Here is a 144179-nt window from a genome sequence, read left to right as displayed (position 1 = left end):
TGCAGTCTTGAAGAAGTAGTGGTGTCCTTCCAATGGAAAGACAGTGCTGACTCCTGACATGCAGACAGGTAATGGGCCACAACAGAGCAAACCCACAGCAGAGTCATTCGAACTTTTGAAGAATATTGGTAGGTAGGTCATCACAGAGCAGACCCACTGTAGTCCTGGTAGAGAGTATGGTATTGGTAGGCCACCAGAGGTGCAGACCCACTGCAGTCCTTGTAGAAAGTGTGGACAGGCCCACTGTAGTCCTGGTAGAGATGACCAGCAGCCATCTGTTGTGACTGTGCGGGTGCACATTCACCAGTGAAGAGTCTTGCAGTTAATATAGCAAGTCCATAACCACCACTTGTGCACTCACAAAGTTTTTTGGAATTGTCCTTAGAACGAGCAATGCTGTTATCCAGTCCCTTGCTGAATTATCAACACACGTGCAAACACTAACAGTCCCAACTTCTTACATATTGTGCATATACTATGACCAACAGAAACGTGTGCAGTGAAATGGAACTTACAAGTTACTTAAGTTGATTAACTGGTGTCAATTACAATATTATAACATGAGAATACAATTACAAAGGTACAAAATACATCATTAAAAACATAACAATACAGGTAACATTTGTAGTACAGGCTTTACAACAGAATAGAAATAAACATATACATCAGTGTTACAGGAATTATGTCATGAGTACATACATAAAAGATCAGAATAATTATTGAAACATCAACTTCACACCTGAGCATTAAGACAAAACAGAATAAATAATGTCTAAGCATATTTATAAGGTAAATAACATATTATTAATGCCAATTATATTTGAGGATAACAGTATTCCTCATCATAGTGAATGTAGCTTAATATTAGAAGAAGAAAAAATTCTATGAAACTACACAGAGACAGGAAGAAAACAAATACACAAGGGTACACAAACACATAGTGGGATAACACAAAAGGAAAGGACAGGGTTTGTTTTACTGCAGTATTTTGCATGGAGATCTCCCTTCATTCATCATTATTCCCAAAAGTCCTATTTAAGCTTGCTTTCTGTATTCTGTTCACATCCTCTGTCAAAAATAGTTTTCCTCCACTGTACAGTATCCTTTTTTTTTTTTTTTTGCCCAAACCATTTTCATATAGCTTCTCAATACATTTCTTCCAAGTCATCATAGTTAGTTTCTTATATAGTCTACCCCTCTTAAGCTGAGCTCAGATATATATACCAAGGGACAAGGCAATGCAGCAGCATACAACAAATCAACACAAACAGCAATGAAAATAAATGCCAATTTGCAAAGCAAGCAGCAGTAAATCTAAATTAACAGATAAAGTGCAAAATTACAACTAATATGAGCCAATGTGCCTAGACTGGATAGTTAATTTCAAACATTGTTGCATGGTAACGGTTTCTAAGTGTGACAAAGCATACTAGAAATGTGAAGTGAAACGTTTTATGGCAAAGACAAACTTAAAAAGCAGATTATTTTTCAATAAACGGTTTTACATGTGAAATGTGGTGTAAACCTTTGCTCTTCTCAGTACGCAGAGTTTCAACTTGAATGCAATTATCATGTGGTATTCGTCCGTAAAGAATACTGGAATTTTGCTCAAGGTTAGCGTCAATGTTATTTTTCCCCGAGCCAGCGGTCGCAGGTGGCTGCCTGCAGTGCGAGTCATTGTCTGTTTCTTTGTTGGCGCGCGCCGTTACTGGGATTTGGAGACCTAACTTCGGACAGGGTTTGTTTTCAGTGCAGTATTTTGCATGGAGATCTCCCTTCGTTCATCATTATTCCCAAAAGTCCTATCTAAGCCTGCCTTCTGTATTCTGTTCACCTGTTCACATCCTCTGTCAAAAATAGTTTTTCTCCACTGTACAGTATCCTTTTTTTTTCCCAAACCATTTTCATATAGCTTCTCAATACATTGCTTCCAAGTCATCATAGTTAGATTCTTATATAGTCTACCCCTCTTAAGCTAACTTAAATCTACTGAGCTCAGATATATATACCAAGGGACGAGGCAATGCAGCATCACATAAAACAATTAACACAAACATCAATGACAAAAAATAGAAATGGCAAAGCAAGCAGCATAAATTACAACTAATATAAGGCAATGAGCAGCAAACAATAAAAATAAATTATTAGTAAAACTGGCTTAACAGAATAATACAAAGTTAAATTCAATAACACTATGCCTGGCAAACAGCGGCAACTTATACCTAAACATGACATAGCTCAAGCAGAAAAATTATTACAGTAAAAACAACATTGCAGAAAAGGGATATGTCTATTCACATCTTAATGTCTATGTAATTAAAGTGGTGCACCACAACAACTTATTGTAAAAAAAATATTACCATGTACGTGAAAAGAAAATTATGTGTCCAGTTACTGTTACTAGTCCCTTCTTATTTTTCTTTCCTTGCCAAGTGCTCCTTTTTTAAAGAATGTGGATTACAAAATTATCATTTAATAGATCTGATGACAGAAAGTGTTCACATTAGCAAATGCATCTAAGTTTATTTTATAAAACTAATGCTGTAACACAGCTGCAAAACAGGTATCAAATGAAATAAGCAATTACACAAACCAAAGCATAAAAACATCATTCAATAGCTATGTGGCATTTCGTAAGTCAGTAGCTCTCAACTCTCGTAGAAAGACACTTGTCATAATGAGGTGTATAGACATAAAAATATTTCTCGTTATTTCATTAGGCATTTCAGTAAATATCATAAATTACGAGCTCCACAGTATGCTTTCAACAAGGAAATGTCAATAGCGAGGACAATGGCCTTCCCTTTCTTTTTTTACCTGTGCTTCTGACGAGGCACTCACTAATGACTTGTTCTCCCAGCGTCTGACACAGCTGCGTGCCCACGACGCATTACGTGTGCAGGTGGTCACTTAACTTTCTTACGGAAATATTTACGACAGCAGTTTCCGCTACAGTGACAGTCTCATATAAAAATTCCACAGGTCGAGAATTTACGTTGCAAATGTGTAGAAACAAAATCCTATGAATATAACAGTGTCCAAAAAATTTTCGCCGGCATTGTGATACATTCACGCATTTACACACATTTCATAACTCTTAAAGTACGATTCTTGGTTTCCAACATCCTTTTTCACAAGTCAAGAGTTCGGTGTGTTGCCTTCATCATCATTTCATCGTCATCAACTCGCAAGTCACCGAAGTGGCATCAAATAAAAAAGACAGTGAACATCTTAGATGCAGTCTCTCTGCTACACACATATTTCATTTATTCATAAGTTCTATGACTAACAAGGAATCCTCTCAAAAATATTAGAAGAGATATCTGAAGAGGGTAGTCAGTTGTAAAGAGGACCGTTCCAGATGAATTCAGATAAAAATAACTGTTTGCATAAATTTCTTCAGCAGTCAGCAGTGTGGTGTGTTACTTTACTAAAAAGCTGTAGCACTTGATGCCACTGTGCTACCATAGCAATTCTAGATATGAGTTACCTTCTACAAACATTTACTTAAGTAAAATTAAGTGTCACTTTCCTGTGTGTGTTCAGATTTAATAGATGGACACAAATTAAGCAGCAGCTGGAGTAAGAAGGAAATCGAGTTATACTCGTAAGAAACACTAAAATTATCTGTGAAAAAGACATTATCGAAGCCATATAAAACAGGTCGGGTACTTACTTTCAAAGTGCACAATACCCACTGTTATTGCAGTAAAAAGCTACAACGACCTGAAATAACGCTAAGAGCAGCTCTGAAGCAAGTACAACCTTTCCGGAAGTTAGCACAAAGAATGTCGGGAGAAATTCCTCAGAAGGTTAATCTGGAAGGCCGGGAATTTCCTCTCAGCATAGTTCAGTATCATAAAAATACATCATATTCAGGTTCCCCAGTGAGCTGTGGGCTGTTTATGGGCTAAAAAGAGAACTCAGTTATTTACTCCATTAAGCTTACTTGATATCTAACTCTCTGTAACTATAGTACACGATACTGTACAAGCAGTTACTGCACCTGCGTATCTACAGTGCACCTATCCACTTGAAATCAATTTTAAACATTGGGTTGAATGTCGTTCTATCATATCAAAAACGTGGTATGTATTTCATGTAGTAATAGAATATGTAAATGAGTTTGTTTGTTTGCTTTCCCGTGCCTTATAATCGTATAATCAAGAGCGCTACGATAGTGACCTGAAGAATATTTCCTTCTAAACCATTTCCTGAAGATTTTGAGTATACTCCCCACAGGTAATTATAGTAGTATCGCACTCCATTTTAATTTTTTCTTCCTCTCCCGAAACTTGTTCACATCTGTAAATATGTGTTGTGACGTTCTGCGGTTTTCTTCGATCATTTCTATTATTCAAGCTTTAAATTGGCTCCAGACATTCACGCTAGGAGATGACACGAAGGAGCTTTGTGTATCACTAAGAAAATTAAGCTATTTAATTCACTCGTTCCTACCTCACCATCAATTGTGTTCGTATTATCTCACAGGTTCCATTTGTGGCGCTTTTCCTTAGTAATGAAAAGCTACTATAAATTTTCTTCTAATGAGGACCAAAATTTGGATTTTTTTGTGAATTCTGAGTTAAGTAGGAGTTTCGTAATTAGGTCAAACTGTGAGTGATGTGACTGTATTCATTTTGGATAACACCTAGTGTTCACTTTTCGGAAAGTTATGAGGTTATATCTAATGCGATACATCAATAATGTCGCTTACTGGAGACAAACTTCACATGAGTTATGCTTCTACTGTCTCTCTGCTTAGGAAAACATGTCGCATTTTATTTACATAAATATTCTCGTTCAAATGTCTGTATGGCTGTAGTTGTGGAACACTTTTCCCGATCAATAATGACTTATTGTTCTGAGTTTGTACGAGTAAATTTATTATACCACACGTGCATATTTATAGAAAGTATGTCATGGAAATTTCTTCCACAAAATGTACGATGCCACCTTATGTGTCAAGAAATCATTTTGGTGCTGATATTTTTCATTTTATTGTACCGGTACCCTTTGGAAAACTATTAGCTAAATTTTAAAAAACTGACAAAACGAAGTATTTGTATGGTTCGTAGTGAATCAGCGCAATCAGTAGTGCACAGTGTCGTATTTCGGTATACTTTTCAGACTTCAGCTTGTAGTCAGACTTTTAATAAATGTTTAATATATGTGAAAACATATTCTGAGGTGCAACATGATCATATACCTTGAAACAGATACTCGATTGTCATTTAAAAGCGTTGTAACTAAGAAAATGTTGCCAGTACTATATTTAATAGTGTTTCTACTGTTATTCAACTACGAAACAATAATCAGCAAGTGAAACCAGACGTAGCAGAAGTATTATCAAAAACAAGTTATTAGTTAAATACGTTTTGAAATTGGATGTATTCAAAATTAATACAAAATTTCCATTTTCAAAGGAGGTAAAATTGTTAAGACACCGAAAAACTCGGTTAATTTGCTAGTAGAACAGGTTCCATATTAAAACACCTTCTTGTGTTTCAAGGTACAAGATGGTCACGACTGACAAAGTATGGCTTAACTAACAACATATTATATGCAGTAAATAATTCTAAAAATATGTAGCATCTTACTCACGGTAAAACTTTGTTCCTTAGGAATTAAGAATATATTCCAAATAGCTTTGAAATGTAGCACAGGACGTAAATTTGTGAAGTGCGAAAAATTTGCACGTACTGCGCGGAACGGTAGCAAATGCAGGAAACTGCTTATGACGGCCTTAAGTCATTAGATTAAAGTACGTACCAAATAACATTATGTGTTTCCATGTATGCTATCCTCTAGGTAAAGCACTGAAACTGGTCGTCTAAATAAAATAATCTCTGAAGACATACGGCTTGGTGATCTTTCTTTGGTATACAGAAATTTTGTGCTAATGTAAAGGTTGCTGCGTATTTGAATAAACTGCTTTGATTGTTAATCATAGTTCATACATGTTGACCGAATACATCGCATTCTTACTACATCCCTACTGAAAAAATTATATGAAAATGCAAGAACAACGACCAAAAGTTACTTGAGAAAAATAGTCGTTATCAGAATATAAATGACGAAGGTCTTTAGTACACTGGCACTGAAAATGAAGCCGAAAGAGGCCACAAAGAAAGCAGAAGAAGACGAAGAAACCTTTAAATCGATGGCCTTCCTGCCATATGTGGATAGGACGGATTCTCAGCAAAGTGAAAGTGATTTTTCGTCCTCCACCCAAGACGCCTGCACTCGTGGGCTCCGTCAAAGATAATTTTCTGCTCCAAAAATCTGGAGTTTACAAAATTCCATGTGAATGTGGCCTTTCTTACATTGGACAAACAACTCGTACTGTCCAAGAAAGATCTACAGAACACCAGAGGTACACACGACTTTTACAACCTAACAAGTCAGCAGTGGCAGAGCATTGTACTGACACTGGTCACAGTAAGTTGTATGACAACGTCGAAATTTTGGCTACTACATCATATTTTAGGGACTTGATAGTGAAGGAGACGAGATTCGCTTGACGTCAAATTTAATTAATACAGATAGTGGTTTCAACCTCGATAAATCATGGAATCCGCCACTTGGTGTAATAAACTCACAAGGACAACAGTGCAGCTCACAATGATATATCGGCATGCCAACACAGATCGAATGCGGAGTCATAGATGTAACTTGCGCATTGTGCACGTCTCTGCCGCCGACCGACGTCTCTGGCGCATTTGCATCTGTGGCCGCATGCGCAGTTGCGCGGTGCACGAGTATAAAGGGACGAAGCGAGCACTGGAGCGGCAGGTTGCTCAAGGTCAATCCCTCCAAAACCCAGGCGATCATTGTAGGCAAAACCACCCCTTCCTTCCGCCTCCTTGATTTCTATATCACCATCTATGGCCGTACTATCGCCCTCACTCCCACCCTTAAGTACCTTGGCGTCACCCTCGACCGTCGCCTCTCCTGGACTCCCCACCTCCGGACAATCCAAGCCAAGGCACGCTCTTGCCTCAGTCTCCTCAAGCTCCTCTCCGGCCGTACGTGGGGTCTGGATCCCTCCACCATCCTCCACATCTATAAATCCCTCATCCGCCCTATCCTTTGTTGTGCCCATCCGGCTTGGATCTCCGCCCCCCCCCCCCTACCTTTTACAAATCCCTCCAAATCCTTGAACGCCATGCTCTCCGCCTCACCTATCGCATCCGTCTCCCCTCCCCCACGCGGATCCTCTACGATCTCATCCCCTTCCCCCACTTTCTCCTTTTCCTTGAAAGGATATGGATCCTGTACACCTGTGAACTCGATCCTCCTCACCTGCTTGTCTCCCCGATCCTCTCCCACCCCCGCCCGCTGCCGCGCCTGTATTCCCACGTCCCACCCGGTCTCCATCTCTCCACCCTCTTTACCCTCTCCCAAGCTGGCTTCCGCCAGCTCCCCCTCCCTGATGATGTCCTCCTCCACTCCATCTACCCCTCCTATCAACTTTGACCCTGCCCCACCCCCCACTTCCGGTGTCCTTTCCTTTCGGCACCCTCCCTCCCTTCTTTTCCCTTCCCTTCTCTTTCCTTTTCCCCCGTCCCCTCCCTCCACCCCTCTTCCCCCGGGCTTCCCCTCCCCCTTCCTCCCTCCCCCTATCTCCCCCTCCCCCTTCCTCCCTCCCCCTATCTCCCCTGCCCGTGGCATCTCTGCTCTCCCCTCTCGCTCTCCCACTCCCCTTCCTCCTCCACCTCTCTTGGCAGGTCCCCGGACTCGCACACGCATGGTGAACATTCGCGCGCCGGAGATCATCGCCATCAGTGTCTCGTGTGTGTGCTTCGTTTTGTGTTTCGCGTTCTTTCGCAGTTACAACTCCACTGTTCGCATGTGCCGTCGCCGTCCTCCGTGTTCTGTGCGCCGTGTCAACAAGTGTTAGTGTTTTTATCGTCCAGCGTGAACGGCTTCATGTTTATTGTTTTTTGTCTCTACTTTTTTTGCCCGCCATTTTCATTGTATTGTCTATGTCGCCTCTTTGTCGCATGATTGTACCACTTAAGGCTGAAGAGCGGCGTACTGTGCTGCTGACAGCCCGCCTGTATGAGGTGCTAAAATTACAATAAAGAAAAAAAAAAAAGAAAAATAAAACTGGAGAGGCAGTCTTGCGGCTCACTCTGAAGATAGCTGAACGTTACACAGCCGAAATATTAGAAGAAGGAGAATTCTTGCGGCTCCACACCCGAAACTTAATGGAACAGTCTTTGGGCCGCCAAAACCTGAAGATTCACATCTGTATGTATACTCTTTTAGGAAAAGATTTGTACATTTTAAGGCTAATTTTCGTTTATGGTAATCGAATTTGAGAGTGTAGAGCATGAAATATAAATCTTCAATTAACTTTAATCTATTTGGAAAGATAGTTTCACGAGCTTTAAGATAATAACGTATACTGAGCGAAAGTATATTACAGAGGTCTATGCGGGATCGGATATCCATGGCTATATCCACCATGGACAGCCAATGTAATAATTACTTTACACATAAAATCCTGCCATTGTGGATATCCACTTTATATCTACTGATACCCACAATAATAACTAATCTGTAGCTAAAAGTTAAAGGACAACGTCATTATCAACACTTCCATCTATTTCTAATACTTGCAAAGGATGATAATAATAATTATTGTCATTGTTGATCCATTCGATATGAGGTGTGCTTTGTTGTGGAGAGGCTAGATGCGTTGTCGACATTTTCAAGTATTAAATAAGGCATATGGTTTTAGTAGGGCTATGCTGGGTATGGCTTACATTCATCTCTGCCTGTCGGATTGCTTACATACAGAGGCACACTTTATCGTACGTACAGGCCAATGAGGTCATAAGGATGGCAGAAACTTAAAAAAAATGCAGGATGGTGTTGAATTTTAAAACAATATTTACAAATAAAAAATGGGGAACGAGCCAGCTGTGCTTCGTATCCTTTACTCCTGTTCCTCCTTGGTGGTAAATTTAAAAAATTGCATATTTTTTTAACCATTCACAGTGCACATTTACACACACACACACACACAACTTGCATAATGAACCATCCCCTCCCCTCAAAACGGACCTTAGTATTTTAGCCACCATTAAAATTAAAGGGCCAATTACGATGTAGTCCCAAATTAACGAACAGAATTATTCATTGAAAAAATGTGACGTAATAAAAAAGGATCTGAAATGCATAAAATGACGGAAAAGTTGTTCACTTCACCAATAGAAAAAATACCACAGGCTCAATAACTAAGACTTTTTACTGACAAGTGTGGTGACAGGGATATTTCGTTAAGTTATGCAATATACATTTTTGCCGACAGTTTCCGATGAAAAAATGCAGATTTAGCTGTGGGACATCGTTGAATATTCCCACTTCGATCCACATAATTTCGTAAAGTTGCGACAGATGGCGGCGCAACATGTAACTTTCAATCTGGGGTCTGTAAAGGAGGGGCATACCATACAGAGAGCTGTCACTGAGTTTCTATTGGTGGAAAACTAGAGCATTGCAGAGACCTAGCAGTGAACAAAAGCGTGGTGAGTCGTTGGGCGAGGAGCCTGTCATCCACGTAACAAGGTCGCATAAACCTGTCCGACATTATGCGTGTCGGCCGGCCGCACACAGCTGTGACATCTGCAAGGTTTGAACGTGCGGACGCTCTCATTCTAGGTGATCCACTGATCACAATCAAACACCTTGCTGCACGACTGAACGTCTCTGTTGATAGTGCTGACAGACTCGTCCACTAGTTGGAATTCAAATGTTCAAATATGTGTGAATTCCTAAGGGACCAAGCTGCTGAGGCCTTCGGTCCGTAGACTTGCATTCTACTTAAACTAACTTACACTAACTTATGCTAAGAACAACACACACACACACACCCATGCCCGAGGGAGGACTCGAACCTCCGGCGGCAGGAGCCGTGCAATCCGTGACATGGTGCCTCAAACCGCGCGGCCACTCTGCGCGCCTAGTTGGAATTCTCAAAGATGTGTGCCTGCTGAGTTCCTTGCCACCCAACAAAAGACCGCAAAGGGCAACGAAGGAGCATCTGTGCAGAAATACTTCCATGTTAAAACGCTGATAGTGAAAACTTCTTTGTTGAGCATCGTGACAGGCGATGGAACATGATTTCATCACCTCGAACTGAAAACAAAACAGCAATCCGTGGATTGGTGCCACACCACGTCTCCTCTAAAGAAAACTTTCAAAGCCACACCTTCAGTCGCTAAAGTCATGGCAACGGCGTTCTGTCACTCTGAAGAGGTTATTCTGCTTGAAGCCCTCCCTGATGGTGTAGCGATCAAGTTTGAAGTGTATTGTGCTACCTTAAGGAGACTGAAGAGACAAATTCTACGTGTTTGTCGCCAAAAAAGTGCAAAAGATCTTCTCCATGACAACGCAAGATCTCACACCAGTTTGCGCACCTTAGAAGAGCTCACAAAACCTAGTTGGACTGTTCTTCCTCATCCACTTTATATCCCACACCTCGTTGCTTACGACATATATCTGTTTGGCCGAATGAGGAATCAGGTTTGCAGTAAGTATGTGGATGTCCTGAGGTTATTGATGCACCAAGATACTGGCTCCGACGTCGACCAGTAGAACGGTAGTACGCAGACATACATGTCCTCACAGTTAGGTGGCGTAAGGACGTCATATTGAACAGGAACTGTGTTGAAAAAGACGGTTTTGTAGCCAAAAGAGTGGGGTGTAATATGGTGTATCGGAATCCTGAACTAATCCACCATGCTTTCATTATAAAAATGTGTTTCATTACATATTGAACGTCCATCACAGGACATCATTGTATAATCTAAGAAATTCTAACTAAATGAAACACACATGTCACAGTAAAGGGCGCCCAGAAAGTCGCATCACTGCATAGCGTATCCCCTCTTTTAGCAATGCACACATGTATTCTCACACGCAAACGATCATAAAAGTGCCGAATGTCACTCTGCGATAGACTGTACTAACCATCTTGTACCTTGAGTTGCAACAGCAGTCTCTGGAGAACCCTACATCATGCCCATATGTCCATCCAGATTCTCTCCTCCTGCAATGTGACGTAGCTGAATTCTTTGTAACAAACAAAAAAAATGGGTTCCGATACTTTTGGCTGCATGTAATGTACTGGTCACTGTTTTATAATCTCATATCCCCCAAGATTTTTATGTATAAATATGTTCACTTTGAGCGTTGTCGGGCGTGGCCGGCACTTGGATGGGTGACCTTCCGGGCCAACATGCGCTGTTGCCATTTTTCCGGGTGCCTCGTTATGGCAATTGAGAAGCTACTCGACCGAGAAGTAGCGGCTCCGGTCAAAGAAAACCATCATAACGACCGGGAGAGCGGTGTGCTGACCACACACCCGTCCTGTCCGCATCCTCAGCTGAGGATGACTCAGCGGTCGGTTGGTCCCGATGGGCAACATGTGGCCTGAAGACGGAGTGCTTATACATCCACAAAAAATGCAGCACGCTAGTAAGTTTATTTCCTAGTATCTGTGTTCAACAACTGAGTTATACATAGCTTTGAATGCTGCAGGGTCCTTCTGTGGTGCTGAGCCGTACACAGATGAGCCAAAACATTATGACCGTCTGATCAATAACTTGTTTTCACGGCTTTGGAACAAAAAACATCACTTACTCTGCTGATAAGGGATCTGATGCATTTGTGGAGGTACGTGGTATTAGATGTCTACGCACAGGTAATGTAATTCGCATAAGTAACTAACCGCTGATTTGCTTACGCGCTGATGATGCCCGTCAGCGACCCAGATGGGTTTCACGGGATTCATATCAGGCGAATTTGGTCTCTTCACTACAATGCTCCTCAAGCCACTGTAGCACTTTTACGACTCCAAGGCACGGACAATCATACTGCTGAAAGGTGACAAAGTTGTCGGGGAAGACATCAAGCAGGGAGACATGCAGTGTGGTGCGCAGCCGTCAGTGTGTCTCCGATTACTACAGCAGGTCCCAGGCAAGTGCAAGAGAATGTCTCTCATAGCACAATACTATTCCCACCAGCCTGCGTCCGTAGCGCGCTGCACGTTTCCAGCCGCCGTTCGCCCCTAGTGTAACAAACATGTGTTTCACCGGAAGAGCCGACACGTCCCTATTGATCGACGGTCGAAACCCGATGGTCTCGTGCCCACTGCAATTGTAATTGACGACGTCGTTGGGTCAACGTGTGAACACGTAGAGGTGGTCTGCTGAGGAGCTCCATGATAAACAATGTACAATGAACGGTGTGCTCCGAAACGCTTGTGCGTGCACCGGCATTGCGCTCTCCCGACAGAGATGCCACAGATCACGATCTGTCCTACTTTTCAAAGCAGACAAACCTCCGAACCCCACGTTCTGCGAAGAGTCGTGGACGTCCAAGCGCCCAGTGGTAGTTTCACTGTTCTTTTACGTGTTTCCGTAGGTGCTCAAGGCAGTAGCACGTGAACATTTGATCAGATTCTCCGTTTCCGATATACTCGTTCACAGGCTCTGTATACTAATAATCTGCTCTTTATCAAAATCGCTTATCTCATTGGATTTCCCCATTTGCAGCTCATATCTTCCCTACGGCAATCCCCAACCATCTCTGCTGCGCTGACATACTTTTCACAGCGCGTCACTTGCTCGGAACGCGATCAGGCGGCCTCCGTCAAGGTGGCCAGTGGTCGTAACGTTATGGCTATCACTGTAGAATTGTTTGTACTCTGAATGTAACAAAGTATGTTATGAAATCAGATGACACAACTGTAACCATAATTTTCTCGTAATATTATAGCGACTGCCTAGATGGATTAAATTTACCATCAGCGAATAATGCAGGTTAATATCAACACTGCACGGTTTAACATGCTATTTTGTTGTTTGTAACTGTGAGTAGCCTAAAGACTGCAAATACACATAGTGAAAGAGATAGCGCTGTATTTCAGACACTGGTTTTGCATTCGGCAGCTCATCTTCCGGGCATAGAGGTAAAGATTTTCCTTGGTTTATCGAAACCTACATATACCTTCTTTGGGATGAGCAAGGCTGATTTTCATCATTGGATAGTCCGAGGCTGTGATTCGCCTTTGATGTCTTTATCGTCAAGTGGTTTGTAAAATAATCATCTTCTTTCCTCTCATTTGTGAAAATCGCAGCTCTGCCACAGTCTGACCTTCACATTTGGGGCTGGTAAATTAATGGAAAGGAACGGGGAGGGGGTGTATTTCAGTGTGTGGTGAGGGGTAAGAACGAAATAAAATATTACCTGGCATTTAGAGCAGGGTTAATTAATACCGTACATATGAAGGGTTGACTTCAATAGTGGTACAAGTCCATTACCTCCACTTTTCTGTCTATAATGCTTCTAGCATTAATGGTTCAAACAAACAGAAAGAAAGGTTCATCTCTAGCAAGAAGCCATATGCTTGAATATTTATGGTATCTCAACTGCAGATTTTTCAGCACTCATTTAACTTGAGGACTCCGTATCTCAGAATGAACGAAAGTGGACTTGTACCACTATTGAAATAAGCCCTTCATATAGTGCACAAGTTGTCAAGCTACTTTATTGAAAGGGGGCATCTAATGGGGTAATTTGCTGTGAAGTGAAACCTGACCTTTCCACCAAGTAAGACACAACTGAGAATTAGAGCTATAGGAATATTAAGAATTTGGAATTCAATACTTCAGCTTTACCCGGATAGTTTTCTGAAAATTCGATGCCAATGGACGCTATCATTTCATTTAAAGATTTAAAGATTGTACTGGTAGAATAAATTAGTTCATTGATTCTCAAAATGACAAGCTAAATGAGGTTGACACAAATGGAAGCTCCAGAGTTACTTAATGAAAAAGGTGACTGCACAAAAATGTGTGTTCGAATGTGTGCTGGCCGGCCGCTGTGTCCGAGCGGTTCTAGGCACTTCAGTCCGGAACCACGCGGCTGCTACGGTCGCAGATTCGAGTCCTGCCTCGGGCGTGGTGATGTGTGTGATGTCCTTAGGTTACATAGGTTTAAGTAGTCCTAAGTCCAGCCGACTAATGACCTCAGATGTTGAGTCCCATAGTGCTTGGAGCCATATGAACCATCAAATGTGTGTGTGAATTCCTAAGTGACCAAACTGCTGAGGTCATCGGTCCCTAGACTTACACACTACTTACACTAACTTAAACTAAGAACGACACACACACACACACACACACACACTCACACACACACACACACACACACACACACACACACACACACACACACACACACACACACACACATGCCCGAGGGATGTCTCGAGCCTCCGGCGGAAGGGCCGCGCAATCCGTGGCATAGCGCCTCAAACCACGCGGCTACTCTACACCGCCAAAGGCAACTGCTATGCAGCTCATAGCTCATAAATAAACACAGAATTCAAAAATATTCAACGTACTAATGTCTGAGTACGAAAGCCAAGATTGAGCAAAATTTTCACATTAACGGGATATGGCGAACTGATGAATTTTCCATTGTGACAAAATGGAGATTTTCTGGTGTTTACACATTTTCAAATATTTTTCCTAGTATTTTCTATTCATTACAATATTCCTTGTTACAAAAGAGCACATTGGACCTGGGGTTGGGTAGAAACCTGTAGCTTTAGGTGTCGTACTCACCTGCAGTATACACTATAGCTAACATTCGGTTTTGATTAATATGAAGTTATACAAACATTGTGTACAAACTTGGTCTTAGTCACAAATAAATATAAAATATCTTCCGAATTTCTTCTGTTGGCGGAAGAGAGCGTAATGTATGAGGGGCGATCAAAAAGTTTCCGTTTGATCGTGATGCTGCAACATACATGCAGCGTAGCACGATTTCGATGGCGGTATATAAGCACTGACATGTAGGCAGGAGATTAATGTGGCTGGCGTTCCTTTCTGACGTGCGTGCGGTAAATGTGGAAACGTGAACTATGGCGACGTTACTACCAAAAGCGTCCAGACAGAACCAAAGTGCTGTTAGTCTTTTCCTGGTTGCCGGAAGACAAACACCGGTAGAAATCTATCGGAGAATGAAGATTTTGTACTGAGCAGCATGTCTGTCGAAAACCACCGTTGTGGAATGATGAGACAAGGGGTGCTGCTGCTCCATGATAACGCACGTTCCCATATCGTAAATGTCGTAACGCGGAAGTTACGCCAATTCAAGTTCGAGACACTCAAGCACCCGCCTAATAGTCCTGATCTTATCCAATTTGTACCCGTAAAAAATGCCTTGAAAGGTCCGTGATTCTTGTCGGATCAGGATGTGCAGCAGGCAGTTACGGACTTCTTCACACAGCAGGTCACGGTTTTTTACCAAGCGGCTACCTTCATCCTACTGCATCATTGGGACGATTGGCCCAAAGCTTACAGCGATGTAATTGGCTTACAGATTCTGGAGTTTATGGCCGTCGGACGGAAACGTTTTGATCGCCCCTTGTAATATCATATATGGCAGCGAGATGAAGGGCCAGAAAGAAAAACACAACACAGTCAAGGTCGAGGTAATTTTCACGACAAGTGAGGTGACAAGTAGTTTATCATTGCAGGAATATATGTTGATAAACTCAGACCAAGTGAAACATGGATGGCAGTGTAAAGTGTGCACGAACAGTCGCGTCAATACAGCGTGTAGCTCACTCTGGCAGCAACGCATATGTCTATACGCAAAAGTAAGCAATCCTGAAATTTTCTATTTGTGGGGATCCACAGCCTCTAGATGCTTAATAAACACAAACAAGGACCGTAGTAAGCTGTAATGCGATGTTTATTTAATCGAGCGATTAGCTGATTTCGACTAAACGTTATTGTCAAGCTCATTTATAACATCAGTATTTCATGTCTTTTCAAACCACTAGTAAAAAGTAGCAATACACCATCATTTTACGAAAGGATCCATACTACAGTGACACCTATGAGAAATCGTATTCTGAACTTTTTAGAGCAGAGTTTAGAATGCGATCTTAAAAGGTTCACGGTAGTGTGAATCCATTCGTAAAATGACCGATTGTGGCTTCGTTTTGCTTGTAATTATGAGTGATTTGAAAATGACATGAAATACTGATGTTATAAATGAACTTGACAATAACGTTTAGTGTAAATTAGCTAATGCCACGATTAAATAAACATCGCATTACAGCCTATTACGGACCATCTTTACGTTTGTTAAACAATGATGAAGATGCCAAATGGCATATTAAGATAGATTGTTCCAAACATCTAATTCCTTTGTTACAATTGGACAATGATTATTGCAGGCTCTAGAGAACGAGTAAGTTCCCGCTTCATCATGTCACCTACGTTTTGAGCTGACGAGAAATCTGAATGCGTTGGCCAGGGCACTTGTTGTTCACCACGAAGAGTAAGTACAGTCACAGCAGCTGTTTGTTCAGATGAAACATTTATCAACTTCCTGTCGGAGAACTTGCGGCAGCATGGACATAACAGTCTGTGTCTAGTGGACGAATGAAGTCTGGATTAGGCAACTCATCAGGTCTACGTCATACACGTGTGCGTCCATCACTCTCTTACAGTCAGAACCTACTCTTATCACTGAAGACATCAGAGCGCTATTCCATTCTCCAGTAAACTCTTTCACGACACCAGAGTAGCCATGATTGGCGATGTCGTGACTTCAGTGATAGCCTGGTCAGAGGCACATGTGATCATCATCCTGCTGTAAGCAGACGGTTCCCAATGAGCCTTGATGACGCAGCATATGCAACATGCGTCTGTCTTGACGTACGCGGACGTACACAACCTGGTCTACAGGTTTGGGAATGTTCTACCGTCCACTGTTCAAAACAGTAACGACACTCATACATTGTGCCTAACAAGTACAGCAATTCGTCGGTACGTCAATCCAGCTTCCCCAGGTTTCTCCTTTCAGATGGCTGCAGCTGTTCATCAGGTACATACTGGTCGGTGAGGTACGTCTGTACCCTAGAATAAATTATGAAAACACTGTTGATCTCTTAGCGCAGTTACTACCTGATGAGTCAAAATAGGGGCAGCGCAGACAGCCCTCCCTAGCGCCGTCTGATCACTGATGACCGTGGAAAATGAATCACTAGCTTACAACCCCTGAATATGCATATATTACCCCCTGCGGCCACTGAACACAATCCTTGAAAGTGTAACATTTTTTTTCCGGCAGTGCAGTCTGTTGTTATGATGTAGCTTTCATCATTAGGTACATATGCGAGAAAAGTGATACTGTCAGCGTTATACAACAACTTGCTGCATTCAAGAAAGGTATCACATTCTTTTCCGTTTCATTTGCGTAGAATCACTTCTGACCGTTCACCAGCGTACTAGCGTTTCCATGTTATCAAAATGGTTCAAATGGCTCTAAGCACTGTGGAACTTAACATCTGAGGTCATCAGTCCCCTAGACTTAGAACTACTTAAACCTAACTAACCTAAGGACATCACACACATCCATTCCCGAGGCAGGATTCGAACCTACACTCGTAGCAGCAGCGCGGTTCCGGACTGAAGCGACTAGAACCACTCGGCCACAGCGGCCGGCTTCCATGTTATCCTCAAGGTGTCTGTCACTTTTCTTTTCAGCATATGTATTCTGTCTTTTTCTTCCGTCACCATTACCAACGATCGTCTTCTCTTCTACTGATTTCTCCACCTCCATCTTTTTAATATGTCGGCACTGTTATCTGATACGTATGAAGTGTTCTGAGTTCCGTAGCAGTGGCTGTCACAAAAGGATTACTAATATTATTATTAATATCATCATTTAATTATTATATAAATTGAACTTCAAATTTTGTGTTTTATTAATTAGTACACAAAGAACGATGTCTGGTTTGGTCCAAGAGAGTGATCCCAAATTATCAAATCTTGACAGTTAAAGTAAATGCATAAACAGAAATGAATCTTTTGACTCAATTACATATGTTTGATGACAGATCATGTTTTCTGCTCTAGTTACGCTTTTTACAGTTTAAACTTTTGTAACTGGTTCTCTAAGTAAGCTAAGTGACTAATTTGGTGTGGAATCGCCTTTATTGTCATTCTAACCCAAACACATACAATTTATTCTACCTGAAGAGAATCACTAAATGGCTAATATTGGAGCAGACACAGAATTATGCGCGTAGAAAAATGCATTTGTAAAGTCGTGTTTTTCCCCTCTCCACATTAACACCAGTTTTTTCGACGTTTAACGTATCCGTATAGAGGCATCAGGGAAGCTGTCAAACTTGTCATTAACAAGGGACAGGAAATTAAATGAAGAGAAAGCACAGCAAATGTCAGCATTTTACATCACGATCTCGTTAATGTGAATCGCAGTTCAGTAGCACTGTCAGTTGCCTTTTAAACATGAGAAACAGTAAATACAGGGAACAGCTTCAGCGTCGATACTAAAGCAAGCCTTCAAACCTTTGACGTTGTACAATGCGTCGGGAAACGTGAATGATGATAACAGTAAGGACAAATATGCCTGATGTTTGACAAATGATCCCTTTGCTCTGTTGAATCATGGTTATATTCCTCTCCTGTAATACAAATAATTACTGTTATTTCCTCCATTCCACTTTGGAAAAGTGAACGGTTGCCGGTATCGAGACTCAAAGGCTCATTCTTAAATTACAAGCAAGCGATCGATCTGCTCCTTGCCGTTGAGCGCCCTTGAACCACAAACACACAATGATCGATGTACCGAGCCTTTAGGAACTCATTGCCGCACGTGAACTGTATATGATGCCAAATCATTAACTTTCGGTTTTAGATGAAATCTTAAACTTCGCGTCTTCCGCGAACATCAGCGAATATTCACTATCTACTGATCTCCAAAATATTAGTTACAATGGCACGAAACTGCCAATATAAATAAACATACCATTCTCAACAACAAAGTGGCGAACGTATTGTAGGACACACTGAGGTTCCCGCCATTAATAGCTCTGTTTCTTAAAATAAATTAGTATCAGTGGCTGGCTGCTGTCTGAAAGGCAGAGAGTTAAAGCTGTGTGCCATGCGGTGCTCAGACTCTGGACTTGCATTCAGTTTAGGCGTATTAACTAAAAGGCTACGAGTCAAGACGGAATTCGTGTACGGATCTACCAGTTCGTGGAGCTACGCCAAAGAATGCCGGTGTCGCACGCAATTTTAGTTTGTTGCCTGGCTTCTATTAATCTCATTATTCTGTATTTATAGCCGGTCTCTCGCTGTTAACCATCACTCTCGAGTAAGTACCTTCCTCCTTATGAAACTTTCATTTACTGTATTTATTTGTTGATAGCGAAAATCTGCATTCCTGCAGAAGGTTTCAATTTTAATTAAACACTTAACTCCACTATACTCAAATAATGTGGTGCCTCTCGAACAGTAATCTAAAGCCACTCTTACCATATTTTTATGGTCTTTGCTGATTTGTTGTTAGAGGCAGTTTTGATAGCAGATTGAGTAATATAATCTACTTTCAGAATTTCACACTAAAGCGACGCCAAATATCTGAGTAAATGTCTCACTATCCTTACCAGTAATATTCTAGCTTAATTTGTTACCCATTCATGACAGCGAGGTTAAAATTCACATAATCTCTTCTTTCGGGAAATAAGTTTGCACTATGGCTCGGTATTCGAAGCCCTTTTTTTCATAATTGTATGTTAAGAGAAATGTTAGGTATATAACCACACTATATTTTCTCCTATTATCAATGAATGTACACCTTTAATTACATTCACATATGAAGAAATGGAGAGTGTTCTTTTCTGGTTTATGTTCTTCCTCTGATAACATAACCAAATATAGAAACTAGGGTGAGACAGTGGAGTAGAACTGAATGGAAATTGCATTCCATTCGACGTATTAGGAAACTCTCCGTGATAATCGCCCTGAATATTTTTCTTTCAAAAACTGGTTTCACAACAATAATTTGGGTAACTTGTTATTAATTTATTATGTTCCACACATTTTGTCATAAACAGTTATACTTGAAATGCAACATGCAACTTCAAAGAAAATGCTGCCAACCTTTGGGAAGAGAAACCATCTTTTTTTACCAGAGTGCGGATGTACACCAACGTCTCTTCCAACCAACAGTGGAACACAACATTTACTACTTATGTCTGCGAGAGCAACTGAACTTTCCAAACAGGTGAGACACACTGATTGTGATATCGACGTCATGTAGTCTACGCAAGTTACTCTTTATTTCATAAATGTAAATCGAGTTATCAGCTAGTATTGTTCCCTGTGATATGCTTATGTTTTTCCCTACTGTAATTACATCAATGTGTCAAGAAATGCAGCCATGATCCATTGACTTCACGACGTTATATGAGAAGAGTACTAGCTCGTTTTCGCAGTTGGGAATACAAGTGTTAAGATGAACTACTGAAAAAGCGGTGTCGCAATATCGTTATATTTTCTGTACGGTCATGCTGTCATGGATTTAAATAACCTGCCATTGCTTAGACGTCTTTTGTGAAAAATATAACTTGCGATATTTCTGAATAATTCCATTACCCTCAACGTGCATGAAACAGGTTTTTACAGACAGTATTGGACACTCTCAGCAAAGCGTCTGCTTCAAATTCCCCAAATATCCAGCAATCCTGTAAACTGGAGAGTGAATGACAAGGGCACTGTATTGGGATTTGGCGTAAGCGAAATTCAGATTTCCGTCACGTCGTCTTAATTTTAATTTTCTGCTATTTTCCTAAAACATTTCAGCTGAATATCGCGAAGTTTTCCTCGGAAAGTTGTGAATGCTTTTTCAGATACTAATTGTTGTTGTTGTTGCTGTGGTCTTCAGTCCTGAGACTGGTTTGATGCAGCTCTCCATGCTACTCTATGCTGCGCAAGCTTCTTCATCTCCCAGTACCTACTGCAACCTACGTCCTTCTGAATCTGCCTAGTGTATTCGTCTCTTGGTCTCCCTCTACGATTTTTACCCTCCACGCTGCCCTCCAATGCTTAATTGGTGATCCCTCGATGTCTCAGAAGATGTCCTACCAACCGATCCCTTCTTCAAGTCAAGTTGTGCCACAAGCTCCTCTTCTCCCCAATTCTATTCAATACCTCCTCATTAGTTATTTGATCTACCCATCTAATCTTTAGCATTCTTCTATAGTACCACATTTCGAAAGCTTCTATTCTCTTCTTGTCTAAACTATTTATCGCCCACGTTTCACTTCCATACATGGCTACACTCCAAACAAATACTTTGAGAAACGACTTCCTGACACTTAAATCTATACTCTATGTTAACAAATTTCTCTTCTTCAGAAACGCTTTCCTTGCCATTGCCAGTCTACATTTTATATCCTCTCTACTTCGACCATCATCAGTTACTTTGCTCCCCAAATAACAAAACTCCTTTACTACTTTAAGTGTCTCATTTCCTAATCTAATTCCCTCAGCATCACCCAACTTAATTCGACTACATGCCATTACTACTTAAAGTGTCTCATTTCCTAACCTAATTCCCTCAGCATCACCCGACTTAATTCGACTACATTCCATTATCCTCGTTTTGCTTTTGTTGATGTTCATCTTATATCCTCCTTTAAAGACACTATCCATTCCGTTCAACTGCTCTTCCATGTCCTTTGCTGGCTATGGCTCTGAGCACTATGCGACTCAACTTCTGAGGTAATGAGTCGCCTAGAACTTAGAACTAATTAAACTTAACTAACCTAAGGACATCACACACATCCACACCCGAGGCAGGATTCGAACCTGCGACCATAGCGGTCACGCGGTTCCAGACTGAAGCGCCTTTAACCGCACGGCCACACCGGCCGGCAAGTCTTTTGCTGTCTCTGACAGAATTACAATGTCATCGGCGAACCTCAAAGTTTTTATTTCTTCATAAATGGTTCAAATGGCTCTGAGCACTATGGGACTTAACATCTTTAGGTCATTAGTCCCCTAGAACTTAGAACTACTTAAACCTAACTAACCTAAAGACAGCACACAACACCCAGCCATCACGAGGCAGAGAAAATCCCTGACCCCACCGGGAATCGAACCCGGGAACCCGGGCGTGGGAAGCGAGAACGCTACCGCACGACCACGAGATGCGGGCTTTATTTCTTCTCCATGGATTTTAATACCTACTAGATACTAATTAAAGTAACAAAATTAGAGAACCAATTACGTTTATACTACACTATCTGATCAATAGTATCAGAAATACCTGTGTAATGCGGAATTGACCAACTAGATGTCACGAGAGGGGCCCCGCCTGTATAAAGGGAGGCGGGGAGTACAGTGTTGTCAGCGTCGAGAGCGCGCAGTCAATGCGACCAAACCGTGCAGCGCGCGCGCAGGAGGGGGTGGATCGCCGGTAGCGGGGTGTGCCCCGCCGCAGCCACCATCGGCCACTCCGCTTATGACGACTTCGGCACCGGCAGATGGACAGGGAGGCAGACGACACAGGCTATTGACAAGGTCCGCTGAACTGCTACGGTCGCAGGTTCGAATCCTGCCTCGGGCATGGATGTATGTGATGTCCTTAGGTTAGTTAGGTTTAAGTAGTTCTAAGTTCTAGGGGACTGATGACCACAGATGTTAAGTCCCGTAGTGCTCAGAGCCATTTGAACCACTTTTTTTTACTGACATGGTTTATGAGAGTTCAACGTTTCACTCGGGCGGAGCTGTGTAACCGCCTGGCGCCGCAGTGACGACAGAACGACACGCCCAATTGACACCAGCAGCCGCTTCTACCGGTAAACGAGAGCGTTCGCGGAAGCCGTCGGAGCCGCGCAAAAATTGAAACCTTCACGGGCGAAGAAAACTCGTACCGTCCACGTGGTAGCGTCCTTCACGGCGAACCTGATGTGGACCAGGAGAGGACAACACCGCTGGAATTCGGCGAGAACATGGAACTGATGGACGAAGAACCACTGGAAAGTGACAACAACTTTGGAGAATAGGATGATTTCGTCCTAGTGCGACACAAACGGCACTATCGGGGAAACTCCAAATAAGACGCGAAGCCTCAGAAACGACGAGGTGAGATAATTTAAACAATCAATAGGTTGACACCTGATGATGTGTGAAACTTTTAACTGCATATGGAAACGCGCAAATATGTCATTTAGTAATGAAAGGAACTTCAAAAAGGAAATCGATATGCTTTCCCTCTTTCCTTTAGAGTAGTTAAACGCCGCAAGTGTATCGTTGTTATTCAGAAATAGCGTTTTCCTAAGGATCCCTATTCTCATCCCGTATGGCAATAATTACGACCTTTGAATACAGTAACAGAATTATGCGTGTGTGTTGTGGTAGCAACAACAGTGTCTACAGCAGGCGAGAGCTACCCGCGGGACTAGATACCACGCATGATGTTAGTTACTGTATCGCAAAAACTGCTTTAATTATTACGTAAACTTTGACAAATTATGTCATTCTAGATGCATATTTAAAACGCACATCCGGTCATTTAAAGAAGAAATATGATAGGTTCTAATGAGAAACAGTCAACAAAGACTGTTTTTAATTCAAATATTCTACATGATTTGCTGTACCAGAGGGCCTAATGGAGTAGCAGAAATTTTATGCAACTGTTTATCGGCGCAGCGTTAAGCCAACCTGAATCATTATGAACAATACCAGTCAAGAACATGCCCGCTCTTAGTCTCGCAGCTCAGTCTTAACAACCTGAGTGTATTTTGTGAATTAATATGGAATAGCTGGCAGACATTATTGGAATAATTTGCTTGTAAGATAACGGAACTAAGATGTGTTAGCTGTAGGAGGGTGATTGTTAGGATTTGATGAGTGCGATTAAATGTGTCTAGAGACTGAGCGGAAAGGGGAATCCATATCGTTTGTTGGGTTTAATTTCGAACAGCGTTTGAATTTACGTTGCTGGGACTTTAGTAGCAGATGGCTGGAACTACTGACATGAATGTGATTAGCAGCACTTCCACAAAGGCGTTAGGCACAAGGATGTACACGAGGGTCTATTTATTAAGTTCATCAAGGGCATCGACTATCCATATCCATAAATTATTTTTTTAGATTTATGATGATTATATTTGGTTTGTGGGGCACTCAACTGCGTGGTTATCAGTGCACGTACGAAACCCATTCTTTTCTCAGCCCAGTCACACCACTTTTCCCGCCGAATGATGATGAAATGACTCCGGGAATTGAACCCGGGACCCCGTGATCCAGAGGCTGCAACGTGCTGCGGGCCTTCAGATCGAATTCAGAGGAAATTAAAAAAGACTTTTTGTGTACACATATTAAAAAAAATTGCATCACCTCGGTTCCGAGAGTTCTGGAACCAGTACAGAAAGCTGGAATAGATAACATAAACATCATTTCCGCCCTTTCTACTGCTCATAAAAACCACACATTGCATCTTGCACCACCATACAACGAGAGCTTCAGAGATGGTGGTCCAGACTGCTGTACACACCGGTACCTCTAATACTCAGTAGCACGCCCTCTTGCATCGATGCATGCCTGCATTCGTGGTGGCATACTATCCACAAGTTCATCAAGGCTCTGTTGGTCCAGATTGTCCCACTCCTAAACGGATATTCGGCGTAGATCCCTCAGAGTGGTTGGTGGTTCACGTCATCCATAAACAGCCGTTTTCAATCTATCCCACGAATGTTCCAAAGGGTTGATGTCTGGAGAACATGCTGGTCACTCTAATCGAGCGATGTTGTTATCCTGAAGGAAGTCATTCAAAAGATCTGCACGTTAGGGGCGAATGCCTCGTCAATATGCTGCCAACATGATTGCACTATCGATAGGACTATAACATTCACATATCGTACAGCCGTTACGTCGCCTTCCATGACCACCAGCGACGTACGTCGGCCCCACGTAATGCCACCCAAAAACAGCAGGGAACCTCTACCATGCTACACTCTCTGGACAGTGTGTTTAAGGCGCACAGCCTGACCCGGTCGCCTCCGAACACGTCTCCGACATATGCGGCACTCATCGGTGAAGAGAACGTGATACCAATGCTGAGCGGTCCACTCGGCATGTTGTTGGGCCCATGTGTACCACGTTGCATGGTGTCGTGGTTGCAAAGATGGACCTCGCCATGGATGTCGGGAGTGAAGTTGCGCATCACGCAGCCTATTGCGCACAGTTTGAGTCCTAAAATGACGTCCTGTGGCTGCACGAAAAGCATTATTCAAATTGGTGGCGTTGCTGTCAGGGTTCCCCCGAGCCATAATTCGTAGGTAGCGGTCATCCACTGCACTAGTAGCCTTTGGGCCTCCTGAGCGAGGCATGTCAGCTACAGTTCCTGTCTCTCTGTATCTCCTCCATATCTGAACAACATCACTTTGTTTCACTCCGAGACGCCTGGACACTTTACTTATTGAGGGCCCTTTTAGGCACAAAGTAACAATGCGGACGCGATCGAATCGCGACATTGACCGTCTAGGTAAACATAAACGAAGCAAAGACAGAGTATCTCGTTATGACGCTTGGTCATTGTCGGACTGCTGATCATCTACAATCACTGCAGGTTGGGGACCATTCCTACAAGAGAGTGCAAGAATTCAAATACCTAGGGGCACTTTTCACTGAGAACTCGTTATGTGAAGCAGAGATCAATGCCAGAATACAAGCAGGAAACCGATCTTACCACAGCCTAGCACAACTGCTTCGGTCCAAATATCTCTCCAGACAGTTTAAGATTCGACTGTACAAAACCCTGATCCAGCCTGTTGTTCTATATGGCTGTGAGACACGGAGTATCCGGAAACAGGACTTCCATAAGCTCCTTGTTTTTTGAGAGAAAAGTGCTTCGGAAGATCTTCGGTCCAGTTCTGGATGAAGATACAGGGGAATGGCGGATCTGATACAACCAAGAGCTTGAGGAACTATACCAGCAGCCCAACATAGCAGGAACTGTCAAATCCAAACGAATGCAGTGGGCCGGCCATGTGGCCCAGATGGAGGATCACAGATGGCCGCGGAAGCTCCTGGATTTCACACTTAGAGTAAAGAGACCGCCAGGGAGACCCAAGAAGCGTTTGAGGGAGGGACTCCATGAAGATTTAAACCAAGTGTCAATAGATGTGAACGGATCTCGGATAGCAGCAATGGACATAATACAGTGCAGGAGGAAACTTGTAGATGCGTGCGGTCCACTTGGCCTGATCACGTAGTAGTAGTAGTAGTAGTAGTAGTAGGTATGGTTAAACTACAGACAACACGAGCCGTGCACATCTTTCCTGGTGGAATGACCTGACTGATCGGCTGTCGGAGCCCTTCCGTCTTATAGGTACTGCTCATGCATGTTCACTTATATCTTTGGGGGGGTTTAGTGACATCTCTGAACATTCAAAGGGACTGTATCTATGATACAATGTCTACAGTCAACGTCTATCTTCAGGAATTCTGGGAAGCGGGGTGATGCAAACCTTCTTTTGATGTGTGTATAACTACTAAGAACTCCTGAAATTTTTATTCTTCAGCGATTATTTTATATGTACCATCACCTTGTGTATAGCACGTGTCCATAATCTTAAAATACGAAGGCTGTGTTTTTTCTTTTTCTTCATTTTATTTTTATTTCAAGGTCTCATCAGTCGCGAAAAGAAAATGTCAATGAAAATCAGAAATGTCTTATTTGCAATATTTACTATAGCTTTCAGGTTCTCTATATAAATGCCACTCCGATTTAAAAATTTGTCGTAGCATGGTACTAACTTCCCCAAAATCCTCTTCTTAGAACGCAGCTGCCTTATTTCCGCCTGTTCTCTACACTTGGCAGCAGCTCTCTACCTGTGCCATGCGTTTCGTATAATCGAAGAGATGAAAATCAAAACGAACCAAGTCCTGACTATGGAGAGTGACCAAACACTTCCTATCTAAAACGCTGCAAGGACAACTTCGTTGTGCTGAGCATTTTCATGAAGAAGGACAATGTCTGATGACAACATTCCTCTTCGCTTGTTCTGAGTTGCCCTTCATAGATGGTTTCCTCGAATCGCCTGATCCACTCACTGACAAGATCATTGGTTGTCATTCGCTTCGTTCCCAGACCACCTACATCATAAATGTCCGTACGCCCTGTTCAGAGTTTCTCCACCATTCCCGCTCTTTACTGTCACACATCGCCGGCCGCGGTGGTCTTGCGGTTCTAGGCGCTGCAGTCCGGAACCGCGAGACTGTTACGGTCGCAGGTTCGAATCCTGCCTCGGGCATGGATGTGTGTGATGTCCTTAGGTTAGTTAGGTTTAAGTAGTTCTAGGGGACTGATGACCTCAGACGTTAAGTCCCATAGTGCTCAGAGCCATTTGAACCATTTTACTGTCACACAAGACAGTCACGTTATGTGGGCTGCATGCTATCAGGAGGAACGCCTCAGCATGAAGAACTCTAATGACAGCACACACTTCACACTTACCTGGAGGGTCTCCTGTTGTTGGCATGTTTACGTCCCAGCGTGCTCTCAGATCTGAAAAGTGCAACGTGACGAGTTTGATGGATGTATCAGAAGCACTGCGCAACGCATCTACACAACCTTTCACCGGATATTCACTTTCTTACGACCGATCGGACCGTGAAAAAAAAATGTAGCTTTCGTTTTTTATATAGGGAAACTTGTGATAGCTGGACACAACGGGATAGTGCTCATAAATACTCTCTGAAACAAAATTACACTTTTTCGAAACCTCGTAACTATCTCCCATTTCGACACATAAATTTGAAATTCGACTTAAAAATTCCTGTAACCCTCCTCTGTAATGCTGCGAACGCATGGCACCCTGCACCGTCACCCTCGGGCTCAGTGATGCTTCAAACGGCGAGGTATCAACACAGGTACAAAAAAAGGCCATAGCTCAGAGGTTCATGAGAACTGTCAGGTGAGTTAATGATGTCACATTGGCACCAAATTTTCCCAAAATTCTACCCAACACCACCAAGCACGTATCACACAATGGGAAGGCTGTCATACCACCTGCTAACCAGAATCGATCCCTTCTTTGGACGCCTTTGCGATTGGGATCAGAACCGCGGCACCCACATTTAAAATCACCCAGTTTTCTTATGGATGGCTGATGAAAGCATTTCAGACACATCGGCGCTCAGAATCAGCACGAAAAGGCCTCGCGGGTGTGACACAAAGAGCGTCAATGAGACTATCCTCCGCTTGGGGCGTTTATTCCCAAACATTTCCCGATCGAAAGCGAAAGTTTGCAGTGCGATGAGCAAAAGAACGGCATTCTTGACAACGATCGACACTGAGGGTTTCAACCCTACACTGAAGACATAATAGGGCTGCAACAGCACTAAACGTGATCTGACATTTTGGAACGTAATGAAACTGCAATTTATGCTCCGATATAGAGGGTTGAACAACTAGAGAGCGCTGGAACCATTCTACGAGAGCATATCGTGATTCGAAACTGCAAAGGGGTAATGTGCTATTTCATCCCTCCTTTTTCGAGCCTCCTATGGCGCGATCACGGAAGGTGGGATTGGATGGATGTCGAAGGGGGTTGCCTCACCTTCAGCCCTCAGACGTTAGAGCAGCCGCGAGGCTGAATAAGTGTCGAAGCTCCTGACAGGTACTTTTGTAACGTGCTTAACTAAGATGCGTGGGTGGTCCGAGGGTGTCGCCTAACAGGGGGTTTTAGAGGAACCGTAAAGAAACGCTAGAAGAAGTGAAGCTAACACCAGAAGACGAAGACCTTGCTTCCCTACTTTTCTTTTAAAAAGTCAATAACATTTACATATAACGTTTGCTGGTTTCGCTATGCACATCTATCTTTTAGCGACAAAGCTCTCATATAGCATGATTACTTCAGCACAACATAGATAATAAATGAAATTTAATACGTTTCTGTAATTGCATGATTCATTTCAACGTGGCATCCATGAAGAGATTTGTGGACTCTCTTCCTCCCCCAGTTGAGGGAGGAAGTTCAAATGGCTCTGAGCACTGTGGGACTTAACATCAGAGGTCATCAGTCCCCTAGAACTTAGAACTTCTTAAACCCAACTAACCTAAGGACATCACCCACATCCATGCCCGAGGCAGGATTCGAACCTGCGACCCTAACGGTCGCGCGGTTCCATACTGAAGCCCCTAGAACCGCTCGGCCACACCGGCCGGCAAACTAGAAGTGATTCTACACGGTTTTAGCGTTATGGTGACTATTTTACTGTCCGGTGTGCTTAGTAACATGAAATTGGGGAGCATCCAGCACAAGAGGAGGAAACGAAATGAAACTTCCGTGATTGAGAGGGTGTGTGATGTTATTTCAGGTATTAAAAAATAGACTGAAATCTACAAAGAACGTTCCAGTATGCGCAATCTTATCCGTAAGTCATTACACCCTCACTGACCTGATGAATGAGCTGATTCCGTTCTATAGGGTGTTGTAAGGCCTCTGTAGTTGTCCTTAGTGGTCTAGCTACTGGCACTGTTATGGAACTGATGTCGAAACTGGTCCCACACAAGTTCTGTCGGGGACATATCTAGAGATTAGATTAGATTAGATTAGATTTGCTTTCATTCCAATTGATCCGTAGTGAGGTGGTCCTCCAGGATGTAGAACACGTCATGAAAACAATAATACATGACAAATATTTACATGTGGCAACGGGGGTACTTCATCGCCAAGCACAGGGTTTACAGAAGCACATGCCAACGACGAGCATTGTCCTTCGAAAAATGACATCAGGATGCTATCTTATGAGAGGGAACACATGAGGACGCAGGATATTCATGAGGTACCGTTGTGCCGACAGTGTTCCCTCGGTCACTAGAATCACCAGGAGCCGTGACCGGAAGTCAGCCCGTCGTGGCATGATGCCAGGATTAACATCACTGTGCTTCTCTGCCCAAGTTGCTAACAAACCACGACTGTTATCCAGGGTAGTGCCGAATTCCGATTTATCACTAGTCACAATATGGCACTATTCATTAGCAGCCCATACTTCCTGGTATTGGCACCACTCCAAACACAGCCGTTGTATTATGGGAGCCTACGCAGGGGACCATAATTACTGGTGTGGCTGTTTGTAACCTCCAGCGAATGAGAAAGAATGATGCAGGGTGTCCACTACTTGTCCTCATACGACAGGCGTAGATGAGCACGGGCACAACACTGCGATCCTGCTTTATGCTCATCGGACGTGGTCGACTGGGACGTTGACGACGAGTGTTTCCATACAGTCCAATGTCAGGCCACTGTCGCATCGGAATGTCCTACAAATCGATTCGAAAACGTGGTCAAGAAAGAACCACGATGAAGTCCCTTTCAAATTGTATCAGGTGCAGATTATCTAATAAGAGTATGCGCCATCTTCGTATCCTTCAGAATGGTCGCTACTGACGCTGACGCTGCTAACGTCTGTTACACACCGTGCCAGGCCTGCTAACAACTCTAAACACAGCCAACACTAATGTACTGCGGTGGCCATTGTACCTGTCGCAGAGAACTGCAATTCTAAATCATTTACATATCCGTGGATGGTGTGTAAGTATATGTGATCATGTTGAAACACGACCACGCCTAGTGGTTCATTTTCTTTTTCTTTTTTGCTAGGCAGTGAAGATGACATGTCGTTCCTACGAGCTAATTAGCGCAATTAACGGGAAGCGCAGAAGCTGTAACAGAGTGGTCTTTAAAGCGCCATCAGCGGTGCGGCGGCGAGAGACGGCTGTCAGCTGTGCCGGGACGCCCCGCCCCGCCCTTGGGCGTCCCACCGCTCCCGCGGGCGTCCCCTCCCCCCAACCGCCCCCGCCCCCCTGCCGCCACCGACTCGCTGGGAGAGGCGGCGTCCTGGTCCCGGCCCGGGATCGATCCTGGGCGCGCCCGGGACGCCGGGAGCTGCCACGGTCGTCCTTGGCGTCCCGTCGCGCGCCTCCTGCCTTCCAGTGACGAGGCGCGTCTCTGATGGCCGTGCTATTAGCGCCAACCCACCCCTCAAGTGCCGACGCATACCCCACTGTTTGTCATAACGGCAGCGTTAATTAGCGTACGTGTTGTAAGCGGACGCTAGGGAAAGGAGTGCGTAACTAATTTCTGCGCCCTTCAATACACTCTCTCTCTCTCTCTCTCTCTCTCTCTCTCTCTCTCTCTCACACACACACACACACACACACACACACACACACACACACAGACGGCCGGAGTGGCCGTGCGGTTCTAGGCGCGACAATCCGGAGCCGAGCGACCGCTACGGTCGCAGGTCAGAATCTTGCCTCGGGCATGGATGTGTGTGATGTCCTTAGCTTAGTTAGGTTTAATTAGTTCCAAGTTCTAGGTGACTGATGACCTCAGAAGTTAAGTCGCATAATGCTCAGAGCCATTTGAACCATTTGAACTCACACACACACACACACACACACAGCTAAGCATACGTACATTCTTCGAAATATTAACGACTGTGTGCCTACATCACATGTACGTGTTTTGCTCTCGACGCTTTTCTTCTCCTGGTGCCGCTTAAGACATAGTAATCGTTAATCTGAGTTTGTCCAAGAACCGAGAATCTGTATTTGTGGAAGCCAGGCAAACCAATAAAAAAGTTACTTTATAGAATACTCCAACGAAAAGATGACTGCAGTTACAGGGCTGTACAAGATTTCTTCGTCCTCGATGTCCAGAAGGAAGTGGATACAGAATTCCAGTAAGATGCTGCGTATTCCTTGACTCCCAGATCACATTCGATGCAGTTCTCCACTTTTTCTAATTAAAAAAAAAAAAATACCAGTCACACAGAGAATGACGCAAACAACTGTTTGGTTTGAAAAGTTCCTGGCAAACAGAGCACACTTGTTAATAGGTACCTTTTCTACATTCGATTGATAATATTATTTATTTACAAGCCATCTATTGCATTTGCCCATTATCAAGTGTTATACTGGGAAAAACCATGTCTTAAAACTTAATAGTGTCAGAAAATGTGCATGTATCATTGTCATATGACTGTGAATAGAAAATTTTTGGTAATCTGTTTATCATCATTATGTCTTTTAAAGCCAACGGCATTGCCGCAGTGGTAACGCCGGTTCCTGTCAGATCACAGGAGTTAAGCGCTGTCGGGCCGGGCTAGCACTTGGATGGGTGACCATCCGGTCTGCCGAGCGCTGTTGGCAAGCGGGGTGCACTCATCTCTTGTGAGGCAAACTGAGGAGCTACTTGACCGAGAAGCAGCGGCTCCTGTCTCGTAAGCTGACCTATGGCCAGAAGAGCGGTGTGCTGAACATGTGCATCCAGTGACGCCAGTGAACTGACGATGACACGGCGGCTGGTCGGTACCATTGAGCCTTCATGGCCTATTCGGGCGGAGTTAAGTTTTTAGTGTTTTAAAACGTTTTGCATGTCTGTGAGTACAGCTAAGAAAAAAATCAGACCACCAGTACTGATCTTGATGCGAAGAACTCTTTAGATGTTAAAATATTTCCGGGTGTACCTCAGGGAGTGTGTTCTTTTTTTTCCGTGGGAAGAGGGGTTAGTTCTCCAACTGGTTTGATATGACCGGCTACGAATTTATCTTCTGTGAAAACATTTCCACATAAGAGTAGCACTTGCCCGGTACGTTCTCAATTATTTCTTGCATATTCCAGTCTCTGTCTTCCACAATACCTTTAACCCTCTATGGCTCACTCAAGTACCATGGCAGTTATTCCGTGATGTCTTAGCCCGTGTCTAGTCATCCTGCTCCTTCTTGTCAGTGATTTCCGTGTGTTCCTTTCCTCGCCGATTCTGGGGAGAATCTCCTCGTTCCTTATCCGTTCATCTAAGTGCCGATATCGTTCTACAGAACCACACATCAAACGCCTAGAATATATTCTTTTCCTGTTATCTCACAGTCCATGATTCATTGCCATTCACTGCTGTGCTCCAAACGTATATTCTCAGAGACTTCTCCCTCAAATTAAGGCCTATATTTGATATTAGCAAACTTTTTGGATCAGGAGTGCTACTCATAACACCAAAGAGAAACTCTGTCTGCGCCATCCTGTATCCTCCGAAATTCACCCAACGAAGAGACTTTCCTATACACTAAAGCATCATCAGCGAACAGTCATAGATTGCTGCTCACCCTTTCCGTCAGGTCGGTTATGTATACAGGGAAAAAGAGCGATCCCTTCTGACGATGCTCTTGTCTCTGACTAACACTCTCCCTCCACGACAACGTACTAGGTGCTATTACTGAAAAAGACTTCGAGCCACACACATATCTGTGCACTATTCCATAAATTCTTAGCGCGTTTAATGTCACTGTTTTATCAGGTCACTGTCCGCCCCCGGTATGCAGGCCTCTTGAACTCTCATTCAACGTGCCCACGAAGCGGGAAGATTTAGGCAGTATGGCGCCAAATCGGAAGACTTGCACCCGGCGAACGGTCTACCCGACGAGAGGCCCCAGTCTCACGCCATTTTTTTTATTAGGTCACTAAAATAAGTTGATCGCTTCTTGATAAAAATTATATGTGGTGACGCATTTCGAGCGTAGCTCGTCATCAGAGCATCCCCGCAATCTAAAGTACAGGGCCACTATGTACATGGCATTAAGAGTAAATGCATTTAAAAACATTCTCAAAATATATGTCTTGTAAAACATCTTTATACATGGAAGTGTGTCACATAATTACATTCTCGGTATCGATTCTCAAGTGAGGGCGGGCTGTCGTATCAAAAATTTACTAGTAACACATATCACCATAGGGCATAGTTGTATTGTTAAAAGCGTTCATAGTAAGCAGACGGACAAATTAATAACAAACTGAAATTAGAAAAAAATGTAACGGCAGTTGACGGAGGGGTGGGGATGGGGGAGCGGGAGCGGGAGGGGGGGGGGGTTGTTGCTGGAGCTTACTGAGACTGTCACAGAGCACTGGTAATTCATTGCGGGTCAGAACATACATTGTCTACTGGAGCATTACATAAGAAAGAATGTCGAGAGATTGTTTACGAAATGCGTGTGGACCAAAACGGGGGAAGAACGTGTAGAAGCATCAGGTATAGGGAGAAGTAACGTTTTATTAAGGTGATACAGCTTTCCTTTTACTGTCATTTTCTGCCGCACGATACTGGTTAACTAGCAACTAAATAGAAGCCTTCGACCCGCTTAGTGATTTTAAGTACTGGCTGTATTTTCTCGGGGTCTCGCAAGATCATTCGCTAACACATGACAGTAAAACTTGTTGCATTTGTCGCACATATATTTCTTTGTATACGAACAAATTTCTACTGAGTTTTGCTGTCGGCATTTATACATTCTTTTATGAAACGAGAGTGCAACACTTTCGGTTTTTTCATCGTTTTCCGAACTTTATTATTAAACAACGGTGGAACTTTTCCCTCCTTAATCCACTTACTCCACACATAGCTCTCCAGAGAGCGCGACTTACAATCAGTTTAATCCTTGCCTATATACCTACACGCCCCACGCATTGATATCGATTTATTGTGTAAGTTGGCAGCTAAAAACCGCTTTTGGCTCTGTCCAGGACGAACTTAGCCCTATCCTTCTTGAAACATTTATTGAATTTAGTAACCACCATCAATCTCTGTCTCTATACTGGCACTGTCAGCAAAATAAGGCTTGTTTCGAGTAACAGATCCTAAAATTTATCCATTGCGTGTGGATTGACTAATTAGTTGTTAAGATAGTTTTCGAAGAAAGCGTGAATGTGTACTTCACAAGATCTGCCATGTATCCATAGGCATGGACTCCGTAGATCGAAGTCGCTTCCATCAAGTATTTCATAATCGGTGTACTTCCGCGCAACAGAGCATAGACTTAACGGTAAATTCCAAGAATATTTGCCTATTGAAGCCGCAGGTTGCAAACGATATGTATCGAACGTGCGATTCTAAATCGATCATGCGACTGTGGTGGCAGGCGTTGTGAGCCTGTTTATAGTAGTCACTATAGCAACAACAAAAGAGCGTTATTAAAATTTTTGTAATTACGAAGGAAACGACTAACTTCACACGTCGACGTTGTCGTCATGAGAAAGTCCGTTTGATGTGTATACTACGGGAATCATTCCCTTTTTGCCGTAGCCTGGGTAGATTCTGCCAATGTCATGCAAAAATATGGGTTGAGTGGCACATTTCCTACAAAAATTTAAACAATTTTCTACATTGCATAAGTATGGAATTAGATTCTCCCACGTGAGGCAATCGGCCAAAGAAAGGTCTGCAATACCAGACATACCACTCACTACCGTCATAAATCGTTTGCGGATGACTGCACCCTCGATAGCCACATCTTGGATGAGGCCCACCGGCCGACATACCATTCAGAATGGACTTCGTTCCAGGCCTGGACTCTTTGTCCCAAATTTCCTAATAACTAGCTCGAAGTAGCAGGTAGCACCACCCTTCTCTTCCCAAGTGTGCCTGCTCGGACCATGGAGAAGGAGCTGTCACTTCTCCAATCATATGGTAAGTGGGTCCAGCCAAACTGCCCTTCCTAACATTACTCGTCGCCTCGAGCGAGGGGAAAAGATTCCAACCTGTCATTCGTACTGAATGAGGACAGTTCCCTCCCGATGGGCACGCTAAAAGGTTCCTTGGCAGCAGAGTCCAAAGGCGAATCAAGCGACACTTGTAGTGGCGCACGCGACGTTCCAGTAGCAACCCCACTCGCCACCCGCGCTACCGCCCGCCCCGTACAGCCTACAGATGGTTGCCCACGGTCAACAACGTCTTCAGCTCATCCTGCATTCGCACACAGCAAGCACAGTCCCTATCAGTCCCACTACAATAATAAGAATGGAGACAATAGGAGAAAAAAAGCCTTTTTCGCTTTAGACTAGTATTTCTGTTACCAAACTTGTCAGAACACAAACGCAAGCTGCCACACTGATATTTCAGTAACCGCTCCTCTGCAGGCAGGCAATGATGGATTAATATAAAAAAGTACTAAAAGTGCTGACACGCTGTTGATATCAAGGAGATCCAGATGGCTGTAAATCCTTTATTGTGCTGACGTGTTTCGGGCAAAGTCCATCATCAGAACGCCTAGTAAAAAGTTCAAATAGTAGTACATACAGTGACATGTGCTATTATTGATATTTGTTTTCAATATACACTCTAAACAAAAGAAGACGAATCATGAATGTTTTATCGGAATGCACGGAAATCTGTAGATGCGATGTACGTGTACAGAAAAACAAACGACTACAATTTCAGAACAATTGGATGATATGTTCAAGAGAAAGAGCTTATCAAATTGAGCAGGTCGATAATGCTTGGATCCACCTCTGACCCTTATGCAGACAGTTATTCGGCCTGGCACCGATTGACAATTTGGTGTCCTTCTGAGGGATATCGTGCCAAATTCTGTCCAATTGACGCGTTAAATAGCCAAAATCCCGAGCTGGCTGCAGGCCCTATCCATAATTCTTCAAACGTTTTCTATCGGTGAGAGGTCAGGCGACCTTGTTGGCCAAGGTAGGATTTGGTGGAGTTGGCAAAGACGAAGACAAGCAATAGAAACTCTCGCAGTGTTCGGGAGAGCATTACTTTGCTGCAGTGTAAGCACACGATGGCATGCAATGAACGGCAACAAAACAGGGCGCAGAATATCGCGGACGTACCGCAGCGCTGTAAGGATGCCGCGGATGACTAGTAAATGGGACTTGCTGTGAAAAGAAATGGCAGAGCATCTCTCGCGTCGTGTTGGTACCCCACCGCTGTCGCGGGCGTCCCCAAACACGCATTCGCACGTCATCAGTGCTCAAAGTGAGACTCATCGCCGAAAATTATACTCCAGTCAATGAGATTCAAGGCCGAAGACATGTCTGGAGACATACAGCGGCGGGATACCTGCGCGCCCTCACACGGCGAGAGTTTTACTGCTGGTCTTCGTGCTTGCCAAATCCTGCCTTGGCCAGCAAGGTCGCTGGATCTCTCCACAATTAAGGGATTTTGACGATCTAGCTTTCCAATTCGACAGAATTTGGCACGATATACCCCCGAAGGACGCCCAGCAACTCTCTTCTTTTTTTCTTTTTATTTTTAGAGCGTACATGAATCTGCTAATAGAAAATGTCTCGAGGCTATTCACCGAGGATGGTGTTGTATATACTATAAAGTATTATAGCAAAACCTACCAAGACTTGCAGAGGATCGACACTTGGTGCAGATACAGCACATCATTCTAAACATAAACAAATGTTCCGCATAAACATGCAGAAAGATCCGTTACTGCAGATAATGGTGGCAATCGCATCTATTAAATATGAGGGAGTATGCGTACAGAGCAATTTAAAACTGAACCGACACACAAAAATAAACTCAGGAAAGGCAGATATTGGACTGAGATTCATAAAAAAGCATAGACCAGGCTAAAGGTGCTACCTTACTATACCCACGTTCGAAAGTTTCGTGTCGATTGCTGTACAGCCTGGAAGCGTTACTAGATTGGGTTGATAGAAGACCCAAAGACGAGCAGCCTGTTTTATCTCAGGTTCGTTTCGTAATGGCTCCAGTGTTATGGAGATGGTCTTCCAACTCCAGTATCAGACGCTATTAGAGATCGGGAATAAGCTCCTGGTCACATCTCACCAAGTGGCTTGTTTGTAAGTTCAAGTAACTAATTCATCGGACAATTTGCACACAACTGTTTCCGACACATATACAGGCTGTTCGCCCCATTGTCATCAACGTGTAGGATCCGAGGTCACACGTTGTTTCCGTTGGCGCCTCATATGCATATTATTCGGTGTCGGTCTGCTATGACGCCCATGAATCTTGCCTGCTGTATCATCGAACGCTTATGTGGCCTACGTAGCATGAAGGCTTGAAGCCGCACCCCTCCACAAACATGAAATTCTGCCCCTCAGCAAACCGGTGACGGTGTTCGCGATTGTAGTATGAGGTTTTTGTGGTTTCTAAGCAATGGAAAATGATGGAGTGGCGTGCAGCAGGTGACACCCAGCCATCGACGCAGACAGGTCCACGCTCGTTATATTGCTTCCACATCGAACCAAACTGTGACATGAATCTGTCTGATGCTTTAAGGCCGCGTTGACAAGATGGGGTCATGGCGTTTGGTGATCACAAAACTTGGTTGAATAGCTACTCTTTAATTTTTATGGCTTTCTTCAGTCAACTAATCGCGTATCGCAATGCTAGTCGCACGTCCGGCGAACGCTTTTTCCGAAGACCGATTACTGTGCCCTGCTGATATTACTCTCTAACATCCACAATGTAGTCTGCCACTTGATTTCACTATTTGATTTAATTTGATGATTTTCTGCTAAGTTAGGCGTAAAATTAAACATCTTAGAAATACAAAAGCGAAGACGATTCTGAGATTACAAGAATGCTGTCTTCCAAACCTGAATTCATTCAGGCCATGCCTGCTAGCTATTGCAATTTTCCATAAACATCTACCTTATCTTTTATTCAGAAAGAACATTCCGAACAAAACGATATAATTAACATAGCAAAATATTTACAGTGGAAAACGTTCTTCATGCTAGCTAAAAAGTTAATTTCACTAACGGAAACATGAAAAGAGTAGTGAAGATGTTTTTAAAGAAATTAATGATCGAAGAAACCTCACAGTAACTGCCCAAAAAAAGAACGAACCTTTCCGATAATTACTTTAGACATAAGAAGTACTTAAATACGTACTGGGAGGAAAAATTATCTGGAAAGGGAAGCCAGAAAAGAAAATAGATCTGTTGGAGGCAACTAAGTGTCAAAATTAAGACGTAATGTACAGCATAATATCATATACAGAAGCGCTGTTGCAGAGTCCAGCAGTTGATGATACGTCGATGTAATAACGTCATCATCGTGCAATGTCCATGATTGACGATAAGAATTAGTCACCTTACATAAATATTTAGATGTAACAATTTATAGGTGTATGAAAAATAATATCATAGGCTGACTCTCACGTAAGTCAGGGGGAGACTTAGATTAATTGGCAGAATACTGCGTGAATTTCGTGGTGATAGAGCATGAGAACTGTGCACGTAAATGTCTGATATTATTGTGTACAGAAGTGCCAAATCTGAAATATGTTCTTCACTTTGGATAGTTTTCAAGAAGAGAAACTCCGTTTCTACAGTACTTGTAACTCATGGATTCATGATACACTTGCAACGGGTAGTGAAACTTTGTAAAGTGAATGAACTCATAGGCTCTTAGGGGATCTCCTCAATCAATTATCAAATGCATTACATACAGTAACTTCACTGAGTTTCACTGGAAAAAGTCGAAGACGTTTTTCCGGATTTACGTCATCTTCTACAGTGTAAAATTTGGAAACAACGAGCTTGTACTTCGTAATTAGAGTGATGCGAGAGAGAGACCTAAATTACGTATGTGAAGTCTAGAAAGTCAAACAGTTACTATATTTCGTGAGATATGTTATCAAAAATCTAGTCATAAAGAGGCCACCTCAAAAGTGCTAGGTCACGTTATTATACGCAGTTTATTTTAGAAGACAGACTACTTTAAAAATCGTGAAATTTCTGAGTCGCTGACTAGATTAAATCACGCTATTTCTCCATGATTGAAGTTGCTTTGCTCTTTGTTTCCTGAAACTTGTTCCTACAATACAGATTATCTGGATTGTTGAACTGAAGAGCACTGATGTTACACATTTAATCACCATGGTTTATTTCTGACAGCCCTTTTCTCTGAATAATATTGGTAGTATTATCAAGCGAAACTACATACATCAAAAAAAGTTTTGCATCACCCCGGTTCCCAGAACTCCTGAAGATAGACGTTGACTGTGGACACTGTATCACAGACACAGTCCCTTTGACTGTTCAGAGATGTCACTAAACCCACCCAAAGATGTAAACAACCATGCATGAACAGCGCCTATTAGACGGAGAGGTTCCGACAACCGATCAGTTACAGTCATTTCACCTGGAAGTAGGTACACGGCTCTTGTTGTCAATACTTCAACCATGCCTGGACGGTCAATACCGCGGTCCGATTGCGTCCGCGTTGTTACTTTATGACAAGAAGGGCTTTGAACAAGGGAAGTGTGCAGGCGTCTCGGAGTGAACCAAAGCGATGTTGTTAAGACATGGGGGAAACACACAGAGACAGGAACTGTCGATGACATGCTTAGCTCAGGCCGCCCTAGGGCTACTGCTGCAGTGAATGACCGCTGCCTACGGATTGTGGCTCGGAGGAACCCTGACAGCAACGCCACCATGTTGAATATTGCTTTTCGTGCACACACATGACGTTGTGTTACGACTCAAACTGTGCGCAATAGGCTGCATGATGCGCAACTTCACTCTCGACGCCCATGGCGAGGACTATCTTTGCAACCACGACACCATACAGCGCGGTACAAATGGGCCCAACAACATGCAGAATGGACCTCTCAGGATTGTCATCACGTTCTTTTCACCGATGAGTGTCGCATATGCCTTCAACCAGACAATCGTCGGACACGTGTTTTGAGGCAAGCCGGGCAGACTGAAAGCCTTAGACACACTGTCTAGTGAGTGCAGTAAAGTGGAGGTTCCCTGTTGCTTTGGGGTAGCATTATGAGGGGCCGACGTACGCCGCTGGTGGTCATGAAAGGCGCCGTATCGACTGTACGGTACGTGAATGCTATCCTCCGATCGATAGTGCAACCATATTGGCAGCATATTGACGAGGCATTCGTCTTCATGGACGACAATTCGCGCCCCCATCGTGCTCATCTTGTGAACGACTTTCTTCAGGATAACGACATCGCTCGAGTAGAGTGGCCAGCATGTTCTCCAGACATCAACCCTATCGAACATGCCTGAGAAAGATTGAAAAGGGCTGGTTGTGGACGATGTGACCACCAACCACTCTGAGGGATCCACGCCGAATGGTGGAATGTGGACTGAGACAATCTATACCAACAGGGCCCTGAGGAACTTGTGGATAGTATGCCACGGCGAATACAGACATTCATCAATGCAAGAGGTTTACGGATACCGGTGTGTACAGCAATGTGGACCACCACCTCTGAAAAGTGTCGCTATATGGTGGTGCAACATGCAATGTTTGGTTTTCATGACCAATAAAAAGGGCGGAAATGTTTATGTTGATCTCTATTCCAACCGGAACCGAGGTGATGCAAAACTTTTCTTGATGTTTGTATTTATCTGTCCTTGTTACGTAGCCGTGGAATAGTCGGGGAGGGAAGGGGAAGGGGAGCGACATACCCACTGCCTGGTCTGACATTACAGACAACGCTTACACGCACGCGCACCTCATAGCAGAATACAGTTTCGACGGGTTACTGGAGGGTAGAAGTTGGCCATCTGCTGACTTCCCAAGGCACCTCAAGCACACGAAATCTAGAGAAATGCTGTATAAATAATTAGCAACCATTAAAGACATGAGAGGTTCAGTTGACTTTATTGCGATTGTATAGCACTGGTTACCAATTATTAACATAAAACTGATCGCAAGCCTCAGACGGGATTTTATGTCCTGTGTATCATTCAGTGCTGTGTGTCTTACACCACGCAAAGCTACTGCAATATACAACGAGCTAAAGTGACCTAAAAAAAATATTTGAAATAAAGACGTTGCCTATTGTACCCGTGTGCAAGTACTGCTTACCTAGAATACCTTGGAAGCAAAGTGAAGCTTGATGGACCAAGCAAGGTTGGTATACAGTCTACTGTAGGCAAAGGAGGGCATTCTTCACTAAGAGAAGTCGTCTGGTATCTACATATACACTCCACAATCCACAGTGAAGTGCATGGCTGACTCTGCTCAGCATGTTACCACAAGATGAGGTTTAATCCCATTCGAATCCTGTATTGAGCGTGATATGAATGGCTGCATAAACACGTACTGTAATCAGTCTAATATAGCCTTCAAGACTCCTGCGGTAACAATACGTAGGAGGCGAAAGAATATTCCAATTCTTTATATAACACTGACCATTGAAATACTGAAAGTAGAATTTCGGGGATTATTGGAGTCTGTCTTCAAGAGTTTGCTAATTTAAGTTCCTTATTATTTCCGTGACAGTCTTTCGTGTGTGAAAGCAACCGGGTACGACTCGTGCCTCCTTCCTCTGCACATGTTCAGTGTCCTTTGTTAGTCATGTCTGGTATGGGTCCCGCACACATATACTAACATAGGCTGGACAAGTGATACGTATGTAGTGTCCTTGCTAGACTCACTGTATTTTCCCAATATTCTGCCAATGAATGTTAACATCCACGTTCACATCTACGTCTACATCTACATGACTACTCTGCAATTCACAAGTAAGTGTCTGGCAAAGAGTTCATCAAACCATCTGCAGACTATTTGTCTGGTGTTCCAATCTCGAACGGCGCTTGTGAAAAACTAACACGTAAATCTGTCCGTGAGAGATCTTCTCTCATTTTATTATGATGATTATTTATCCATATATAGGTTGGCGTTAGTGAAATACTTTCGCATTCAGAGGAGAAATATCGTGATTGACATTTAGTGAAAAGATCTCACAACTCGCTAAACATGTCCATGGAAGTCTCTCATCTATTTCGCGATAATACAAAACGAGATGCCTGACTTGTTTGATATTCCTCGTAAAGTAGCCTGTACCAGACGGAAATACTATAACGCAGCATAGACAGAGTAGGCAGTCTCTTTAGTAGATCTGTTGCTTCTTCTACACTGAAGAGACAAAGAAATTGGTAACCTGCCTAAAATCGTGAAGGGCCCCGCGAGCGCACGGAAGTGTCACAACACGACATGGCATGGACTCGACTAATATTTGCAGTAGTGATGGAGGGAATTGATACCATGGATCCTGCAGTGCTGACCATGTCCGTAAGAATACAAGGGTCTGGAGATCTCTTCCGAACAGCAGGTCATCCCAGATATACTCAATAATGTTCATGTCAGGGGAGTTTGGTGGCCAGCGGAAATGTTTAAACTCAGAAGAGTGCTCGAGGAGTCACTCTGTAGCAATTCTTGACGAGTGAGGTGTCGCATTGTTCTGCTGGAATTGCCCAAGTTCGTCGGAATGCCCAATAAACATGAATGGATGGCGGCGATTAGACAGGATGCTTACGTACGTGTCACGTGTCAGAGTATTATCTAGCCGTATCAACGGTCCCGTATCACTCCAACTGCACAAACCCCACACCATTACATAACCTCCACCCGCTTGATCAGTCCTCTGCTGACATACAACGTCGATGGCTTCATGAGGTTGTCTACATACTCATACACGTCCATCCGATCAATACTACACTCCTGGAAATGGAAAAAAGAACACATTGACACCGGTGTGTCAGACCCACCATACTTGCTCCGGACACTGCGAGAGGGCTGTACAAGCAATGATCACACGCACGGCACAGCGGACACACCAGGAACCGCGGTGTTGGCCGTCGAATGGCGCTAGCTGCGCAGCATTTGTGCACCGCCGCCGTCAGTGTCAGCCAGTTTGCCGTGGCATACGGAGCTCCATCGCAGTCTTTAACACTGGTAGCATGCCGCGACAGCGTGGACGCGAACCGTATGTGCAGTTGACGGACTTTGAGCGAGGGCGTATAGTGGGCATGCGGGAGGCCGGGTGGACGTACCGCCGAATTGCTCAACACGTCGGGCGTGAGGTCTCCACAGTACATCGACGTTGTCGCCAGTGGTCGGCGGAAGGTGCACGTGCCCGTCGACCTGGGACCGGACCGCAGCGACGCACGGATGCACGCCAAGACCGTAGGATCCTACGCAGTGCCGTAGGGGACCGCACCGCCACTTCCCAGCAAATTAGGGACACTGTTGCTCCTGGGGTATCGGCGAGGACCATTCGCAACCGTCTCCATGAAGCTGGGCTACGGCCCCGCACACCGATAGGCCGTCTTCCGCTCACGCCCCAACATCGTGCAGCCCGCCTCCAGTGGTGTCGCGACAGGCGTGAATGGAGGGACGAATGGAGACGTGTCGTCTTCAGCGATGAGAGTCGCTTCTGCCTTGGTGCCAATGATGGTAGTATGCGTGTTTGGCGCCGTGCAGGTGAGCGCCACAATCAGGACTGCATACGACCGAGGCACACAGGGCCAACACCCGGCATCATGGTGTGGGGAGCGATCTCCTACACTGGCCGTACACCACTGGTGATCGTCGAGGGGACACTGAATAGTGCACGGTACATCCAAACCGTCATCGAACCCATCGTTCTACCATTCCTAGACCGGCAAGGGAACTTGCTGTTCCAACAGGACAATGCACGTCCGCATGTATCCCGTGCCACCCAACGTGCTCTAGAAGGTGTAAGTCAACGACCCTGGCCAGCAAGATCTCCGGATCTGTCCCCCATTGAGCATGTTTGGGACTGGATGAAGCGTCGTCTCACGCGGTCTGCACGTCCAGCACGAACGCTGGTCCAACTGAGGCGCCAGGTGGAAATGGCATGGCAAGCCGTTCCACAGGACTACATCCAGCATCTCTACGATCGTCTCCATGGGAGAATAGCAGCCTGCATTGCTGCGAAAGGTGGATATACACTGTACTAGTGCCGACATTGTGCATGCTCTGTTGCCTGTGTCTATGTGCCTGTGGTTCTGTCAGTGTGATCATGTGATGTATCTGACCCCAGGAATGTGTCAATAAAGTTTCCCCTTCCTGGGACAATGAATTCACGGTGTTCTTATTTCAATTTCCAGGAGTGTATTTGAAACGAGAGTCGTCTGACCAGGCAACGTGTTTCCAGTCATCAACAGCCCAAAGTCAGTATTGATGGGCCCAGGCAAAGCGTAAGGCTTTGTGTCGTGGAGACATCAAGGGTACACGAGTAGGTCTTTGGCTCCGAAAGCCCATATTGATGATGTTCCGTTAAATGGTTCGCACGCTGACACTTGTTGATGGCCTAGCATTAAAATGAGCAGCAACCTACGGAAAGGCTGCACTTCTGTCACGTTGAACGGTTCTCTTCAGTCGTCGTTCGTCCCGTTCTTGCAGGATCTTTTTCGGGCCGCGGCGATATCAGAGATTTGATGTTTTACCAGATTCCTGATATTCACGGAACTCTCGTGAAATGGTCATACGGGAAAATCCCCACTTCATCGCTACCTCGGTGATGATGTGTCGCATCGCTAGAGTGCCGACTATAGCACCTCGTTCAAACACAATTAAATCTTGATATCCCGCCATTGTAGCAGCAGTAAACGATCTAATAACTGCGACAGACACTTGTTGTCTTATGTACACGCCCTATTCTGCCTGTTTTACATATCTCTGTATTTGAATATGCATGCCCATAACAATTTGTTTGGTGCTTCAGTGTTTGTATTCTGCGAATGAAACGCAGTCTTTGGTTTGCCTTCCCCACGATGTTATCTATGTGATCGTAATTCCTCGGTATTTAGTTGAATTTGTTTCGACGCAACGACAAGCGACGGCACGAAGATCAAGAACGACACAGTAGAGAGGGTTGTGGGACGACATCAGCCACTAGCACGCTGACTAAGACGCCACCACGACAGAAGCGGCCTCAACAGGAAGAGCATAAAAGCGACGCACCGCCTAGCCGCGGCCCCGCCCTCTTCAGGGGAGTCAAAACTCAATAAAGGAAAAAAAAAAAATAGCCGCAGCAGCCACACTAGAAGAGAGGACTTGAAGAGTCACACTAGGAGAGTCGTCATCCTAACTGTTGTACTCAGACTTGTGCCTTATATTAATTGCTTGTATGGAAATTGTATATAGCGGACATTATTTGCATGTCGCCAGTTGCTTGCGACACGTCATTGCAGAAACGCAAGTTAGTATTGTCAGTTCAATTACTGTAATAAACTCCATTAATATGATTTGCTTATGTGTTGTCTAGCTATCCAAGAAAACAGCTTCCTGGGTGCCGTATAAGAGACGAGTCGACAGGATCTCACAGCACTGACAACCTCTACAGACATATTGCCTGCGTGATTTTTAAATTGGTTTTGATTTTCTAATGACTACACTAGACGGTAAATGACAGCATCATCTGCAAAGAATCTAACAGGGCTGGTCCGATCGTCACCTAAATTCTTTATATAGAATAGGAACAGCAGAGCGGCTGTGGCACTTCCTTCAGAACGCCAGATATTATTTCCGTTTTCTTGACACCTTCCGTCGATTACTACGCACCGTGACCTTTGTGACAGGGAATCATAAATCCAGTCAGACATCTAAAACGATACTCCATAGTCACGCAGTTTGATTAGGAGTCTTTTGTGAAGAACGGCGCCAAAACCTTCTGGAACTCTAGAAGTAAGAACCGAATTTGAGATCCCTCGTCGATAAAACTCATTGCTTAATGAGAAGAAACAGCTACATGTGATTGACAAGAACGATATTTTCTTAATCCTTGATATGTGTTAATAGACTATTTTCCTGAATTCGTAATGTTCGAAGACATTATATGTACTCAACTTCTAGGGCAAATCGAAGTTAATGATATGGATCTGTAATTCATCGGCTTACTCCTATTTCCTTCTTTGCCTATTTGTCTAAGCTGTGCAACTTTCCAGTCTTTATGGACGGATCTTTCGTCGAGAGAGTGGTTGTACATGGCTGCTAAGTATGGAGCTATTGTGACGGCTTACGTTGAAACAAACCAAAATAGGTATACGATCTGGACCGGAAGACTTGCCTTTATTACGTGATTTAAGCTGCATCGCAACACCGAAGGTGCCTACTTCCAAGTTACTCATCTTTCACCTGTTCTTAGGCTCTGAGCACTATGGGACTTAACTTCTAAGGTCATCAGTCCCCTAGAACTTAGAACTACTTAAACCTAACTAACCTAAGGACATCACACACATCCATGCCCGAGGCAGGATACGAACCTGCGACCGTAGCGGCCGCGCGGTTCCAGACTGTAGCGCCTTTAACCGCTTGGCCACGGCGGCCGGCAATCACCTGTTCTTGATTCGAACTCTGACACCTGCCTTACTTACGCCTGAGCGTATGTGACAGTTCCACTTCATATACCTACCAATTATTACGCCCAACTATTCATATAAAGTGACGGATTCTAATCGCGCATTATGGACATTTTTGTCATAAGATACAACAGTTATGTTTTATGTAAATCATAATTCTACATTTCTATGAACTGAAGGGACGTTTTCAATTGTTGCACCACTTATACATGTTATCAGGACCTGTCTGAATACCTCTGCAGCAATTTTTAAGGAGTATTTCATTGCAAATAACTGCATCATCTAGGAAAATAATGAGTTTAATCAGATATTCCTCTTCTTCTTTCACCCTTCCTTTCCTTTCCGATTTCCTCTCTTGTGCCAACCGTTACATCTAAGAGTAGGACTTGCAAGCTACGTCCTCTAATATTTGCTGGATGTGTACCAGTCTCTGTCTTCCTCTATAGCTTTTACCGTATACACCTTCCTCTGTACCATGGAAGTTATTCGCTGATGTCTCAACAGATTCCCTATCATCCTTTCCCTTTTTCTAGTCGGAGTATTCCACATATTCCTTTCCTGTCCTTTCTGCGAGGAACATTCTCATTCCTTACCTTATCAGTCCCCCTGATTTTCAACATTGGTCTGTAGCAACATACCTGAGAAGCTTCGATTCTCTTCGGTTTCCCCACAGCCCACGTTTCACTGCTGTACAGTGCTCTGCAATAAACGTACATTATAAGAAATTTCTTCCTCAAATTAAGGCCTATCTCTTATACTAGAAAACTTTTCTTGGTCATAAACGCCCTCTTTCCCAGTGCTAGTTTGCTTTTTTTGTCCTACTTGATCCGTCTGTAATGGGTTATTTTGCTGTTTACGTAGCGTGGCTCCTCAACTTCATCTATTTATTGATCATCAATCGTGCTGTTAAGTTTCTCGCTGTTCTCATTTCTGCTACTACTCATTACTTTTATCTTTCTTCGCTTTACACCGAGTCCATATTCTGCACTCATTAGACTGTTTTTCCATTCTACATATTCTTTAATTCTTCTTCACTTTCACTGAGGATAGCAATGTCATCAGTGAATATTATCATTTATATCCTTTTACCTAGAATTTTAATCCCATTCTTGAACCTTTCTTTCATTGGCGTCATTGCAATTACGGAGTATAGATTGAACAGTGCCGACCGCTATGGCTGAGCGCTTCTAGGCCCTTCAGTCCGCAACCGCGCTGCTGTTACGGTCGCAGTTCCGAATCCTGCTTCGGGTATGGATGTGTGTGATGTTCTTAGGCTAGTTAGGTTTAAGTAATTCTAAGGGTAGGGGACTGATGACCTCAGATGTTAAGTCCCATAGTGCTTAGAGCCATTTACACTCCTGGAAATTGAAATAAGAACACCGTGAATTCATTGTCCCAGGAAGGGGAAACTTTAAGGACACATTCCTGGGGTCAGATACATCACACGATCACACTGACAGAACCACAGGCACATAGACAGAGGCAACAGAGTATGCACAATGTCGGCACTAGTACAGTGTATATCCACCTTTCGCAGCAATGCAGGCTGCTATTCTCCCATGGAGACGATCGTAGAGATGCTGGATGTAGTCCTGTGGAACGGCTTGCCATGCCATTTCCACCTGGCGCCTCAGTTGGACCAGCGTTCGTGCTGGACGTGCAGACCGCGTGAGACGACGCTTCATCCAGTCCCAAACATGCTCAATTGGGGGACAGATCCGGAGATCTTGCTGGCCAGGGTAGTTGACTTACACCTTCTAGAGCACGTTGGGTGGCACGGGATACATGCGGACGTGCATTGTCCTGTTGGAACAGCAAGTTCCCTTGCCGGTCTAGGAATGGTAGAACGATGGGTTCGATGACGGTTTGGATGTACCGTGCACTATTCAGTGTCCCCTCGACGATCACCAGTGGTGTACGGCCAGTGTAGGAGATCGCTCCCCACACCATGATGCCGGGTGTTGGCCCTGTGTGCCTCGGTCGTATGCAGTCCTGATTGTGGCGCTCACCTGCACGGCGCCAAACACGCATACGACCATCATTGGCACCAAGGCAGAAGCGACTCTCATCGCTGAAGACGACACGTCTCCATTCGTCCCTCCATTCACGCCTGTCGCGACACCACTGGAGGCGGGCTGCACGATGTTGGGGCGTGAGCGGAAGACGGCCTAACGGTGTGCGGGACCGTAGCCCAGCTTCATGGAGACGGTTGCGAATGGTCCTCGTCGATACCCCAGGAGCAACAGTGTCGCTAATTTGCTGGGAAGTGGCGGTGCGGTCACCTACGACACTGCGTAGGATCCTACGGTCTTGGCGTGCATCCGTGCGTCGCTGCGGTCCGGTCCCAGGTCGATGGGCACGTGCACCTTCCGCCGACCACTGGCGACAACATCGATGTACTGTGGAGACCTCACGCCCCACGTGTTGAGCAATTCGGCGGTACGTCCACCCGGCCTCCCGCATGCCCACTATACGCCCTCGCTCAAAGTCCGTCAACTGCACATACGGTTCACGTCCAGGCTGTCGCGGCATGCTACCAGTGTTAAAGACTGCGATGGAGCTCCGTATGCCACGGCAAACTGGCTGACACTGACGGCGGCGGTGCACAAATGTTGCGCAGCTAGCGCCATTCGACGGACAACACCGCGGTTCCTGGTGTGTCCGGCGTGTGATCATTGCTTGTACAGCCCTCTCGCAGTGTCCGGAGCAAGTATGGTGGGTTTGACACACCGGTGTCAATGTGTTCTTTTTTCCATTTCCAGGAGTGTAGATTGAACAGTAGGGGCGTAAGACTACGTCCCTGTCTTACAATTCGTTCGTGGTCTTCCAGTGTTATCCTTCCCTCTAGATTCTTGTACATATAGTGTATTACACGTCTTTCCCTGTTGATTAGCACTATGTTCTTCAGAATTTCTAACATCTTGCACCATCTGACACTGTAGAACGCTTTTCAAGGTCGACAAATACTATGAAAGTGTGTTGAATTATCTTCAGTCATTATCAGTAGCTACATCAGAACTCCTCTCTGGTGCCTTTACCTTTCCTAAAGCAGAATTAATTGCCATTTAACAGATCCTAAATTTTCTTTTCCATTCTTTTGTATACTATTCTTATCAGCAACTTGGGTGCATGGGCTGCTAAGCTGTCTGTGCGATAATTCTCGCACTTGTCAGCTCTTGCTATCTTCGGAAATGTGAAGATTATATTTTTCCTTATGTTTGATAGTATATTGACAGTCTCAAACATTTTACACACCAACGTGAATAGTCATTTTGTTACAACTTCGACCAGTGATTTTAGAAATAAATACATCTCTTCTGCCTTATTTGCCCAAGTTCTTTTAAATTGCACTCTTAATGTTAGCAAGGTTGGTTTTAAATTCACAAAAGGTTGCTTTGATTTTTCTGTACGCCGAATCAGTCGTTCCTACAAACATTTCTTTTTTAGTTTCTTTACATTTTTCTTGCAGTCATTTCACCTTAACTACTCTGCACTTCTATGTGACTTGTATTTCTATACACCTGAATTTCTCTGGACACTTTTTACTTCCTTCCTTAGTCGATAAACTGAAATATTTCTCCTGTAACCCTCGGTTTCTTCGCAATTACCTTCCTGGAACCTATGTTTTTCTGTCCAACAACTGTGATTGCCCTTTTAAGAGACATCGATTCCTCTTCAGTTGAACTGCCTACTGAGCTATCCATTATTGCAGTATCAATGGCTTTAGAAAACATCAAGCGTATTTCTTTATTCCTTAGTACTCATGTATCCCACTTCCTTGTGCATTAATCGTACCTGTCGTCTCTGTAACTTCAGCCTACTCTTCATAATTACTAAAATGTGTTTTGAGTTTATATCTACTCCTAGGTACAACATAAATCCAATATCTGGTTTCGTAATCTCTGCCTGATGAATTGGCCCCTCTGTTTATTGATTGGATAGCCACTGAATTGCTATTTATTTATTTAATGGGATAATAATAATTATTAAAAGGTGGCAATTTTATTTAACCAACGCTTTCTTTTACTCTTTCGACTGTTGCGAGTCAGCGATAGTGCAATGCTGCTCGCTTTGGAGAATACACATTTTATAAGAATTATTTGGTCAGGAAACACTTTGGCGATCACGGTTGCGATTTAGACGGTATTCGCGTAATTGTACTGATTAAAAGTTATCGTTTCCGAAACACGCAGGTTCGATTAAAGCTGTGTGCACTTTTGCGCGTATGATGAAAATATTCATAACACGTCGCGTAACAAAAAGAAACATGCGAATCACAACCGTGATCAAACGAAGAAAATATATGATAACATAAATGTTCTTCGCTGTTATTCAGGACAGGCTCAGATTAGACCTTGCAAGTTTTAGCTATAGGAAATCACAAGACGTTGCAGTTAGGAGATATTTGTTATGAATAACTTGTATTTACCTTTTCTCTCTCTCCTTTTTACAGCCTTTATACCTTCACATCGATTAAGTAACTTTTTCTTCTCTACCGACCAGTACGAGAACAAAATTCAGACTCAACAAAATGTCTTACATCGAATTATTACATGCTTAACCCTTAACAATCATGTATAGTTTCGTAGTACAAACAATGCTAATGTCTTCCGTGCAAAGGGACCGATGACCTCTGCAGTTTGCTCCCTTTTATCCTTAAACCAACCAACCAATCTTCCGTGCACTAGAAAGTCTTTGGTACACTGAGCACAAAATTGAAAATAATAAAATTATAATTACATTTTTAATATCATGAATACATCTTTAAATCATGAAAATAAGGTTTGACATCGTCGTAATATTAATTTTCATCGTTGTAGCACTACAATGACCACGATTGAATGTAAGTAGAATATTCCCGTATCTATTGGCCTTTTCCAAGTACACCTCCTCCTCTTGTGATTCTTGAACAGGGTATTCGCTATCACTAGCAAATAGTCTTTCTCGTCTATCATTCCTTGTCCCAAGCCCATATTATCTTGTAACTTTTTCTTCCACCCTACCCGTACAACCACCTTCCATTCCCCCACGTCTATTACATTTTCATCACTGAATTACTCGTTCAATATCCTCATATACTATCTCCATCTCTTCATCTTTTGCTTGCGACATCAGCATGTATATCTGTACAATTGTTGGTTTTGGTTCTATGTCGATTCTGATGTTAACAGCCCTTTCACTGAACTGTTTATAGTAACTCATTTTCAGCCGTATCTTGCTACTCATAACGAATCCTACTCCCGTTATAACATTTTATGCTGCTATTGCTATTACCCTACACTCGTCTCACCAGAAATAATCCTTGTTTCCTTTTTATTTGACTTCATTGACACACACTATATCTAGACTGAGCCTTTGCATTATCCTTTTCAGATTTTTTTTTGCTCCCTACCACTTTCAAAATTCTACCATTTCACACCCCGACTGTCAGAACGTTATCCGTTGGTTGTTCAGTCTTTTTCTCATGATCATCTCCTCCTTGGCAGCCTCCTCCTGCAGATCAGAATGGGGAACTAGCCATGAATCTTTTGCGAATTGAGAGATCATCGTGACAGTATTACAATTACAGGCCACATATACTGCGGATACACATTATGTGTCTTTAACGCAGTTGCTTCCGTTGCCTTCTGCATCCTCATGTCGTTGATCATTGATGATTCTTCCTCCTTTTGGGGACAGTTCCCCACTCCCAGGGGCAGGAGAATGGCTTTGACCTCTGTCCGCTCCTTCAGTCCCTTTGACAATATCGTTGGCAGAATGAGTGTGACTTCTTACGCCGGAAGTCTTAGGTCGTTATTGCTGAAGATCTTATTCATTGACTAGTTTCAAACCTGGGAAACAGGACTTTTGATTAGTAGTCAAAGACGCTACTGCTAGCTCATGAGTGCCTCTGGTCTACCAGGTCATTAATAGACAGTATGAAACAGAAGGGTGCCAACACGCCTCCTTGGGTCACACCTAATAATAATTATGTTGATAACTGCATATCCAAGGCAACTTGTTGTGTCTTCTCTACCAATAAATCCTCAAACCAGTCTAAAATTTTGTTTGATGCTCCATACAATCGTAATTTTGTCTCCAAACTTTTATATCAAACATAAATCTCAAGTTGAGAAAATTTTTTGAGAATGTCCGTCTGGGCACATAACTGTGTGGAAGTAGATCGTAGGCAGTGAGAAAACCGGAAATTAGAACAATCGAAGCCCTATTTCAGTGTACTGACAGACAAGAGGTCCTGCTCAGAATCGTTAGGGTAAGGAATGTGTAGAAAACTCGGATCATAGAGGTATGTCGAGGCATTAGAAAATAGTTGCCATGGTTCTAGAGGGAACTGCAGAGGTCAATGACATTGGAGGGAGACAAATACTTGGTGACGTTGCGATGCTGTTAGATAAAGATTTTGCCACAGAAGAGAGAGACGTGGTGGTCCGCATGAGACCAGACAGATCATAGGTGACTCGGAAAACAAGAATAAACAGTGTATTACAAAATCGTGTTAAAAATATGATGTGTGTCTTGCAATCCTCTACACTGTAATATATCTTACTTATATTTACAACTTCAAATGCCTTTCCTAAACAAACTTATTTTTGAGTTACGACAGTAACTCAGCATCTACACACACAAATAATAATCTAGTAGAGATTTTGTTGTGGACTTCAGTCCAAAGACTGGTTTCATGCAGCTCTCCACGCAAAAATCCGTCCTGTGCGAGTCTTTTTATGCCTCCAAAACTGCTGCAACCCACATCGATTTGAAGCTGCTTACTGAACTCAAGTTTTTGTCTTCCTCTCCAAGTTTTGTACCTCACACTAATTTCCGTCACAAAACTGACGATTCCTTGGTTTTTCTCGGTACATATACTGTCAACCGATCCTTCATTAGATATTCGATCTACCCATCCAATTTTCGTCCTTGAAGCATTACTGGTCAATAGCTTGTATTCTCTTTTTGTCGGAACTGCTTATCGTCCCTGTTTCCCTTCTATAGAAGGCCACATTCTAGACAAACTATTTCAGAAAGGACTTCCTAATACTACCATTTATATTCAATGTTAACAGTTTTCTCGTTTTATAAAAAAGAAAAAGATTTGTTTCTTATCTATTACCAGCGTCGTTTTCTATCCTTTCCATTTCTGCAATGGTTAGTTATTTTGCTGCCATACAGCAAAACTTATCTACTATTTTTAGCGTCTCATTTCATAACCTATTTCCTTCAGTATCATCTGATTTGATTCGACGGCATTCCATTGTCCTGATTTTACTGTTTCAGATGTTCATCTTGTAACCGGTTTGGTAGAGAGAGGATATTTAATGGGTTTCAGTAACCGTGGCAATGCTAAGGATACCTGTTTGTACACGCTTTTCGTGGAATGTATACGTTCTAGTACCTTTATGCTCTTGAACTTCCCGAAGGAACTTTGTCCAAAAGTCACGTAATATTTTCTGCAGATGTCGCAATTCTTTTAGATGATGTTCCTAACTAACTGAGAAAATAAAGTTAGCTATTGTTGATATCTCATACTACGATAACTATTTCACGACGATAAAACTTATAGCTTTCAATAGTTACTGTACTTTCCTCCTCCCATGTGTGTTTCCTTTCAGATAGCTTCATACAGTTTCTTCTTACATCTGTTTCCACCTAAAACGTTCTCTGTGAAGTGCCCCAAAATTGGATAATCTTTTCTCTTCCATCAGTGGATGAAGAGCGGCTGCAACGATTTCCGTTGCGGTTGTAGAACATGAGCTCACAAAATTTCACTCGTGCGCCTTTCGGTGAGGTGAAACGTATTATTTGTAGCACCAGATGCATTAAAGGAAGTTGAGTGATTCCCTAAAGGTACCGCATGGAAGAGATGAACATATAACGAATCGTGCCGTTCTTCTTTTTATATTCTCTTTCTATCCCTTGAATTAAGTCTGCTGAGAGTCTTAGACTGACTAAAGTGATTAAAAATGAGTGGGGCTTGGGTATTACAAAAGATCGCTTGATGAATGAATTACACTTCTTTGTTATTTTTCCAGTGAGTCTCAGTTTGGCACTTGCCATCCTCGTTATTAAGTTTACGCATCAGTTCCATCCATGTATCGTATCCCTTGGATAGCCACAAATATTTTATTATTGTGAGTATGATCAGAGATTGCTCGAAGATGGCGTATTCAAACAATATTCGGAATTTTTGCTAAATAGATAGTATAACGTTAAATTTACTTATATTCTGAGTTTGTTGCTAGGAATTGCGTGAAGAGTTATGTCGCTGTCAGCGGTTAGCATTCTAGCATTTTTTATATCGCGACCTCCATTTATTATTTTCCTAATTATCTATGTCACTCACAATCGGTATACTTGTCTATTAACGATACACTTCCAGTACAATAGAAAAAACTCCCGCACTAACCCGTAATCTAGCAAACACCCTTACCTGCTCCTCATACAGATCACTCTTTTGAATACTCGCTGTGTAACTGCGTAAGCTATAGAGATTTATCTTTCAGCTGCAGTATTAATTCCCGTAGTACTGAACATGTTATTTGAACATCTCAGCCAGTAATTTTTAAAGTATTTTTAAGTATGCTGCAAGTTCAAATGAATCAGTTCAAGACTTATATTCTATGGATGTTTGCCTACCTTGGAAAATCCATTGGCAGTTTCCCTGTCGAAGTGAATCCTTCCGACTACTGTGCACAACAGCATGTTAAGAATTGACCGTAATACCGAGCACCAGAACTGCGAAGCTCTTTTCATCTCAAACACATTACTCTTTACTCTAAAAATGACAATTGTTGTGATACCATTAGAATCAACGGATGTCGCTTTCTTGGCTAGTTATATTCCCAGTTTATCGAGCACTGCAGCCATCGTCATGTACGGCGAAGAAGCAACAGATGCCTTCAGAATAACGTTCGTAATAGATCATGTGCTCTATTGTGCGTAGTAAGAGCGTGGAGAGGAGTAGGATGGGGTGGGGGGTGGGGGGGGGGAGAGAAGATAAGGCAGGGAGAGGGCAGATGTGTCACTGGTGGCTTGGCGGAAGAAACTAGTAATTAAACCTATCAGCTATTTTTCGTACGGCCGCAATGGAACACAACACTGGCACACACAAACTCACACGCAGAGTGAGAGAGAGACAGAGGGAGAGAGAGAGAGAGAAAATGGTGCAGTACACGGGTGTTCTCTGATTTACTGCTTTGACGTATGTGTGATTTGTCTTCCAACCCTTTTATGGCGTAACAGCGTAACTGATTGCTGTTTCCAGTTGATATGGTTCATCAGTCTGTAATGTGCCCCATTAACTGATGTGCTCAGACACATAAGACAGGACGGTTTCCCAAGGCATCAGAAGATAAACTGTCTACTCGCCAGTGATCTTGTGGCAGCACAAACAGTTTTCTGTTGGTGACTGCGGTGGTTTCTGTGTTTAAGTTTATCCCGCAAGTTGCTTAACAGCTTTGATCGATGCAATAGACAAGTTATTACGTAATCCTATTCTTTCTTTCACTCCGCATCAAACGGATAGTTGAGGTTTTTCTCATATAAGTTTCATAGGTCACTAACTGCTGTTCTTTTTTCTCTCATTTATTTAACATTATGCAGATTAAAAAGCGAAAAACGCATGACAAACAAGAGGACGAAGCGCTGTCCTCGTTGAGTATTCCACTTGAAGTCTGTCGCTATTTCTCAACGCTATTTCCGTACCCGATCCTTGTAATATCTTGTAAAGTTACATTAGTGTGTCACAACAAAACGTCGTTATTTGCTTTTCACTTTGCGGTTCTTTAATGGGGCTTAATGTTTCAGTGCCACTGACCTCTCGGTCAACTCGATGCGAGTTCCATTTCTGCAGCAACAAATTTTGATTTTCCTTTATTTTATGTCGTATTGCAAATTTACAAGGTGATCCGTTTTTTAAAGGCCGTGGGTGATTTTCTTCTATAACTCTTGTTCGTTCTGAGTTAATACTCCGATATTAATGTAGTCAAACTATGATAATCCTCCTTATACGATGCTATTGTATTGCAGTATGAGTATTTCTTTCTTGAATAATTATTTTCCTCTGACACTATCTACCACACCTAGATTTTTACTCAGCCTAACTAACTTTTTACTAAAATTAGCTTTTCCGAGGGTAGCTTGCCCTATGTATCTTAGTGATATGCAGCCAGTCAGTCTATATGAAACATATTAATTTGCATTTAATTGTGAATTAATGCTGACCTTGAACTCACATACCAAAAAAAAATCTGTGATTGCAGTAAGTATGAAATACTGCTGTGCCAAGTAAGCTACAAGTTTTTAAATAAATGTCTGCTATGGAATAGGAGAAAGTCGCTACAAGAAATATTTTTATCTATTTTTTTAATTTAGTTTCGCCATCTGACAGCATTCGGTTAGTCAACTAGTACTTTTGTATTAACATCACTCACACCTTTCTGATATGAAGATCAGTTTAAATGCAAAGTGATGAGGGTGATCTTTCCTTACACGAGGGTGAGTCAAATGAAAACCTTAAATTTGTAATAACAAATCGAATTTTCGCGCCGCTGTCCTGTAAGTTGGTAAGCGTGCTACAAACAGCGTACAGAATGGCCTGTAGGTGGCAGCATAGTGCAGATGCACACATACCGTCGCAGTATCAGCATAAAGATGGCCGCCCCACATTCGAATTGCACCAGGGAAGAACAAAGTTCTGTTATTCGGTTTTTGTGTAGTGAAGATGTGAAACCTATTGAAATTCATCGACGAATGAAGGTTCAGTACGGTGATGCATGTGTGTCACAGCAGCAGGTCTACGAATGGAGTAAGAAGTTTGCAAATGGTGTGACTTCAGTGGTAGATGCTCCTCGTCCAGGTCAGGTACAACGAGCTGTGACTCAACAGAACATTGCAGCAGTTGAAACCATAGTGAGGGAAAACCGCCGACTGACACCGAATGACATTGCAGCATGTTTACAGATTAGTCATGGGTCAGCACACCACATTGTGTATGATGTGCTCCAGTTTCACAAAGTATCTGAAAGATGGGTGCCACGGCAGCTGACTCTGAAATGAGAGAACGACCTGTTGATGCTTGTGAAGAACTTCTTCGGTGCTTTGAACGAGAAGGTAATGGCTTCCTTGCAAGAATCGTTGCTGGGGACGAAACCTGGGTTCACTTCCACCAACTGGAAAGGAAGAGAGCGAGCAAGGAATGGCGCCATTCCTGATCACCAAAACCAAAGAAGTTTCGAACAGAACCATCAACAGGGAAGGTTATGATGACTCTCTTTTGGGACGAAAAAGGCGTCATGTTGGAGCATTACATGCCTAGAGGGACCACTGTCACCATTGCATCATACACATATCTAAAAAATCATCTGCGGTCTGCAATCAAATCAAAGCGACGAGGATTGCTGTCAGCAGATGTCCTTTTGGAACATGACAATGCAAAGCCCTACACCGCCCGTACAATAGTTGCAACAATCACAGACCTGAATTTTGAGTGTCTTCCTCAACCATCATAGTCACCAGATCTTGCCCCCAATTCATTTCCATCCGTTTGGAACACTCAAAGACGCAATGGGAGGAAAGAAATTCCGTTCGGATGAAGAGGTACGGCACGCGGTGCATGAGTGGTTGCGCGGACTGCCAAACGTATTTTTTTTCTAAAGGTATTTATGCACTTTGTAAGCGCTGGAGGACTTGCATAGAGCGTGGGGGAGATTGTTGGAAAGTGATACAGCTTTGTACCACTTCTGGGCAATAAATAATATTTAAAAAATATTTAAGGTTTCCATTTGACTCACCCTCGTAGTAGTGTCGTTGGAAATACCACTATTGCTTCTGAACTGGAAGCGCTTTTTTCTTTTCCAACAAATTTCATACAATACATTCTGTACAATGATGCTGTTATTAAAGAAACTAACTCTTTCAACAGATTACTACAAGATCATCGTGTGTGAGCTCCACATAATACAATGGTCCACATCTGTTCGACGACAACATTCTTTCTTACATTAGTTATCCCATAAAGAAATTCAACATGAGGTTATTGAATGAAAATAAGCCACGTATTTTACTTTTTGATTTGTTTCTCTCCAATAAATCCTTGCTTCCGTGTGCGAACTGATACATCGGCAGCGAACTGAATTTTGTGTGGGCGACGAATTTACAGCATATTGCGGATCACTGGCCTTTTATCGGTTTTTCTTCTTTCTTTGCCAAGTTGTTCTATAAGACTAAACACACAAATATTTGGAGAATATTGGTTGTAAAACTCAAAATTCTCTCCGTACGTAAGCTGTATCGCCTTCTAATGTTTGTTGTCTACGAATAAATTTATTTCCGTCTTGAATTCTTGACTGAAACAAAATATTTTCTCAGGGAAGTTGATGGAATGTTAACGTATGTAACAAAGTGCCGTACAATCCATAAAACCATGGCAGAAATATAGCAGCTGAAGCAAACAAGCACTATAGTGAAGTGACTTGACTTCATGCTTTCAATGTTGTCAGAAGCACGTGTCATTTCCTAGTCCACTCGGTGAAATATGTTTGGTGCAATACCATCCCTCTTTTAACTCGACTGGACTTCACAATAGCACTCTTCAAATTTTCCCCGAGAAATAAGTTTTGTGCGCTTAGATCATGTGGTCAAGCCGAGGTGATTAATGTCTTGCACCGTCGATAGGTGGATTAATGACATGGCCTGGTCATTCGGGCTCATTTCGAAGCAGGCTCATCAGCGAAGACAATTCCAGGCCGAGGACATATCCGGAGGCGCCCGGAGAGTGGTGGGATGCCAGTCTTGCTGTCGCCCGCCATATGGCTCGAAACCAGGAGTGATGGTCTGGGCTACTATTTCTACAGCGTACGTCGACAATATTCTACGCCCCTTTTTGTTGCTTTTCATGACAAGCCACCTTGGGCTTACATTTCAGCAAGGCCCGCACACGATGAGAGTTGCGAATGCTTGTCTTCGTGCTTGCCAAACCATACCTTGACCAGCAAGGTGGGGCTCGCGAACCATTTCGGGATCTTGACGATCCAACTCACTAATAAGATAGAATGCGCCACGATATCCCTCAAAAGGACATCGAACAACTCTGTCAACAATACCAAGCCGAATAACTGCTTACACAAGGGCCACAAATCGACCGACGCGTTACTGACTACCTAAAAGCCACGCGGGGTAGCCGCTCGGTCTAGGTCGCCTTGTTACGGTCTATGCGGCTTCCCCCGTCGGACATTCGAGTCCTCCCTCTGGCATGGGTGTGCGTGTTGTCAATAGCGTAAGTTAGTTTAAATTAGATTAAGTAGTGTGTAAGCTTAGGGACCGATGACCTAAGTAGTTTGGTCCCATAAGATCTTACCACCACCTCCTGAAATTCTGAAGCTCTTTCTCTTGAATAATTTCTTTGTCTGTAAATGTACACCACATCTAAAATATTCCCTCCGATACAGATAATTCCTTCGTAGTACGTCGTCCTTTTCCTTCCTTAGAGTTAGTTCACATTTAAGGAATTTCGTCATCGAAATTATTTTTACGAATAAGCGTAAAAATGCTACCAACAGGCTTTGTCAACATGTTTTCTATCAGAGAGATAGAGAGAGAGTCTGTATGGCGCACGACTACTGCAACTGAAATTTGAAGAAGATTCGTGCATTTTCATCATAATTTTTAAAGAATACACGAATCAGAATTGTAATGTTCCAACGAAATGGAATTATATTGATTCGGAGTAGGTAGTTTACAACCCTCTAGATAAGTATGCGATAAGAAACAAGAAAGTGACTGCTCAGTAAATTTTAATCGTGAAGCATAGCTGTGAAATGCGGTTCTGGACAGGAAAATGGTTTGAGTAATAGGGCCCCGTAGACCTCCATTGATTGTCGAACTTTCAACAAAGCGAGAGTATATATATTTAAAATGTTTCCTCCTGGAAACCAAAATTTTCCACACGGAGACATTCAGTAGACTTTTCTCATAACCTCCCCTTCTATATCACATTCTTATTCTGTTTCTTCTTCTTATCTTTTTGTTCGCATTCCTTCCGAACAACCACGCCAGTAATCTTACTGGCCCTGCCATCTCATTATTACCATAATTTTATTGATAAAGTGCGACAGACACCTCAGTCGGTATAAACGGAATCCATATAAGATCACTTTCTTTCTTTGTGTCTGTCCGATTGTTAAAATTTTTTTTTCTGAGAAACACGTAGACGTATCAAGTTGAAATTAATGTTACATACTAATGTTCAGGGTCCCCTGGTGGCGTAAAAAATTGAAGCTTCTAAGTTAACTGTATCACAAGATACGGCCATTTCTGTCACATATACAGGGTGTTTCAAAAATGGCCGGTATATTTGAAACGGCAATAAAAACTAAACGAGCAGCGATAGAAATACACCGTTTGTTGCAATATGCTTGGGACAACAGTACATTTTCAGGCGGACAAACTTTCGAAATGACAGTAGTTACAATTTTCAACAACAGATGGCGCTGCAAGTGATGTGAAAGATATAGAAGACAACGCAGTCTGTGGGTGCGCCATTCTGTACGTCGTCTTTTTGCTGTAAGCGTGTGCTGTTCACAACGTGCAAGTGTGCTGTGGACAACATGGTTTATTCCTTAGAACAGAGGATTTTTCTGGTGTTGGAATTCCACCGCCTAGAACACAGTGTTGTTGCAACAAGACGAAGTTTTCAACGGAGGTTTAATGTAACCAAAGGACCGAAAAGCGATACAATAAAGGATCTGTTTGAAAAATTTCAACGGACTGGGAACGTGACGGATGAACGTGCTGGAAAGGTAGGGCGACCGCGTACGGCAACCACAGAGGGCAACGCGCAGCTAGTGCAGCAGGTGATCCAACAGCGGCTTCGGGTTTCCGTTCGCCGTGTTGCAGCTGCGGTCCAAATGACGCCAACGTCCACGTATCGTCTCATGCGCCAGAGTTTACACCTCTATCCATACAAAATTCAAACGCGGCAACCCCTCAGCGCCGCTACCATTGCTGCACGAGAGACAGTGCACAGGGTTGATGACGGCGATATGCATGTGGGCAGCATTTGGTTTACTGACGAAGCTTATTTTTACCTGGACGGCTTCGTCAATAAACAGAACTGGCGCATATGGGGAACCGAAAAGCCCCATGTTGCAGTCCCATCGTCCCTGCATCCTCAAAAAGTACTGGTCTGGGCCGCCATTTTTTCCAAAGGAATCATTGGCCCATTTTTCAGATCCGAAATGATTTCTGCATCACGCTATCTGGACATTCTTCGTGAATTTGTGGCGGTACAAACTGCCTTAGACGACACTGCGAACACCTCGTGGTTTATGCAAGATGGTGCCCGGCCACATCGCACGGCCGACGTCTTTAATTTCCTGAATAAATATTTCGATGATCGTGTGATTGCTTTGGGCTATCCGAAACATACAGGAGGCGGCGTGGATTGGCCTCCCCATTCGCCAGACATGAACCCCTGTGACTTCTTTCTGTGGGGACACTTGAAAGACCAGGTGTACCGCCAGAATCCAGAAACAATTGAACAGCTGAAGCAGTACATCTCATCTGCATGTGAAGCCATTCCGCCAGACACGTTGTCAAAGGTTTCGGGTAATTTCATCCAGAGACTACGCCATATTATTGCTACGCATGGTGGATATGTGGAAAATATCGTACTATAGAGTTTCCCAGACCGCAGCGCCATCTTTTGTTGAAAATTGTAACTACTGTAATTTCGAAAGTTTGTCTGCCTGAAAATGTACTGTTGTCCCAAGCATATTGCAACAAACGGTGTATTTCTATCGCTGCTCGTTTAGTTTTCATTACCGTTTCAAATATACCGGTCATTTTTGAAACACCCTGTATTTACACTGGGACACTTGCCCATCAAAAGCTATAGAGTACTTTCCGTTAACCTAGTATCATGAAATATGCCAAGAAGCGACGTTTCGTATTACAAATAAAGGAAAAAATTTGCAAATTGTTGGTATGAAATTACATTACACGAACTTTTTTTAAATTTGTTGTAAGTCTGTCTCTCTGTCCGTCTATTAAGACCACTTCTTATGACGAACGGGTAAACGTAGTGAGTTATAATTTGTGTCACATAGTAAGGTCTATAGTCCCTTGGCGGTGTGGAAAATTTAGTCTTCTAAGTCAGTGAAATCGAAAAAAATGCCCATTTCTGTCATAAAAAAATGCTTCAAATGGCTCTGAGTACTATGGGACATAACATCTCAGGTCATCAGTCCCCTAGAACTTAGAACTACTTAAACCTAACTAACCTAAGGACATCACACACATCCATGCCCGAGGCAGGATTCGAACCTGCGACGGTAGCGGTTCCACACTGAAGCGCCTAGAACCGCTCGGCCACCAGGGCTGGCTTTCTGTCATATTTTGATACACACTCCCTCATCAAAACCTATACAGTACCTCCTGTTGACGTAGAATCATGAAATTGGGCAATAAGCAAGGTTCGTGCTACAACTAAAGCAAAAAATGCAGGAAATTGTTTATTTGCAACTATATCCGATGAAAAAAATATTTTTTGTTATTCAACTGTCTGTTTGGCCAGCTGCTAAGGTCACATTCTCGGGAATTGCAATAGCAAATGAAATTACAGAAGAAATTAAACTTAAAATTTAAAATTAAAACATTGTCGGAAGTCTTGGAATTTCCGGGACCGATATCTTACGAGTATAGATATCGATAACGTGGAAAAATCGTCGAGACTGCAATTCCCGCAATGAATGGACTATCTATGTTCATCATTAAGTTTTTACGTAACTGTCAGAGCGCGAATCCTACTCGCATTTGGTCAATATTACAGGAAATGTAATAAAGAATATTGTAAAAAGTGAATAATACAACTGGTGATATGATTAAGGTTCGATAGTTACACTATAACTACTGATTTAAGAGACAATGTACTATAACTATTATTCATGTTATTATGTAACAGCAGCAACTGTGTCAGTACTGCAGGAGATACGAGCAACTGCTACTTTCATATTGCAGAAATGAAGAAGATCAATAGACATAGATGGTGAGTTTTAGTGCCAGTTGGTATGCAGAAAGCAAAATAAGCAGGTGAAGAAAAGAGCAGTTTAGTAATTAAAGAACAGACCGCCAGCTATAGAGTGTAGTAGTACAGTAATTCTACTGTAGCATCACACGTTAAAGACACGGGACATACTTTGAAAAAATAGAGAAACCTAGCATCCTCCAAAAGATCGAAAAATTGGAGATTTTTTCGTAATACAAGAGAAGAAGAGAGTATTATCTATGAAATATGAGTATCTCCATTCGCCACATGCTCTGCGACTCTTATCAGTAGTACGATGTACGTACTTTACGTCCCTTAGATTTTTAAGTTGGGTTTCGCTTGTTTTTACGAAAGTCGACATCATCTCATTTTCCTTTCCCGAACTTATTTCAGTACGTCTTTGCCTTCATTACTGTGTCGTTGTTTCATTACGTATCTGAAAGTGTTAACTGTTTGAAGAATAACAGGTAATATTGAAAACTTTAGCTAAGCATTTTTCTCATTTCTATTGTAAATTTTATTTTCGCATAAATTACTAATTGTTTGCTTTTCCGTATTTAATCCTTTTGATTCAGCAGCCTGTCTTCTGCGAAAGTTTTGCCGTGTACTGCATAGTTAGTTATGGTTTACTTTTGCTTCGTATATCTTTTAATATGTATGCATCTAACGCCTAATGATACGTAGAACTTTCTTTAAACTCATCACTGTATAATGAAATGAAATCCAGCAGCAGTGTTGTATATTGGACCTCATGGTAATCTAAGTTAAATATAGGAGACGTACATTGATATCATAAAGTTTCTAGTTGAGATTTCATTCCAGGTTTTTTTTTCAAATGGATTTTGCATAGTGATTAAACTTCTTCTGGGTATTCCACCACGTCATTGCTAAAAAATAACAACAATAATAAACTAAAACCGACGTTTTGGCCGAACTGCAACGGCCTTCCTCAGGGCAAGACTGGTTTTGCATGGTTTTTTTTTACTTTATTGTTATTTTAATACCTGTACAAATCAGGTAGGCTGGCAGCGGCACACTACGCCGCTCTTCAGCCATAGTGTTGACAATAGTATAAGAACAAAGAATGATAATGAACATAGTGACGGGCAAAAGAGAGAGGTCACAGAGACACAAAAAACATGGAGTCGTTCGCACGTGATGATAACAACACTGAAAACACGTTGACACGGTGCACAGAACACTGATGAATCCGATGGCACAAGTGAACGTAGTAGCGGGACGGCGGACGCTAAAAACACTAAACGATGTCACACACACGAGACACAGAAGGCGATGATCTCTGGTGCGCGAATGTTCACTATGCGTGTGCGAGTCCGGGGACCTGCCAAGAGAGGAGGAGGAGGAAGAGGAGTGGGAGAGCGAGAGGGGAGAGCAGAGATGCCACGGGCAGGGGAGATAGGGGGAGGGAGGAAAGGGGAGGGGAAGCCTGGGGGAAGAGGGGTGGAGGGAGGGGATGGGGGAAAAGGAAAGAGAAGGGAAGAGAAGAGAAGAGAAGAGAAGGGAGGGAGGGAGGGAGGGAGGGTGCCGAAAGGAAAGGACACCGGAATTGGGGGGTGGGGCAGGGTCAAAGTTGATAGGAGGGGTAGATGGAGGGGACGAGGACATCATCAGGGAGGGGGAGCTGGCGGAAGCCACCTTGGGAGAGGGTAAGGAGGGTGGAGAGATGGAGTCTGGGTGGGACGTGGGAATACAGGCGCGGCAGCGGGCAGGGATGGGAGAGGATCGGGGATACGAGTGGGTGAGGAGGATCAAGTTTACGGGAGGTGTACAGGATCCGTATCCTTTCAAGGAAAAGGTGGAGGTGGGGGAAGGGGATGAGATCATACAGGATCCGCGTGGGGGAGGGGAGACAGATGCGATAGGCAAGGCGGAGAGCATGGCGTTCAAGGATTTGGAGGGATTTATAAAAGGGAGGGGGGGCGGAGATCCAGGCGAGATGGGCGTAACAAAGGATAGGGTGGATGAGGGATTTATAGGTGTGGAGGATTGTGGAGGGGTCCAGACCCCACGTGCGGCCGGAAAGGAGCTTGAGGAGATGGAGTCGGGAACGTGCCTTGGCTTGGATTGTCTGGAGATGGGGAGTCCAGGAGAAGTGACGGTCGAGGGTGACGCCAAGGTACTTAAGGGTGGGAGTGAGGGCGATAGGACGGCCATAGATGGAGAGATAGAAATCAAGGAGGCGGAAGGAAGGGGTGGTTTTGCCTACAATGATCGCCTGGGTTTTGGAGGGATTGACCTTGAGCAACTACCGGTTGCACCAAGCGTTGAACCGGTCAAGATGGGATTGGAGAAGTTGTTGGGAGCGTTGCAGGGTGGGGGCAAGGGCTAGGAAGGCGGTGTCATTGGCAAACTGGAGAAGGTGGACGGGGGGTGACGGCGGCGGCATGTCAGCTGTGTACAAAAGGTACAGAAGGGGGGAGAGGATGGAGCCTTGGGGCACACCGGCGGAGGGGAAAAAGGTGTAGGAATCTGTGTTATGGATGGTGACATAGGAAGGACGGCGGGAGAGAAAGGAACCGATCAGACGGACGTAGTTAATGGGAAGGGCGAAGGTTTGGAGCTTGAAGAGGAGACCGGAATGCCATACGCAGTCATAAGCGCGTTCGGGGTCAAGGGAGAGGAAGATTGTGGAGCGACGGGAATTAAGCTGGTCGGAAAGGAGATGAGTGAGGTGAAGGAGAAGATCCTCGGAAGAGAAGGACGGCCGAAAGCCACACTGGGTTACGGGAAGGAGGCGGTGCTGGCGGAGATGCTGGTGGATGCGGCGGGTGAGGATAGATTCCAGGACCTTGCTGAAGACCGAGGTAAGGCAGATGGGATGGTAGGAGGAGACGGCGGACGGCGGTTTGCCAGGTTTAGGGAACATGAGGATACGGGAGGTTTTCCACATGTCGGGGTAGTAACCGGTGGACAGGACCACATTGTAGAGCCTCGCCAGGGTGGAGAGAAGAGAGACAGGGGCTTCACAAAGGTGACGGTAGGTGACAAGATCGTGACCAGGAGCGGTGTTGCGTTTTGTGCGGAGTGTAGCAATGAGATCCAGTGTAGTGATAGGGGCATTGAGTTCCGTGGGTGCAATGTTGTCCAAGTATTGGAAACCAGGAGCGAGGGGAGGGACAGAGGTGTCAGTTCGATTGCGGATATCCGGGAAGAGGGAGTAATCGAACTGAGGATCATCGGGGATGGAAAAGACATCAGAGAGGTAGGAGGCAAAGTGATTGGCCTTACTAAGGGCGTCAGGGAAGGGGTGATCATCATGGAGAAGAGGATAGTAGGGGGAGGGTTTAGTTGCGGTAAGGCGACAGAAGGCTGACCAGAACTTGGACGAGTTGATAGGTAGGGTATTATTTAAGCGGGTGCATGTCTGTCGCCAGTCCCGGCGTTTCTTAGCCGCGAGCAAATTACTAATGTGTCGCTGGAGTTGCCGGTGGCGTCGTAGTGTGTCTGGTTCACGTTTGCGGAGGAAGACACGGTAGAGACGGCGGGATTCACGGAGGAGGAGGACGGCCTGTGGGGGAAAGGTAGGACGGTGGGGGTGGATGGCGAGAGTAGGGACGTGGGCCTCCAAGGCCTCAGACAAGGTCTGCTGGAGAAAGGAGGCGGCATGGGTGACATCATCGGGATGGTGGTAAGTGAAAGGGTGGCTATCGACCTGGGTGGAGAGGGTATCCCGGTAGGCATTCCAGTTGGCACGGGAATAGTCATGGACGTATTTAGGGGGAGGGTCATTACGAGGGTCGGGGCGGGGGCGACGACCGTCTGAAACGGTGAGGAGGACAGGGAGATGGTCGCTACCAATAGGCTCCAGGACATCCACCGTAATGCGACCAAGGAGGTTGGGGGAGGAGAGAATAACATCAGGAGTGGAGTTGGATTCGGGACGGGTGTGCTGGGGGATGGGGAGGAGGTCGCCTTGAAGGGAGGTTTTGCAAGGGAAAGGTGCTTCTATTTATTACAGACTATCGATCTTTAACGTCACTGTTGTAAGACTTTAATTGACCCTGTTATATGATTGGCTAGTCATAACGTAAGGGAAGATGGAAGAGGCTATTCGTGGATGTCCATGTCGTCAACGATTGGTGGCTGTCCGCCAATCAGCGTTCGGCTTCTGGTCGGCAAGTTTTCCTCCTGGTGTGCGCGGAAGTGGACTGACAGTTGCTCTACAGCTCTTTGTGCGATACGTCCGTGACCCGAGTAGCTTCTGCCCTGCGACCGATCGCGGCCCGTTGAACTGGGATGGCCGGCAGCCAGGACGCCAGAATTTTGTAGCCATCTTCTCTGTTCATGGTGTCAGGCTGCTGAATAATTTCGATCGCCTATCGTATTTTGCGTTCTCGCAGCCACGATTCTTTCGCCAGTACTCGGGCTTCCTGGAATCTGATAGGTTGTCCACAGTCACGGTGGTGTTCCGCTATCGCCGATTTATTATGGTGTTGTAATCGTACATAGCGTTTGTGTTCTGCTACTCGTAAGCTGACACGTCTTCCTGTTTCTCCTATGTAGGCAGCTCCGCATTCGCACCATAGTTCGTAAACACCTGCAGTGTTAAGATTGTTGACTACATGCTTGATGGAACCTATCATTTTGTGGATCCTGTGGCTGCTTGGGAAAATCGGTTTGAAACCTCGTCGGCGGAGGACGTTGCCTAGCCGTTCACTGACACCTTTTACATGTGGTAAGTGTACCAGTGGAAACTTCTCTTCTTTGCCTTCTTCTCGTGTTCTGCTCGCTTTGGTTTTAGCTACCTTTCTTATGATGTCTTCATAGCCGTTGGCACGAAACGTGCGTTGTAGCTCCTTTAATTCTTCTTTGATGTTATTTTCATCGCTTATCCGGTAGGCTCGGGCAGTTAACGTGAACAGAATACTTTTGAACTAAGTGGTGGTGGTTCTCCGCGTGCAGGTACCGATTAGTGTGCGTTGGTTTCCGATACACTTTGTGTCCTAGTTTACCTTCGGCAGCTCTGTATATTTCCAAATGCAGAAATGACGATGTACCACTGTGTTCAGTCTCATTTGTGAACTTTATATTTTTGTGCAGGCTATTTACAGGGTGTTTCAAAAATGACCGGTATATTTGAAACGGCAATAAAAACTAAACGAGCAGCGATAAAAATACACCGTTTGTTGCAATATGCTTGGGACAACAGTACATTTTCAGGCGGACAAACTTTCGAAATTACAGTAGTTACAATTTTCAACAACATATGGCGCTGCAAGTGATGTGAAAGATATAGAAGACAACGCAGTCTGTGGGTGCGCCATTCTGTACGTCGTCTTTCTGCTGTAAGCGTGTGCTGTTCACAACGTGCAAGTGTGCTGTAGACAACATGGTTTATTCCTTAGAACAGAAGATTTTTCTGGTGTTGGAATTCCACCGCCTAGAACACAGTGTTGTTGCAACAAGACGAAGTTTTCAACGGAGGTTTAATGTAACCAAAGGACCGAAAAGCGATACAATAAAGGATCTGTTTGAAAAATTTCAATGGACTGGGAACGTGACGGATGAACGTGCTGGAAAGGTAGGGCGACCGCGTACGGCAACCACAGAGGGCAACGCGCAGCTAGTGCAGCAGGTGATCCAACAGCGGCTTCGGGTTTCCGTTCGCCGTGTTGCAGCTGCGGTCCAAATGACGCCAACGTCCACGTATCGTCTCATGCGCCAGAGTTTACACCTCTATCCATACAAAATTCAAACGCGGCAACCCCTCAGCGCCGCTACCATTGCTGCACGAGAGACAGTGCACAGGGTTGATGACGGCGATATGCATGTGGGCAGCATTTGGTTTACTGACGAAGCTTATTTTTACCTGGACGGCTTCGTCAATAAACAGAACTGGCGCATATGGGGAACCGAAAAGCCCAATGTTGCAGTCCCATCGTCCCTGCATCCTCAAAAAGTGCTGGTCTGGGCCGCCATTTCTTCCAAAGGAATCATTGGCCCATTTTTCAGATCCGAAACGATTACTGCATCACGCTGTCTGGACATTCTTCGTGAATTTGTGGCGGTACAAACTGCCTTAGACGACACTGCGAACACCTCGTGGTTTATGCAAGATGGTGCCCGGCCACATCGCACGGCCGACGTCTTTAATTTCCTGAATGAATATTTCGATGATCGTGTGATTGCTTTGGGCTATTCGAAACATACAGGAGGCCTCCCTATTCGCCAGACATGAACCCCTGTGACTTCTTTCTGTGGGGACACTTGAAAGACCAGGTGTACCGCCAGAATCCAGAAACAATTGAACAGCTGAAGCAGTACATCTCATCTGCATGTGAAGCCATTCCGCCAGACACGTTGTCAAAGGTTTCGGGTAATTTCATTCAGAGACTACGCGATATTATTGCTACGCATGGTGGCTATGTGGAAAATATCGTACTAGAGAATTTACCAGACCGCAGCGCCATCTGTTGTTGAAAATTGTAACTACTGTAATTTCGAAAGTTTGTCTGCTTGAAAATGTACTGTTGTCCCAAGCATATTGCAACAAACGGTGTATTTCTATCGCTGCTCGTTTAGTTTTTATTGCCGTTTCAAATATATCGGTCATTTTTGAAACACCCTGTAAGTGTGGAGAAAGTTTCCCAATTCCGCTTCATCGTGACGCCAGATAACGAATGTGTCGTCCACATATCGTAGCCAACAACTGAGACGTAACGGAGCAGAAGCTAGGGCCGTTTGCTCAAAGGCTTCCATGAAGATGTCCGCAGCTACAGGGGAGAGCGGGGAACCAATTGCCACTCCATCTAATTGTTCGTAATATTTTCACCGCCAGCTGAAGTACGTAGATGACAGGCATAAGCACACCAGATCGCAGATATCTGGTGGGATATTTCTTAACAGGAAAACATTCGCAAACAAATCATACTGCCAGTAATAGCTAGAATTGAGAATTAAAAGAGATTATTTATCTGCAGGAAGAAAGCATTTGCTCTGCATCATATCCGTTACTGAGTTTCTTAGATTATGAAATATCTTCCAAAACGCTTACACAATTTTCCAAGAAGATACGACAGATGACGCAGAGACAAGTAAAGATGTACAACAATGAGCAGCTAGCTATACAGTTGCAAGTTTTAACGTTCTATACATCGCAGTCTCGTGAGAAAATTCTTAGCGCAACAACACAAGACTATTTTCCATTAAGCTCTCTTCAGACGACGCAACAAGACAACTCTAAGCTCATTACCGATTCACAAAGCACTAAACGTCTTGCCTTTAAAGTTAAGTGGCTGTGTAAGCACTAGGAGAGTGCAAATAGCGAGGTTCGTGGCTACCAGCACGTTATCAAATGTAGTCGTGCGGCTGCGCACGGTTTTTGAATGCCCTGGTAAGCGAGCACGCATGCACGCGTGTGCATCACTGGCGCCAGTTTCTGCTCCAGCCTCAGGCTACCAGGCAACAGACCAACAGTTTGCCTGCTCCGCCTGGCACGCCATTTGTCAACTTGTTTACCTGCGCATTCATTGGCACCCAGCCAAGTACTCCTCAGTGCAAACTGCACACGTTTGTAGGTGAATTTTAAATGGTACGCTACTTTCAGCACACACGGGGAAACCTCTTCGCCGTACCTTTGTGTTAGTGTACTGGCAGCATTATGGCGGAGCGTTGCATATAGATGATAAATAGTCACAAAAGTTTGACAACTCGAAACTCTTACGCTGTAACCATGAAACTTGGTGATCGTATTATTTCATCTCTACATATTCGCCCTTCGGTTCACCCCCTTTTTTACGGTGTATACGTGGGGCAAAATACGATAGCCCAAAGTAAGAGCATGCGTGTGTCATGTGCAGAATGAGCTGAGACACTGCCGTGAAGCAAAAGCAGACCCTCGGACAGCTTCTAGGGACGCTTCGTCTTGACAATCATCCATAAGCTCTTCAGGATATTTCAGTACCTCGGCTGTAAACAATGGTAACCGACTTTTTGGTTGTTTGGAGAAATCTTGCAGTAGAGTTTCAATAAAGTCTCATGGAGAAATTATTGCATCTACATCCAATGCGATTTTTTTTATCTGGATACGTCACTCTTCTCGCGTATACCTACCGTAAAAAATATTTTTAAAATGGGACATTCAACCCAATATTCTATTCTTACAAATTCCTCAATGTAGATACAACATTGCGTACTTGCAAATCGAATGCACTTAACATAAGCTACAATTGACTTACCTTTGTTTACTTGCTGGGTGACTTAACCCATTACTGGCCAAAACTCTATCGGATCATTTTTTGCAAACTTTTATACATAAATACGTTTCATTGAGTGATTAATTGAATAAAAAGTTGTTTTGAAAAATTTCAGTTTATTAGAACAAATACTACAGACCGTCTCATTTTTGGGACATTGGCCAAATGCGCTATCCAAATTCACAACCTTATTCTCCATGCATAATATTGTAAGAAACAACACAAACAATAAATAAAGAATGTTTTAATATTATTGAATGTCTATTCAGTATGAAATGAAGCAAAACACTTGTCGTGTACACCAACATTGCACCTATCTCAATTTTTTTTTGTTTTTTTCTTGCAGTAAGCACACCTCTTCTGTGTTTTACTCTCTTTTGTGTTTTACTTGACACATTGAAGTGATTTCTTGGATCTAGTCGTACATCTGTGCTCCCATCAATTTGCTTCCTTGTGGTCCTCCGCGTTTTGGTACTGATCCTGTTTTCTTTGATAGGTAAAACATCATTATTCTGTCAGACATCCAAAAGTGAGAGTTTCTCTCTAAAGTACTGGCTACATCTTGTACAACAGATTCATTGTTCAATACATTTTTGTCAATGTTTTCATCTGTTATTACATCTGCATCGGGTGGAATAATCGCCAATTCTACATCATCATCTTCATCGTCACTCTCTTGATGGTTCGCTAGTTCTGCTAGAATTTCTTTAAGTCTAAGTCCACGCGCCATGTTTTTATCCTGTTGGAATCTTAAAATTCGAGTAGAACATAAAAAAGCAGATATAAAGAACGTAAAATGCAATTCTTCTCTTGTATAATACGTGTATACAAGTATAGGGCACTCAACAATAAATGATAGTGTAACATGTCATTGTCCCATTATTGGGACGCATAAAATATATCGATATTGCACTTACTTGAAAAAATATGAGGTATACTTAATCTTACATGGACATCCATATGTTCATAACAAAGACGCCCAGACAACTAAATCACAGCTCATTGTCGTCCAGGAACTACCAGCAGACATACAGTGCTGCCAAGTGCGAGAACAAAAAATCGGCAAGTTTATAATTTTCCAGACGTGAAGTACTTAGAAAAAAGTTATTTATTTTACATTTACAGGCATTATAGCAGTTAGTTGAACCTACAGGTGCAACAATAAAGGCTAAAAGCTTGATTGCTTACGTAGAAATAAGTAAAATATACGCGTCCCAAAAAAAGGACAATGGCCAGTAATGGGTTAACGAAACATTACTGCGAAACCTACGGAAAATATAAATTCGGAAGTTTGTTTTACGGATAATACTTTTTGCCCGTAAAATCTTTGTAGGTACATATTTTGCGTATCATAGCAATTCAGCTGTCGGGAATTCTTGAATATGTGTTGCTTATACTCTCGAAGCTCTTTTTGAGCATTTCCATTGATAGACAATACGTTTTCATATAACAACAGGCTTCTTGCCTGTGTTCTATATTCCTTTCACTCATTTCTCTTTTTCTTCATTTTACCCTCTTCCTATATCTCAGCTTGGTCCGCCGATCATTTGGATCAGTTGTATCTGTTTTCAGACTGTCGGGATCCGGTGCATCATTCGAAGGATGCATTACTGCCAAATTCCTCTGAACCTATAAAGATTCAGAGCTATTAGCTTAAGATCCTCCACATATCACAGAATAACTTCATGCTCAAAAATAAAATACATCTGTCGATAGTTTGTAGCATGTACTCGTCAACATCCTCATAAATACGTCAAATACAGGGTTATTACAAATGATTGAAGCGATTTCACAGCTCTACAATTTTATTATTTGAGATATTTTCACAATGCTTTGCACACACATACAAAAACTCAAAAAGTTTTTTTAGGCATTCACAAATGTTCGATATGTGCCCCTTTAGTGATTCGGCAGACATCAAGCCGATAATCAAGTTCCTTCCACACTCAGCGCAGCATGTCCCCATCAATGAGTTCGAAAGCATCGTTGATGCGAGCTCGCAGTTCTGGCACGTTTCTTGATAGAGGAGGTTTAAACACTGAATCTTTCACATAACCTCACAGAAAGAAATCGCATGGGGTTAAGTCGGGAGAGCGTGGAGGCCATGACATGAATAGCACTGATCATGATCTCCACCACGACCGATCCATCGGTTTTCCAGTCTCCTGTTTAAGAAATGCCGAAAATCATGATGGAAGTGCGGTGGAGCACCATCCTGTGGAAAAATGAAGTCGGCGCTGTCGGTCTCCAGTTGTGGCATGAGCCAATTTTCCGCGGGCTACGCGTGAAACTTGCCCGCACGCGTTCAACCGTTTCTTCGCTCACTGCAGGCCGACCCGTTGATTTCCCCTTACAGAGGCATCCAGAAGCTTCAAACTGCGCATACCATCGCCGAATGGAGTTAGCAGTTGGTGGACCTTTGTTGAACTTCGTCCTGAAGTGTCGTTGCACTGTTATGACTGACTGATGTGAGTGCATTTCAAGCACGACATACGCTTTCTCGGCTCCTGTCGCCATTTTGTCTCACTGCGCTCTCGAGCGCTCTGACGGCAGAAACCTGAAGTGCGGCTTCAGCCGAACAAAACTTTATTAGTTTTTTCTGCGTATCTGTAGTGTGTCGTGACCAAATGTCATCGAATGGAGCTACAGTGAATTTATGAAATCGCTTCAATCATTTGTAATAGCCCTGTACGTGCAACACAGGCCTTACAGGATATATAAACTTAGTAATAATCTGGGTAAGCGGGTAAACACATATTTGACTTTTGTTCCTATACGTTTTAGGGGTACAGATACAGTTGCAGATATTGCTTTGTAAGCAAACAAAGCAAGCAACTTACTACAGCATTTCAATAAAACGATGGCGCTTAACACGCCTGCCATCGCACTGTCACTTAAAAGTACTATGGTAAGTTACACGAATTAACATTGTTTAATTGTTTAGCGAAATAAGCACATTTACCCAATTAGTAACATCTTTTGATGAACATTTCCGTTCAGCAACGCATGCAGGAGCTTTGTGAGAGTCATATGTATCCACATCAGCCTCCGATTAGTACAGCTCGTTCCTGGAAAGCATTTTCTTGGCACGACCACCGCAAACGTTACCTCTGTTTAGACGTACACATCCTGCCAGTCAGTTCCATAATCACTTGCACCAACGCAGTGTAGATTCCTGGGACCCTTTCATTCGGTGGTCGCCTACATCAATTATCTTCTTTCCATCTGCTGAGTGTTGTCTAGCCTGGATGACAGCGACAGCATGATGACTTACGGTTGAATGCCTCCTGAAGTCTTCCTTGGCCTTCCAGGACAATGCGGCTGCAGTATTGTCCAAGATGTGTCACGTCGATTCGCTTCTTAGTGCTGCCTTGTGATTCAACATCCTTAATACTTGACGTCCCTTACCCGCCGTGTCTTTACAGAGCGCGCAATCGCACAGTCCGTGTTCTGGTGTGCCTATACTGCCGCAGGTGAAACTACCATTCATCTGTCTTGTGGTTTTGTATAGGTACGTAGCATACGGGCCATGGCCAGTGAGGTAATGTGCCAATCCATTCTACGTATTAAGAAATCTCACTTTTAATCTTTCCCTGCTGTTTGGAAGAAATGCGTATGTTCTCCTGCCTGTGCCTGAAGTGTCCCATTCATTCTGCCACAGTTGTAATATATGATCTCTTATTGCCTTTTTCGAATTGGCATCAGTTCCAAGCACCCTTCGTACTTCCGTTTGATTGCCTTTCTTTAACCAGTAAAAGCGTCCCCTTTTGCTAATTTCCAAGTCAAGTGGCATATTCCTAGAATTACTAACAAAGCTTCGTTCAGGGTAGTGCAGTACGTGCCCGTGAATCTTAGTATCACTCCTCGTTGAACTGGCTTCACAAACTGAAAATTATGAGCATAAACGCTCGCACCATATCCTACGACTGATGCTAAAATAGATTACAGGTACACTGGGTTTTGCATCCAAAAATTCTGGACCACACACTGCGGACAGCCTTTTGTTATTGTCTTCGTTACTTTCTTTCCTGTGCATGTTAAACGAACACGACACCCGTGGAAATAATCTCTCAGGCAACTACAGCTTTGAACATGGCTGCCTTTCAGCAACCGGACATAAGTCTAAGCGAGAAATAACACAGCCAACCGATTGAAAAAAATTGTTTAATATACTGACCATCAGTCTGATGTACTTCCTTGTAAGGGATATGTATCAAAGAATGGTTCAAATGGTTCAAATGGCTGTAAGCACGCCGGTCGTTGTGGCCGAGCGGTTCTAGGCGCATCAGTCCGGAACCGGGCTGCTGCTACGGTCGCAGGTTCGAATCCTGCCTCGGGCATGGATGTGTGTGATGTCCTTAGGTTAGTTAGAGGACTGATGACCTAAGATGTTAAGTCCCATAGTACTTGGAGCCATTTGAACCATTTGACCTGTAAGCACTATGGGACTTAATATATGAGGTCATCAGTCCCCTAGACTTAGAACTACGTAAAACTAACTAAGGACATCACACACATTCATGCCCGAGGCAGGATTCGAACCTGCGACCATAGCAGCCCCGTGGTTCCGGACTGAAGCGCCTAGAACCGCTCGAACACAGCGGTCGGCTATCAAAGAATGGGAGGCTTTTAATTTTTAATTTTGACTTGAGCATGTCTGGTTTAAACTTTGACTATTGCCTTCTCGCAATGTAACTTAACGATTTTTAGAATTTCAGTTTGATGAACACATCCTTAGAGGTGACGAAACCTACATCAATGCACAAAACAACTGTTTGCAACCGGTTGCTGTGTTATTTCTCCTTCGAGTTTCATGCAGTTGAACAGCGCTTCTGGACACTCCAAATCTCTGAGGCTATCAGAAAAAGACGGCCACCGTAGATTACCGAAAGCACCAGAAATACCACTCATCATCGCTAGAGCGTACGTACAATGAGTATCTGTCGCTAGCGAAATCGCCATATTCATTGCGTCTTCAGTAGACTTGCCTCTTCTAAACCCGTGCTGGTGACAGCTCATCAAATGTAGTGGTCTATGATCTTGTAATCTTTTGGATAATAGGTTTTTAAATATCTTGCCGAGAACTTCCACGTCAGGAAGTAGTGTTTCCATTAGCAGGGCAGCTGACTGTTACCGACTTTCTGTTACCTGTCCAGCATTCCTTTTGAGCGTGGATGAGACGGCTGATGATTGTATTTTCTCGCAGACTGTTTTATATAGTACACAGCAGGGGTCGGTTACTAAGTTCGCCTCCACGAATTGCTTACATCGTTCCATTTTTGTGATCCATAACTCTTCCTTAAAACGTTATTTTAACGTACATGTATCTATGCAACCTTGAACGCTTTCTTCTTGGGTCATGCTGCTCTGGTATAGTTTCCTGACTCTTCTTATTTCACATCTTAACTTCTACAGTTCAAGATGCAGGCTACTCCTTTAGAATGATCTCTGCTGTCAGATATCGATGTCCCCTTGCTCTATGTATCGCCACTGTCAGCTCTTGTGCTTTAACATCTACTACCACCCAGCGACGAACTTCCTGGACACTGAAACACCCTTCTTAGTTCTTTCCAGTTGGTGTCCTTGATGTTGTATTTAGACCTCACGCTCACGTTGTCTATGACGTCTTGGATTTCTCTTCGAATGATAGTATAGTTTACGATATTGTAGTCACTGGATGTTATTCCACTCTCGACCTTCCAACCTTTCACAAGACATGCCGCTGCTGTATTTGCTACAGCGATGTCAGTATATGGCGCTGCTCCGACCTCCCTTTTTAGGTTGCTGGATTGTGAGGTGCACTTAATACCTGTAGGTTGAGTTTCATAATGGCTTCTTCTAGTTGCCTTCCAAGATCGTGAGTCAGGCGGCTATGCCACAACATTGACTTCGCAGTTGCATCAACGGAGTACACAAGAGGCTTAGTTAAACCTAGGTGACTAATATCCTTTAGTCTTAGCAGATACTTGTCGATATCACAAAAGTGAAAATACATGGGAAACAGGATGAAACTCTCCCTTCCGGTTAACATTTCCACGCACATAACGTGCTCTGAACAGTACTGCGATGTTTTTGTGCCGGCCGACGTGGCCGAGCGGTTCTAGGCGCTACAGTCTGGAACCGCGCGACCTATACGGTCGCAGTTCGAATCCTGCCTCGGGCATGGATGTGTGTGATGTCCTTAAGTTACTTAGGTTTAAGTAGTTCTATGTTCTAGGGGACTGATGACCTCAGATGTTGAGTCCCATAGTGCTCAGAGCCATTTTTGATGTTTTTGTATCTGTTATGGCCTTGTTAAATAGTATTATTGCTGCCATAGGGCGTCGTCCTTGTCTGACTGTCTGGTCGGTTATTGGCATAGTAAGGACATATCGTGCCTTCGTATACGGTTCTTGGAAGCACAATACATCTAGCTGCAACTCTTCTGCCACTGTTTACAGCCTCATTCAATACGCTGGCACTCCCCATGGTATGAAGCTGTCCTATCTTTATCTCCATTAGGGATGCTGGGTATATATTCGACAGTCTTGCCCTACTCCCCTATAATCCCATTCTATGCTACCATGCGTCATCGCAAAGTACTTGTACAACGTTTCTAAGGAGAATGTGTCATTTCTTCTGGCAGAAACTTCTCCAGTTTTTCCACATCTGTTGGCTGATTGTTCACTCTGAGATGGATTCTACCGGGTGACCAAAAAGTCAGTATAAATTTGAAAACTGAATAAATCACGGTATAATGTAGATAGAGAGGTACAAATTGACACACATCCTTGGAATGACATGGGGTTTCATAAGAACCAAAAAATACAAACGTTCAAAAAATGTGACAGATGGCGCTTCATCTGATCAGAATAGCAATAATTACCTTAACAAAGTAAGACAAAGTAAAGATGATGTTCTTTACAGGAAATGCTCAATATGTCCACCATCATTCCTCAACAATAGCTGTAGTCGAGCAATAATGTTATGAATAGCACTGTAAAGCATGTCCGGAGTTATGGTGATGCATTGGCGTCGGATGTTGTCTTTCAGCATTCCTAGAGATGTCGGTCGATCACGATACATGCAAGACTTGAGGTAGCCCCAAATCCAATTATCGCACGGACAGAGGTCTGGGGACCTGGGAGGCCAAGCATGACGAAAGTGGCGGCTGAGCACACGATCATCACCAAACTACGCGCGCAAGAGATCTTTCACGCGTCTAGCAATACGGGGTGGAGCGCCATCCTGCATAAACATCGTACGTTCCAGCAAGTGTTTATCAGCCAGGCTGGGGATGATGCGATTTTGTAACATATCGGCGTACCTCTCACCCGTCACGGTAGCAGTTTTGCTGTCCAGCGCCATCTGTCGGACATTGTGACCTTTTTTCCTGCTCTAATAAAATGGTGTGGGTTCCTGTAGTCATGTCCTAGTTCATGAACCACGGGCAACGTATGAGTGGCCAAGTAAGTGGTCCCGACAGTCGGGATACCAGTTACTTTGGAATAAGGCAGGGCATCTCGGACATATTCTGAGTCGTGGTCACCTTTGTGCTCATACGGCAAAGACTATCAAATCCACCGGTTAGTCCCTCAGCCGTTAAGGGTAAAACCCAATGGGACTCGGGGCAAGTAAGGCTAGCAACCTGCTTCCCTGGTACTTTAAATATGATGCTGGAAACAATCAGAGCAAAATGCCTCGGACCTTTGGAGGTGACGGAGTCCCACCTCTAACTGACAAACCAGGGACTCCTAAGATACGACTTGGCAAACAAATGGTAATGAGATGGGGAGCTATTAATATCAATGGGGGCTACTCTGGGAAGACGGTAGAGCTGGCAGAGGCTGCAAGTAAGATGGGGCTGGATGTTTTACCTGTTAGTGACATTCGGGTAAGGGGTGAGAAAGAAGATGAAGTGGGAGAATACAAGGTCTACCTGTCAGGAGTCAAAGCAGGAATAGCACAATGGGATGTAGGGCTTTACATCAGGAAAGAAATGGAACCCAGCATAGCTGCAATAAGGTATGTATACGAACGACTGATGTGGATAGATTTGACAGTGTCTAGCAAGAAAATTAGGATTGTGTCAGTGTATTCGAATTGTGAAGGGACAGATCAAGATAAGATGGATAGTTTTTATGAGGCACTCAGTGATGTAGTTGTTACAGTAAAGGACAAGGACAGTGTTCTGCTCATGGGTGATTATAACGCCAGGATTGGAAATCGAACAGAAGGGTATGAAAAGGTTATGGGTAAATTTGGAGAGGATATGGAGGCAAACAGGAACGGGAAACAACTCTTGGATTTCTGTGCCAGTATGGGCTTAGTAATCACAAACTCCTTTTTTAAACATAAGAACATTCACCGGTATACTTGGGAAGGCAGGGGAACCAGATCTTTCATTGACTATATAATAACAGATCAGGAATTCAGGAAGGCTGTGAGGGACACACGTGTATTCAGGGGATTCTTTGATGACACTGATCATTATTTAATCTGCAGTGAAATTGGGATTGTGAGGCCGAAAGTGCAGGAGGTCAGGTCCATATGTAGGAGGATAAGAGTGGAGAAACTTCAGGATAAGGAAATCAGGCACAAGTACATAACAGCGATCTCAGAAAGGTACCAGTTAGTTGAATGTAGTCAGTTACAGTCATTCGAAAAGGAATGGACAAGGTACAGGGACACAGTACTAGAAGTGGCTAAAGAATGTCTTGGAACAGTATTGTGTAAAAGTAGGATGAAGCAAACAGCTTGGTGGAATGATACAGTCAAGGCAGGCTGTAAAAGGAAAAAGAAGGCGTATCAAAAACGGCTACATACCAGAACCCAGGTAGACAGAGAAAGTTATGTTGAAGAAAGAAACAAAGCCAAACAGATAATTGCAGCGTCCAAGAAGAAATCGTGGGAAGACTTTGGAAACAGGTTGGAGACTATGGGTCAAGCTGCTGGAAAACCATTCTGGAGTGTAATTAGCAGTCTTCGAAAGGGAGGTAAGAAGGAAATGACAAGTATTTTGGACAGGTCAGGAAAACTGCTGGTGAATCCTGTGGATGCCTTGGGCAGATGGAGGGAATATTTTGAAGAGTTGCTCAATGTAGGTTAAAATGCGATCAGTAATGTTTCAGATTTCGAGGTAGAATGGGATAGGAATGATGATGGAAGTAGGATCACGTTTGAGGAAGTGGAAAAAATGGTCAATAGATTGCAGTGCAATAAAGGGGTGGATGAAATTAAGTCGGAATTCATCAAATACAGTGGAATGTCAGGTCTTAAATGGCTACACAGGATAAATGAAATGGCCTGGGAGTCGGGACAGGTTCCATCAGACTGGACAAAAGCAGTAATCACACCAATCTTTAAACATGGAAACAGAAAAGATTGTAACAATTACAGAGGTATCTCTTTAATCAGCGTTGTGGGTAAAATCTTCTCAGGTATTGTTGAAAGGAAAGTGCGAGTATTAGTTGAGGAACAACTGGATAAAAATCAGTGTGGGTTTAGTCCTCTTAGGGGTTGTCAGGACCAGATCTTTAGCTTACGGCAAATAATGAAGAAGTGTTATGAGTGGAACAGGGAATTGTATTTATGCTTTATAGATCTAGAAAAGGCATATGACTGGGTTCCTAGGAGGAAGTTATTGTCTGTTCTACAAGATTATGGAATAGGAGGCAAACTTTTTCAAGCAATTAAAGGTCTTTACATGGATAGTCAGGCAGCAGTTAGATTTGACGGTAAATTGAGTTCATGGTTCAGAGTAGTTTCAGGGGTAAGACAAGGCTGCAACCTGTCTCCACTGTTGTTCATATTATTTATGGATCATATGTTGAAAACAATAGACTGGCTGGGTGAGATTAAGATATGTGAACACAAAATAAGCAGTCTTGCATATGCGGATGACTTAGTTGTGATGGCAGATTCGATTGAAAGTTTGCAAAGTAATATTTCAAAGTAATAGATCAGAAATGTAAGGACTATGGTATGATGATTAACATCTCCAAAACGAAAGTAATGTCAGTGGGAAAGAAATATAAACGGATTGAGTGCCAAATAGGAGGAACAAAGTTAGAACAGGTGGACGGTTTCAAGTACTTAGGATGCATATTCTCACAGGATGGCAACATAGTGAAAGAACTGGAAGCGAGATGTAGCAAAGCTAATGCAGTGAGCGCTCAGCTAAGATCTACTCTCTTCTGCAAGAAGGAAGTCAGTACCAAGACTAAGTTACCTGTGCACCGTTCAATCTTTCGACCAACTTTGTTGTATGGGAGCGAAAGCTGGGTGGATTCAGGTTACCTTATCAAGAAGGTTGAGGTTACGGATATGAAAGTAGCTAGGATGATTGTATGTACTAGTAGATGGGAACAATGGCAGGAGGGTGTCCACAATGAGGAAATCAAAGAAAAACTGGGAATGAACTCTATAGATGTAGCAGTCAGGGCGAACAGGCTTAGATGGTGGGGTCATGTTACACGCGTGGGAGAAGCAAGGTTACCGAAGAGACTCATGGATTCAGCAGTAGAGGGTAGGAGGAGTCGGGCCAGACCGAGGAGAAGGTACCTGGATTCGATTAAGAATGATTTTGAAGTAATAGGTTTAACATCAGAAGAGGCATCAATGTTAGCACTGAATACTGGATCATGGAGGAACTGTATAAGGGGGGCTATGCTCCAGACTGAACGCTGAAAGGCATAATCAGTCTTAAATGATGATGATGATGATGATGATGATGATGATGATGGATAAAATCCCATGTCATTTCAAGCATGTGTGTCAATTTTTACCTCTCTATCTACATCATTCCGCGGTTTGTTAAGTTTTCAAATTTATACTGACTTTTTGATCACCCTGTATATTCGAAAGCAGTACAGGACAAATAATATACACCCCTTCTGGATGCTTATATCTTACTAGATGTCTTCGCTGTGGTAAGCGTCATTGGCTCTTCCAGTTGCATAACGCTCTCTATGCTTTCATAAATCTGTCGAGGATGTGTTCCGGTCTGTGTTTCATTGTTTACTTCTTTGTAGCAGGTGTCCTTTTCGTGCACGAACTGGATCTGAGTATGGTAGTGTTTTTGTTGGAGAGTGTCGCTTACTACTTAAAGGGAGGTCTTCACTTGAGTGGTATGCTCTTGTACGAATGTGGCCCTACGAGCACAATTTGTTAGTGGCAGACTATGGCAGTCCCAAGAACACTCGCTCGGAACCACGCTGCTCGTTGATGGCGGGTCTTTGCCTTTCTCGGCTGTTAATTCACATGTTTTATACTGACTACTTTCCTACTTCTCGAGATCGTAGTGACACAGCCAACACTAGGCTGGCCTTACACGGTTGCAACATTTCCGCTGCTGCCTCGTTTCGGCACGCTTTTGGAACTGGAGTGGGCAGTCAGGAAACCCCGCGCGGAACGCTTTTTCATGATCATGTCGCGCAAATCTTAAAACTGATATTTGCTTTTTACACAACTACCTCGACTGTAACACGCCGGACTGCGAACAACAGGAACTCCTCTCACAACGGCCTATTTCCCTAAGTCAAAAATGTAGCTCGGATTTTTGTTACGTGAATTATTAAAACATTCAAATATCATTTTCGGTCAATATTCGCACAAAATATCTGTTACCTTTATTAAATTAATGCTTAAAAATCACTAAATTTCAATATTTGGTCACGTGATCGAAAACACGCTGTTACTGTCTAAAGCTCTGGTGACGTTACAGGCTAGGAATAAGGTTGTTGTGTACATAATTCCTCGTAGTCAGCGCGTACACAACTTTCCCACTAGAGCGCGCCCCACTAAGCACAACAGCGCTGGCGCAGCGCTCGTCCGTCTCCGCACTACGAGACGGCGCTGTCTTAGTGACGGACCAAATTCTGCTTCCGCCGATCCGCGTATTAATATGTAACGCAGCCAATGAGATTGTTGCTAACGCAGAACCTTTTCTCCTCGCGGATCACACTCGCGCAGTGATACCTGAACGCTCGAGGTATTACAACGAGTGTACAGACCTCCGATCAGTCAGTCTGCATTAGTCTGTAGTCAAGTTCAGTCCGCGCCTAATAAGAGTATCATATTCCTGTACATAGCCATGAAGAGAAATATATAGACTCTTTGTCAAGTATCAGAGATATGTGAGAATAAGATTAACATACCGAGATCAAAGGAACTTCAGATTGTCAACTGTAAAACCAAGTGAAGTCATTTTTATGCTGGTTATTATTTTAATAAATGTGTGTGAAAATTAATCAAGTTCTGTTTAAAGTTGGTCAGCATCAATCTGCTACTCTAAGCGTGGAAGTGGCATTTTTATCGTCTGACCTAACGGCGGAAGATAAACACGCCACGATAAGGCCACGAGACATATTGCTGACACTCGCCTACTTCGCTAGAGCGACAAGTCAAATAATCTGATGGTGTGTGTACCGAAGGTCTACGCACACCACAAAGGTGAAGCTATAAGTGTATTATAGGAGTGTTCGGCGAAGTTACTAGTGTTTCTCCGTACTTTTTCTGCAAACAGTTTAGTTATTTAGTGATGGAAAACGCGTTTACAGCTTTTAAATAACAACGGAAAGGTATTTACGGTCTTTTCCTTCTTAAAAAGCAAACCCGGACTTTTATGTTCCGGAAATAAACGTGAAAACTGCATTGCGTGGAGACTGGGACCCAAGTACTGTGACACAGCAATACGTCGCAGAAATGTCTTAAAACTGAGGGGATCTGGAAGTGGATTATTTCCACGGGAACTTGTGAATGCCTGCACAATGAAATGCTAGTTTCATTCAGAAGATAATTTTCTGTGTTAATTGCTGTGTTTGTTGCCAGAACTACTACTTTTTTTCTTGCTACCGCTGTTCAGATTTTGAGAGAGCGTAGTAACAGTCGTGGGGACCTCCAGAGCATCACCGTGCTTGCCTTCAACAGTTATATACATTCCTCCAAGTCATTAATTTAAACCATCGGAAAATTATGTATGTAAAACATGCAGTTAACGTAGCATAACCTTACAGTGTCTGTTGTTCTACTGCGTTCTTAACTGCTGCTGCAAAATTATTATTTTAAAAGCGCTTAAGCAAGACCAACTTTCAATTTATCGTAATGCCCTGGTTTTATAACATTTACTCGTAGGTTCCAAGCAACAATCAATTTTTCTCCTTGTAAAAATCATACAGCCTTACAACAGGACCAATGAAATAGGTGAAAGTGGCAAATTACTGTCTTCAACAACGTCTTTGAGAAGAATAATGTGGCCGGAAATTATTAAATGGTGTCTCAGATTCTTCAGAATAAGAGCTATATCAGGCATGAAGTACAGTTTCTTAACACCGTCTTTGTGACTGACCTCGAACTGATCAGGTCTAAAATGAAGCTAGTAAATGGAAATGGATGTGGAAATGTATTATATAATATATTACAGGCTTCAAAGCTCTACATAACAGTACTACGAATAAAGTAAACTTCAGTAGACAGTAGCATCAAGCGAAGAGAACAGGAAGGAAAAAGAAGAGCTAGAAAGAAACTTATTCTGAATCACTATCGATCTTGCGAACATTGTATAAGAAGTGCAGCACGCTACCTATCACGCTACAGTCGTCAACGCCAGAATGAACCTCACAGAAATATATAGAAATAGTGAAAAAAAGGTTCAAATGGCACTAAGCACTATGGGACTTAACATCTGAGGTCATCAGTCCTCTAGACTAAGATCTACTTAAACACAACTAACCTAAGGACATCACACACATCCATGCCCGAGGCAGGATTCGAAACTGCGACCGTAGCAGCAGCGCGGTTCAGGACTGAAGCGCCCAGAACCGCTCGGCCACAGCGGCCGGCACACATAGTGACCATTACCTCACTTGGATCTCTACGAGAGAGTTGCAACCACATTTTAAGCATCTTCTCAAGAGAAATACGGGCCCCACAACGAACTTGTGACATCACACTAGTCGCCTAGTCCGCCACACTTCACGAACGCTCGGCTTGTTGCAGCCCCCACGGAAAATTAGTATGTCAGTGAAAAGGTACCCACTAAAGGTCTCAACTTTGTCCGGTGCTATGGAGAGCATGCGTGCATTTTAACGTGCAATTAAGAATTATTAAACTCGTCTGAATTACACTACTGGCCATTAAAATTGATACACCACGAAGATGACGTGCTACAGACGCGAAATTTAAGCGACAGGGAGAAGATGCTGTGATAGGCAAATGATTAGCTTTTGAGAGCATTCACACAAGGTTGGCGCCGGTGGTGACACCTACAACGTGCTGACTTGAGGAATGTTGCCAACCGATTTCTCATATACAAACAGCAGTTGACCGGCGCTGCCTCGTGAAACGTCGTTGTGATGGCTCGTGTAAGGAGGAGAAATGCGTACCATCACGTTTCCGACTTCGATAAAGGTCGGATTGTAGCCTATCGCGATTGCGGTTTATCGTATTGCGACATTGCTGCTCGCGTTGGTCGAGATCCAATGACTGTTGGCAGAATATGGAATCGGTGGGTTCAGGAGGGTAATACGGAACGCCGTGCTGGATCCCAACGGCCTTGTACGACTAGCAATCGAGATGACAGGCATCTTATCCGCATGGCTGTAACGGATCGTGCAGCCACGTCTAGATCCCTGAGTCAACAGATGGGGACGTTTGCAAGACAACAACCATCTGCACGAACAGTTCGACGATGTTTGCAGCAGCATGGACTATGAGCTCGGAGATCACGGCTGCGGTTACCTTTGACGCTGCATCACAGACAGGAGCGCCTGCGATGGTGCACTCAAAGACGAACCTGGGTTCACGAATGGCAAAAAGTCATTTTTTCGGATGAATCCAGATTCTGTTTGATGATCGTATTCGTGTTTGACGACATCGTGGTGAACGCACATTGGAAGCGTGTATTCGTCATCGCCATACTGGCGTATCACCCGGCGTGATGGTATGGGGTGCCATCAGCTACACGTCTCGGTCACCTCTTGTTCACATTGACGGCACTTTGAACAGTAGACGTTACATTTCAGATGTGTTACGACCCGTGGCTCTACCCTTCATTCCATCCTTGCGAAACCGTGTATTTCAGCAGGATAATGCACGACCGCATGTTGCAGGTCCTGTACGTGCCTTTCTTTATACAGAACATGTTCGACTGCTGCCCTGGCCAGCACATTCTCCAGATCCGTCACCAACTGAAAACGTCTGGTCAATGGTGGCCGAGCAACTGGCTCGTCACAATACGCCAGTCACTACTCTTGAACTGTGGTATCGTGTTGAAGCTGCATGGGCAGCTGTACCTGTACACGCCATCCAAGCTATGTTTGACTCAATGCCGAGGCGTACCAAGGCCGTTATTACGGCTAGTGGTGGTTGCTCTGGGTATCAGGATCTATGCACCCAAATTGCGTGAAAATGTAATCACATGTCATTTCTGATATAGTATATTTGTCCAATGAATACCCGTTTATCATCTGTATTTCTTAATGGCCAGTAGGGTAGTTACTCGCTCCCCGCCGGAGGCAGCTGCTAGCAGCCTTAAGACCTGCCGCGTGTCGTACTTTCGACTGTGACGTATATGCCATGACCTGCCTTTCTTGTGAGCCTCCTCGCCTGCTAGAGAATGACCTCACTGTCAGTGAAATACCTAATTCCTGATTCTCCACAGGTAGACCGTTCAGGTCATTGAGGCTTCCTCGACCACACTGGGAGCGTCTGATGATTCATCCAACTCGGCGTGGACTGTTGTATCATTGTTCCCCGTCATATGCATAAACCGAACTACCGCGCAATACTATGCTTTACTTGATTTTGCGATTATTTTGATCTTCCACTGGCGTGCTACAATCCTGTGGCGTGGAGACCTCAAAAGTGTTCCAATAGCCTAAGGCAAGCAACTTTATTTTATCTAGGTGATAATTAAAACTGTGTACCCTGTATACAGTTGCCGGAATGTTGTCAGGCAGAGAGTGTTATATTCATACACAATGATGAGCCACCAGTGGAGCAGAGGGGAATGAGGAATCTCAAACGCTATAGGGATGTGGTGATCGGGGAATGGTAAGCTACTGGGCTAATACTCAGCAGAAAAAATTTACACCGAGCACAGCTGCGTACCTTCAGTACAATTACTGCACTGTAACGCCCCCAAAACCAAAATATTACAAAGACATCGGTCAATAACAACATATGGAGTTATTTAAATGCGCCCAACTGATAAGACCATTTGTCAAAATTATTTCAAGTACAAGTAACGCTAGGTAGTCTACAGACGCTTATAAGATATAATATAAAAAAATCATTTAAAAGCTCCCTAAGCATATTAGACCACTTGTTAACATTATATTAAATAGGAGCTAATGGAAGATAATTCAGTTGTGGCAAGAAAAGACAATACAAAACGTTTAGAGCAGACCAAAGCAGATGAGACCACTTAGCAAAATTATTTTACAAACAGAAGTGATGCATGATAGTTCAGAGGTGCCAGTAAGTTACATTACCAAACATTTGAATGCACCCAACATTTGAAAAGTCCAGTGATACAAAATAATTTCAGAGGCGCCATTAAGTAACACTCTTAAGTGATTGTTTAACTGTCCCCAAAAGAGATCAGACCACCAATCAAATTTATTTTAAAAACACAAGTAATGCAAATAACTTAAGAGGCGTCATTTATAAGACCCAGAATTATTTAAATGCGCTCCAAAAGGCAACTCAGACCACTTACCAGAAGTTATTTTGAAACACCAGTAATGATAAGTAGTGTAAATCGCAACCCAGGTTTTATCGAGTAAAATTTGTTGAGAAGCCGGTATTTACAATCAACATCTAAACACAGAGGCCGACCCGACCAATTTGCATGGATATAAATAAATAGGTTTTAGAGCTTTAAAATAGTAAGGTAATAAAGTTAACATGCATAAAACAGCATCTTAAATAAAGACATATAATCTAAAACAAGGTACCAATTCTGCCCCGCTTTCCATTTACAAATTAATTTATTAAATAGACCGAGTGCCAGGAAAAAAGATTAAGCCCGAAAACAGCTCAATATTAGGTAACACCCATTCAGTGCTTAGTTACAGTTCCCTGAAACACACAAGGCACACACAAACTACCATTACCACTCCCTCTTGGAAAATTTAAACAAGGAACACTTAAATGCTGAGGCCAGTCAACACTGAATTTCATCATTCATTCACTGTGTTCCTCCAATAAGATGAAATATAGCAGATGGGCGCTCACAAACGAATTCCGTTATATGAAGGTAGAGCGTGTTACTTGAAACACCCTTGTCCACTTGAGGCAATACTCTGTCTTCGATTGTGTTGGTTTGTAGGTTTCTCTACTTTTGATAATCTTCGTATCTTACTCTCATGCTCTCTACGGGGAAAAGCGAACGAGGTAACTTAATGGTAAGACGCTGGGCTCACATTTCCCTTATGACCATCCAGGTTCATTTTTCGCGTGGATTCCTTACATGACTTAAGGCAAGTGCCAGAAAGTTTCATTTAAACAAGACACGGACGATTTACTTCCCTACTCCGAGATTGTGCCTCATCTACAATAACATCGTTGTCGATGGAATTTTAAACCATAAATTTCATACTTTCCTTTCAACAGGACCTATGCAATGAAAATACTAAATTGTTGTATGGAATCACTTTTTCCTTGATTATGTTTTATTTAGTACAAAACCACGATCAATTAATTTCGCTCTCTGTGATCATCATAAAGTAATAAGCAAACACACATAACTTGTAACAACATGGCTCGTTTAATAATTAGTCATACAGGTCTAAATTAGCTGACGTTGGTAAATTAAAAAAAAATACAGCACAATAAAGGAAAAATTGGGTGTTTTTAGTAATTGACACTTAAATTTGATATGTGCGTTAAGACAATTTCGCTCAGACGATGTGAAGATCCCAAACAAGCGATCACATTAGGCTCTTGGACGAGGCTTCTTTAATAGATGCGCTGTGCTTTCCAGTGTTCTTTCCGATAAAACAAGTCCTCCATCCACCTTCGCAATCAACTTCACGTATTTATGCTATTTGATATACCATTTCAGCATCGTAGCTATGTATTTAGTCGAACTGATAGGCTCTGGACGTTTACCATCAATGTCATAGCCGGCTACTATCGGATTTCTTATTCTATTCTTTCAGTCTACCTTTATCTAATCTTCACCTCTCAAAGACGTGGGAAGTTGCTACAAGTTTTGTTCGGATTGCCCATTAAACTGTAGGGCTTTTTATTCCCCTTTGGATAACTTGGAAAGGCTAAGGACGTGCAAGTCGGCAATGTGGGGTCCAGTCTAAATACTTGCTCTCGGCCATTGAGCCACACGCCATTATTAACTTCCATTTCCCCAAATTTAAAACTAACTGCCACTCACTACACTAGATGACTACGACCACGGACAACTGGTGACAGCGTTCGGAATTTCCATCTACATTTAGATACATACGTCACTGGCCGTCGCATGATACATGGCGGAGGGTACCTTGTATCACTGCTGGTCGTTCCCTCTTCTATTTTACTCGCAAATGGAACGATGGGGAAGTGACTACTTATATACCTCCGTACGAGCCCTGATTTTTCTTATCTTCTCTTCACTGGCCTTACACGAGATGTACGTCGGTGGCAGTAGGTTTTTCTATAGTCCTCGATCTCGATAGTGTTCAGCGAAAAGAACGCCATCTACATTCCAGAGATTCCCGATTTGAATATATTTTCAGGAGGTAATGACCCACAGCTCTTAAGTATTTGAAAAATATCATGTTATCGCCTTTAGCTGCAGATAAAATTCTTCAATTACACTTCCAGTTTCGGTGGCTGACCATCATGAGTTTCATAAAAATAATTACCGCACCATGTTAGGTCAGATGATAAAACTATGAATTAGTCGCTGTTATACAGATGACATCGTCAATCTATAAAACCTGGACCATCTAGTGTACTCATTTATGTTTTACAGCAATCGGTATTAACACTCATAACACATAGACCCCGTAGAGTCAGTTTTTAGAGACTGACACGTGTGTGTGTGTGTGTGTGTGTGTGTGTGTGTGTGTGTGTAAAATCATAATTTATGTTACGATATGGTAACAGTTACATTAATGATTTCATATTTCACCATACATGATGCTGTAAATACTTACATGAACCTGATAATGGTTAGTCAACTGATACTGTTCGTGTAAAATGGTTCAAACGGCTCTGAGCACTATGGGACTTAACATCTTAGGTCATCAGTCCCCTAGAACTTAGAACTACTTGAACCTAACTAACCTAAGGACATCACACACATCCATGCCCGAGGCAGGATTCGAACCTGCGACCGTAGCAGTCCCGCGGTTCCGGACTGCAGCGCCTAGAACCGCACGGCCACCGCGGCCGGCGTTTGTGTAAATAAAGAACTTTATCAGCAGCTCAAAGTGGTAACACTACAGTTTTCAAATCAGCATTTGAGTTTGTGGAGTATTTCCGTAATACTCGTTGATTGATCGAACCTAACGACAATGAATATAGCAGCAAACCTTTGAATGCCTTCGCAGCCTTCCTTTAATTCGAGACGGTGGTGATACCAAACACTCGAGCACTACTCAAGGAGGGGTCGCATAAGTCACCTGTAAGCGGTGTTATTTACAGATGAGCTACACTTTCCTAGGATTTGCCCAATACGTCGACCATTCACCTTCCCTACGATATTACGTGATCGTTCAGCTTCGTGTCGCTTTGCATCGTAAATCCTAGATACGTAATACAACGTGACTGTGCAAAGCAGTGCGTCACTAACTATGCATTACAAAGTTACAGAACCGATGAAGTGTAATTACGTACCAACGACGTAACCGTTAGTGAGTAGCCTGACAGTGCTGCTAACATTGACCGCAGTATCCAAGGACAAGATGCTGGCGCGTAAAGCTGAGTGTACGTTACATAGACCCACGGACCCGCCGACAGTTTGGGGTTTAATAGTACCGTAGCGGCCAGTGGGCGGTGACTTGTGTGAAAGTGTGGGCGTCGGGCAGGGCGGCGTGCGCCCCTGGGGAGCGACGGCGCCCCCAAAATTCGATAATGCGCCGCGACGCCGAGGCGTCCCCGCCACGCCCCCGCCGCTTCCACCTTCGCTCGACGCTGGACGCCGCCAGGGCGTCGCCGCCGTCCTTCCCACGGCGCTTACGTGGCAGTCACCGTGGCAGTCGCAGACGAGAGACTGCCGCGTCCCAGCACGCGGCACGCGCTGCTAACAGCTGCCAGAGCACGGCCATGACGGGGGGGGGGGGGGGGTCGTCACTGTTCGTACATTCTCCCCCCGGATCCGTTGCCTGGAACTCATATCTGTTTACTTGGTCTTAAATGCTGAGCGACGGCCACACTACTGATTGACACAAAACTATGCTGATCAGTGTCATCGCTCCTACCTACAGCATTGCAAGTCAGTCATTATTTCAAGTGCATTTAGTACGATTCCAGTTTCCCTCAATGCTGCTCTCAGGTACCACTCAACAGTAGTTCGAACTGAAGCACTTTTGCTGCAGAATCTTTATACAAAAAGGCGATGAGGAAATCACTGGAATTCACCGAAAGAAAAGAACTAAGGGAACTTTGGTATCAGTTAAGGACAAACACAATACAGCAGACTTGATAATAGTGATACACGAATGCATAACTTCGCGGCGATATACAGGGTGCTACAAAGAGGTACGGCCAAACTTTCAGGAAACATTCCTCACACACAAAGAAAGAAAATATCTTATGTGGACATGTGTCCGGAAACGCTTACTTTCCATGTTAGAGCTCATTTTATTACTTCTCTTCAAATCACATTAATCATGGAATGGAAACACACAGCAACAAAACGTACCAGCGTGACTTCAAACCCTTTGTTACAGGAAATGTTCAAAATGTCCTCCGTTAGCGAGGATACATGCATCCACCCTCCGTCGCATGGAATCTCTGATGCGCTGATGCAGCCCTGGAGAATGGCGTATTGTATCACAGCCGTCCACAATACGAGCACGAAGAGTCTCTACATTTGGTACTGGGGTTGTGTAGACAAGAGCTTTCAAATGCCCCCATAAATGAAAGTCAAGAGGGTTGAGTTTAGGAGAGCGTGGAGGCCATGGAATTGGTCCGCCTCTACCAATCCATCGTTCACCGAATCTGTTGTTGAGAAGCTTACGAACACTTCAACTGAAATGTGCAGGAGCTCCATCGTGCATGAACCACATGTTGTGTCGTTCTTGTAAAGGTACATGTTCCAGCAGCACAGGTAGAGTATCCCGTATGAAATCATGATAACGTGCTCCATTGAGCGTAGATGGAAGAACATGGGGCCCAATCAAGACATCCCCAACAATGCCTGCCCAAACGTTCACAGAAAATCTGTGTTGATGACGTGATTGCACAATTGCGTGCGGATTCTCGTCAGCCCACACATGTTGATCGTGAAAAGTTACAATTTGATCACGTTGGAATGACGAAACTAAAATAAGCTCTAACATGGAAATTAAGCGTTTCCGGACACATGTCCACATAACATCTTTTCTTTATTTGTGTGTGAGGAATGTTTCCTGAAAGTTTGGCCGTACCTCTTTCAAACGCCCTGTATACTAATAAAATTTTCTCGGGCTTCCAGCCGCCTGCAGTGGTTTAAAATCCACAAGCTTTCGGCTGAGCTTTCTCGGCCATTTTCAAGCTGTGACTGTCGAATGATTACTGCTGCCGTCCTTATATAGCCGCACTGTCTTCAGTGACGTCACTGGTGCTCGCTACAACGCCATATATGGTAATATTTCAATTACGCGCTTGGCGCGCCCGCTTCAACTTTCCGGTGGCCGGGTTCCAAGCTGTGCTTAGCTGCAGGCTGCCGCCTTATCGCTTCTTGTATAACACCGTCCAATTTCTCTGGTACGGATCTGCGGATTAGCCGCGACAGCAGCTAAAACACCTACTTGAGCATCATCATTTGTTGCTGGTCGTGGTTGACGTTTCACATGTGGCTGAACACTTGCCGTTTTTTTAAATAACGTAACTATCCGACGAACGGTCCGGACACTTGGATGATGTCGTCCAGGATACCGAGCAGCATATACACTCCTGGAAATGGAAAAAAGAACACATTGACACCGGTGTGTGAGACCCACCATACTTGCTCCGGACACTGCGAGAGGGCTGTACAAGCAATGATCACACGCACGGCACAGCGGACACACCAGGAACCGCGGTGTTGGCCGTCGAATGGCTGCAGCATTTGTGCACCGCCGCCGTCAGTGTCAGCCAGTTTGCCGTGGCATACGGAGCTCCATCGCAGTCTTTAACACTGGTAGCATGCCGCGACAGCGTGGACGTGAACCGTATGTGCAGTTGACGGACTTTGAGCGAGGGCGTATAGTGGGCATGCGGGAGGCCGGGTGGACGTACCGCCGAATTGCTCAACACGTGGGGCGTGAGGTCTCCACAGTACATCGATGTTGTCGCCAGTGGTCGGCGGAAGGTGCACGTGCCCGTCGACCTGGGACCGGACCGCAGCGACGCACGGATGCACGCCAAGACCGTAGGATCCTACGCAGTGCCGTAGGGGACCGCACCGCCACTTCCCAGCAAATTAGGGACAGTGTTGCTCTTGGGGTATCGGCGAGGACCATTCGCAACCGTCTCCATGAAGCTGGGCTACGGTCCCGCACACCGTTAGGCCGTCTTCCGCTCACGCCCCAACATCGTGCAGCCCGCCTCCAGTGGTGTCGCGACAGGCGTGAATGGAGGGACGAATGGAGACGTGTCGTCTTCAGCGATGAGAGTCGCTTCTGCCTTGGTGCCAATGATGGTCGTATGCGTGTTTGGCGCCGTGCAGGTGAGCGCCACAATCAGGACTGCATACGACCGAGGCACACAGGGCCAACACCCGGCATCATGGTGTGGAGAGCGATCTCCTACACTGGCCGTACACCACTGGTGATCGTCGAGGGGACACTGAATAGTGCACGGTACATCCAAACCGTCATCGAACCCATCGTTCTACCATTCCTAGACCGGCAAGGGAACTTGCTGTTCCAACAGGACAATCCACGTCCGCATGTATCCTGTGCCACCCAACGTGCTCTAGAAGGTGTAAGTCAACTACCCTGGCCAGCAAGATCTCCGGATCTGTCCCCCATTGAGCATGTTTGGGACTGGATGAAGCGTCGTCTCACGCGGTCTGCACGTCCAGCACGAACGCTGGTCCAACTGAGGCGCCAGGTGGAAATGGCATGGCAAGCCGTTCCACAGGACTACATCCAGCATCTCTACGATCGTCTCCATGGGAGAATAGCAGCCTGCATTGCTGCGAAAGGTGGATATACACTGTACTAGTGCCGACATTGTGCATGCTCTGTTGCCTGTGTCTATGTGCCTGTGGTTCTGTCAGTGTGATCATGTGATGTATCTGACCCCAGGAATGTGTCAATAAAGTTTCCCCTTCCTGGGACAACGAATTCACGGTTTTCTTATTTCAATTTCCAGGAGTGTATATAGCACACGCCAGTTGGGCATTTTGATCACAATTGCCATACATCAACACGATATCGACCTTTCGCAATTGGTAAACGGTCCATTTTAATGCGGGTAATGTATCACGAAGCAAATACTGTCCGCACTGACGGAATGTTACGTGATACCACGTACTTATGCGTTTGTGACTATTACAGCGCCATATATCACAAAGCGTAAAAAGTGGTCCAACTAAAACATTCATATTTCTTTACGCACTACACGAATATGTAATTAAAAATGGGGGTTCCTATTTTCAAAAACGCTGTTGATGTCCGTTTGACCTATGGCAGCGCCATCTGGCGGGCCAACCATAGCGCCATCTGGTTTCCCCCTTCAACCTAGACGAGTTTCGTTCTTTGTAGTTTTTTCGTTTGATGCTTATTTCGTGAGATGTTTGGCCTGGTCACTATCAATGGACCACCCTGTATAACTATCCAAATCCACACTGCATTGTACATAATCCTGGCGTTCTGAGTCCAACATCGTCTTTCACAGGCCTCATTAGCTGTCGAAGATATTAGACTCAGAAGGCCAGGAGTATATAAAAGACCGTGTGGGAGTGGACAGTTCTATATCTGACAGTCTGTGCGTACTATTGAACAGCTCCCTGTAGAACACGAGAGATGTTTTCGTCTAAGGTATCCTGAGAAATTAGCGGTGACTGAACAAGCTTTAGGAAGCGGACAAGTGTGCATTTGCCGAAACTTTTGTTATTACGCAGACTACTACGTAGTTTTTGGGACAGTGTTGTAAAAGAAGCGATGGAGATCAAAATTTCTGACAACACCCTGCAGTTAAGCACAGCTTGGACTCCAGCCATTGGAAAGTTCATGCGGGCGCGGCAAGCGCTCAATGAAAAAATTACCATATATGGCGCTGGAGCGAGCACCAGTGAAGTCAGTGAAGACAGCGCGGCTATATAAGCACGGCAGCAAAAATCATTCGACAGTCACCACTTGACAATGGACGAGGAGAACTCGGCCGAAAGGGCGTGGATTTTAAACCACTCGAGGCGGCTGGAAGCCCGAGAAAATTTTATCATCATAATAGTGATACACAGATTTAAAAAGGTACAGACGTGATTAGGAAAAGAAGACTATCTTTTTTTCCACATTCGAAGTCTGTATCCCAACAGACATACAAAAATACTGTTCTCTAATTTCTGTAAATTAAAAATAGGTTGCACAAAACGCAAGGAAACTGCAAAGGCGTGAACCGCAAATTGGTCCAAAAGATAGTGGGAAACGGCTACCACTCAGAAATAAATTTCAAGATTGCAAAGATTTCCACGGAAAATCCAAGAAGACTGGGTCCGCTTTGACAGAAGAAAGGAGACAGGGACATCGATGAATGATGTTAGAAATGTGGGAGCAAATAAAGGAGAAACAGTTGAAATAAACCTAGTACATAGAGGTTCATATTTCAAAGAAGAAGAAGAATATATCTGTATCTTTAGGTCACAATGTGATCAAATAAATTCTAAAGGGAATAGCTCACAATCGTCAAAAAAAGTAAAAACTAACAAGAAACATTTAGAAATATTTTTGTTTATCCCTGTAGGAAAAGCCAAAACCACTGACAGATTTGGTCTGAGAAAATGCATGAGAATATACAAAATAAAATACTTTAACAGATGTTAAATACGAGGTGTGGCTAGAAAAAAACCGGACTAGTACTGGTGAAACAATAAAACGAATGCAATAAGGCTGAAAGTCGCGTGGCCTGTCACGTGACTCTCGCTCCGCCTACTGCTCGAGTTTCATCTGCCTGCTGCACTCAGTCTGCCCGTGGCGTCTGTTTCAAGTAGTTGACGTTTTGTCTGTGCGTCGGAAAATGTTGAGTGTACAGAAAGAACAGCGTGTTAACATCAAATTTTGTTTCAAACTAGAAAAATCTGCAAGTGAAACGTTTGTAATGTTACAACAAGTGTACGGCGATGATTGTTTATAGCGAACACAAGTGTTTGAGTGGTTTAAACGATTTAAAGATGGCCGCGAAGACACCAGTGATGACAGTCGCACAGGCAGGCCATTGTCAGCAAAAACTGATGCAAACATTGAAAACATCGGTAAACTTGTTCGACAAGATCGCCGTTTAACAATCAGAGCAGAGCAGCGATCTTGTCGAACAAGTTTACCGATGTTTTCAATGTTTGCATCAGTTTTTGCTGACAATGGTCTGCCAGTGCGAGTGTCATCACTGGTGTCTTCACGGCCATCTTTAAATCGTTTAAACCACTCAAACACTTGTGTTCGCGATAAACAATCATCGCCGTACACTTGTTGTAACATTACAAACGTTTCACTTGCAGATTTTCCTAGTCTGAAACAAAATTCGATGTTAACACGCTGTTCTTTCTGTACACTCAACATTTTCCGACGCACAGACAAAACGTCAACTACTTGAAACAGACGCCATCGGCAGACTGAGTGCAGCAGGCAGATGAAACTCGAGCAGTAGGCGGAGCGAGAGTCACGTGACAGGTCACGCGACTTTCAGCCTCATTGCATTCGTTTTATTTTTTTCACCAGTACTAGTCCGGTTTTTTTCTAGCCACACCTCGTAGTTTCACCTGTGTAAAAAAATCATCGAGATGAATTTGCACTCTGTTGAACCTCGTAGAAAATTCCAGTAAGGAAGTTGTTACGGAAACTTACAATTAATTTTCATAACATCTGAGGCATGATTATTGTATCATGTTACTTATGTACGCGGATTATCTACGGCAGCGCGTCAGAAATTGCATGCATCTATCAGGGCCCTTCTTCTGACGGCTCGTTTTAAGACCAGGAGTGTTCACTACCTCCAGAAGAAATTTGTATTTGCAGTTGTACCAGATTCCTCGTCATTGCACCAATCATCCAAAACACCAATAAAAGCTGTATAACAGTAGCTGCAGTTACATTCAGACCATCAGTTCCCTTGGTATACTGCCAACTATATATGTTCGTATCGTTATGATTTCTTCCAATTGAACCACAGACTTATGGTCTTCCGTATGCTATAAATGCTGTATCTGAAGAAATGAAGCTCTCGTGGCGTCAGTATCCCTTCGTTTCATACGAAATTAGCGTCCATTGCTACATTTCCTGAAGTTAACCCTGATGATCATTAGAAGGCGAATAATGAACATTTATTAGCTCTTACACGCAATTTTGTGTTTCATCTGGGTAAGGGCAATACTGGTCGTAGAATACTCTCTTCTGCTGCAGTATTCTAACACAGTCCAGACCACTTTTTTACTAAAATCGGCCGTTTGAGTAAATCTACCTTCTCGTTTATGTCCCTTTCGTGGTGAATCCAAGAAAGCACTCACGTCTCAGGCTCTGCTACAATGCCTCTAACACGATGTAGTGTTCTTCTGAGATTCCACATGCTTCTACCGTCAACTCTTGTACTTGGTTCGAGGCGCTTCAGTCCGGAACCGCGCGACTGCTACGGTCGCAGGTTCGAATACTGTCTCGGGCATGGATGTGTGTGATGTCCTTAGCTTAGCTAGGTTTAAGTAGTTCAAAGTCTAGGGGACTGATGATCTCAGGTGTTAAGTCCCATAGTGCTTAGAGCCATTTGAACCATTTGAACCAAAGTCAGATTAGATCAGCAAGTCGAGTTGTCATCCGACCACTGCCTACTAAATACCCTGGAGTCGCGCTGGCGTGTGTCATGGAGCTTGTACTGCGGAAGAGTTAGGGCTGTTTGCTTTGTTTAACACTAAGGCACACAATGTATCTAATTTCAGTCCTTCTGCATTTCTGTTTAGGCTGCTTTTATCTTTTCGAATTTCTGTGTCCTCACTGTACATCGAAGCATAGTAACGATGTATCTTCGCAAAACTGTAGTATCAGAAAATCGAACCTGTTGGTTTAGTGCCCCCGGTGCGTGGTATGATTCTATCGATTTGTTTGACAAAAACACTACAGCACGCAGCTACGAGATTTTTGAGATAGCAGTCGTTACTCAGTTTGCTGATCTTCTTTCAGTTAAAGTCATTATAGCTTATTTGGATGTCTCCTGCATTAGGAGATTCAAAAAAGACTTAGACAATCGCCTAGTGCCCACAAAACACAAATCACAGAACTCTTGTTTTTAGCAATGTGGTGTTTGGTTTTACTAATGAAATTATTGCGGTACGTTGTCTTTATTAGCGCTCTGGATAGGGTTTTGAGGCGACCTCGTGATGATGATGATGATGATGATCATCATCATCATCATCATCATCAATGCAACAACGATAAATGGTGTTGTATGTCTTGCCTGTGGCGATAATTTGCGAATAAAACTTCTGGAACAGAACCTACTGTCTAAATTTTGACTGTAGGTTGTTATAACTAGACAGTCAAGAACCATGACACCAGTTATACTCCATGTCATACAAGATACCCAGCTTCCCGGGGATACTATTTCATTTACTCCCATATTCAAATATACGAATTAAGATTGATGTAAGTAGTACATAGGAAGTGCTTTTATGGTACCAGGTACAAATCTGTCCTGTTACGGTCGGTAGATGACTAATCTTCATCTTGCGACGTTACCTAGTTGTACAGCCCCTATGCAGTCTGATAGAATATTGCAGTAGCCGTCATCGTAGTGGCACACCTGGGTAGATATTAGAACACATTTGCGACCCTTCAAAGCCAGATAACTATGCAGTTATAGCACGTATTTGACCTGAACATCACTGGCGTTGAATATTTCCTCGTTCCTAGAAACATTTCAATTACTGTGTAACGCAGGAAATGGAGAGGCGGAGCAAACCTTTAGAGAGGGTAAGGGAAATCGACTGTGTCGCTTTCAAAGCAAACCATTCCCGAATTTACCTTACAGGGTTTAGAGAAATCGCGTAAAACCTAAATCTAGAGGGCTGAACGGGGATTTGCAGCAGCTTTCTCCAGCATACAAATCCAGTGCTGCACCACTGCGCTACCTCGCCCAGTGTGTCCAATAAAGCTAATGATGCGCGTATTGAACGACCCTTTCGTCGATGCAATGTCAAACCGTAATCCCCGTTCTTCTTCATTTCTGGTCACATTCAGCTCCAGGACGACTCGCGCTGTCTGCGGATGGTCTCTAATCTGTCAGTAATGACGAAAAACGTAATGTCATCCAGATCTGTTAGTTTTACCATAGCGCTTTCCCACAACTCGAATACCGAGTAGAAAACGCACACGTTACGAATAAGTGGATTTTTACTAGCCTGCCATCTGTGGCACCAGCTCCCATGTTCAGTACGCTCTTTACCGGCATGTGCTTTTTCGTGCTCTCTTAGTCCTTATCCTAGGTGTATGATATACAGTGACATTTCACTGTTTTGGCCCCATTTAAGAATATTTGTCGTATTGATAAGAGAGTACACTATATCTCACTATGCAAAACTAGCACCAAAGACAAGAAACATTTGCTACATAATTTAATCACTGTGTATTTTCTCTGCTGCTAGTTTTGTATTGATGTCTCTTACACAACATGAGATTCTGTAGTTGTGACTGTAGTGTTTTCCGCACAACGAGATTGCATACAAAAACTGGCGCCTCATGACAGCGCCACAAGTAAAAACAGTCGCTGTCAGACGGACAACGAATCAGAGACGTCGGCGTAGACGCGCCGCCAAGTGTTTTCTTATGCCGCCGCAGCCGGAAAGTTATTTATGTCCGAGCGCTCAGCTCAGTCTCCATGTACTTAGCGACCACTTCTAATCATTGCTAACGACGACAGCTTCGTATGAGCGCAGAACCGGCTGAAAGTTATACGATGTTATGGATCTGATGTGCGCTACGGTCGCAGGTTCGAATCCTGCCTCGGGCATGGATGTGTGTGATGTCCTTAGGTTAGTTAGGTTTAATTAGTTCTAAGTTCTAGGCAACTGATGACCTCAGAAAAGTTGCATAGTGCTCAGAGCCATTTGAATTTGAACTCTGGTCACTGACTGTGAAAATAGGGTTGAAGGAATACACAGGATCGGTATGCTATACAGTGTGGAAGAGTTTATTACGATGTGGCTACTGCACTTCTCAGATGCAATAAAATTGTCTTCCAAAATCGTATTTGCAGAATGGAACACATGTGTGACGATGCATCATAAAATAGAAATCGGCTTCTTTGTACTTACTAGCCGCCGAGGAAAATAAACATCCAATTCCGTTTGTCGGCGCAATTTTTATGAAGTTATGGGAGTCATTATTACGGTAGAGCTGTCAAAGCTAATTTGTGTTCCGCAAACAATGTCTGTCCTCCAAAGATTTTTGTCAATGTGATGTCGTCTTTGACTGCAATAGTTACATACTCTTCAGTCACAGCCTTGTAAACGGAAAATTGTTTAAACAGAAAGAGAAATTTGCCGTAACATTCGTGGACTATGTTTATGCACTCCAATAATTTTGAATGTCACTTTCAGTGGACAGTCTTGGTGTTGAGTAAACCCTAGATCCTATAGAAAGAAATATCCGCACAGCTGCCAGCGGTCCAACATCTACATCGAGAACGGAACAAAGCTGTTTAACATCTGGCGGGTTGTGGGTCGTTCACCCATGAGGTTGTGTGTTTATACTGAGCACAGCAGTCACGCGAACGAGCAATTTGCGTGTAAGAGTGGCAAAGAAAGTGAGAGTTCTTACGTGGCGCGATTCGTAAAGTATGTCAAACAGGAACGACTTTACATTTGCCTCCGTACTTTTTCCTCCCACGACAATGATTTTCTAACATGGAGACTGCTTCATAAATACAACCGTACCTGTACTGTAGAATAAGATTATCTACATGTGGCACAACCAGTAGCGTTAAATGAAGCTATAATACCATTTTCTTTACGTAGCGTTTCTGGCATTTATTGCACGTCAGAAATTTTAGAATATTAGGTTGTAATGTACCGCGAACGAGGAAGTCATCTGTGGGGGAGGATAGCCTCATATTATGGAAGGATTTGGAAGGAAATACCTTGGCCTTAAAAACAACCATACAACGAGAAAGGTAATTCCTTATGCCCAGACGGGATTTTCAGTCCAGTGCTCACAAATATACGTACGTCGTTTACGTAAAAAAAGTCTATGACACCATTCATGTATAAAATAAAGTGTGCATTAGTTCGTTGTTACATACACTGATAAACCAAAATATTATGACCACTGCCCACCGCTAGGTTGGATACCGTCTGGTGGCGTTGCTGTCACGTGACGCGCTATGAAAAATATGTCAGCGCAGCAGAGACGGTTGGGGATTGCCGTAGGAAGATACAGGCTGCAAATGGGGAAATCCAAGAGATAAGCAGCTTTGACAACGAGATAAGTGACTTTGACAAAGGCAGATTATTATTACGCAGAGCCTGTGAACGAGTATCTCGAAAGCAGCGAAGCTGATCGAATGTTCACGTGCTACTGTCGTGAGCATCTCTGGAAAGAGGTAGAGGGACAGTGAAACTACCACTGGGCGCTAAATGGTTGGACGTCCACAACTCGTCACAAAACATGGGGTTCGGAGGCTTGTCTGCTATGTAAAGAAGGATAGATGATGATCTGTGGCATCTCTGCTGAAAGAGCACAATGCTAGTGCACGCACAAGTGTTTCGGAGCACACAGATGATCGTACATTGTTGAACATGGAGCTCCACAGCAGACCATCCCTACGTGTTCACATGTTAACCCAACGACATTGTCAATTACGATAGCAGTGGGCATAGAACCATCGGAGTTCGATCGTCGATCAATAGAAACGTTTCGGCTCTTCGGGTGAATCACGTTTTTGCTATACTAAGTCGTTGGCCGTCTCCACAAACGCCGTCAGCGAGGTGAAAGGCGGCTCGATAGGCGCAGCGCCCCATGGTCGCAAGCTGGTGCGAGCAGATACTATGGGAATATTCTTATGCGCTTGCATGGGTCCCGTGGTACTAAACTAAGACTCTTGAACTTCCTGCCTCCCTTCATGTTTGATGTCTTCCCCGACGCCGATGTTGTCTTTCAGCAGCTTAATTGTACTTGCCTCTGAGTCATAACCATGATACAGTGGTTTGAGGATGATTATAGTGAATTTATTTTGATGTCTCGTCGACCAAATTCGACTGATGTAGATTCTACGGGACCCACTTGTGTCGCTATCGGGTGCCATCACCGTGTACGCAAATCAGCCGTCCGTTATTTACGCGAATTACATGAACTGTGCATAGACATCTGATGCCACAGACCTCCACAAATATCGTGTTACGCAGAATCAGTGATGTATTTCTCAACATAGTTGGACAAACAATCTATCAAGCAGGTGGTTGTAATGTTTTGGCTTTTCTGTACACCTTATCGTGTATATTTACTGACAAAAAAAGGAAAGCAACCAGAAAGGGTGGAGGAAACGAAATTAGGCTTCATCGTTTGAGAGGATATTCTACGTTGTTTCAGTGATTTCAAAATCGAGTCAAATTTATAAAGAACTTGGTGGCATGAGCCAACATATCAGTAAGTGAACTTCCTCTGGCCTGGTGCACGCATTGATGACGTTGAGAAAGATTTCACAAAGCCGTTGTATTCTCTCGTGAGGTAATCCCTCCCACAACTGTTGTAACTTGAAGAAAATAAGTACGGTCCCATAATTTTATGTGACTATCAGTTTAGTTGCATCATTTGCATCATCTCCAAACCCCTATACACGTATGTCATCTAAACGTCTGTGCTATTATACGTATCCATAATTTCGGCTGGCTAGCGTAGATTTCTGAAACTTCTCTGTAGATGTGGTTTCTCCACACGATTAATGACAAAATGGTTCAAATGACTCAAGCACTATGGGACTTATCATCAGAGGTCATCAGTCCCTAGACTTACAACTACTTGAACCTAACTAACATAAGGACATCACACATACCCATGCCCGAGGCAGGATTCGAACCTGCGACCGCAGCAGCCACTTGGTTCCGGACTGAAGCGCCTAAACATTAATGATAACTCGAGGCGAGATGGAATTGCAGAAACTGTTATAACTAGTCCTTCGTATCCTGGATACCGGAACTGGCTCTGAGCACTATGAGACTTAACATCTGTGGTCATCAGTCCCATAGAACTTAGAACTACTTATACCGAACTAATCTAAGGACATCATACACATCCATGCCCGAGGCAGGATTCGAACCTGCGACCGTAGCAGTCGCGCGGTTCCAGACTGAGCACCTAGGATACCGGAACTGTCAGGAAGGTGCTGTCCGACCTGGTCTCACACATATTCTATGGAGGACAGATTAGGGGTCTTCTGGCCACGGGAGTACCTGAACACTACGCAGACAGTTCGTAGAGACACGAGCCGTGTAACGGAAGACATTATCCCGCTGAAAAATAGCACCAACATGTTGTTACATGAGAAGTAATTCATGAGGACTGAGGATGTGGTTGGCGTTCCGTTGTGCTGCCAGAGTTTCTTCAACAATTACCGTCCTTTACTTAAGGTGAAAATCGATTGCTCCCCATAACCTGAGGTCAGATGCGACACCACTGTGCCTCTCCAAAATACTGGAGGATTAGGATGTCTCCCCAACTTACCACCACATTCACCAACGGTGGGCATCCGGGGTAGTGCAGAGCCATGATTCGCCACTGATCTCAGTGTGACGCCCTTCATCACCAGGGCATGGTTCCCGCTCACGGCACCACTCCAAACGTAGCTGTTTGTGTTGCGGTGTTATCGGCAGCCCAGTCCGGCTGCTACTGCTCTGTGATTAATGCTGCGGGATCACAAAGGAGCTTGCACCGGCGCATTACTTGTTCTGGGATGGCAGGCGGGGATATGAAGGGTCTGCGTTGCGCTTGCTGCACAGAATGATGTTACTGCCTTCTGGAGGTCAGACGTGATAGATCGAAACCTTGACGACGAGTGTGTCCGCCTTGACGTTCCATTCAGTACAACAACGGGGCCTGTCACATTCTAAAGCCCCACATGTCTGAATAATTCACCAGCCAGCCACAGAGAGACCCATACTGAGATCCCTTTCAAACTCTGTCGGATTCTGACAACACTTACAGTGATCACTCAAAATCTGTCGGACCCTCTTCACTCCCCTCACATACACTACCAGCTCCTTTTCTTTTCCTCTCTTGTCACAAGCATTTCATCTCAGAAGAGCACTTGCAAGGTACTTCTCAATTATTTGATGGAAGTTATTCCATGATATATTTCAAATGTCCTATCATCTTATCCTCCTTCGTATCAGTCTTTTCCTTAAGTTTCTTTCCTCTCCGATCGTGCGCAGTACCTCCTCATTCCTTACCTAATCAGTCCACCTAATTTTCAACATTCTTCTGCAGCACCACATCTCTAATGCTTCGATTCCCTTCAGTTCTAGTTATACCACAGTCCATGGTATACTACCAGACAATACTTTGCTCCAGGCCTACATTTTCAGGAATGTTTTCCTGAAATTGTGGCCCATGTTTGATACTATCATACTTATCTTGACCAGGAATGCCCTTTTAGCCAGTACTAGTCTGCTTTTTATGTCCTCCTTTCTCTGCCCGACATTGGTTATTTTGCTTCCTAGGTAGCAGAATTCCGAAACTTTATCTACTTCGTAATCATCAGTCCTGATCTTAACTTTTTGCTGCTCTCATTTCTACTACTTCTCATTATTTTCGCCTTTTTTACTCGATGTATTCTCAAACTATACTCTCTATTAATTAGTCTGTTCATTCGATTCAGCAGTTCCTGCAATTCTTCAGTTTCACTGTCTTCAGCGAATAGTATCATTGATATTCTTTCACCTTGAATTTTAATTCCATACACCATTGCTTCTTCGATGTACAGATTGAACAGTAGGGGCGAAATACACTCCTGGAAATTGAAATAAGAACACCGTGAATTCATTGTCCCAGGAAGGGGAAACTTTATTGACACTTTCCTGGGGTCAGATACATCACATGATCACACTGACAGAACCACAGGCACATAGACACAGGCAACAGAGCATGCACAATGTCGGCACTAGTACAGTGTATATCCACCTTTCGCAGCAATGCAGGCTGCTATTCTCCCATGGAGACGATCGTAGAGATGCTGGATGTAGTCCTGTGGAACGGCTTGCCATGCCATTTCCACCTGGCGCCTCAGTTGGACCAGCGTTCGTGCTGGACGTGCAGACCGCGTGAGACGACGCTTCATCCAGTCCCAAACATGCTCAATGGGGGACAGATCCGGAGATCTTGCTGGCCAGGGTAGTTGACTTACACCTTCTAGAGAACGTTGGGTGGCACGGGATACATGCAGACGTGCATTGTCCTGTTGGAACAGCAAGTTCCCTTGCCGGTCTAGGAATGGTAGAACGATGGGTTCGATGACGGTTTGGATGTACCGTGCACTATTCAGTGTCCCCTCGACGATCACCAGTGGTGTACGGCCAGTGTAGGAGATCGCTCCCCACACCATGATGCCGGGTGTTGGCCCTGTGTGCCTCGGTCGTATGCAGTCCTGATTGTGGCGCTCACCTGCACGGCGCCAAACACGCATACGACCATCATTGGCACCAAGGCAGAAGCGACTCTCATCGCTGAAGACGACACGTCTCCATTCGTCCGTCCATTCACGCCTGTCGCGACACCACTGGAGGCGGGCTGCACGATGTTGGGGCGTGAGCGGAAGACGGCCTAACGGTGTGCGGGACCGTAGCCCAGCTTCATGGAGACGGTTGCGAATGGTCCTCGCCGATACCCCAGGAGCAACAGTGTCCGTAATTTGCTGGGAAGTGGCGGTGCGGTCCCCTACGGCACTGCGTAGGATCCTACGGTCTTGGCATGCATCCGTGCGTCGCTGCGGTCTGGTCTCAGGTCGACGGGCACGTGCACCTTCCGCCGACCACTGGCGACAACATCGATGTACTGTGGAGACCTCACGCCCCACGTGTTGAGCAATTCGGCGGTACGTCCACCCGGCCTCCCGCATGCCCACTATACGCCCTCGCTCAAAGTCCGTCAACTGCACATACGGTTCACGTCCACGCTGTCGCGGCATGCTACCAGTGTTAAAGACTGCGATGGAGCTCCGTATGCCACGGCAAACTGGCTGACACTGACGGCGGCGGTGCACAAATGCTGCGCAGCTAGCGCCATTCGACGGCCAACACCGCGGTTCCTGGTGTGTCCGCTGTGCCGTGCGTGTGATCATTGCTTGTACAGCCCTCTCGCAATGTCCGGAGCAAGTATGGTGGGTCTGACACACCGGTGTCAATGTGTTCTTTTTTCCATTTCCAGGAGTGTATTACAACCCTGTCTTACACCCTTTTTAATCCAAGCACCTCGTTCCTGGTCTGCAACTCTTCCATCTTGGCTCTTCTACATGTTGAATATTTCCCGTCTTTCCTATAACTTACCCTTATTTTTCTCAGAACTTTGAACATCTTGTACCATTTGACATTATCGAACACTTTTTCCAGGTCGACATATCCTATGAACATGTCTTAATTTTTCTTTAGTCTTGCTTCCATTATCACCCGTATCGTCAGAAATACCTCTCTAGTGCCTTCACCTTTCCTAAATCCAAACTGAGAGTCATCCAACACGCCTCAGTTTTCTTTCCCGTTCTTCTGTATATTATTCTTGTCTGCGATTTAGATGAATGAGCTGTTAAGCTGATGGTGCGAAAATTCTCACACGTGTCAGCTCTTGCAGTCTTTGCAATTATGTGGTGATATTTTTCCGAAAACCGGATGCTATATCATACATTCTACACACCAATGCGAATAATTGTTTTGCCGCCACTTCCTCCTATGATTTCAGAACTTCTGATGCAATCTTATCTATTCCTTTTGCCTTATTTGATCTTAAGTCTTCCAAAGCTGCTTTAAATTGTAATTCAAATGTAGGATCCCCTAGCTCTCCTAAATCAACTTCTGTTACTTCTTCTCTCACGTAAGAGAAATTTTCCAACACATAGAGGCCTTCAGTACACCCTTTCCGCATATCCGCTTTCTCCTCTGCATTTAACAGTGGTATACCCATTGTACTCTTAATGTTGCCAGCATTGCTTTTAATTTCACCGAAGATTGTTTTGACTTTATCTGTATGCTGAATCAGTCCTTCCGAACGTCATTTGTTTTTGGATTTATTCACATTTTTCAAGCAGTCATTTCGTCTTAGCTTTGCTGCAGTTCCTATTTATTTCATTTCTCAGCGACTTGTAATTCTGCATTCCTGAATTTCCCTGAACATTTTTGTACTTCCATCTTTCATCGATCAGATGAAGTATTTCATCCGTTATCCACGGTTTCTTCGCAGTTGTCTTCTTTTTACCTACTGTTTTTCATCCAGTTTCAGTCAACGCCCTTTCTAGAGAAAGTCTCTTAAACTTAAGCCAACTCTTCATCATTACTAAACTGTTATCTGCGTCTATATCTGCTGCCATACGTGAGTCTATATCTGCTCCTAGGTACACCTTACAATCCAATATCAGATTTCGAAATCTCTGCCTGACCATGATGTTATCTAACGATATCTTCCTGTATTTCTCGGTCTTTTTCAAGTATGCCTTTTCCTCTTGTGATTCTTGAACAGAGTATTTTCTATTACTAACTGAAATTTACTGCAGAACTGAATTAGTTTTTCCTCCTCTCTCTTGCTTAGTACCAAGCCCATATTCTTCCGTAATCCTTTCATCTACTTCTTCCCTACAATCGGATTCAAATACCTAATGGCTAATAGATTTTCATCTCATTTTACGAACTGAATTACACGTTTGGCATCCTCGAATACTTTTTCCATCTCTTCATCTTCTGCTTGCGACGTCGGAATTTATACCTGACATATTGTTGTCGATATGGTTTGCTGTCGATTCTGATGAGAACAACAGTATCACTGAACAGTTCACTGTAACCCAGTCTCTGCCCTACTTTTCTACTCGTAACGAATACGACTGCCGTTGTACCATTTTATGCTGCTGTTTACATTACCCTATGCTCATGTGACCTGAAATCTTTGTCTTTTTCCAATTCGCTGTACTGATCACCACTATGTCTAGATTGAACCTTTGAATTTGCCTTTCACATTTTCTAGCTTCCCTACCACGTTCAAACTACTGGAATTTCACTCTCTGGCTCATAGGACATTATCCTTTCGTTGGTTATTCAATCTTTTCCTCATGGTGACAACCCACTTGGCAGTCGCCTCCCGGAGATTCGACTCGGGCATGGATGTGTGTGATGTCCTTAGGTTAGTTAGGTTTAACTAGTTCTAAGTTCTAGGGGACTGATGACCTCAGAAGTTAAGTCCCATAGTGCTCAGAGCCATTTGAACCATTTGAACCGGAGATTCTAATGGGGAAATATTTTGCCAGTGGAGAGATCTTTTGCCAATGGAGAGATCATCATGACGCTTTTTCAACTACAGGCCACATGCCATGTGAATACACTTTATGTGTCTTTAATGCAGACGTTTCCACTGCTTTCTTCATCCTCTTTCCGTTGATCATTGTTGATCCCCCCTTTAGGAGCAGTTCCCCACATCAAACAAATATTTGTTTACAAAGTATGACAGTATGCATGTGATTTGTTACGACAGTGAAAGGGACCTCTGACCACTGGGGACAGTGCCATAAGTTCCTTCCAAAAAATCGTAACACGACACACACACATATCATAGCATGAAATGTAAATCCACCTGATGATAGAGATTTAAACCTTTGAAACGCGTCGTGGAGATAAACAGTCACTGGTAACAATGTTAAATTGTTTGTGAAATCTTATGGGACTTAACTGCTAAGGTCATCAGTCCCTAAGCTTACACACTACTTAACCTAAATTATTTTAAGGACAAACACACACACCCAAGCCCGAGGGAGGACTCGATCCTCCGCCGGGACCAGCCGCACAGTCCATGACTACAGCGCCTTAGACCGCACTTGTAACAGTAAACTTGTTGTTTCATTTAAGAATTACGTGATCTGTTCAATGGAATGAACACTCTTCTGAGCAGAGAATATGGACTGAGAGTAAATCGAAGAAAGACGAAAGTAATGAAAAGTAGCAGAATGCGAACAACGAGAAAATTTACCAGGACTGATGATCACGAAGTAGATGAAGTTACGGAATTCTGCTACCAGGGCAGCAAAATAACCAACGTCAGACGTAGGAAAGAGGACATCAGAAGCAGACTATCACTGGGAAAAAGGGCATTCCATGCCAAGAGAAGTCTACTAGTATCAAACATAGGCCTTAATTTGAGGAATAAGTTTCTGAGAATGTTCGTTTGGAACACAGTACTGTACGACAGCGACACATGGACTACGGGAAAACCGGGAGAGACTAGAATCGATGCATTTGAGATATGTTGCTACAGACGAATGTTGAAAATTTGTTGAACTGATAAGGTAGGGACTGAGGAGGTTCTGCGCAGGACCGGAGAGGAAAACAATATGTGCAAAACACTGACAAGGAGGAGGAACAGGATGAAAGGATATCTTTTAAGACATCAGGGAATGACTTCCGAGGTACTAGAGGGAGCTGTAGAGGTTAAAAACTATAGAGGAAGTCAGAGATTTGAATACATTCAGAAAATAAGTGGGGACGTGGGTTGCAAATGCTACTCTGAGATGAAGAGGTTGGCACAGGAGAGGAATACGTGACGGACCGCATCATACCAGTCAGAAGACTGAAGACTGAAAAAGAAAACAATAAAGCGTGTAGCAAACAGTCGTTTCTGGTGCCTGGATAGCCTGTATAGCTCAGTTACTAAAGTTTCTGAGATATATCAGGCCGTATACTTCTGAAACATGGAGAATTAATAAACGAGATTTAAGCAAGATACGGGTATGTGAACTGGAATTCCACAGCAGTACAACGAGAGCAACAAGAATAAACCATATAAGAAATGAAGCGATCATGGAGATTACTTATTTCAATACACACAGTCGCGATTGTATTTAATGGTAAGTTGTTCATTTTTATTTTTAAACGACGGGGTTCGATCTTTCAAGAGATCGTGTTGAGACCTTACGTGTAGAGCAGTTGAGCAGTGCTCCTCATGCCTGCACAGATGCACCTTCTCCACGCCACCGATTCCTACGGTTATCAAGGAACGTAAGGTCTCAAGATGATCACATGAAAGAGCGAAAGCGATCATCTACAGATAAAAATAAAAAGCTTACATGCGATAACGGCTATGTGTATTGAAATAAGTTGTAATACTGTAAGGACCGCTGTTTTTCCTAGAACAACGTTCCAAAAATGTTGATTATGGATATGCTGTTGGAATTACCGTACCGGAGCGGACAGAGTCATCAGGATTCAGGCGGTCAACATGTAAAGAGGAAGACATAGAATGCAGAGGAAGATGCAAGAATTGAGGCTAGAGAAGTGTGGAAGACGGATGGATAGTTGACTGAAAGGGGTGGTGGAGATTATTTGGAGAAAAGGAGAGGACTGAAACGGGTGGCTGCACTTGGGTGGTGGGAGGATGGACCAAAAACGGATGCAGCCAGAGGCTGTAAACTGCACCTGATATTGAGAATTTTACTTGAAAAAGGTCATGAAGGGTGAACGGTTTGGCGACATAACCGACATCCAACCCAATATGACTCGCAAATTGAACAATTGAACAATATCTCAAGGCAAATCTTTTCTGGCAGTTTTATAAAGTGTGTGAAACTTCTGTGCGTTGTATTTAAATGGGGGAGGGGGTGGAGGGTAGAGATTATATATAGGCATTAAAACCACCGCCTTAACGTTTCTCTGTTTTTTATTAGTCCACTCTCCTAACACGCGTAAAAACGTAAGAATGCAATTGAGTTATACCTCGCATTAGTATTCAAAGTATTCAATTTTTTGGCACATGAAACACATTACGAGCTCAACTTCCTCGTCTGTTATGGTCTATTAGAAACTTCTTTATTAAATATTTTACTTAAACTGCTGAGTGAAATTGAGTGCAAGTGAACCTACTTTGTCTTTATTTATTCTGGCGCAACGCAAAAAAAAAAGAAAAAAATTAAATTAAAAGGAAAACCTGACTTCAAATAATTAATTCAAAAGAATGGCCGTGACTAAAAAGAAATCTTAACAATAAAACAATAACCTACACATTTCATTGAGCACTTGCCTCACAAAAATTTTCATTACGCGACCTACTGCAATTCAGCGAACTTCAGTACTGCCAGCTAAATAAAAGACTAAGTGCTAAAGCCACTAACTACTAATAGGCATGTCGTTAGCAAAGGAAAGATTTTGTTTCAAACCAAATAATGTATTTTTTTACCTCAATAATGTGACATCCAGTTCAGACATAAACATAAATCCTCGTTGACATCTAGTACAAAGGTATATAATCATGAATAATATTCACTGTCCAAGTGGAACGTGTACAGATCGTTAGCATACGCTAACCCTTCAGACCTCTACCCTCCATCAATGCTAACTTGTTACGTCTAACATCCATCACTGCTGGCCTTTCACCTCCAACTGCCCAACAGGACTTCCACCACTGCTGGCGATTAAATTCTAGGAACGCGTCCAACCAGCCACAGAATCACGTACAGAAAGCGCAGTCAGAGATCCAATGCAAGGCACTAAAAAGCACTGCCAACACAGGAGCAGACCACTTACATATTTGATGTAATGACAGTTGAGAAATGAGAACCATACACTGTAGAAGTAAGACAATAGTGAAATGTTTCACACATAATGATTCATTTTCACACATATCAAAACAGTAAGTGGTCATGTGTCAGAGTCAGACTTAACAAATTTGACTGATCATATTTAATTTTGTTTGACTGTTATACGGTAGTTCATACATCGTTATACCTCTCAGAAAAATCTTTTAAATCACTAAACCTCTCCATAAAGAAAGTTAATAATTTCTTCTTATTGAGAGATATACAGGTAATTATTCGCCTCTCATACCAAAGTTTAATTTGAAAAGTATTTAACACTGATGGACAAAAGAAGATTTACGCTCTTTGTTTATTAGTTTTAGTAATAGCTACCTTTCGTTCTTCTCAAGTCCTGGCGAGAAGAGGTACAAGCGAAGTGCTGTGTAATTTCTAGTGAAATTGTGCCAAATAATAAAAGTAGCTTATGGAACAATACGACTTTCTCATTTACGATACCATGGATCCCAGTTCCTGTAACTCTGGTAGCTTATAATTATTTTAAATTTTTGATGGAGAATTAAAGATGTAGGCCACGATCTTCACAACGGTGCTGCTCAGCAACAGAGGTACGTGAATGTGTTCATCTCTCTTCCTTCGTGGCCGCCAATAGCAATTTTAATACTTAGGTCATATTTGGCGCGATATTCAGAATCTGAAATCATTCTTTTCATTTAATTACAAAGTCCGATTATTTTCCTTTCTCAGATGAATAAATAAATGCATTTTGACCACAATTCTTTGTACCCAGTGCGGCGGCGCGGTTCCTTTCGTCCATTACCTGCACCTAGCTGTGGACTCATTGCAGCAGATCGCCGGTAGGAAAGCCGAGCAGTGATCTACCGTACTGCAACTCGCACCAGGTTCCATTCAACGTAACTATTCCAAGAACCGGCAAAAGGTCTTAATTTTGAATGAAAAGTGGAGACACAGGCAAAACTTTGGTATATTCGGAACCTTGATATTGTACACGTTCATTGCCAAGCCCGTACTAGTCTTAACCCAATCATGCACAAAGCCTTTCATTCACGTTAGCAAGTTTATGGTAACGTATTTCCCGAAATCTGAATAGCTACTAAGCACGGATTGTTCTTAAATGAAACTGCTCACCATACTATTAAATTTATCGGTGTCCAATGCATTCAAGTTTTGCCACCGATCTGCTCAATATGCCACGCAGAATTACTGTCTCTTCTCATGCACAAAATTACTTAAAAATTCCGTACTTTCTAAAAAGCACACTGGAATAAATATGCCTTCACTTTAAACCCTTCGGAGCTCATACTACACACGACCGTACCATTGAAAGGCTGGGATACGACTCCTTAGAATGTTGTGGGCATTTTGTATCTCTAAGAGAAATGACACGCGAAGAATAATCCGTACTAATTGGTCGCTTTTCTTAAAGGTCAATAGAAAACATCGCTCCCCCGCGTTATTCCGTGCTTTTCATGACTAACCAACCAACAAATAACACGATTTCGAACTGTACTTTTTCCCGAAATAAATATTTAACATTCTGATATTTTGTTTATAATTTACGTTACTAATTATTTTCATTTGCACTCGAATTAGCTTTCCTTTTACCATAAACTTACTTAATATATTATGATACAAAACTCCCCGTCGTCTTCATTCACACTGACTCTAAACTTTCTCGCACTAGTTCGTACAGCGTTCATCAGTAGAACAATGATCTACATATTTACTTTAGACCACATTCACGCATGATTCACACTACTAAAAGCATATACAAAACCATACACACACAAATAAACAAAAAAGCCTTCAAGAAATAAACAAAACAATTCACAAAACATTTTCTTGGCCTTTTTCTTGAATGTCTCTGTGCACTACTGGACTCTGGTAGATGAAAATTAGAACTACATACTTGAATGAACCCACTTCAGACCATCTGTCACAGCGCATGCATTCTCCCAATACACAGGCTCTAGAGAGGAGCAATATAAGGCCAAACAATTATAAAGGCTTTTTCTTCAAAAACTTTGGAGTTATACAAATTATCGGTCCTGGCTTCTAATTTTAAACATTTCAAAAATTTCTCATTCTTACAAAGTAGAATTACAAATTGTTTACTCCAGACTTGGCAGTCTGCAACTAACGTAGCCTAGTCTTTTAATTTCCTTATGAAAAATCATTTCTTACTTGACAAGACTCATGCATATATCCGAAACAAATTTCCAATGTCTTAATAACTTGTTCAATATTTTTAAATTCATGTTCATGAAAGTCTTTTGAAGTTAACTACTTGTTAACTGTTTTATTTAAAGGTACTGCGATCTGTTAATAATTATATTTTATCCTTACTTATCACCAGCACATCTCTTCTCATCACCTACATTTCCCTGGTTTCTGATTATGTCATGTTTGCTTTGTAGTGTCTATAACATTCCTCCAGTCTCCACATGTCTGTCCTTCCAGGGTTTACATGCAGCGAGATCCCTGAATCCATACTTCCGTTTAAGACTACTTTCTTTACATACCTCCTCAAACACAATCACTTATTATTACAAGAAATTATTTAAAAATTTTATATTTTGTTTAACGTGACTTCATATGAAAGCAAATTAAGAGAGTGTTGCTTCTTTATTTTATCTTAATCAGCAAGTTTAAATCTAAGAGAAAATCTTTTTCTAGTATTTATTTCCTTTAGAAGACTTAATGCGATAAAAATAACTAGTTGCTATTGAAAGCAAAATTTAAACTTTTCCTTTAATTCAACTGGAGAAAATTTAATTCTGAAAATCACATTTCACACAAAGCAATTAATTACAAACACTTTATAATACACTCCTGGAAATGGAAAAAAGAACACATTGACACTGGTGTGTCAGACCCACCATACTTGCTCCGGACACTGCGAGAGGGCTGTACAAGCAATGATCACACGCACGGCACAGCGGACACACCAGGAACCGCGGTGTTGGCCGTCGAATGGCGCTAGCTGCGCAGCATTTGTGCACCGCCGCCGTCAGTGTCAGCCAGTTTGCCGTGGCATACGGAGCTCCATCGCAGTCTTTAACACTGGTAGCATCCCGCGACAGCGTGGACGTGAACCGTATGTGCAGTTGACGGACTTTGAGCGAGGGCGTATAGTGGGCATGCGGGAGGCCGGGTGGACGTACCGCCGAATTGCTCAACACGTGGGGCGTGAGGTCTCCACAGTACATCGATGTTGTCGCCAGTGGTCGGCGGAAGGTGCACGTGCCCGTCGACCTGGGACCGGACTGCAGCGACGCACGGATGCACGCCAAGACCGTAGGATCCTACGCAGTGCCGTAGGGGACCGCACCGCCACTTCCCAGCAAATTAGGGACACTGTTGCTCCTGGGGTATCGGCGAGGACCATTCGCAACCGTCTCCATGAAGCTGGGCTACGGTCCCGCACACCGTTAGGCCGTCTTCCGCTCACGCCCCAACATCGTGCAGCCCGCCTCCAGTGGTGTCGCGACAGGCGTGAATGGAGGGACGAATGGAGACGTGTCGTCTTCAGCGATGAGAGTCGCTTCTGCCTTGGTGCCAATGATGGTCGTATGCGTGTTTGGCGCCGTGCAGGTGAGCGCCACAATCAGGACTGCATACGACCGAGGCACACAGGGCCAACACCCGGCATCATGGTGTGGGGAGCGATCTCCTACACTGGCCGTACACCACTGGTGATCGTCGAGGGGACACTGAATAGTGCACGGTACATCCAAACCGTCATCGAACCCATCGTTCTACCATTCCTAGACCGGCAAGGGAACTTGCTGTTCCAACAGGACAATGCACGTCCGCATGTATCCCGTGCCACCCAACGTGCTCTAGAAGGTGTAAGTCAACTACCCTGGCCAGCAAGATCTCCGGATCTGTCCCCCATTGAGCATGTTTGGGACTGGATGAAGCGTCGTCTCACGCGGTCTGCACGTCCAGCACGAACGCTGGTCCAACTGAGGCGCCAGGTGGAAATGGCATGGCAAGCCGTTCCACAGGACTACATCCAGCATCTCTACGATCGTCTCCGTTGGAGAATAGCAACCTGCATTGCTGCGAAAGGTGGATATACACTGTACTAGTGCCGACATTGTGCATGCTCTGTTGCCTGTGCCTATGTGCCTGTGGTTCTGTCAGTGTGATCATGTGATGTATCTGACCCCAGGAACGTGTCAATAAAGTTTCCCCTTCCTGGGACAATGAATTCACGGTGTTCTTATTTCAATTTCCAGGAGTGTATATGGTTACTACTTTTATGCAGTGTCTCTTTGCATCACTTCTTTTTCATATTGTGTACCACTATAAAACAGAAATAATTTTTTTTATTTACTATATGTATATAATCTCCACATTTATTCATATTCCTTACATAATAAATGCTCTTCAGCTTTATCCTGGTATATGTTTCGTCATATTTGTTAAACTTCCTTTACTACGTGGCCACTGTATAGCTCGTTTCATCATTTCAATATGTATTTTCCTGACCACTACACTTTAGTGTTCACCATCAAAATCTCCTTTATTAACTGCACCTGTCACATCCAGTTACTTTCATTTTCCTACATTTCACTCAGCCTCCAATTTATTGTTTAATCAGGGTATTACTTCCTATCTATCATTATTTTAACTGATACAATTAATGCTTTGTACACTTCCACATAGGACTATGCAAGTTAGCTGCAGGGTAGGGCACCTAGACCAGTCCATGTGGCTCCCGCCGTCTGAGGTTCGAGTCCTCCCTCGGGTATGGGTGCGTGTGTTATCCATAGCATAAGTTAAAGTTAGGTTAAGTAGTGTGTAGGCTGAGGGACCAATGACCTCATCAGTTTGGTCCCATAAGACCTTACCACAAATTTCCAATACTTCCACATACGTGGAATACCTTCTCATATTACTAAAATCAATCAGTACTGTTAGATTTCAGCAGGATAATGCACGCTTATTCTACTTCCCCTTTACGTCATCACCTTTGTACCTTAATTATTTTCCTACGTCAACATACTGATGTTGTCACTTCACTCCATTACAATTTGACCCCCATTTCTCTCAACATAAAACTTCTTTTGTCATAAGACACCATAATGCCTTTCAGAGGCTCTCAGACACCTTGTCTTCACTGATAGAGAAGAAAATTAAAGATGATGGATTTAGCTCAGAATGACGGAAGAGGAAGACTGATAATAAGAAAAGAAACTGAAAAAGCATGGTCAATAAGTTGAGCACCTGGTGTTTGTCAAACACCTAGCACTGTATAATTAGAATTATGTTAAGTCCTTTAGCTGCTAACGGGCATTGATATATATCAACAGGGACAGGTGAAAATGTGTGCCTCCTGCTTACATGGCAGACGCTCTATCCATCTGAGCCACCGAGGGCAGAGAGCATAGCACAACTGTAGGGACTATCTCGCGCATGCCTCCCACGAGACCCACATTCTCACCTTGTACGTCCACACGCTACATTCATAGTGTCTCACCCCAACACACTCATTACTCGTGGCAGACATTCAAGTCCTGTAAGAGTTTGGGGCACATGTGTGCATCCGCACAGAACAAGAAGGTCATGACTGGTGTTGCAAGAACTATATACATTTATGGGTATGGTGTCTGTTCTTTTGGACATGTCCGAAAGAACAGACGTCGTTGATCAACTGCAGCCATCTAGAACGAAATTAGAACTATATTAAGACCTTCAGCTGCTAACAGGCGTTGATATATATCAATGGGGACAGGTGAAAATGTGTGCCCTGACCGGGACTCGAACCCAGGATCTCTTGCTTACATGGCAGATATCAACGCCCGTTAGGAGCTGAATGTCTTAATATAATTCTGATTTTGTTCTAGATAGCTGCAGGTCATCAATGGAGTCTGTTGTTTCGGACATGTCCGAAAGAACAGACACCATATCCATACATGTACATAGCACTGCATAGGTTGCAACACCCTCTTCGGCCTCCATGTTTAGCTCACATCTAACTCTGTTCTAATATATGTTTCCAGATCTATAACATTTCTTAACCCCAATGGTGTCCACAATTTCCAGTATACTAATCAATACTCATTTGGGTGTGGTTTTTCAGTAATCCTAAATGGACCCATTACAAATGATTGAAGCGATTTCACAGCTCTACAATAACTTTATTATTTGAGATATTTTCACAACGCTTTGCACACGCATACAAAAACTCAAAAAGTTTTTTTAGGCATTCACAAATGTTCGATATGTGCCCCTTTAGTGATTCGGCAGACATCAAGCCGATAATCAAGTTCCTCCCACACTCGGCGCAGCATGTCCCCATCAATGAGTTCGAAGGCATCGTTGATGCGAGCTCACAGTTCTTTCACGTTTCTTGGTAGAGGAGGTTTAAACACTGAATCTTTCACATAACCCCACAGAAAGAAATCGCATGGGGTTAAGTCGGGAGAGCGTGGAGGCCATGACATGAATTGCTGATCATGATCTCCACCACGACCGATCCATCGGTTTTCCAATCTCCTGTTTAAGAAATGCCGAACATTAAGATGGAAGTGCGGTGGAGCACCATCCTGTTGAAAGATGAAGTCGGCGCTGTCGGTCTCCAGTTGTGGCATGAGCCAATTTTCCAGCATGTCCAGATACACGTGTCCTGTAACGTTTTTTTCGCAGAAGAAAAAGGGGCCGTAAACTTTAAACCGTGAGATTGCACAAAACACGTTAACTTTTGGTGAATTGCGAATTTGCTGCACGAATTCGTGAGGATTCTCTACCGCCCAGATTCGCACATTGTGTCTGTTCACTTCACCATTAAGAAAAAATGTTGCTTCATCACTGAAAACAAGTTTCGCACTGAACGCATCCTCTTCCATGAGCTGTTGCAACCGCGCCGAAATTTCAAAGCGTTTGACTTTGTCATTGGGTGTCAGGGCTTGTAGCAATTGTAAACGGTAAGGCTTCTGCTTTAGCCTTTTCCGTAAGATTTTCCAAACCGTCGGCTGTGGTACGTTTATCTCCCTGCTTGCTTTATTCGTCGACTTCCGCGGGCTACGCGTGAAACTTGCCCGCACGCGTTCAACCGTTTCTTCGCTCACTGCAGGCCGACCCGTTGATTTCCCCTTACAGAGGAATCCAGAAGTTTTAAACTGCGCATACCATCGCCGAATGGAGTTAGCAGTTGGTGGATCTTTGTTGAACTTCGTCCTGAAGTGTCGTTGCACTGTTGTGACTGACTGTTGTGAGTGCATTTCAAGCACGACATACGCTTTCTCGGCTCCTGTCGCCATTTTGTTTCACTGCGCTCTCGAGCGCTCTGGCGGCAGAAACCTGAAGTGCGGCTTCAGCCGAACAAAACTTTATGAGTTTTTCTACGTATCTGTAGTGTGTCGTGACCATATGTCAATGAATGGAGCTACAGTGAATTTATGAAATCGTTTCAATCATTTGTAATAGCCATGTATTCGTCCATAAGCTTTTTCTTTTCTGCAGAAATCTTTTTTGACTTTTCCCTTGTTTTTACTTTATATTCTATTTTTTCTTGTACCACCTTCATTTCCTGAGGGCCCACCCCCACATCATCGCCATGCTCATTATAGCCATCTAAATCTTCCATCCTTCTACAGTACCTAATTGGTATACTGGCTACTTCTTCTTTGGTCAAATTATTTTCTTGAAGAAATCGTACAACCACATCTTTCCGGTTTATTTCAAAAACTACTACATTTTCATTAACATTTATTCTGCCTTTGTACTGATTAAAAAAATCTACGCCAATTAGCATTTTGATACATAGATCAGGAATTGTAAGGAAGTTATGAAGCACTTGCACTCCATTTATTTTTAATGGCAACAGACCTTCGTGTTTTTTTAAACTTTTCCTGTAGCTACAATTATCTGCACCCCCATTACTGGCATTATTACAAGTTCATTTCTATTTGGCAACGATTCTAAACAACTTTTACTCACAGCACATAAATCACTGCCACTACCTCCTAAACACTGCACTCTTTCGTTATACACTTGTAGGCAAATTACTGGCTGACTCAACACCTTCCTTTTCATTGCTAGTGTCGGAACCTCCAACAAATCGTTCACAACCTCCCTTCTATCGAAACCTTCCCTGTTTCCAGAAATTGCGCAGGTTTTTGCAGAATTCCCCTCATCACTTTTCTCCCCCATACTAACTATTCTGTCCACTAATGACAGCTCAAATTTTTTTCCTGCGTTTCGCCATTCTCCCTTCTCTCTCTCTTCCTTTTTTCCACAGTTAATTGACTGCTCCCATTTTGGTCGCCATTTTCCTGCCTCTCCCTTATAGCCTCAAAAATGTCGTCATTTATAGACGCTAGTATTTTTTCTGCACGACATCACTAATCTCCCATAATTCTGCAGCTTCTGTACTTTCTCCTTCCCCAGAACATGACTCGACTTCAACTTGGTAGCTAAAGACTTTCTGGCAATCAAATTCTGTCACATTTTCTGCTAATATACCACCCATTTCGTCAGCAGTACAGTGCCTATTTTTTTCACTTAAAACTTCCGGGCTAATAGGCCGTGGTCGAAGTATAAAACTGTCTCCTGACGTTTCATCTCCGATTGCGGGAGACATCCTCGGAGGTAAAGCGGCTTTACCTTCGAGGATGTCTCCCGCAGTCGGAGACGAAACGTCAGGAGACAGTCTTATTCTTCGACCACGGCCTATTAGCCCGGAAGTTTTAAGTGAAGACAATACCGGCCGTGAAAGCTTACATTGTAGTGCCTATTTTGTTTATGCCTGTCCTAAAATCCACTAACCTTCTAATAAATGTACAGATTTTTATGTAGCTCGTTTCATCTGTTATTACTACCTTCTTCTGCTCCTCACTTATAATCTCTATCTGCTTAGTGCTAACACGTACAAAGGATTTTCCTAGCGGGTTCAAATTGCTACTTCCCGTCTTGTAAACGCTAGCCCTTTCAGAGACGGCATTTAGTTTAAAGGATTCTATGATTCTGTTCAGTTTAATAAAATACTAACGCGAATTCCTTACAGACGAATGGAAAAACTGGTAGAAGCTGACGACGGGGAAGATCAGTTTGGATTCCGTAGAAATATTGGAATATGTGAAGTAACACTGACCTTACGACTTATCTTAGAAGAAAGATTAAGGAAAGGGAAACCTACCTTTCTATCATTTGTAGACTTAGAGAAGCTTTTGACAATGTTGACTGGAATACTCTCTTTCAAATTCTGAAGGTGGCAGGGGTAAAATACAGGGAGCGAAAAGCTATTTACAATTTGTACAGAAACCAGATGGCAGTTATAAGAGTCGAGGGGCACGAAAGGGAAGCAGTGGTTGCGAAGGGAGTGAGACAGGGTTGTAGCCTCTCCCCGATGTTATTCAATCTGTATATTGAGCAAGCAGTAAAGTAAACAAAAGAAAAATTCGGAGTAGATGTTATAATCCATGAAGAAGAAATAAAAAACATTGAGGTTCGCCGATGACATTGTAATTCTGTCAGAGACAGCAAAGGACTTTGAAGAGCATTTGAACGGACTGGATAGTGTCTTGAAATCAGGATATAAGATGAACATCAGCAAAAGCATAACGAGGATAATTGAATGTAGTCGAATTAAGTTAGGCGATTCTGAGGGAATTAGATTAGGAAATGAGACACTTAAAGTAGTAAAGGAGTTTTGTTATTTGGGGAGCAAAATAAGTGATGATGGTCGATGTAGAGAGGATATAAAATGTAGACTGGCAATATCAAGGAAAGCGTTTCTGAAGAAGAGAAATTTGTTAACATTGAGTATAGATTTAAGTGTCAGGAAGTCATTTTTGAAAGTATTTGTATGGAGTGTAGCCATGTATGGAAGTGAAACATGGATGATAAATAATTTGGACAAGAAGAGAAGAGAAGCTTTCGAAATGTGGTGCTACAGAAGAATGCTGAAAATTAGATGGGTAGATCACATAACTAATGAGGAGCTATTGAATAGAATTGGGGAGAAGAGGAGTTTGTGGCGCAGCTTGAAAAGAAGAAGGGACCGGTTGGTAGGACATGTTCTGAGGCATCATGGGATCACCAATTTAGCATTGGAGGGCAGCGTGGAGGGTAAAAATCGTAGAGGGAGACCAAGAGATGAATACACTAAGCAGATTCAGAAGGATGTAGGTTGCAGTAGGTAATGGGAGATGAAGAAGCTAGCATAGGATTGAGTAGCAAGGAGATCTGCATCAAACCAGTCTCAGGACTGAAGACCACAACAACAACAACGACATGATTCTATACCATTTCTTACGTTTACCCCCAATTGCTGTCGCCTTGGCGCAACGTCATCCTCTCGCACTGGAGAATACGATCGATAATTATGCACCTGCTCCCCATTATTTCGCCTAACATTTACTGGATAGCGCCACCTCCCGGCACCCCGTGCTCCTGCTATTTCCACGGTACACGCCAGTTCTGTTAACGTTCTCCAACAGTTCTTCATTATTTGGTGGTCTGACATTACGATTTGCATGCTTCTCCTCATGCAACAACTTCTCAACTCTCTCCAAATAACTAATGAATTTATGAACGTCATCTCTCGGATCTGCAATAATTTTGTTTCTCCAGTTCATGGGCAGTTCCCAGGCCAATGCAAATTTGTTCTCGGTCGGCTTTATTGTTTAAATATGACAAATCTTTCCCCACTTTACCGATAACTCTTACGGTTTCCTTTTAGGGATTAAACTTTTCCCTAGCCCAGAAGCTATTTATCAACTTCATTTCTTTTTGCTTGCCCCAGTATTCTTCAAGAAACGCCTCTAACTTTTCAGTAGCGATAACCGCCCACCTCCCTCCCCCGCCCCGCCCAAGTTCTTGCCTCTCCTAAGGTTTTAGACGCAATAAACACTATTTTCTGTCCGCCTGATAACAAACTAGGTAGAATGCCTTCAAAGTCATTCCAAAATTCTTTTGGATATGCATTTACAGTCGGATCAAAACGAAAAAACTGCCTGTTAGCGACATATATATTTTAGACGATTCTGCTACAAAATTACACTCACTACTGTTAGTTTCAACGTGGCATAATCTACTGCTATGCTCATCAAACTTATTCCAGTCTTTTCTGTCTGGTTAGTTAGCTGAGTAATATTTTCTTTAGACACACCCACTCGGTCAGACACACTTTATAAATCATTCATACATTTGGCATTTTCGGAACAGATTTTACTGTTTAACAATTTGTGATCATTTACACATATAGACTCTATCGGCCCTATTTTGACTTCTACTATCTGCACACTTTCTTTCTTCAAATCTACCCTTAGTTTGTTTCCAATAGCAACTTTTTTCAAGGCATCTGTTAGTTCAATTCTTACAGCTTTAATGAACTGTTGGCAGTTATTCTGAACCTGAGAAATATTGCCATTCACTTTACTTTCTAACGACTTCAAATCCTTTTTCCACATTTCTTTTAAAACAGCAGTCTGCTTTTCGAATTCTTTTTACTAATTTACTAATTTTCTGACGAATTGTTAGTTGTTTGCACCTTTTGTAGAACCCATTAATGCTGCAAACATTGCTTGCATACTTCCAGGTTCCATTTTTTGCATTACTGTTTCTTGTTTACCTTGTTCCACCGATACTATATCAAATTTGGTATCCAAATTTGACCCAGTTGATTCAGTAACACTACCAATACTGTCATCACACAGTTGGTTGTTATCGATTTCATGCTTAATGCCACTTTCGGGATTTATCTTATCCGCACTAGTTACATCAACTGACGTCCTGAAGGAGATTCTACTCCACTGTTCTTAAATAACACGGAAATACAGGCAAAAACCACCTCTTTTACTTTAACATCTACTTCTTCTCTCTATTCAGGCGTACTAATTTGTGAAGCACTTACACTGAGTGAGAGTTCATCCTCTTTTATCATATTTACAAAATATTTATCACTTTCCATGTTACTCAGCCTTTCAGCACACACACACACACACACACACACACACACACACACACACACACACACACAATAAATGTAACAAACTTATCTTTCGTTGAATGCTGCAGCCTCGGCATGCTGAAACTTCGAGTCCGACATCCTTCGTCTGCCGCACCAGTTTCAGGGTCCCCGCTCGTCGTGTAATTTGGCAGGGCTGCCCTGCCGGACTGTTGCTCGTTGATACCGCTATGACGCCGTCTGCTGCTTCGCTGCGCCCTTGTTGTTATTCTGACTATTCAACATCTTCTCCTTTCTTGTAAGTCTGTCAGGCGATTCGACACGGGTTTCGTTCAAAATTCCGCGTGTACTGACTTACTAAATTTTTTGTAATCGTTCACTACACGGTCTTTTACAAAATTTCTCCCAACCACTGATCAAATGTACCACGGCTTCTTAGCTGTTTTCCCGGCACCGATGCACCGAGTGCAGCGGCGCGATTCCTTTCGTCCATTAGCTGCAGCTACCAGTGAACTCGCTGCAGCGGGTCGGCGGTAGGAATGCCGAGCAGGAACCTACCGTACTGCAACTCAAACCAGGCTGCATTCAACATAACTATTCCAATAATCGGGAAACTGTCTTAATTTTGAGTGAAAAGTGGAGATACAGGCAAAACTTCGGTATATTCTGAACCTTGATAATGTACGTATTCACTGCCAAGCCCTTGCTAATCTTAACACAGTCATGCACAAACCCTTTCATTTACGTTAGCAAGTTTATGGTAACGTATTTCCCGAAATCTGAATAGCTACTAAGCACGGATTGTTCTTAAATGAAAATTCTCACCATAGTATTAAGTTTATCGGAGTCTAATGCACTCAAGTTTTGCCATCGATCTGCTCAATATGCCAAGCAGAATTACTGTCTCTTCTCGTACACAAAATTACTTAAAAATTCCGAACTTTCTAATAAGCACACTGGAATAAGTATGCCTTCACTTTAAAACACTTTGGTGCTCAATCTACACACGACCGTACCATTGAAAGGCTGGGCTACGACTCCTTAGACTGCTGTGAGCATTCTATATCTCCAAGAGAAAAGACGCGCGAAGAGTACTCCGTTCCGATTGGTCAGTTTTCATCAAGGCCAACAGAAAAACATTACTTTCCCGCGTTAGACCGTGCTTTGCAACAAATTACACACTTTCGTATTGTACTTTTTCCCGATATATATGTTTAACATACTGATATTTTATTTACACTTTACATTATTAACTACTTTCATTTGCACTCGAATTAGCTTTCCTTTCACCATAAACTTACTTAACATATTATGATACAAAATTCCCCGTCGTCTGCATTCACACTGACTTAAAACTTTCTCACACTAGTTCGTACAGCGTTCATCAGTAGAACAATGACCTACATATTTACTGTAAACCACATTGACGCATCACTCACACTACTAAAAACATATACAAAACTGTACAAACATAAATAAACAAAAAACCTTCAAGAAATAAACAGAACAATTTACAAAAACAGTCTCCTGACCTGTTTCTTGAATGTCTCTGTGCACTACTGGGCTCTGGTGGAAGAAAATTATAACTACGTGCTCGGCAAAACCCACTTCAGACCATCTGTCACCATGCACGCGTGAGTCATTCTCCTGATACACCGGCTCTAGACAGGAGCGATATAAGGCGTCACGCCTCTCCAGGCCATGGGGAATGATAGTACTTAGAACGTACGTTCCTGTATCCCGGTAGTACGTTTGCATACAACTGAGTGTGTACCGACGAAACTATACTTATCGTCCCATTTCCTTCACAGTATTAATTCTTATTTTGAACCACTCACTTGCAATCTACATGGCCTCTTATTTTGTGGAGCCAGTCGGTTGTATTCCCTAATAACATTACTTATAATATTCAGCGGCTTGTTTTCCACAATTGACCTTTGCCTCTGTCGCAACGGCGCTCAGGCGAAATACACTCCTGGAAATTGAAATAAGAACACCGTGAATTCATTGTCCCAGGAAGGGGAAACTTTATTGACACATTCCTGGGGTCAGATACATCACATGATCACACTGACAGAACCACAGGCACATAGACACAGGCAACAGAGCATGCACAATGTCGGCACTAGTACAGTGTATATCCACCTTTCGCAGCAATGCAGGCTGCTATTCTCCCATGGAGACGATCGTAGAGATGCTGGATGTAGTCCTGTGGAACGGCTTGCCATGCCATTTCCACCTGGCGCCTCAGTTGGATCAGCGTTCGTGCTGGACGTGCAGACCGCGTGAGACGACGCTTCATCCAGTCCCAAACATGCTCAATGGGGGACAGATCCGGAGATCTTGCTGGCCAGGGTAGTTGACTTACACCTTCTAGAGCACGTTGGGTGGCACGGGATACATGCGGACGTGCATTGTCCTGTTGGAACAGCAAGTTCCCTTGCCGGTCTAGGAATGGTAGAACGATGGGTTCGATGACGGTTTGGATGTACCGTGCACTATTCAGTGTCCCCTCGACGATCACCAGTGGTGTACGGCCAGTGTAGGAGATCGCTCCCCACACCATGATGCCGGGTGTTGGCCCTGTGTGCCTCGGTCGTATGCAGTCCTGATTGTGGCGCTCACCTGCACGGCGTCAAACACGCATACGACCATCATTGGCACCAAGGCAGAAGCGACTCTCATCGCTGAAGACGACACGTCTCCATTCGTCCCTCCATTCACGCCTGTCGCGACACCACTGGAGGCGGGCTGCACGATGTTGGGGCGTGAGCGGAAAACGGCCTAACGGTGTGCGGGACCGTAGCCCAGCTTCATGGAGACGGTTGCGAATGGTCCTCGCCGATACCCCAGGAGCAACAGTGTCCCTAATTTGCTGGGAAGTGGCGGTGCGGTCCCCTACGGCACTGCGTAGGATCCTACGGTCTTGGCGTGCATCCGTGCGTCGCTGCGGTCCGGTCCCAGGTCGACGGGCACGTGCACCTTCCGCCGACCACTGGTGACAACATCGATGTACTGTGGAGACCTCACGCCCCACGTGTTGAGCAATTCGGCGGTACGTCCACCCGGCCTCCCGCATGCCCACTATACGCCCTCGCTCAAAGTCCGACAACTGCACATACGGTTCACGTCCACGCTGTCGCGGCATGCTACCAGTGTTAAAGACTGCGATGGAGCTCCGTATGCCACGGCAAACTGGCTGACCCTGACGGCGGCGGTGCACAAATGCTGTGCAGCTAGCGCCATTCGACGGCCAACACCGCGGTTCCTGGTGTGTCCGCTGTGCCGTGCGTGTGATCATTGCTTGTACAGCCCTCTCGCAGTGTCCGGAGCAAGTATGGTGGGTCTGACACACCGGTGTCAATGTGTTCTTTTTTCCATTTCCAGGAGTGTATTTATTACGCGACATTCCTACGAACTCTCATTTCAAAATTACAACATCGGCTGACTAAATGTCTAACAATTTAAAAAGGGTGGTTACATCTCGAAAGCGATTCTAATGAGATGGTGAAGTGCGTTGTGTTATCTGTTGCTGTTCAGAGTATTTGCATTCATGAGCACAAACTCTTACAAGAAAATAAAGTCCATTCGCAGAAAATCGTGGGGTTGTTATTACGATTATTTTATTCAGATTACAGTAACTCAGAAAAAGAGACGAAGTTTAGCTGTGTAGAACTTGAAAAATGATTAGTCAGGTAATCGTCAATAATGTAACTGTGATCAGGGTTAGTGTGAGTGGATATTTGGTATAGGTAGAGGGAAATAATCCAATAATTGAAGTAAATGGATATCAGAAATATTTGCACTCGGTCATGTACGTACGTCACAAGCAGAAATTAACGATCTACTAAAATATATGACAAAATTATATCTTTCCATATTATAAAAGTGAGTGTATGTATAAATGTATGCATGTATGTTCTACATCTCCTCTTAATCCACAGTACTGATTTCTTCCGAACTTGGTGCACATTTCACTTACTTTCTGGAAAGAAGAACAGTGGGGATAAGAAACTCCTGCCTCTCAAAGGGGAAATGACGGGGGCATAGAATAAAGCGTAGCTCACGACACGCAAATAGACAGACTAGATTCATCCAATATTTGAAAATGAGAGCATTTAGAGGCTTGGAACCAACTTTGCACATCATTTAAGACTTTTATGAACTTTTTCATTACACCACCACCAAATGACGAAAAGAAAAAGGTTTATCGTTTACTACATTTTCAATGTCCCTGCAGCAAAACTGCCGCATGAGGCATGACGTTTTAATTTATTACTTCTTTACCACTAACTCTATTTGCAACAAATTCCCAGAGATTATTCACATATACCACTGACTATACTTGCTAAATTATACTACTGAAAACACATACTTCAGGAGATGAGAAATCAAACACTGAGATGCGCTACAAGATGGCGCATCATGCATGGGGCTCTAATTTATTACTTCTTTACTACTAACTCAATTCGTAACTCATTATGGGGATTGATATCACATATACGACTGGGTGTAGCTGAAAATTCCAATATTTCACAACTCACAGTTCAGGAGATATGGTGTCATAAAGATTGAGCTGCGTGAAAACGAAACCTCATGGTGAAATTCACTAAAGGTACAGATGATATATGTGTACGAATGAATGCGAAATATGTGAGACATGAGACATGTGCATATGCAGGCAATAACAAATGGTGAAAATCTCCTTCTAGACCTCTGGAACAATTTTAACCAAACTTGGTACATATATTACTCACTATCTGGAAAGATGGATAAGAATTAACAACCTCCTGCTCTGATTGGGGCGATAATGTGTTAAGATAAGTGGGGAAGGGGGAGATGGACAGACACAGAGGGGAAAGAGGAGATGGCACATATAGGGCGAGGAGGAGGTGGACTGTGAGAGGGGGAGGGAAATGGACAGAAAGCGGAGAAGGTGGACAGAGCGAGGGGGAGGGGGACATGACAGAGAGAGAGAGAGAGAGAGAGAGAGAGAGAGAGAGAGAGAGAGAGAAAGAGACGATGACGAAATTAACAGAGAGAGGGAGAGGAGGTGGACAGAAAAAGGAAAGGTGAGATGGACAGAGAAAGTGGGCACGTTAGTCTCCTAAACCATGTGTCGTACAACGATATAATTTTGCAGGTACATTCAGTGGTATATGTGGATACTGTCTGCGAAATGTGTTGCAATAGAATTACTAGTGAAGAACTGATAAATTAAAACATACCGCATGATGTGGCAATTTGGCACGTATATCAGTGTTTATGACATCTCCTGAACTGTAGGTCACACAATCACGTATACATTCAGTTGTATGTTTGAATAATGTCTGTAAAATTTGTTTGGAATAGATTTAATAGTGTTGAATTAATATATTAAAACATCATGCTTTGTGCGCCTGTTTACTGCATGAGCAGCGAAAATATAATAAGCAATTAACTTTTATCCTTTCATCATTTAGTGGGATGCGTCAGCGAGAAAAGGTCTCGTAAGGGCATAAAATTATGTGAATAGAGTTTTGGAAGGCACTAAGTGCTCTCATATTCACATACTGGATGCATATTGTCTGGCCATTGCGCATCGTGAGCTAAGACACTTTTTGAGCCCCACCTTCACCTTTTTTGAGAGGGGAGTGAATGTTTCCAGACAGGAAGTCGTATGTGAGGCACGTTTGCTTGAAATCGATCCAGTAGTTTAGGTCGAGATGTGTAACATACATACACAGATAGATCCACTTTCATAGTTCTTTGGATTTAGGCATGCTTCCTGTTCTTGTTACATTTGTAAGTCACTAAAATGCGACGGGAAGTACGAAAGGTATTTATATAAATATAATATCGGCTTGTGAATCTAACAGAGCGATCATGTTAAGGTATATAGTTATACTATTTTACGTTTAATTTTCTTTTGAGTCGGTATTTTTCAATTCTCCTGCTTTGTTTTGTTTAAAGTATGACATAATTCACGCCATTGTTTGAGTGGAAGAAGAGATTGCACCTGAATAAAAATTAAATAAATTTACTGTTGTTTCCTGTGAAACACTGTGCGTCAAGATACAACATGAGGTATTGTACATCATTACTATCTTCACAATTGGTTTTCCTGTCTCTGGTTTTAATTGCTCTGACCGTGAAGAAGACCGTTGAGCTGTTAAAACCTTATTTTTAGGATATATCTCAAATTCCGACAGTAGGTATAATGCGTGCAAGAGAGGCGTCAGCTCCTTTTGCCTTAGCTTCGCAGTAGAATGCATAATCTTTTCAAATCTCCCACATTGCACTTATTTAGACGGTAACTTATCTATGTCCAGTTGCATTATTAACACAGGATGTTGAAACATAAATATCTGGCCTAATTGTTTTCACATCCTTTGAAACTCATTCCCAATAGATCTGTAATGTATCAGATACTGATATCTGCATTATGCTGCCTGTAAGACTCTTGTTTCTTAGCAGCCTTGCGCGACAGTTTCTGTATTTTAACGACTGATAGGTCAGAGCTGTCATCCAGATGCCTAAACATTTTATGACTGTCGGAAGTGATGATGATGGTGATACTTGTTTTGTTGGGCGCTCAACTGCGCGGCTATCGGCACCAGTACAAATTCCCGATCGTTACACAGTCGAGTCTCGCCACATTCACAAATGATGACGAAATGATAAATACAACACAAACACTCAGTCCCCGGCCGGAGAAAATCCCCGAGCTGGCTTAGAATCGAACGCGGGTCGCTGTGATCTACAGGCAGCAACGCTAGCCACCAGACCGCGAGCTGCGGACGGCTATCGAAGGCACATATCTCGGTCTCAAGGCTTCTCATCCAATAACAGGCTGTAATACCGTGCAAGCATCGGATAAACATGAACAAATAACTCACGAGAGCTCAATATATTTGTCACTGTCTCACGTCCAGTTGACTGGTGCTTTATAAGTGACTCTAGTGACACAAAAAACTATTGTAGAACATTTATATCTTAATCCATATATTTTATAATAAAAACACAGTTCTGCGTGACACTCTGTATCCTCAATAATTATATATCTTTATAACAAAATTCTTTGCAGTGTAACACTGCAGCGTCGAACGTGTCAGAGTGGTTCCTGCCTACGTCACTTGTATACGCCATGACCTGTTCGATTGGCTGACCTTGCCACTTGTGATTATTCTCTGTGAGGCTGCACTGAAGGGGAAACGGAAGTCAATAAATCGTGCGCCCCGCATGAATTCAACAAAGCTACTCAGTCACGCACTGACACAGGATGCGAAGAAGTCATGGACATGCGAGAAAATCAGTGTGTTCTGTCTGCAATTTAGTTCCGTTGTTTATAAGGGACATCAGTCAATACGTCAGCACCCAAAACACTGCTGGCATCTCTCTGAGAGCAGTATATAATAGCAATTTATCTTTTATGAACTGCGCTCGTAATGACTCAAATGTTATATCCGTATGTGATGTAACACAGGGTGTTCAGGCTAGAGGTAAACAAAAACATTTGTTTGCAGTCAGTTCCACAAGAAAATGTTGAATGTAACTTTCGCAGCAACATCCCTGGTAGTCATCTCGAATCTGTACTCCCTGCGCTTTTGAACAGTATATAGATAAACAGTGTGAGAGTTGAATGTTTTGTTTGTCGATTACAGTTTTGACTATTTGCACTTATTTATAGCTAATTTTAACGCTGAAAAATGTACAATATTTATCAAAAATGCCTTCTGAGGTACGTTAAGAAGCTATTTGGTTCGAACGAGGCAAACGCGGTACGTCAAGAGAATAATGATCCGAAACATCGCAGCCGTCTTTGTAGAGCGTGGAAACAAGGCAATGGGGTGTCCACGATGGATTGGCCTGCAGTGTCTCCAGATGCAAATCCGATCGAAATGTTTGTTCGTGTATTAATATGAAGCTTAAAAGAAAGCTTTGAAGCAGCTGTCATATAAAATCAGGACAATGCAGAGATCGTTACCGAGAGAATATGCAGAAAATCTCATGACAAGCACGCCAAAAATGTGGCGATCTATGATCGATAATGGCGGTGACTGGATTAACTATTAGGTAATTGTACAATTAGTAATAACATGTAGTTTCATGTAAACATATATTTATAATAGTGTATTTTTCGTATAGATAATGCGTACATTTTCTTGTGGAGCTCACCGTATGTTTCAGAACCTATTAACGAACTTTCTTTGTCTAACATTGTACACAGGTGATCAAAGATATTTTGGTACAGTTTAATGAGGGCTCCGTTTATAAACATGACAGATATGGAAACGATACTCAGCGCCACATGTTCGTAAGCATGGCAGGGTGTTATGGCCTCCACTGAGGCGTATATTCGTTGTCTCAAACATACCACATCTCCAAATATTTGCCTTTGAACAATGTCCTTAATAAGGTCCCCTCCACTAAAATCCAGTGCAGTCAGATAGAGAGACCGAGGGGGAGAGAATGCGCCCCTCTTCTGATTCAATGCTCAGAAAAGGTCTTATTGAGGAATGCGATAATATCCTCCATAATAGTGAGGTGGGGCACCATCCTTCTTGAATATGATATCGGGGGCATCTGTGGCACTACACAGTCTGCCAACATGGCGAGAAGGTGCGCCTTGTCACTGTAGACTCCATAAAACATTAACAAACTACACCATTTTTAGTGCTCACTCACTTCCCCTAGTTTCTCAGTTCCCCGTATCCGACAGTTACGTTAGGAAACTTTGCCACAGACGTGGAAGGTAAACTCATCACTGAACAGTACTGCTTTGAAGTGGTCGTCGTTTTAATTTATACGATGCAACATTTCAACAGAAAAATCATATCGTTTGTGCTGATGCAAAATATGGAGTCTGTAAGCACTCAACCGGAGACTTTTGAACACAATGTCGTGCACCTGCAAACGGAAGACTGCTAGTTCACTGCTAGTTTATCTAATGGATTTACGTGCACTCCTAGCGAATCCTTCGCAACATGTGCCAGGGTTTCTTCATTCACATATGCTTTAGGATTTTTCCATCTTTTGAAATCAAACTCCCTGTTTCTCGAGAATTTCTGTCCATTCTTTTCTGGCACGCCGCTGATTTTAACTCTGATAACCGTGGCGTCCACGTGTTGACCGCCAGTAATGCGTCTGCCTGCTGCACAGCAAGCATTTGTGCGCATGTGCCATGCGACTCAGGGCCGTTCATAAAATTGTGAGAATCACATCTGGGAGAAAATGTCTACCGATTACGTATTTAACACACTTTCGGTATCAATGAATAGACAAATATCGCGTATGATGGGTCGATCAGACCCTCCCACACCGCCTATGTGCAAACGTAAAGAAGTACGTGATATTCCTCTACGTCGTACATACAAACTTGTGGAGCTCTTGGGCGATATGCCACCGAACGCTCGTAAAGAAATGTGCTTTCGATACTATGCCGCAACAGTACGTTTTACTGTTCCCATGTGAGAGCACCTCGATGCAACGTTAGGGGAAAGGCAAATAAGTCGAGCTTTTGCTGACTATACAAAGTGGGAATACATGAGCAATATGGAACTTTTATAGTATGTACATGGGCCATAAGTATATCATCTTTTCTGTTACGATTTTCTTTCTTAATTCGAAATACCGCAATTAAAAGTTATCTTTTCTGTGGAGGACCTCATGCAATGCAGCTATCTGCTGATGAAGGAAACGCACAGAATGTCGATGGCAAGAAGCAATAAAATGTTTTGAAAGCAATGGATGAATTGTGGTTGACAAATATTATGAAACGTATTTTTTCCATACAACAACGCAGCCTTTACCATGTCACTTACTAGCGAAATAACATTTTTATGAATTTAAAAAGGGTGCTCCTCACAAGAAACCTATCAGTCGCTTACTTGCAGCTGCCACAGGATAATAAATCGGAGAGACTGCTTGTTATTATTATTATTATTATTATTATTATTATTATTATTATTATTATTTTTGTCGTACCTTTAAACGGGCCGCCATCGTGGTTACACATCTACGCTGAACCGATTGCTGTTCTGGCAGCAAGTTCCCTAGTGTTGATTGTTTGCCGTTTTCGGTTACTAACTATTCACGCCTTGTTTTTGGACTTTTCCTCAAGGGCCAAACGTTGAACGTTAGTCCTGCTCGCTTTTGATGTTCCGATGGGATACTGCGTCCTTGCGTCACGACAGTGTAACCCGATAAGGTAGATACTGTTCGAGGACATTTTTCACACAAGCAACATATAATTTTAGGCACTATTCCTCCTTTAGTCATTAGTCACCTTTTCTTTGGCCCTTGACAGGACCTTCAAAAATAAATGTAAATCTAGTTATCGCGAAAATAGATGTTTTTTATTTAAAATAAGTGCTACGTACTAACACAAATAAATTCGTGAAACTATTTCAGTATTAGAACAACAAATACAATAAAATTTCCTTTAATGTAATTCTAGAGATCTTTAAAAGCTTTTCGTGAAGGCAGAAGAACTCAACCTGTTGTATCGCTCTACCTTCAATAAAAATGTGCCGGTTATTAAATGAACTAGAAAGAATGAAAATATAAAATTTCGGTTGCTTTGCCATTAAAAATTAAAAATTTTTAATTTTAAAATTTACAAAATTGGTCTCTTTCCATTGTAAAAACTGGGACTGACATAAGAGAAAAAGTAAGTAAAGAAATACGAAGGCTATCCGGAAAGTTAGATCTGATCGGTCACGAAATGGAAACCGCACTGAAAATCAAAAATGTTTTATTTACGTCAGTTTGCTACACTTTTCAGCTACTTCTATACGAAGTCGCCGATCCGTCTTAGACAGTTGTCGTAGCGTTGTACCAACTTTCCAATACCACACTCAAAAAAAGTAGCTGCCTGTGTTTTCCGTCACTTCTCTATACTGATCTGCAGTTCTTTGTCTGCGCCAAAATGATGTCTTCATAGCTACCAGTTTGAGTGAGCTGAGAACATCAGAGGGAGACAAATCCTGGCTGTATGTTGGGTGATCAAACACTTCCCATCGAAAACGCTGCAGGGGCATCCTCGTTGGCCCTGCAGTGTGCGACCGAGAATTGGCATGAAGAAGGAAATTAAGGAGGTTGCAAGAAATCAGGAGGAACCTCTTAGCGGGCACCCATATATGGGGGGGAGGCGCTGTTGTTCTAGGCACCTTTACATGCACACTGCGTGCTCAGCACTGTAAGGAGCAACGTGACGCGATAGACAGGCATGCTAGAGGAACTATCCAACACGACTGTGCAAAGCTTTATTTAATTTTCACTGACGTTTTATTTCGCGACATTTCGGACCTTACTTTCCATATAGCCGTCGTATCGTGCAGTATTACATTGACGCGTTTAACATAAGCCACCGTTTAACTCCTAAGCAATATGTTATATGAGAAGAAAACTCACCTGCAAATTGTAACATGTAACGTGCTGAAGTACCGGGTGGTGAAAATTAAACTTTCTCTTTTTAACACGTTATAGCATTCAACCTAATTATCGTACGAGTACAAAACTTGGTTGCATTAATGTCAAGGACATGGGGAAGAGAAATAATGGAGAATCAATTCAGTGGAAACACTTTTAATGTGCTGCTACGGTTTATCATACCACTACATACTGGTAACACTACTGCGACAAAAGGGGCCCAATATGATCCCCATCAGTCTGAAAGCACGGGATTGCATTCTGCACAACGGAACGAAGCATGTCCGTAGGTATGCTGTCTACCACCCCTGGTATACTGCGCTTCAGATCAGCACATGCGTGAATGTTCCCCTTGTAAATTCTGTCCTTCAGGTAGCCCCACAACCAGAAATCACAGGGAGTGAGATCAGGTCATCGTGCCGGACAGGCATATGGAAACGACCGGCTGAGAATTCGATCGTTTCCAAATGTGTTTCGGAGAAGCAAGTGAACTACACGGGCAATGTGTGGCGTGGCCCCATCGTGCACGAAAAATGCTGGCGAAGCTTATCGCAGTAACGCTGTCCAATCACATTAAATGTCTTTGGTCCTCAAGCGCCAACCTGTTTAAAAGACAATGAGCCAGTGAGGAACGTAGCTGTCAAGCCTCGCTATATGGTGACACGTTCATCCTACCGAGGAAATTGATGCACAGTGACTGGAGGTGGAGGTCCCACACTCGACAGTTCTGTGTGTTCACATCATCCGTCAGAGAAAAATGAGCATTGTCTGTCCATTGGGTGGCCCAGGGCCAGCTCTCGTCAACTTCAACACTTGCGAGAAATTGGAGAGCGAAGTCAACACGTTGTTGTGAGCCCTGTGGTGCAAGCTGCTGTACGACATGGATCTTGTACGGGTGCCATTTGAGAACGGTTCGAAGCACCTTCCGAACAGTACACCACGAGATGTTCAACAGTCGTGACACAGTACACGCACTGCCTGAGGAGATCGGGAACTGGGCGCAGCGTTGTCTGCCATAGCAACAGCGATTTCATCAACCACCTGTGAAGCAACCGGTCGTCAGCCCCTTCCCTGAGCGCCCCCCACTTTGTTGTTTCGAACTTCTTCTTCATCCTCCGCACACTAGGAGGAGAAAAAGGACCCTTCCGTAATCCTTATAGCTGGCGATGTTCTCGAAGTGCAGCTGCAGCTTTACTGTTGTTTTGATAACAGAGCTTCACCAGTAATTCTCTACTCCTTTTGTTCAAGCTCATATTGACACGTCAACAAGAGCACTGCCGCTGGTCAGGTGCGTGAGACTACGAATCACGATGACAGATCACTACACCTGTTGGCCATAGTTGGAACTGGACGGTGGCGTTCAGACGCATGGAAATCATCCGGCCCATACTCTGGACATTATTTCTACTAAGTTTGGTACTCGTACGGTAGTTATTTTCCGTTTTACATAGGGAAAGTTTAATTATAACCACCAGATACTACTGTATTAGTTGTTTAAACAGGACTGGAGGACATAGATGAAACTTGTACCCAGTTACATGGAGGTTTAATTTATAGTAACTGGGAAATTATTTGATACTGAAATCTGTAGCGGCTTGTAGCCGCGCATTCGCAAACGCCTCCTTTGCGGACCCATGCTTACCGGAACGTTTTTGCTTCTCCTGTCGTATATTTTTACCCGTGTGAGTTTGCAGTACTAATTATGATTTTACGCTCCCAGCTTGGCGCCCCAAGAGTTCTCTTTTGTCAGTTGGACCTTAAACAGACCCTGCAATATAGGTGGTATCGGTTGGTATCTTGTATTTTATACATCTACGTGAAGCGCTAACACACAGTACATAAATATAGCGGCGTTTCAGTGAACATAAGCGGAGAGAATGGGTCTATCGTATTTCCATTATCATTCCATAATTACGTAAGTTGCCCATATGGCACACGTCTCAGTATCTCGCTTCTAAAACGCTGAAGTGCCCAACCTTATCCAGCGACAGGGTAGCTAAACCAGCAATACAGTTTATCGTGTACATATAAGAAGAAGATAAATGTGATTTTTTATTGAAATATGGTTGTAGGTGCACGTCTATATTATTTCGATATTTCAGAACCTGAAATTAGTTGGTTTCGTTTAGCTTGATTTCCAAAGCATCATCACTTGCGGATTTTATAATGAAAGTTGAACTCTGGATACGCGAGATCTAAAACAATGTCTACATCGTTACGTAGCCGTTGTGATGCGTGATGGCGTAAAGAAATGCAGTCTCTTCACTTCTGCAGTTGCATGGTGACCGCCAGGAAACGTAATACCAACGTTATACTCCCGTTTGGAGGCTGGCAGCTGTCGAGGATTCTCAGTATACGGAGCTGCGATGTCGTCCTTACATGTAAGTGCGAATGCTAGTTAATATGGCCCTTTACAGCTGATGTTGTTTCGAGGATCTTGAAGGACCTTTAATGTAGAGCGATGAAAATATGTCTCAGGAGTATTTTGAAAGAAACTGACTACGGATAAGGTCATCGGAAATACCAATTTGATGATGCAGCTGTCGTGATAGGAAAGGTTCTGAACATAACGCGTTGACTAACGTGACGAATGTGTCACCTCATTCGGTTCATCCACTTGTGTTATATAATCGTTTACATCAAATAAACCAAACGATTTGAGCATCTGAAGGATTTAGAAAACGTTGAACGCTCTTGGAATGCAAGAATATTGAAGTTCAACGTTCCGTCGACGATAGAATCATTAGAACCGGAACACAAGCCTGGATTGGTCAAGGATATGACAGAACTACGAATGTTGTCCTTCTAAAGGATCGATGTTAAAATCAACCAGAAATTCGAGACATATTTCTCTTGAACGAGAGTCTAAGGCCATTGTGGAATCTGAATCTATATGTTAACGGGGTAATTTGAGAATGAAATGTTGTGTCTACCCTGTTATGGTGCTGTGTGTTATCATTGACATGCTCTGCTCAGTGAAACTTCTTTTAGTTCCTATGGGACTTAACTTCTCAGGTCATCAGTCCCCTAGAACTTAAAAAAGCACTCCGTCTTCAGGCCACGAGTGGCCTACCGGGACCATCCGAGCGCCGTGTCATCCTCACACTCTCACGGTCGTTATGATGGTATTCATGACCCAATCCGCTACTATTCGATCGAGTAGCTCCTCAGTTGACATCACGAGGCTGAGTGCACCCCGAAAAATGGCAACAGCGCATGGCGGCTGGATGGTCACCCATCCAAGTGCCGCCCACGCCCAACAGCGCGTAACTTCGGTGATCTCACGGGAACCGGTGTATCCACTGCGGCAAGGCCGGTGCCCCCCACCCCCCCGTAGAACTAAGAACTACTTAAATCTAACTAACTAACCTAAGGAAATCACACACATCCATGCCCGAGGCAGGATTTGAACCTGCGATCTTAGCGATCGCGCGGTTCCAGATTGTAGCGCCTAGAACCGCTCGGCCACCCCGGCCGACCCTCTTTCAGTTGACCATTGTAATATATCAGTGTGGGTTTCATTATTCCGGACGTGGGCGGAGAGTTAGCGGCGAATCAAGGCCTTCCTTTGTTCCCAGCCCGTTATTGTGCTACAAAGTTTTTGATGCGCTTTTTCCGTCGCGTAAAATAAAAGCGAACCATGTTGGCCGAGGTTAAATTCGCAAGCCGTGCGTGGGAGTGGACGCCGTGGCGGGGATTTGGAAGGGATCACCGCACGTCACTCTCGCATCGATAACAGCAACATGCTGGACGACAACCAGCGAGCCTCCATTCAGTACGTGTACCAACTGCACTCGTTGACATGACAAGTGGAGGGCAGTCGACTGTTTAGTACCACTGAAACATACCAACTACTTAAAATTTGTATTTCTAGTGTGTTGTAACGTAAGCCACATTTATACGTCACTTAACACAAAGACGCAAAATTTCACAACTCAAGGTGACTTCAAATGGATTATACAATTTTTTTTAGAAATAAGCCAAAGAATTTCTTTTCACCATCAGCAATCTCGTCAGTTTGAAACTAGAGTGTTCCGTTCTGTAACTACTCGACGCCCATTGCGAACAATTGTACAATCTCATCCCCATGATGTGGCGCTATTCAGTCAGTCGAGATCTCAGGGCTCGATGAGAATCGATCCTGAAAGGAACGAGTCTTAGCAGGTTGATGGAGGAAGCCAAGTTCTATGCTTTGTGACGCAGTCTTTCCGAATGATGTGCAGTAAGCATCGAATCAATCACTGATTATTAGTGAGGCCTGAGCGACAGCTTGCGAAGCAGGTACGTCGTTCAGGTCAGGATGGAATTATGGCTCCAAGTTAGATCGCACTGATCTAATATAAGGGCCACTTTGGGAATGATTTCTCGTGGTTTCCCACACTCGTTTAGGCGAATACCTGATTCGTCAAAACACAAAAGTCAAAGTGTTAAAACAGAAAATCACACATACAGAACAAAGGCAGTCCTGGTCACAGACTGTTGGGGTGCACCACATCCCTCCCCGACTGAGCTACTGCACTGGACAATCTTTCTTGATGAGTGAGCTCAAATTCCCTCCAAGCTATCAATATTTAAGTTTCCGTAGCCCTCCAGATGACTTGATGCTAATGCTGCAATGGTTTCCAACTTATATCCTTCCCTATTTTTGTCTGATCCCCACTTGTGCTTTTTTGTGTTGCGATAGAAAAACAACAATATAGCAGGTAAGAAAACGTTAGTGACAACACAAGCAGAAGACGCTAAAGTTTCAATGTTACAAATGGCGCTATGAGTTGTGACATGAAACAAATGATAGGTTTTTGAGGGCGACGAAGTACTTACATGACTTTGTGTTTTCCTGGAAATCTATAGCGTGAATCAATGTCATAGTATTTCAGAAGGAATTCAGATATTGTTTTGGGAACACCGCAGCTTTGTCATTCTTTGAGTCGTAGACTGAAATAACATCCACGACTATACAAACACTTTGCATACCTTGCATTCACATATGAAGTTCACTAATGAGATTCAGAAGAACAGATTACTTACTTATGTTGACCTTTCAGTTAATAAGATGGGTAACAAACTAGCGGTCGCGGAAGTTTACCGCAAACTAACTTGCGTAGATGTTATCAGTAACCAAGACTCCTCTCACGCCTTGCCGCATGAATGCTCCTATTCTCGTGCTAGTGAAATTAAACGCTACCCACGATGCCTGCGAGCGTGAACTAAGTACTGTTATCCAAGTTGGTCAGGCCAATGGTTATAAAAGAAAAAGAAGGGTGTTTATGTTGTTCAATTCAATTCTTTTGGCAAGAATCATAGAACGACCATCCGTGGTTAAACAAGAGAGAGAGAGACAGAAAGAAATATCTATCAATTTGCTCACGTACTATGGCCCATCCCACGTTTGCAAATGAATTTAAAAACACTCATGTGCAGGTATTGTATTGTATTGTATGTTAACCGATGGCCTAGAAACAACGGAGAGGCTCCGTCCCCGCCTCAGCCGCAGTGATCCACAACCCCACGACGACTACCGCAGTCCACCCGCCCCACACCGAACCACACTTTCAGGGTTACTGTGCGATTCGTCCCCCGGCAAGGTATTAGGGGAGGTGGTTTGCCGTTCCCTTCCTCCGACCGTAACGGGGATGAATGAGAATGGTAGCTGTTATAAAATGTATTTTACTCCACAGCAATGGAGCCCTTAACGTGTCACCTGTGTAAGGAGGCTGTTTAGGTTTTTATGTTGATAACGTCACGTAGCGCTCTGTATGAAAATCATTGGCTGTGCTGTTTGCAGTCTGTGGCTGGTTGGCATTGTTGGAATAGTCGCTAATGTAGTGTTGGTCAGTTAGATGTGAACAGCGCGTAGCGTTGCGCAATTGGAGGCGAGCCGCCGGCAGTGGTGGATGTGGGGAGAGAGATGGTGGAGTTTTGAGAGCGGACGATCTGGACGTGTGTCCGTCAGAAAGAGTAAATTTGTAACATTGGATATCATGAACTGATATATATATATGATGACTTTGGAACATTATTAAGGTAAATACATTCTTTGTTCTCTATCAAAATCTTTCATTTGCTGACTATGCCTATTAGTAGTTAGTGCCTTCAGCAGTTAGAATCTTTATTTAGCTGGCAGTAGTGGCGCTCGCTGTATTGCAGTAGTTTGAGTAACGAAGATTTTTGTGACGTAAGTGAGTCATGAAAGGTATAGGTTATTGTTAGCCAGGGCAATTCTTTTATAGGGATTATTGAAAGTCAAATTGCGTTGCGCTAAAAATATTGTGTGTCAGTTTAAGCACAGTCATTTATAATTTTTCTAAGGGGACGTTCCACCTTTTAACGAAATAACTTTTTCTTATTTTAAAAAGGGTGCTTCACACAACAAACCTAACGTACGCTTACTTGCAGATGCCGATGGATGATACATCATAGGGACTGTTAGTGACAAAATGATTTTTTGAGTCTTACCGTTAAACAACCAGCCATCGTGCATATTTCATCACCACCGCTATGTAGGGCAGAGTGCTGTTCTGGCAGCACGTTCCCCAGTGTCATCGACCGTCGCTTTCAGCTACCAGCGACTGAAGCCTTGGTTTTGGACTTTTCCCTCTGGGGCTATAAGTTGGACCATACTCCTGCTCGGTGTTGATCCGATGGGTGGTTGTGTTCCTCCGTTAGAACAATTTAACCCAATAAGGAAGAACCATTTAAAGGACATTTGCCCACTCAAACGATATATTATTCTAGGCCCTCTTCCCTCCTTTAGCTATTAATTTCCTTTTCTTAGGCTCTTGGTAGGACGTTCAATAATAAATCTAGACTTCCTCGAAATGGATTGTTTTTTCTATTAAAATAAGTGCTACATACGAAGATAAATAAATTCCTTGAAACTTATTACAGTGCTAAATATCGAAACAAGAAACAAATCATTTTCATTTAATGTAGTTTCTTAGACTTTTAAAAGTTTTTAGTATAAGCAGAAGTACTCAACCTGTTGTATTGTTCTAGACGAACAGTTAGACTCTGGTAGCACAAACTTTAGAACTTAAATGTAGGGTAGCAAGTATTTAAACATCACAAGCATGTAACAAAAAAAAAAAAAAAAGGGAAAGAATTCAAGGAGCGTAAGAGTGTAGAAGCTAACTGATCCCCAGAGGGCATAACTTTTACAAACTTCAATTTTGTTATAGGTAAAGACATACGACAAATAATCGCAGTAATCTCACAACCGGGTGCCACAAGCCCCATAAACATGACGCCGACAGCGGCCGACACTCGGGAACAAAATTTCAACATCAGAACAAAATTAAAACAGCAATTAGTCTACAAAAGAAACAAGATGCGATTCACTTTCTTGCACATGTAAAAATTTTACTTAAATGGGGTAGACGCTCTAACGAATTTTATGATTTTTACCTAATTTTACCAAGTGATCCAAAGAAAATTTTTAAAGAAAGGGGGGGGGCTAGCTTGACAGTGTTTATTAAAATAATAAAAGTACTTAACTAAAATAAAGACCAAAAGGGACAAGTGCACTATTAAATATAGACAGACAGCAAAATTTCACTTAAAACGTTAAGTATTGAATAACAGATTTGAAATTTCATTGCTGTACATTACGGTCCTTTTGCTTTAAGGCCATTTACAAGATCAAAGACAACACCTCCTTAAC

This window comes from Schistocerca cancellata, chromosome 2, assembly GCF_023864275.1.
Source record: "Schistocerca cancellata isolate TAMUIC-IGC-003103 chromosome 2, iqSchCanc2.1, whole genome shotgun sequence".
Taxonomy (NCBI): Eukaryota; Metazoa; Arthropoda; class Insecta; order Orthoptera; family Acrididae; genus Schistocerca; species Schistocerca cancellata.
This window is presented reverse-complemented; position numbering follows the sequence as displayed.